The sequence below is a fragment of the Rutidosis leptorrhynchoides genome, chromosome 1, assembly GCF_046630445.1.
Source record: "Rutidosis leptorrhynchoides isolate AG116_Rl617_1_P2 chromosome 1, CSIRO_AGI_Rlap_v1, whole genome shotgun sequence".
NCBI lineage: Eukaryota > Viridiplantae > Streptophyta > Magnoliopsida > Asterales > Asteraceae > Rutidosis > Rutidosis leptorrhynchoides.
The window spans coordinates 17,533,865-17,669,985 of NC_092333.1; the positions used below are offsets into that span (position 1 = coordinate 17,533,865).

At 35.1% G+C, this 136,121-nt stretch overlaps 1 protein-coding gene across 1 annotated transcript; it reads right to left on the reverse strand.

Annotated features, from left to right (window-relative positions):
• Nucleotides 1-20,745: 20,745 nt before the first annotated feature.
• Nucleotides 20,746-82,455, reverse strand: LOC139843383 (alcohol dehydrogenase 2-like). The gene is made up of 7 exons (XM_071833485.1): nucleotides 82,419-82,455; nucleotides 82,182-82,324; nucleotides 79,096-79,133; nucleotides 78,304-78,715; nucleotides 77,069-77,308; nucleotides 76,809-76,964; nucleotides 20,746-20,871 (listed from the first exon to the last, which is right to left on the reverse strand). Exons 1-7 carry the CDS (start codon nucleotides 82,453-82,455, stop codon nucleotides 20,746-20,748), a joined length of 1,152 nt encoding a protein of 383 aa, XP_071689586.1.
• Between the last annotated feature and the right edge of the window lie 53,666 nt (nucleotides 82,456-136,121).

The window sequence follows — 136,121 nt, forward strand, 5'->3', positions numbered from 1 at the left end:
TGTTTCTATAATATATATATTATATATTTATAATATATACTAGTTTAGTTTTATATTAGTTAGTTTAATAATGTAAAGGTTATTTTACGGGTTTTAAAGTCGAAGTTCTGTCCGTGTAAAGCTACGCGATTAATAATCACTGTAAGCTATGTTCCTCCTTTTTAAATTAATGTCTCGTATTTAAGTTATTATTATGCTTATTTGAGCCGAAGTAATCGTAATGTTGGACTAATTATTAAGACGGGGTTATTGGGCTTTGGACCATAATTGAGGTTTGGACAAAAGACCGACACTTGTGAAAATTGGACTATGGGCTATTAATGGGCTTTATATTAACTAAATGATATCTCGTTAATTTAATATAGAGATTTATAATTTGACGTATTTATATATAACTACATACGCTTGACTGGGTACGGTGAGCAGGATATTAATAAATACGAATAATTGTTCATTTGACCCGACACGGGGATGGATTAATAGTCAGTGGACTCATTAAAACAGGGGTAGATTACATTCAAGGGTAAGTGGTGTAATTGTTAACAAAGTATTAAAACCTTGGATTACACGCAGTTGATAACCTGGCGTAATCATTAACATAGTATTAAGACCTTGTTACAGTTTAATTCCCCAATTAGTTGGAATATTTGACTTCGGAAATAAGGTTAATTTGACGAGCATTTTATAATTATGACCGATGGACTATTATTGGCAAAAACCAGATAGGTTTCAAATAAACCAGGACAAAGGACAATTAACCCAGGGTAATAAATTAAAATCAAAACGTCAAACATCATGAGTACGGAAGTTTAAATAAGCATAATATATTTTATTTCAAATTTCCTCGTACTTTTATTTATTGTTATTTTAATTATTGTTATTTATTTTATCGTTACTTAAATATCTTCATTTACTTTACGCTTCGCTTAAAATATAAAATCGATAAACCAGTCATTAAACGATAAAACTCCCCTTTTATAATAATAATAATAATTGTAATATATATATTTATATTTATATTTTGTACAAATATAGTTATATAAAAATATAGTGTAAAATAAGCCGTCTCCCTGTGGAACGAACCAGACTTACTAAAAACTATACTACTCTACGATTAGGTACACTGCCTATAGTGTTGTAGCAGAGTTTAGGTATATCCCATCTGTATATAAATAATTAAAACTTGTATCATATTTCGTCGTATTTCGTAATAAAAATATAGTGTATTTCCTACACCTCCGCTGCACACATAAAGTTTTTAGCGCCGCTGCCGGGGACTCGGTGAAAAATGCTATATTTTATTAAAACTATATTTTTGTAAAATATATTAATTCTTATTTCGTAAAAATATTTTGTATTTATTATAAGTGTTAAAAATTTAGGAAAAAAAATTAAAAATAAGAAAAGAAAAAAATAAATATATATTTTTAAGAATTTGTCTTTAAAACATATTTTTATTTTAGATTTTAAAATATAAGTTTATAAATATTTTATATATTATTTTTATAAATTAAAAAAAATAAAATAAAATTATAAGCTGGGCCGAACTGTAGCAGCCCAAAACAATCTGGCCTGGTATCCGAGGTCATGCGATCGCATGGCCAGAAAACTAAAACCTCATGCGATCGCATGAGGTGATGTGACAAGTCTGAATCCTCTACCGACAGAATTAGGGTTCGATTAATATATAATTAATATTAATTAATAATAATTAGGGTTTTATATTTTATTATTTAGTTTAGTTTGTAGTTTTAATTTGTAATTTAAGTTTTATTAGTTTTATTAACTATATAAAAATTTAATCCTTTTATTTAAATAATATAAAAATAATATTTTTATTGTATTTTTATAACTTCAGTTTCTTTTTATATTTTATAGCTTTTTATTCGTAAATTGTATATTTATCGTTCATTATATAGTTTTAAGTTTAGTATTTTTCCGTAGTTATTTTTATATTTCTAGTTTTTAGGTTTTGCCGTAAAATCACTTAAGTGCTTTTTCTTTAGAATTAAGATATAGGCGCTTTAGAATTTTGCGACGCCGTTATAGATTTTAGTGCCTTTTAACTAATTGCCGTTTTCTGAATAGAATTGCATTTAAGTTTTAATACCTTTAGGCGCAACTTTTTAGATTTAATTTTTAAACTTTTAAGTTTCGACATTTTTCTTTCTTATTTTTATTTTTCGACGTTTTTCGACGCGCTTTTTCTTTTTCATTTCTACGCTCTAGTTTTTAGGATATAGAATTTTCTTTAAATTTCTTTAAATTTAGACTAAAAATTATTGTAAGCGATTAAATTGATAGACACCAATTTTCTGGTTCGTAGTAATAGTTGGATTTGTTAGTGGCGAGTTGTGGACTTCCGATTTAAAGGGTCCTGACTACCTGCTGCATCTATTGGCTATTCGAAACGTGGGCAAAAGCAGAAAAGTCTATTAATTTGATAACTTATATAATTTTTAGGATAATTAGTAAATGCACCACATTGTAGCTAAAATTTAGTAATAAGCGTATTATGGAAAATCTCGAAAATATTTTCGAAACTCTTTCTGACATGCAAAATCAATTAAATCAATACTCTCAAACGACTGTTGATGAAAATTCGTTCGGTCAAACTTGGATCACGAATGGCGAAACAATAACTGGTTGTGAAATCTGTGGAGATTATCACTCAACATGAGAATGTTATTATTACGTTCCTATGGAAAATTATGCACCCATAGAACTAGAATGGAATGATTATGAGGAATACAATTCAAATTGGGATGATTCCCAAGAAAATATCCAAACTCAACAACCAGAGGATGAGGAAAATTATGTGTCTGAATTTTTTTCAAATTATATGAAAATCAAACTCGAAGAATTTGACGCTCAAAATGAACAGATAAGGGAGTTTGCAAATTGGAAAGCTGAAACTCTATCAGACTACACACCTGTTGATCTGAGGAGTCGTGTGCAAGAGAATCTCATATCATCGAATTTTGATGAATTCGAGAGCTCCAAAATCATCAATTATCCCGATGATACTTTTTATTCAGTTTTACCAATTTCACAACATATCGACACATTAGCCTCTACCGACAAAATCATCGATCCATCAATGGATGAAGAAGAAGTAAGAGTGACAAATTGGTACTCTTGGGAAAAAGATAACGTTAAAAACTTTACTCCCGAGACCAAAGTGGTGGGACCGATAAGGACCGTTAATGAAGAAGAATTTGCTTCGATCCCGAAATTCACCATCCCACAACCTTCCAACCCAATATTCTTAATAGACGAGTCATCTACCGAAAATGAACTACGTGCTGTAATAGATAATGACACCTCGGATTTCACCCAATTGGGTAATAGAGGTGAAAACTTTAATCCCGAGAATGAACAGAAGGAAATGTTAGGAATTGTCCACCCTAAAGAAATATGTATGTGGGTATATAACAATCCATTATACCAAGAACCAGAAAAGAGACATATCCATTTACTAAAAGCTACACTTAAAAAAGAATTAAGTAGTGACAATCGGGTGGGTCTAAACTTTAAACCCATTGATATATTATATACCACCCGAGATGTAAATAAATGGCTCACTATTCTAATTCGTGGAACTTATGCTACCGACTTCACATGTCGTCAGCTAAGTATGGGGAAGTCTAACCCCACTTAATGTTAAATTCGGGATTCGGGTTAGTACATAACTTGTTAATAAACATGCATGATGAGTAAGGATAAAATACACATTTTCAAAGATTAGCAAACAGTTCGGAAAAGCAACCGTTTTTGAAGAAAAAAAAAAGTGTGATAAAACAACAAAAAGAATGAACGATGAGGCGCGCCATCTATCATTCGACGAGCTTAGCAAATATAAACTGGGTATTTTTAATCACTTTTCTACACTAATCACCCTCATGAATTTATAATTATAGTCTAATTTCATGCAAATGAGGGCATTGCATGATCTCAAGTGTGGGGAAGGGTTATAAATTCTCTCGGGTTTGCACTTGGTTTATTTGCCAAATTTTGTGAAAATTCAAAAAATTTTCAACTAAATGAATTCAAAATCATGTTTATACATATTTATGAACGATGAAAACTAGGTGTTAATACCGAAATTATCGTTACCTCGGAAAGGACATAAATTGAGAAACAACCTAAAATGCTTGAATTTATTTAAAATGGAAAAGAGGGGAATAAAAAGGCAAAGAAAGAGATAAATAAAAGCCAAGTATGGTGAGAATGTACCAAGTTATTCAATTAAAAACTATCTATCACATGTTTCTTTAAAGTTATTGCAGGTACTTTTGTTTTGGACAAAATTAAGAGTTTTACATTTTTACCCGATTTACTGTAATATATTCGAAAGAAAGATGGATCTACACGATGAATCAATTCCATCATTAAAAGAAAGTAAAGTCTTCCGAAAAAGATACGCACTTCTTGATTTAGGTCAGGAAGTTGTCGTCCAGACCATCTGTAGGTTGACGAAAAATCTAGAAAAGTCATCTCTAAAATCAGCAGAAAATCCACGGACCTCAGCATCAAACAGGGTCGCCAAGTGGTCAGACTTATCCTAACCATGAGAAGATCTGTCTCATAAAATGGGGAGGGCGCCGTGCAAATTAGCTTGATAAGACTAATGAATCAGACCCCCAGAAAGGATAATCTCCTTAAAAGATTAAAAATCAGCTTTTAAGCCTGATATTACTCAATCCTTGAGATTGACCTTAAAGATTGAGAATTACAAACTCATGGAATTCAATGATATCTAAACTCGAGCTTGAACGAAAAAATATTTTGATCAAATTAAAACCGATTTGTTTTCTGAAAACCTATTTTCAATGCGTTCATTGAACGTAAAATCCTAAGATTTCATCAGAATTCATTAGGTCACCTGAACCAAATCGGGTGTCAACCGTAAGAACGGTGGTTGCATAGCATGGTCGAAGACAGGACTTTGTTCCAGACCGAAAAATTATAGGGTGATCTTTACTATTGCTCCTACAAAGGATAGTAATTGCATCCGACACGTTGTGGACCATGAACATCTGCATGTCATTAGACATTGTCATAACAGTTGCTTGTTCAACGCTTTCCTTTACAACCGGACGATAGTTTACCGAAAGGTAATATACGGAGCAAGTATACTGGACGTGTGCTTTCCTAATACAAGGTTAGCAAGTGGGTGACACAAAACCGCAAGTTTTGAGCTAAAATTTTAAAATATGAAACCCACACAACCCACAAAAACATTTTACAAACATCGGTGAAGGGTTATTCCGAAAAACTTATCTAGGGTAAAAGCAAGATTGAATTTTCAAAAGATCAAATGTTTTCATAAAGATCCAATTTCCTTAAGGATCTAAATTTTTATAGTCATGTGGGACTGTAAACCACATCGTTACTATCATTGTTTATACCGCCGTATCAAAATCACTGATGTATAAAGTGTGAGAATTAAAAAGCGATTCGAGTGAAGTGTGATTTAATTTCAAGTTCTGTATTGCTTGAGGACAAGCAGCGTTCAAGTGTGGGGATATTTGATAGTGCTCTAAATGAACATATATTTAGTATCAATATCCTTCCAATATGTAAAGCTTTTAGTTACTATTGTTCTATTTTTATATAATAATCGTTTAAATAAATAAGTGCGAAGACAAAAGAAGAAAACAACGATTTGAAGACGCAAATGATCAAAAACCTCAAATGTATAAGATACAATCCAAGTGGTTCCATTTATTGATAAGAAACGTCTAAAAATTACAAGAGTACAAGTCGTGGAACGCAAAGTACAAGATATCTACGCGTACAAAAGGACGTTCGAAAATCCGGAACCGAGACATAAACCGAGTATCAACATACGAGACAATGGACCTAAAATTACAAGTCAACTATGCACAAGAATATAATATAATATATATAATTATATAAATTATATATATATAAATATTATGTCGGCAAGGCTAGGAAACAAAATTGCATGAATTGGAAATTTGACCCCCGATCGCGGAGATACCAAGGCTAAAACAATCGCGATTGCGGAGCACACCACACTCAAATTTCGCCTATAAAAGCTGAACCATTCTGCTCGACATCTTACCCCATATCAATTCAATCTCTCTGTTTCTATAATATATATATATATATATATATATATATATATATATATATATATATATTATATTTATAATATATATTAGTTTAGTTTTATATTAGTTAGTTTGGTAATGTAAAGGTTATTTTACGGCTTTTAAAGTTGAAGTTCTGTCCGTGTAAAGCTACGAGATTAATAATCACTGTCAGCTATGTTCCTCCTTTTTAAATTAATGTCTCGTATTTAAGTTATTATTATGCTTATTTGAGCCGAAGTAATCGTAATGTTGGACTAATTATTAAGACGAGATTATTGGGCTTTGGACCATAATTGGGGTTTGGACAAAAGACCGACACTTGTGGAAATTGGACTATGGGCTATTAATGGGCTTTATATTAACTAAATGATATCTCGTTAATTTAATATAGAGATTTATAATTTGACGTATTTATATATAACCACATACGTTTGACTGGGTACGGTGAGCGGGATATTTATAAATACGAATAATTGTTCATTTGACCGGACACGGGGATGGATTAATAGTCAATGGACTCATTAAAACAGGGGTGGATTACATTCAAGGGTAATTGGTGTAATTGTTAACAAAGTATTAAAACATTGGATTACACGCAGTTGATAACCTGGCGTAATCATTAACATAGTATTAAGACCTTGTTACAGTTTAAGTCCCCAATTAGTTGGAATATTTGACTTCGGAAATAAGGTTAATTTGACGAGCATTTTATAATTATGACCGATGGACTATTATGGGCAAAAACCAGATAGATTTCAAATAAACCAGGACAAAGGACAATTAACCCAGGGTAATAAATTAAAATCAAAACGTCAAACATCATGAGTACGGAAGTTTAAATAAGCATAATATATTTTATTTCATATTTCCTTGTACTTTTATTTATTGTTATTTTAATTATTGTTATTTATTTTATCATTACTTAAATATCGTCATTTACTTTACGCTTTGCTTAAAATATAAAATCGACAAACTAGTCATTAAACGGTAAAACCCCCCTTTTATAATAATAATAATTGTAATATATATATTTATATTTTGTACAAATATAGTTATATAAAAATATAGTGTAAAATAAGCTGTCTCCCTGTGAAACGAACCGGACTTACTAAAAACTATACTACTCTACGATTAGGTACACTGCCTATAGTGTTGTAGCAGAGTTTAGGTATATCTCATCTGTAAATAAATAATTAAAACTTGTATCATATTTCGTCGTATTTCGTAATAAATATATAGTGTATTTCCTACACCTCCGCTGCACACATTACGTCAACAAAGCTTGTAGTGAGTTTCAATCTGCATACAATGAAGCAACACGAAATTGGAGAAGCGGGGAAAATGATCAAGGTGTCAAAGATGGGGCTCAACAAAACTATACAACTAATAGCGGTGGGAAAAGGTTTAACATCGATAATAACTGGTAGAAATTTTATTTCATATCAAGTGCTTATATAGACTTTATATTGTTATTCATAAATTCAATAATAATTTATGAAGAAATGAAAATCTTCATAACTGAAATGTCCCGTTCTTATTGATTAAAAACGTTCCATATTAATTGATTTCGTTGCGAGGTTTTGACCTCTATATGAGACGTTTTTCAAAGACTGCATTCATTTTTAAACAAACCATAACCTTTATTTCATTAATAAAGGTTTAAAAAGCTTTACGTAGATTATCAAATAATGATAATCTAAAATATCCTGTTTACACACGACCATTACATAATGGTTTACAATACAAATATGTTACAACAAAATAAGTTTCTTGAATGCAGTTTTTACACAATATCATACAAGCATGGACTCCAAATCTTGTCCTTATTTAAGTATGCGACAGCGGAAGCTCTTAATAATCACCTGAGAATAAACATGCTTAAAACGTCAACAAAAATGTTGGTGAGTTATAGGTTTAACCTATATATATCAAATCGTAACAATAGACCACAAGATTTCATATTTCAATACACATCCCATACATAGAGATAAAAATCATTCATATGGTGAACACCTGATAACCGACAATAACAAGATGCATATAAGAATTTCCCATCATTCCGGGACACCCTTCGGATATGATATAGATTTCGAAGTACTAAAGCATCCGGTACTTTGGATGGGGTTTGTTAGGCCCAATAGATCTATCTTTAGGATTCGCGTCAATTAGGGTGTCTGTTCCCTAATTCTTAGATTACCAGACTTAATAAAAAGGGGCATATTCGATTTCGATAATTCAACCATAGAATGTAGTTTCACGTACTTGTGTCTATTTTGTAAATCATTTATAAAACCTGCATGTATTCTCATCCCAAAAATATTAGATTTTTAAAAGTGGGACTATAACTCACTTTCACAGATTTTTACTTCGTCGGGAAGTAAGACTTGGCCACTGGTTGATTCACGAACCTATAACAATATATACATATATATCAAAGTATGTTCAAAATATATTTACAACACTTTTAATATATTTTGATGTTTTAAGTTTATTAAGTCAGCTGTCCTCGTTAGTAACCTACAACTAGTTGTCCACAGTTAGATGTACAGAAATAAATCGATAAATATTATCTTGAATCAATCCACGACCCAGTGTATACGTATCTCAGTATTGATCACAACTCAAACTATATATATTTTGGAATCAACCTCAACCCTGTATAGCTAACTCCAACATTCACATATAGAGTGTCTATGGTTGTTCCGAAATATATATAGATGTGTCGACATGATAGGTCGAAACATTGTATACGTGTCTATGGTATCTCAAGATTACATAATATATAATACAAGTTGATTAAGTTATGGTTGGAATAGATTTGTTACCAATTTTCACGTAGCTAAAATGAGAAAAATTATCCAATCTTGTTTTACCCATAACTTCTTCATTTTAAATCCGTTTTGAGTGAATCAAATTGCTATGGTTTCATATTGAACTCTATTTTATGAATCTAAACAAAAAAAGTATAGGTTTCTAGTCGGAAAAATAAGTTACAAGTCGTTTTTGTAAAGGTAGTCATTTCAGTCGAAAGAACGACGTCTAGATGACCATTTTAGAAAACATACTTCCACTTTGAGTTTAACCATAATTTTTGGATATAGTTTCATGTTCATAATAAAAATCATTTTCTCAGAATAACAACTTTTAAATCAAAGTTTATCATAGTTTTTAATTAACTAACCCAAAACAGCCCGCGGTGTTACTACGACGGCGTAAATCCGGTTTTACGGTGTTTTTCGTGTTTCTAGGTTTTAAATCATTAAGTTAGCATATCATATAGATATAGAACATGTGTTTAGTTTATTTTAAAAGTCAAGTTAGAAGGATTAACTTTTGTTTGCGAACAAGTTTAGAATTAACTAAACTATGTTATAGTGATTACAAGTTTAAACCTTCGAATAAGATAGCTTTATATGTATGAATCGAATGATGTTATGAACATCATTACTACCTTAAGTTCCTTGGATGAACCTACTGGAAAATAGAAAAATGGATCTAGCTTCAATGGATCCTTGGATGGCTCAAAGTTCTTGAAGCAAAATCATGACACGAAAACAAGTTCAAGTAAGATCATCACTTGAAATAAGATTGTTATAGTTATAGAAATTGAACCAAAGTTTGAATATGATTATTACCTTGTATTAGAATGATAACCTACTGTAAGAAACAAAGATTTCTTGAGGTTGGATGATCACCTTACAAGATTGGAAGTGAGCTAGCAAACTTGAAAGTATTCTTGATTTTATGAAACTAGAACTTTTGGAATTTATGAAGAACACTTAGAACTTGAAGATAGAACTTGAGAGAGTTCAATTAGATGAAGAAAATTGAAGAATGAAAGTGTTTGTAGGTGTTTTTGGTCGTTGGTGTATGGATTAGATATAAAGGATATGTAATTTTGTTTTCATGTAAATAAGTCATGAATGATTACTCATATTTTTGTAATCTTATGAGATATTTCATGCTAGTTGCCAAATGATGGTTCCCACATGTGTTAGGTGACTCACATGGGCTGCTAAGAGCTGATCATTAGAGTGTATATACCAATAGTACATACATCTAAAAGCTGTGTATTGTACGAGTACGAATACGGGTGCATACGAGTAGAATTGTTGATGAAACTGAACGAGGATGTAATTGTAAGCATTTTTGTTAAGTAGAAGTATTTTGATAAGTGTATTGAAGTCTTTCAAAAGTGTATAAATACATATTAAAACACTACATGTATATACATTTTAACTGAGTCGTTAAGTCATCGTTAGTCGTTACATGTAAGTGTTGTTTTGAAACCTTTAGGTTAACGATCTTGTTAAATGTTGTTAACCCAATGTTTATAATATCAAATGAGATTTTAAATTATTATATTATCATGATATTATCATGTATGAATATCTCTTAATATGATATATATACATTAAATGTCTTTACAACGATAATTGTTACATATATGTCTCGTTTAAAAATCATTAAGTTAGTAGTCTTGTTTTTACATATGTAGTTCATTGTTAATATACTTAATGATATGTTTACTTATCATAGTATCATGTTAACTATATATATATCCATATATATGTCATCATATAGTTTTTACAAGTTTTAACGTTCGTGAATCACCGGTCAACTTGGGTGGTCAATTGTCTATATGAAACATATTTCAATTAATCAAGTCTTAACAAGTTTGATTGCTTAACATGTTGGAAACATTTAATCATGTAAATATCAATCTCAATTAATATATATAAACATGGAAAAGTTCGGGTCACTACAGTACCTACCCGTTAAATAAATTTCGTCCCGAAATTTTAAGCTGTTGAAGGTGTTGACGAATCTTCTGGAAATAGATGCGGGTATTTCTTCTTCATCTGATCTTCACGCTCCCAGGTGAACTCGGGTCCTCTACGAGCATTCCATCGAACCTTAACAATTGGTATCTTGTTTTGCTTAAGTCTTTTAACCTCACGATCCATTATTTCGACGGGTTCTTCGATGAATTGAAGTTTTTCGTTGATTTGGATTTCATCTAACGGAATAGTGAGATCTTCTTTAGCAAAACATTTCTTTAAATTCGAGACGTGGAAAGTGTTATGTACAGCCGCGAGTTGTTGAGGTAACTCTAGTCGGTAAGCTACTGGTCCGACACGATCAATAATCTTGAATGGTCCAATATACCTTGGATTTAATTTCCCTCGTTTACCAAATCGAACAACGCCTTTCCAAGGTACAACTTTAAGCATGACCATCTCTCCAATTTCAAATTCTATATCTTTTCTTTTAATGTCAGCGTAGCTCTTTTGTCGACTTTGGGCGGTTTTCAACCGTTGTTGAATTTGGATGATCTTCTCGGTAGTTTCTTGTATAATCTCCGGACCCGTAATCTGTCTATCCCCCACCTCACTCCAACAAATCGGAGACCTGCACTTTCTACCATAAAGTGCTTCAAACGGCGCCATCTCAATGCTTGAATGGTAGCTGTTGTTGTAGGAAAATTCTGCTAACGGTAGATGTCGATCCCAACTGTTTCCGAAATCAATAACACATGCTCGTAGCATGTCTTCAAGCGTTTGTATCGTCCTTTCGCTCTGCCCATCAGTTTGTGGATGATAGGCAGTACTCATGTCTAGACGAGTTCCTAATGCTTGCTGTAATGTCTGCCAGAATCTTGAAATAAATCTGCCATCCCTATCAGAGATAATAGAGATTGGTATTCCATGTCTGGAGACGACTTCCTTCAAATACAGTCGTGCTAACTTCTCCATCTTGTCATCTTCTCTTATTGGTAGGAAGTGTGCTGATTTGGTGAGACGATCAACTATTACCCAAATAGTATCAAAACCACTTGCAGTCCTTGGCAATTTAGTGATGAAATCCATGGTAATGTTTTCCCATTTCCATTCCGGGATTTCGGGTTGTTGAAGTAGACCTGATGGTTTCTGATGCTCAGCTTTGACCTTAGAACACGTCAAACATTCTCCTACGTATTTAGCAACATCGGCTTTCATACCCGGCCACCAAAAATGTTTCTTGAGATCCTTGTACATCTTCCCCGTTCCAGGATGTATTGAGTATCTGGTTTTATGAGCTTCTCTAAGTACCATTTCTCTCATATCTCCAAATTTTGGTACCCAAATCCTTTCAGCCCTATACCGGGTTCCGTCTTCCCGAATATTAAGATGCTTCTCCGATCCTTTGGGTATTTCATCCTTTAAATTTCCCTCTTTTAAAACTCCTTGTTGCGCCTCCTTTATTTGAGTAGTAATGTTATTATGAATCATTATATTCATAGATTTTACTCGAATGGGTTCTCTATCCTTCCTGCTCAAGGCATCGGCTACCACATTTGCCTTCCCCGGGTGGTAACGAATCTCAAAATCGTAATCATTCAATAATTCAATCCACCTACGCTGCCTCATATTCAGTTGTTTCTGATTAAATATGTGTTGAAGACTTTTGTGGTCGGTATATATAATACTTTTGACCCCATATAAGTAGTGCCTCCAAGTCTTTAATGCAAAAACAACCGCGCCTAATTCCAAATCATGCGTCGTATAATTTTGTTCGTGAATCTTCAATTGTCTAGACGCATAAGCAATCACCTTCGTTCGTTGCATTAATACACAACCGAGACCTTGCTTTGATGCGTCACAATAAATCACAAAATCATCATTCCCTTCAGGCAATGACAATATAGGTGCCGTAGTTAGCTTTTTCTTCAATAACTGAAACGCTTTCTCTTGTTCATCATTCCATTCAAATTTCTTCCCTTTATGCGTTAATGCAGTCAAGGGTTTTGCTATTCTGGAAAAGTCTTGGATGAACCTTCTGTAGTAACCAGCTAGTCCTAAAAACTGGCGTATGTGTTTCGGAGTTTTCGGGGTTTCCCACTTTTCAACAGTTTCTATCTTTGCCGGATCCACCTTAATACCTTCTTTGTTCACTATGTGACCGAGGAATTGAACTTCTTCCAACCAAAATGCACATTTTGAAAACTTAGCGTACAATTCTTCCTTCCTCAATACTTCTAACACCTTTCTCAAATGTTCACCGTGTTCTTGGTCATTCATTGAGTAAATAAGTATGTCATCAATGAAAACAATGACAAACTTGTCAAGGTATGGTCCACACACTCGGTTCATAAGGTCCATGAACACAGCTGGTGCATTAGTTAAACCAAACGGCATGACCATAAACTCGTAATGACCGTAACGTGTTCTGAAAGCAGTCTTTGGAATATCATCTTCTTTCACCCGCATTTGATGATACCCGGAACGTAAGTCAATCTTTGAATAAACAGACGAGCCTTGTAGTTGATCAAATAAGTCGTCGATTCTCGGTAGTGGGTAGCGGTTCTTGATGGTAAGTTTGTTCAACTCTCGGTAGTCGATACACAACCTGAATGTACCATCTTTCTTCTTGACAAACAAAACAGGAGCTCCCCACGGTGATGTGCTTGGTCGAATGAAACCACGCTCTAAAAGTTCTTGTAATTGGCTTTGCAGTTCTTTCATCTCGCTGGGTGCGAGTCTGTAAGGAGCACGAGCTATTGGTGCAGCTCCTGGTACAAGATCTATTTGAAATTTAACGGATCGATGTGGGGGTAATCCCGATAATTCTTTTGGAAATACATCGGGAAATTCTTTTGCAATGGGAACATCATTGATGCTCTTTTCTTCAGTTTGTACTTTCTCGACGTGTGCTAGAACAGCATAGCAACCTTTTCTTATTAGTTTTTGTGCCTTCAAATTACTAATAAGATGTAGCTTCGTGTTGCCCTTTTCTCCGTACACCATTAAGGGTTTTCCTTTTTCTCGTATAATGCGAATTGCATTTTTGTAACAAACGATCTCCGCTTTCACTTCTTTCAACCAGTCCATACCGATTATCACATCAAAACTCCCTAACTCTACTGGTATCAAATCAATCTTAAATGTTTCGCTAACCAGTTTAATTTCTCGATTCCGACATATATTATCTGCTGAAATTAATTTACCATTTGCTAATTCGAGTAAAAATTTACTATCCAAAGGCGTCAATGGACAACTTAATTTAGCACAAAAATCTCTACTCATATAGCTTCTATCCGCACCCGAATCAAATAAAACGTAAGCAGATTTATTGTCAATAAGAAACGTACCCGTAACAAGCTCCGGGTCTTCCTGTGCCTCTACCGCATTAATATTGAAAACTCTTCCACGGCCTTGTCCATTCGTGTTCTCCTGGTTCGGGCAATTTCTAATAATGTGGCCTGGTTTTCCACATTTATAACAAACTACATTGGCATAACTTGCTCCGACACTACTTGCTCCGCCATTACTCGTTCCGACACCATTTGTTCCTTTCGTTCTATTAACCCCTGGTCCGTAGACCTCACACTTCGCCGCGCTATGACCATTTCTTTTACACTTGTTGCAAAATTTGGTGCAGAACCCCGAGTGATTCTTTTCACACCTTTGGCATAGCTGCTTCTGATTGTTGTTGTTGTTGCGGTTATTATTGTTGTTGGGATGATTGTTGTAGTTGCTGTTGTTGTTGTTGTTGTTGTTGTTGTTGGGCCGTTTGTTGTAGTTGCGATTGATGTTGCGATTGTTGGGATAATTGTTGCGATTATTGTTGTAATTGCTGTTGTTGTTGTATTGGTGATTCTTATCACCGTTTTCCTCCCACTTTCTTTTGACTTGCTTCACATTGGCCTCTTCAGCAGTCTGTTCTTTAATTCTTTCTTCAATTTGGTTCACGAGTTTGTGAGCCATTCTACATGCCTGTTGTATGGAGGCGGGCTCGTGTGAACTTATATCTTCTTGGATTCTTTCCGGTAATCCTTTCACAAACGCGTCGATCTTCTCTTCCTCATCTTCGAATGCTCCCGGACACAATAGGCACAATTCTGTGAATCGTCTTTCGTACGTGGTAATATCAAATCCTTGGGTTCGTAACCCTCTAAGTTCTGTCTTGAGCTTATTGACCTCGGTTCTGGGACGGTACTTCTCGTTCATCAAGTGCTTGAATGCTGACCACGGTAGTGCGTACGCATCATCTTGTCCCACTTGCTCTAGATAGGTATTCCACCATGTTAATGCAGAACCTGTGAAGGTATGCGTAGCGTACTTCACTTTGTCCTCTTCAGTACACTTACTTATGGCAAACACCGATTCAACCTTCTCGGTCCACCGTTTCAATCCGATCGGTCCTTCGGTTCCATCAAATTCCAAAGGTTTGCAGGCAGTGAATTCTTTGTAGGTGCATCCTACACGATTTCCTGTACTGCTAGATCCAAGGTTATTGTTGGTATGTAGTGCAGCCTGTACTGCGGCTATGTTTGAAGCTAGAAAAGTACGGAATTCCTCTTCATTCATATTCACGGTGTGTCGAGTAGTCGGTGCCATTTCCTTCAAAATAGTTAAATGGAACAAGTTAATCATACAGAATATTAAGAGTAGTTAATAGTATTTCGTAGCATAATATGAACTCATTTATAAAAGCTTTTTCTTCATATTAGCGTTTTATAAGTTTAAATTCGGGTAGTACCTACCCGTTAAGTTCATACTTAGTAGCTAATATACAATTCAACTACTACAATTCTATATGAAAAACTGATTATAATAATATTTCGCGTTCAAACTTTTATACAATATTTTACAAACTTACAATACCGCTTATTTTACATAAAGCATGAAATATAGCACACAATAACTTTGATACAAGATAGTTGTGAAGACAATTCTAGCTAGTACACAAGTCGTTCAGCAAAGGCAATAAAGACACGTAATTCATACGTCCAGAAACAAGTCATGCATTCTGGTTTTACTAGGACTACTTCCCATCCTTGGTCTTGTGCAACATAACCGTTATGGCCGTTGATAAGACAGCGTGTTGTAACGTCATCAAAGGGACGAGGGTTACGTAATGTCCAACAGTCCCGTAATAATCTAAAAACCTCATTTCTTACCCCAATTACCGACTCCGTCACTTGTGGAAACGTTTTGTTTAATAGTTGTAGCCCGATGTTCTTGTTCTCACTTTGGTGAGAAGCGAACATTACTAATCCGTAAGCATAACATGCTTCTTTATGTTGCATGTTAGCCGCTTTTTCTAAATCACGAAGTCCAATATTCGGATATATTGAGTCAAAATAATTTCTTAACCCGTTGCGTAAAATAGCATTTGGGTTCCCCGCAATATATGCGTCAAAGTAAACACATCGTAACTTATGGGTTTCCCAATGTGATATCCCCCATCTTTCAAACGAAAGTCTCTTATAAACCAAGACATTCTTGGAACGTTCTTCGAATATCTTACAAACTGATCTCGCCTTAAATAGTTGTGCCGAGGAATTCTGGCCGACTCTAGACAAGATTTCATCAATCATGTCTCCAGGTAGGTCTCTTAAAATATTGGGTTGTCTATCCATTTTGTGTTTTTAAACTGTAAAATAGACAAGAGTTAGATTCATAAAAAAATACTTATTAATACAAGCAATTTTTACATATATCATAAAGCATAAGAACACTATATTACATATATTACACCACACGAATACAACTATCTTATTCCGACTCGCTCGTTTCTTCTTCTTCGGTTTTGGTTCGTTTTGCCAAGTTTCTAGGGATATATGATGTTCCCCTAATACGAGCCGTCGTTGTCCACATTGGTTTAGAAAAACCTGGTGGTTTAGAGGTTCCCGGGTCATTGTTACAACTTAAGGACTTCGGGGGTTGACGATACATATAAAGTTCATCGGGGTTGGAATTAGATTTCTCTATTTTTATGCCCTTTCCCTTATTATTTTCTTTTGCCTTTTTAAATTCAGTTGGGGTAATTTCTATAACATCATCGGAATTCTCGTCGGAATCCGATTCATCGGAGAATTGGTAATCCTCCCAATATTTTGCTTCCTTGGCGGAAACACCATTGACCATAATTAACTTTGGTCGGTTGGTTGAGGATTTTCTTTTACTTAACCGTTTTATTATTTCCCCCACCGGTTCTATTTCTTCATCCGGTTCCGATTCTTCTTCCGGTTCCGATTCTTCTTCCGGTTCCGACTCTTCTTCAGGTTCCTCTTCGGGAACTTGTGAATCAGTCCACAAATCATTCCAATTTACATTTGACTCTTCATTATTATTAGGTGAGTCAATGGGACTTGTTCTAGAGGTAGACATCTATCACATAATATCAAACACGTTAAGAGATTAATATATCACATAATATTCATATGTTAAAAATATATAGTTTCCAACAAAAATGTTAAGCAATCATTTTTAAAGAAAACACGGTCGAAGTCCAGACTCACTAATGCATCCTAACAAACTCGATAAGACACACTAATGCAAATTTTCTGGTTCTCTAAGACCAACGCTCGGATACCAACTGAAATGTCCCGTTCTTATTGATTAAAAACGTTCCATATTAATTGATTTCGTTGCGAGGTTTTGACCTCTATATGAGACGTTTTTCAAAGACTGCATTCATTTTTAAACAAACCATAACCTTTATTTCATTAATAAAGGTTTAAAAAGCTTTACGTAGATTATCAAATAATGATAATCTAAAATATCCTGTTTACACACGACCATTACATAATGGTTTACAATACAAATATGTTACAACAAAATAAGTTTCTTGAATGCAGTTTTTACACAATATCATACAAGCATGGACTCCAAATCTTGTCCTTATTTAAGTATGCGACAGCGGAAGCTCTTAATAATCACCTGAGAATAAACATGCTTAAAACGTCAACAAAAATGTTGGTGAGTTATAGGTTTAACCTATATATATCAAATCGTAACAATAGACCACAAGATTTCATATTTCAATACACATCCCATACATAGAGATAAAAATCATTCATATGGTGAACACCTGGTAACCGACAATAACAAGATGCATATAAGAATATCCCCATCATTCCGGGACACCCTTCGGATATGATATAGATTTCGAAGTACTAAAGCATCCGGTACTTTGGATGGGGTTTGTTAGGCCCAATAGATCTATCTTTAGGATTCGCGTCAATTAGGGTGTCTGTTCCCTAATTCTTAGATTACCAGACTTAATAAAAAGGGGCATATTCGATTTCGATAATTCAACCATAGAATGTAGTTTCACGTACTTGTGTCTATTTTGTAAATCATTTATAAAACCTGCATGTATTCTCATCCCAAAAATATTAGATTTTTAAAAGTGGGACTATAACTCACTTTCACAGATTTTTACTTCGTCGGGAAGTAAGACTTGGCCACTGGTTGATTCACGAACCTATAACAATATATACATATATATCAAAGTATGTTCAAAATATATTTACAACACTTTTAATATATTTTGATGTTTTAAGTTTATTAAGTCAGCTGTCCTCGTTAGTAACCTACAACTAGTTGTCCACAGTTAGATGTACAGAAATAAATCGATAAATATTATCTTGAATCAATCCACGACCCAGTGTATACGTATCTCAGTATTGATCACAACTCAAACTATATATATTTTGGAATCAACCTCAACCCTGTATAGCTAACTCCAACATTCACATATAGAGTGTCTATGGTTGTTCCGAAATATATATAGATGTGTCGACATGATAGGTCGAAACATTGTATACGTGTCTATGGTATCTCAAGATTACATAATATATAATACAAGTTGATTAAGTTATGGTTGGAATAGATTTGTTACCAATTTTCACGTAGCTAAAATGAGAAAAATTATCCAATCTTGTTTTACCCATAACTTCTTCATTTTAAATCCGTTTTGAGTGAATCAAATTGCTATGGTTTCATATTGAACTCTATTTTATGAATCTAAACAAAAAAAGTATAGGTTTCTAGTCGGAAAAATAAGTTACAAGTCGTTTTTGTAAAGGTAGTCATTTCAGTCGAAAGAACGACGTCTAGATGACCATTTTAGAAAACATACTTCCACTTTGAGTTTAACCATAATTTTTGGATATAGTTTCATGTTCATAATAAAAATCATTTTCTCAGAATAACAACTTTTAAATCAAAGTTTATCATAGTTTTTAATTAACTAACCCAAAACAGCCCGCGGTGTTACTACGACGGCGTAAATCCGGTTTTACGGTGTTTTTCGTGTTTCTAGGTTTTAAATCATTAAGTTAGCATATCATATAGATATAGAACATGTGTTTAGTTTATTTTAAAAGTCAAGTTAGAAGGATTAACTTTTGTTTGCGAACAAGTTTAGAATTAACTAAACTATGTTCTAGTGATTACAAGTTTAAACCTTCGAATAAGATAGCTTTATATGTATGAATCGAATGATGTTATGAACATCATTACTACCTTAAGTTCCTTGGATGAACCTACTGGAAAAGAAAAAAATGGATCTAGCTTCAATGGATCCTTGGATGGCTCAAAGTTCTTGAAGCAAAATCATGACACGAAAACAAGTTCAAGTAAGATCATCACTTGAAATAAGATTGTTATAGTTATAGAAATTGAACCAAAGTTTGAATATGATTATTACCTTGTATTAGAATGATAACCTACTGTAAGAAACAAAGATTTCTTGAGGTTGGATGATCACCTTACAAGATTGGAAGTGAGCTAGCAAACTTGAAAGTATTCTTGATTTTATGAAACTAGAACTTTTGGAATTTATGAAGAACACTTAGAACTTGAAGATAGAACTTGAGAGAGTTCAATTAGATGAAGAAAATTGAAGAATGAAAGTGTTTGTAGGTGTTTTTGGTCGTTGGTGTATGGATTAGATATAAAGGATATGTAATTTTGTTTTCATGTAAATAAGTCATGAATGATTACTCATATTTTTGTAATCTTATGAGATATTTCATGCTAGTTGCCAAATGATGGTTCCCACATGTGTTAGGTGACTCACATGGGCTGCTAAGAGCTGATCATTAGAGTGTATATACCAATAGTACATACATCTAAAAGCTGTGTATTGTACGAGTACGAATACGGGTGCATACGAGTAGAATTGTTGATGAAACTGAACGAGGATGTAATTGTAAGCATTTTTGTTAAGTAGAAGTATTTTGATAAGTGTATTGAAGTCTTTCAAAAGTGTATAAATACATATTAAAACACTACATGTATATACATTTTAACTGAGTCGTTAAGTCATCGTTAGTCGTTACATGTAAGTGTTGTTTTGAAACCTTTAGGTTAACGATCTTGTTAAATGTTGTTAACCCAATGTTTATAATATCAAATGAGATTTTAAATTATTATATTATCATGATATTATCATGTATGAATATCTCTTAATATGATATATATACATTAAATGTCTTTACAACGATAATTGTTACATATATGTCTCGTTTAAAAATCATTAAGTTAGTAGTCTTGTTTTTACATATGTAGTTCATTGTTAATATACTTAATGATATGTTTACTTATCATAGTATCATGTTAACTATATATATATCCATATATATGTCATCATATAGTTTTTACAAGTTTTAACGTTCGTGAATCACCGGTCAACTTGGGTGGTCAATTGTCTATATGAAACATATTTCAATTAATCAAGTCTTAACAAGTTTGATTGCTTAACATGTTGGAAACATTTAATCATGTAAATATCAATCTCAATTAATATATATAAACATGGAAAAGTTCGGGTCACTACAATAACAACATCAACTTTTGATTATTTGAAAGTTGATCAGAATCTTGACGCAATCCGGCTTCTTCAATATCTGAAATACTTCATCAATATTCTCCAATTGTATCTCATGCGTTGAAAGCTCATCAAGTTCTATTTCCTGCATTTGCACCCATTTTCATCATCATTTTTATTTATTTATATATCAAAATATAACAAAAATATGTTTTTTTGAAAGGCAAGTTGCAAGCAAATTAATATATAGACTATCCATAAGCTAGCAAGTACAACGACATTCAAAGACCCTCATTACAACTACCTAATACAACGACAAAAAACAACCTTTACGACAAAAACACACCACACAAACGTGAAAAACATGCTCTAAAAACCTCTCACTTAAACTACACATCAACTAGATTACCATGAGAAAATTTAAAAGGAAGTGGAAACAAATGTATAATAATTCAGGATCGAATTCAAGATTTCGAATCCGAATCCTTCGAGGATAAAAAATCTTCATCAGACATGTCCTATTCATCCATGCACCCCATCACATCAACAGGCTGAAGACACCAATTAAATCTATTACGTTATTTGTTACATTTCAATTCCTTGAAGCCATTGGAATTCAAACTCATGTTTTCTCATTCATGCGCCTAACAATTGATATCTTTTTCTCCACACGAAAAATCCAACGCACACTTGAGGCAATTGGAATTTGAGACGTCGATCCTTGGCCTTCTTCCTCCTTCAAACTATCAGAATCCTCATTGATAGCTGGATAAGCCGCCTAATGGTGTATCCTAGGGGATACATGCATAAAAACATCATTTTTATACAGCAGAATGGATCAAAAAGCATAAAAGATGGCAATATTTGGCGGTTTTTAACATTTGTCGCCCAGCGCACAGCAGACCGCCCAACGATATGCGTAAGCCTTGCAGGCAACTTCTATGCTTAAGCCCATTTACTAGGCGCGTGAGCGGCACGCAGCCACGTCAGCACATGCCACAAGCATTCCAGATATTTCGCATAACTGAATTAATCGGTGATTGACACGTGTATCCCGAGAATTTCAGACATTTTACGCCTATAAATAGACCCCCTGGGTCACCACCTTTCACATCGAATCTGAACTTCAGTCAGAGAGAAGTACACTTTCTCTCACACACAGTTCTTTCTCACTCTAAAACATTAACTGCGTAGCAACAGACCGCTAGACGGATCAATTACAGATTGATCTACAGATTAATCCACAGATTGATTGAGGCCACCCCACGGATCTCTCATCCGTGTTTAGGGTCTGCAGGGATTACTTCCCGAAGGTAAACATCAATCAACATACTATCACTCTACGCTAGGCGAATATTGTTCTGTACTGGTACCTTACACCCGCTATACGGAAAATCATACCAACATATGGCGCCATCCGTTCTAAAGAATCACTCAGCTCTCAAGAGCATAAAGAGATATAATCATAAGGTAATAACTATTGAGACAAACATGATACATTCATGGCAAGACGGACAGCGGAGGAAGGCAGAAACACTAGAAGATTGGAAGCAAGAGTTGATTACTTTTCCTTCTATATTTAATACCAATCCATCTGATGCTCCTATAGTGATTGAAGCTCGTATAGCAAATTGTGTTGTTGGAGGAATATATATACTGATACCGGAGCAGGGGCAGTTATCATGTATGAACATTGTTTTGTGCAATTACCAGAGAGAGTAAAAGAGAAGCTGAAAGACACGTTTGTTCCCTTAGCAAGTTTTGCTAATGATCCATCATGGTCAGAGGGAAACATAGTTTTAGAAGTAGTGTTGGGAAAATCACCATTTAAAATAACAACTCATATCGAGTTTTTGGTTGTTAAAGCAAATTCGCAATATAATGCCATTCTGGGTCGATCAGCTATGATGATATTTGGGGCTGTGACATCAACGGCACACGGAATGATGAAATTTCCTACACCGGATGGCATTGCCACGCTATACGCTGAGCGGAGAAGAGCAATAGAATGTGTGCAAATAAATAGAACTACTGTTAATCCAATTGTTCATGAGGATGGGTCAGTATCACCAAATCCATAATTTCCAGATCAGAAAATCGTTATTGGAAACACATTAACAAAAGAAACAAAAGAAAAACTCTACAAAATTCTAGCAACTAATTTACATGTTTTTGCGTGGCAAGATTCTGATATGACTGGAGTACCACGTCATATAGCTGAACATAAGCTTGGCATGAATCCCAATATTCCACCAGTATGTCAAAAGAAAAGAGGAATGGCTCCTGAATGAACAAAGTTTCTTAGAGAATAGGTTAAAAAATTGGTGGACGCTGGGATATTACGGGAAGTTAAATATCAGATATGGGTAGAAAATCCAGTGATGGTTAGAAAACTAGATAATACACGGAGGATGTGTGTGGATTTCACAGATATAAATAAAGCATGCCCAAAAGATAACTACCTTTACCAGAAATAGACTGGAAGGTGGAATCAGTAAGTGGATATCAGTTTAAATCTTTTTTGGATGCATTCAAAGGGTACCATCAAATTCCTATGGTAATACTAGATTAAGATAAAACAGCCTTCCACACGCCAGATGGAATTTTTTGCTACATAAAAATGCCTTTTGGATTGAAGAATGCGGGAGCAACTTACCAGCATGTCATTGATAAGGCATTTAAAGATCAAATAGGCAGAAATGTAGAGGCCTATGTTGATGATAATGTTATGAAGAGTCATACAGAGGAAAGCATTCTTAGAGATACTCTGGAAACTTTCGAATCATTACGAAAGGTTAATATGAAATTGAATCCTAATAAATGTACTTTTTGTGCGGGTTGTGCGGAGGTAGTGAATATCGATTTGCACGTATTCATAATGACTCGGGTTGTTCGGTCATTTCATTGTAGGAAATATGGATTGGGTTGGTGAATTTCGGGTTGTTGCGAATTCACTAAAGTTCGGGTTATTTCGACCATCCTCCATATATGTTTAGGCTCGGGTTGTTTCGGCCATTTTGGTGTGAATTGTGATGCAATAAGCCGTGTTTTTCTCACATATTTACGGTAGTTGCGTATTAGCCGTGTTTGCGCACTACAAGGGTTGTTAAGTGGTAAGTGTTATTTGTAAGGATTCGCTTTTATTCGATCTTCATCGGCTTGGTTATTGACCTTATTTTGGCACGTGGTTACTTTAGCATTGTACTTGGTAATGGTATGCTAAATAATTGATATCTCAGTACGAGATTGGTTGAGTTTTCCCGATGTGAGGGATTGAGCAAGTTTTAGTGCTCGGTTTTGCGGATTTGATAAATCGCGTGTGACGATTTAGTTGTTGAAAAGACTCATTGAGAAGAATTTCCTATAGGAGTTAGATGAATACATGGTGATACCGCGTATTCTAAGTGATCGTTGTAGACTCCGGATGTTGTGTGTATTGCACGTCTCAGAATGCGTGCAAGCGTGTATTTAGTTAATGGATTCAAGCTTCGGGTTAACGAGAAATGTGGTGGAAGTTGAATTGAAACGTTTGTTTGAGGACCATTGAGTGCGGGTCCGAACAGTTAAGTGACTAAGATCACGAGGATGTGATCGAATTTAAGTGGGGAGAGTTGTAACACCCCGTTTTTCTAAACATGACGCTCGGGGCGTCATACGGAGTCCAAGAATAAGTATTTGATCATTTGGACGTATTTACTTGACCACATTTAACTTTGGAAATTCTTAAAAGTGGAATTGGGTGCGACCAGGTCAACTGTCGCGTTTTAATATGGTGTATCGCTTCCCAGTTAGTCGCGAGACGCGACAGGTGTGATCAAATCGCGATGGCTAATTTTCCTTGGATTCCTGATCAATATGTTGCGTTGTAGTTGCCTTTATCGCGTCCTAGTTCGTTTTGTCGCGAAACGCGACGGCCTGTCGCGAAACGCGACGCGTTTCCAGGCCAATTTTCCAACTCGAATTTAAAAGGGGTTGTTGAGGGTGTTTTGGTCATTTCGCGTTATGGACGGGATTTTAGCCTTAAAACTGATCCAAAACCTTATCCTAACCCATTTTCTTCCTTCTCCTTCACACTCACACTTATCAAACCCTAAAGAGAGAGTGGGTTTCTAGAGAGAGAATTGGAGATTTGAGGAAGAAGAAGGGTGATTTGGGTCAAGTCTCAAGTATTAAAGTTGTTCATCTCGCTCACGTCTAATTTGTGGTTGTATTGGTAAGTCTCAACTCCGAATTTCATCTTTTTGATTTGATATTCAAGTTAGGGTTTTGAGCTTATTAGTTGTAAAACCCATTTAGATGATGAAGTGGGTTTATGGTGACTAGTTATTGTTGTTGTTGGAGGGATTTGGGTTAGTTGATGATTTAGCCATGATTAGGGCTTTAATTTGAGTGTAATCACTATGATTAGTGATTATGTCGTTGAAAGAACCCAAATGGGTGTTGTTGGAAACTTGATTTTGAATTTGATCAAAATAAGAGTTGTAAGTTGATTTTGGTGAAGACAAGTGTTTAAAACTTGTGGTTTATTTAGTTGGCGTTGTTGGAACCATTTTCACTAGTGTTAGTGATTATGGAAGCGTTGGAACCATTTTGGGTGTTTTGGTTGACTAATTTTGAAATGGGTCAAAATTAGGGTTTAGGTGTCAAATTGGGCAAGAGAGGTGTTTAACACCTATGATTTGGTTTAATTGGTGTTTTAGGACCATTCTCACTTGTGTTAGTGATTATTGGTTAGTTTGGGCGCGGTTGTGCTTGAAAGTGCATTTGGATCGAAATTGCACTAAGTGTCAATTTAGTTTGATTTGTAAATCCACCATAATTGTGTTGTTTGTTATGTGATTAATGGAATAGGTACGTCCCATTGGCGATTTCGGATTATTTGGTTGCATCCATCAAGATTTCAAGGTGAGTGTAAATATATTATATGCGTATGTATGCATAGGATGAGTGCGGGTTGGTAGAGTGTTCCTTGCTCGGATTCACTCTACATGTGATGGGGAAAATGGATTCTTGGAGTTTGAGTCCATGTTGTACGCTTATGCGTTTTGGGTTACCACCCTTGGGGTAGTGAATCTTTGGCGTATATGGATTCACGTTGGCATGTCGGGCCAACCCCGTTGTTGTTGATGATGTTGAGGAGATGAATCGCGGGTAGTGCGGATTCATGATGACTCGGGTAGTTCGGTCATCTTAGTGATGAGGTGGTGAATCTCGGGTGGTGCGAATTCACTAGGGCACGGATAGTTCGGCCAACCTCGGTTGTTGAAGCGGTGAAGGAAGTGAATCTCGGGTAGTGCGAATTCACTGAGGCTCGGGTAGTTCGGCCAACCTTCATATGTATGAGGTTAAGGGGTTAACCTTGGTGTCTTGGTTATATTTTTGTATATGCGTGTATATACTTATTGTACGTTGTAGCTAATCTTGCGGATTTTGGCTTGGTGGTACGTAGGTATAGCTTGTTAGTTATACTTGGATTGCGGTATGCGTTTACTTTTTGTGTTTGGTTATACATATTCATTTTATGTATATGTATGTATATAGTATGTTTATACTCACTAAGCTTTCATAGCTTACCCTCCGTTGTCTACATTTTTATAGGTTCGCATGGTGGCGGCTTGGGTAAGCATGGGGACTAGTGCTTGCGGGTTGATTTAGAAGATTGTGCTCTAGATTTTTGATTAGGATTGGGTAGCGTATCCCCAATCACCATGCTCGGTTTTGTTGGAAATTAAACTAGTCAAGTCAAACTATCTTTTAACGATGCAATCGAATTTTAGTAAACTATGGTGTATATGCCCGTTTGGTTAATTAAACTTATGTATTAAACGTTTTAAAGTTGTTCAAAATTTAGTATTGTAATGGAAGCGTTTTGGAAATATAAATGGGACCTTAACGTTAATAATATTAATATACTATAAAGGAAAAAAAAATTATGGGCTGGAATACGATAGGTTGGGTCGTTAAAAGTGGTATCAGAGCATGGTCTAAGGGATTTAGTCGACTTGAGATAGGTGCCTAGACTTAGACTTTTGTGTGTGCTTTTCGTTTGCGGGACTTGTAGGAGTACGGGTCGGACGGGGATTTGGTTAGTGCCTTATCGTGTAGGTGAACTAACTAGGATTGTGGCTTGTGTTGCGATGTAATTCTTGCATGTGTTTATATCGCGTAGAATTTTTGTTTGTGTTGTTTTATATCATTGAGCGAGATAGTCGTTGTACTAATGAGTTGAGACAGCGTGTGCACATAATAATGACTAGCTACCATTGTTACAAGTACAAATCGTGTATAACAAGTGATGTACGATGAATATTGAGCAAGATGGGGCGGTGTTGTGCGTGTGGTTTTATACGTTCGTGGACTAATCGTTTTGCATTCTTTTGAATGACGACGAGAAACGGAATCGAGACGAACGGCAATGAGTTTAACGCTAGAGTTGCGGCCGCCGTGGCGGAGCAAATGGGTGCGTTACGAGAAGAAATGGATAGGAAGTATTCCGAATTTTGGAGTAGTGGTTAAATGGAGCGTTGTCTTAAGAGCTTCATGAGGACTAAACCCCCGATGTATGACGGGAAACCGGATCCTTTGATAAGCACAACATGGATCTTGGATGTCGAAGGGTGTTTTCGCACTATTGAATGCCCTCCCGAGAAGAGGACAAGACTCGCTACTAGCTTGTTGCGGGGTAGGGCGAAGGATTGGTTGGATGGTAAAATAGATATTGTTGGTGGTGATTCGTTTATGGGGTTATCGTGGGACGATTTTAAGAAGAAATTCTTCGAGGAGTTCCGGACGCAAGCCGATTTGTCGGATTTGCGTGATGAGTTGCGAAATTTGCGACAAGGATCTATGGACTTGAATACTCTCAAGACGACCTTTATGGCGAAGGCTCGTTTTTGCCCGGAGTATATTAGGAATGATCATGCGTTGATGGGGGATTTCTATCGAACTTTGAATGATGACTGATATGATCGAAACATACGGTTTTATTTCGCGCGATGTCGTTAGGTCGCGGCGCGTCAGGGCCGACCACCAAGAGGGGGACACTTGTTTTAAATTTATATTTAGCGGGGCCTAAATCGTACTACTCCTTATTATGAGTAAGGGAAGTATGACCTAGAGTCGTATTTTTAAGATATCAGTAGAATCAAACCTATATCTAAATCTTAAGATAATTATAAAGTGCAGGAGTAGTTGGTGATTACCTAATTTTGGGTTTTCTAGATTAAAGTAAAGTAAATACGATAAAATTTGTAATTCAGATAAGGCTAAAACAAGTGTATGCTATGATTTCATCAGTTACTTTGCCTGGTATTATGGAATGCTGGCTCATGGATAGGCAGTGACCTTGTATTTACTACACTAGTCCTAAATGCCCATGTCATAAGACATGTCACTGGGTAATGCGCTAGGCTTGGAGATTCTGAATAGACAGCAACGTCCCTTACCCCAGACGCCCGTGCAGTCTGACTACAGGCATACACGTTCAGACGGCTCATCCAATTGAGCGACTCGGTTGGGTGACGTATTAACATTCTAAAATGGTCTAAACTTTCTTAATTATAATAGAATACATGGTTTTGCATATCCGAGAGACGTGATGGGTCGCAATGCTTTCGTTAATGATTAGTTTAGAAGATAGTTAGGCCCATAAAAGAGTTTAACCATAAAGAACACCATGGCCAAGTCAAGCTGACTTCCAGGAAACGTTCGGTTATCCTAAGGGTCCAATCCTTTATGTGTTCGAACAAACAGTTCCTTAATTAACTAAGAATCCCTCAAGCGAGGTGCAATGCTAGAGACCGAGTTATGGTGAAGTGTACTAGTCAACACTAACCGTGTTCCATGGCCTTACTTATTCGGCGTGCACTTACGAAGTTTATATGCTTGATGACTACACTAGCATGGTCTAGGACCGACAATGTACTAGGGGTCTAGTCAGATGTTTCACTATAAAAGAGTCCTTAGTCGGAATTCAAAGCTCGGTGGACTTACTACAACTGGTGTGCCTCAGTCAAACTCACGTTGTATCTGACAGACTTCTCTTACCAAGGGGTGACACAGATAGTGTACTCTAAATCGGGGTTCGCGACTTCCCAATAACAGAGCCAATAACTACGTTCTATTAGTTGGAAAAGCGATTGAGTTCAAAGCATAATCGGAAAGCATTTTAACAGCATACACAAGCCATAATATAATTTCGGCATTATAACTGATTATATCATAACATACACTAAAGATAACTACTCGCTAATCATGGCAACAATATCGCAAAGCATAATAATGGAAGACATTATAAAAAGACAAGGGATAGAATTACCAGTAGATTAAACGAGTTCTGAATACAAAAGTGACAACTTCAAGACTCCATACCGCTCCTAATACAATCTTCAGCGTTCTTCTCCGGGTACTAGGTTTCCTGCACAGAGTCGAAGACCTTGAAAGTATGACTAATATTGTACAAGAGAGATAAAGAAGTGAATTAAAGTGTGTGTTGAAAATGAATGACTAGTGCCCTTTAAATAAGCTTGATTTTTGCCTGCAAACGGCTGGCAGGCCGTTTGGCAGGTCGTTTGGCCAGCCTGTTTGCCGAGGCAGCCCGTTTACTGAGGCCGTTTGATCTGGTCGTTTGGCAGGCCATTTTTCAAATTGGCAGACCGTTTGAAAAGCTGTTTGGCAAGCCATTTGGCCTGCTGATTCCCTAGATCGTAACTTGATTTTTTGTCTTTCACCATTTTCGCTCTAGAATCTTCGTTTTATCTCCGATTCTCTTGATTCTTTTTGCATCGTCTTCATAATTACTTGTTCTTCAATTCTAACCGACGAAGTGGGTATTTTTCCGATATAGTTCGAATCTTTCTTGTTTTTGGGCCTTAATGTCGGGGTGAAAACATGACTTTTTAGCCGATATCAATGACTTACGGAACAAAATTAGCCGGGGTAAAGTGAAGTCGTTTGCGGAGTTATTCGCGGTGGCTAGGTGTTTTGAATCTCATTCACGATCGATGGTTATTGAACCTTCAAACAAGAGAAGGGTTGATTCGTATGGTGCTCCAAGTAAGAAAACCAAGGGTGCAAGTGCGAGTACGGGTAATGTGGGGAAAGGCACGATGAGTTCTCGTGCACCTAGATGTTTTAATTGTGGTGTTAGGGGCCACAAGTTATGGGAGTGTACAATGCCGAGAAGTGATGACGGAATGTGCTACTATTGTCATAAAAAGGGACATCGCAAGCCGGATTGTCCCGAGTTGGCGACGGTGAATGCCGCGAGGAGACATTAAGGTACTTTTTGTTTTAATAAATATGACCTTAATTATTTATTGTGTACCGAAGATTTTGGGTTTGTTAAATGCATTGTGTTGTGCATATTATTGTTATGGGTGACATCTCTAATGGGATTTCCCTACGGTGGCGTTTGGATTGACGGACGAAGGGCGTAAGACTTGGTGCAACCAAGCATTCCTTAGTGTTTGGGAAATGTTTCTACCAAGCCATGGGAATGGGCTTTGGTGTTCGGTTGTTAAGCGCGTGTTTGATTTTGTGTTGAAGGTGGTGGAACCATGAGGTTCATCGGGTGGATGGAACCGTAGAGATCGAGTGTTTGATCTCGATGTATGTTGGTAATGGAGTCTACGTGACACGATGTTAGGTGCCTCTTTCATACCTACTAGCTTGGTATTCGACTCTGATGGTATTGCGGTTACATTGAACTTAGGGTACCGGTGAGGAACCCTTAGGTGTTTAAGTGACGGTGTGAAAGTTACAAGTGATAGTGACCCGGTGATTGCTAGAGTGATACTTGTACGATTTGGTAAGTACTTCGGTTGAAGTAGCAAAGGATAATCCGAAATCCTTCGTGTGCTCAAGGGCAAGGTGATGTGATGTGTATATTATGGAATACAAGATGGATGGAACTTGTCTTTCTTTAGCATGTTGGTTGTATGAGTCTCGGTGAGACGGAGACGGACTCGGCGGTTGACTAAGTCAACAATGAATGGATAGTGGTTTCGCGGGATACTTTTATCTCGATGATGTGGTTACGGAACGGAGTTCTAAGTGGGGGAGTTTGAACTCTCGCATGAAGATATTCTAGTATGTTGATATTGGACGATGCTCGTATAGAGTCAGAGCTAGCGTTGAGACCTACGTTGGTCGATTGCGGTAAAAGTACGGTTTGGAATAAATTGTACTCATGATTTTGGATTTAAGTTACCACCAAGGTGGTAATGTGGCGAATATCTTTGGGAGATAAATGGATGTGTTTGACGAGCAAGGTGAGATCCCTCGGTTAAGGGATGTGCGTATTGGATTCTCTTCTAGAGAATTATTGTTGTGCCTATGTGCGATATAGGTGGTTTTTGGCTCGATTGTGATAGCGATGCTCGTGCATGCGTATAATTCGTGCACGGAAATTCCAGGCGGTGTGGAATGATTCTAAGTATGCGTATATACTTTTGCTTGTGGTGATTGGTTAGTGTATTCCATTAGGATTCACTATGGTGTGTGTAGTGCGTGATGCTACACCACTCGTTGATTGATGCCAAAAGAACGTGTGTGATTGGTGGGTTATTGTAGTGACCCGAACTTTTCCATGTTTATATATATATTAAATGAAATTGTTATTTACATGATTAAGTGTTTCCAACATGTTAAGCAATCAAACTTGTTAAGACTTGATTAATTGAAATAGGTTTCATATAGACAATTGACCACCCATGTTGACCGGTGATTCACGAACGTTAAAACTTGTAAAAACTATACGATGACATATATATGGTTATATATAGAGTTAACATGATTTTATTATAAGTATGTATCTCATTAGGTATTTTAACAATGAGTTATATACATAAAAATGAGACTATTAATTTAAGAAACTCGAAAACGATATATATAACGATTATCGTTATAACAACGTCTTACTAGGTACATATGAATCATATTAAGATATTGATACACTTGGTTAATTATATTAAATGATAAGTAAATATATTATTAAGTGTATTAACAATGAAATACATATGTAAAAATAAGACTATTAACTTAATGATTTCGAAACGAGACATATATGTAACGATTATCGTTGTAACGACATTTAACTGTATATATATCATACTAAGATATATTATATATCATAATATCATGATAATATAACAATTTAACATCTCATTTGTTATAATAAACAATGGGTTAACAACATTCAACAAGATCGTTAACCTAAAGGTTTCAAAACAACTTTTACATGTAACGACTAACGATGACTTAACGACTCAGTTAAAATGTATATACATGTAGTGTTTTAATATGTATTCATACACTTTTGAAAGACTTCAAGACACTTATCAAAATACTTCTACTTAACAAAAATGCTTACAATTACATCCTCGTTCAGTTTCATCAACAATTCTACTCGTATGCACCCGTATTCGTACTCGTACAATACACAGCTTTTAGATGTATGTGCTATTGGTATATACACTCCAATTATCAGCTCTTAGCAGCCCATGTGAGTCACCTAACACATGTGGGAACCATCATTTGGCAACTAGCATGAAATATCTCATAAAATTACAAAAATATGAGTAATCATTCATGACTTATTTACATGAAAACAAAATTACATATCCTTTATATCTAATCCATATACCAACGACCAAAAACACCTACAAACACTTTCATTCTTCAATTTTCTTCATCTAATTGATCTCTCTCAAGTTCTATCTTCAAGTTCTAATTGTTCTTCATAAATTTCAAAAGTTCTAGTTTCATAAAATCAAGAATACTTCCAAGATTGCAAGTTTACTTCCAAGTTTTCTAAATCCATTCCAAGTAATCATCCAAGATCAAGAAACCTTTGTTACTTATAGTAGGTTATCTTTATAATACAAGGTAATAATCATATTCAAACTTTAATTCAATTTCTATAACTATAACAATCTTATTTCGAGTGGAAATCTTACTTGAAATTGTTTTCGTGTCATGATTCTGCTTCAAGAACTTTCAAGCCATCCAAGGATCCTTTGAAGCTAGATCTATTTTTCTCATTTCCAGTAGGTTTATCCAAGGAACTTGAGGTAGTAATGATGTTCATAACATCATTCGATTCATACATATAAAGCTATCTTATTCGAAGGTTTAAACTTGTAATCACTAGAACATAGTTTAGTTAATTCTAAACTTGTTCGCAAATAAAAGTTAATCCTTCTAACTTGACTTTTAAAATCAACTAAACACATGTTCTATATCTATATGATATGCTAACTTAATGATTTAAAACCTGGAAACACGAAAAACACCGTAAAACCGGATTTACGCCGTCGTAGTAACATCGCGGGTTGTTTTGGGTTAGTTAATTAAAAATTATGATAAACTTTGATTTAAAAGTTGTTATTCTGGAAAAATGATTTTTATTATGAACATGAAACTATATCCAAAAATTATGGTTAAACTCAAAGTGGAAGTATGTTTTCTAAAATGGTCATCTAGACGTCGTTCTTTCGACTGAAATGACTACCTTTACAAAAACGACTTGTAACTTATTTTTCCGACTATAAACCTATACTTTTTCTGTTTATATTCATAAAATATAGTTCAATATGAAACCATAGCAATTTGATTCACTCAAAACGGATTTAAAATGAAGAAGTTATGGGTAAAACAAGATTGGATAATTTTTCTCATTTTAGCTACGTGAAAATTGGTAACAAATCTATTCCAACCATAACTTAATCAACTTGTATTGTATATTATGTAATCTTGAGATACCATAGACACGTATACAATGTTTCGACCTATCATGTCGACACATCTATATATATTTCGGAACAACCATAGACACTCTATATGTGAATGTTGGAGTTAGCTATACAGGGTTGAGGTTAATTCCAAAATATATATAGTTTGAGTTGTGATCAATACTGAGATACGTATACACTGGGTCGTGGATTGATTCAAGATAATATTTATCGATTTATTTCTGTACATCTAACTGTGGACAACTAGTTGTAGGTTACTAACGAGGACAGTTGACTTAATAAACTTAAAACATCAAAATGTATTAAAAGTATTGTAAATATATTTTGAACATACTTTGATATATGTATATATTGTTATAGGTTCGTGAATCAACCAGTGGCTAAGTCTTACTTCCCGACGAAGTAAAAATCTGTGAAAGTGAGTTATAGTCCCACTTTTAAAATCTAATATTTTTGGGATGAGAATACATGCAGGTTTTATAAATGATTTACAAAATAGACACAAGTACGTGAAACTACATTCTATGGTTGAATTATCGAAATCGAATATGCCCCTTTTTATTAAGTCTGGTAATCTAAGAATTAGGGAACAGACACCCTAATTGACGCGAATCCTAAAGATAGATCTATTGGGCCTAACAAACCCCATCCAAAGTACCGGATGCTTTAGTACTTCGAAATTTATATCATATCCGAAGGGTGTCCCGGAATGATAGGGATATTCTTAAATATGCATCTTGTTAATGTTGGTTACCAGGTGTTCACCATATGAATGATTTTTATCTCTATGTATGGGATGTGTATTGAAATATGAAATCTTGTGGTCTATTGTTACGATTTGATATATATAGGTTAAACCTATAACTCACCAACATTTTTGTTGACGTTTAAAGCATGTTTATTCTCAGGTGAATACTAAGAGCTTCCGCTGTTGCATACTAAAATAAGGACAAGATTTGGAGTCCATGTTTGTATGATATTGTGTAAAAACTGCATTCAAGAAACTGATTTCGATGTAACATATTTGTATTGTAAACCATTATGTAATGGTCGTGTGTAAACAGGATATTTTAGATTATCATTATTTGATAATCTACGTAAAGCTTTTTAAACCTTTATTTATGAAATAAAGGTTATGGTTTGTTTTAAAAATGAATGCAGTCTTTGAAAAACGTCTCATATAGAGGTCAAAACCTCGCAACGAAATCAATTAATATGGAACGTTTTTAATCAATAAGAACGGGACATTTCAGTTGGTATCCGAGCGTTGGTCTTAGCGAACCAGAAAATTTGCATTAGTGTGTCTTATCGAGTTTGTTAGGATGCATTAGTGAGTCTGGACTTCGACCGTGTTTTCTTTAAAAATGATTGCTTAACATTTTTGTTGGAAACTATATATTATTAACATGTATATATTATGTGATATATTAATCTCTTAACATGTTTGATATTGTGTGATAGATGTCTATCTCTAGCACAAATCCCATTGACTCACCTAATAATAACGAAGAGTCGAATATATATTGGACTGATTCACAAGTTCCCGAAGAAGAACCGGAAGAAGAATCAGAACCAGAAGAAGAATCAGAACCGGAAGAGGAGGAACCGGAGGAGGAAATAGAACCGGTGGGGGAAATAATAAAACGGTTAAGTAAAAGAAAATCCTCAACCAACCGACCAAGGTTAATTATGGTCAATGGTGTTTCCGCCAAGGAAGCAAAATTTTGGGAGGATTACCAATTCTCCGATGAATCGGATTCCGACGAGAATTCCGATGATGTTATAGAAATTACCCCAACTGAATTTAAAAAGGCAAAAGAAAATAATAAGGGAAAGGGCATAAAAATAGAGAAATCTAATTCCAACCCCGATGAACTTTATATGTATCGTCAACCCCCGAAGCCCTTAAGTTGTAACAATGACCCGGGAACCTCTAAACCACCAGGTTTTTCTAAACCGTTGTGGAAAACGACAGCTCGTATTAGGGGAACATCATATATCCCTAGAAACTTGGCAAAACGAACCAAAACCGAAGAAGAAGAAGAAACGAGCGAGTCAGAATAAGATAGTTGTATTCGTGTGGTGTAATATATGTAATATAGTGTGCTTATGCTTTATGATATATGTAAAAATTGCTTGTATTAATAAGTATTTTTTTTTTATGAATCTAACTCTTGTCTATTTTACAGTATAAAAACAAAATGGATAGACAACCCAATATTTTAAGAGACCTACCCGGAGACATGATTGATGAAATATTGTCTAGAGTCGGTCAGAATTCTTCGGCACAACTATTTACGGCGAAATCAGTTTGTAAGACATTCGAAGAACGTTCCAAGAATGTCTTGGTTTATAAGAGACTTTCGTTTGAAAGATGGGGGATATCACATTGGGAAACCCATAAGTTACGATGTGTTTACTTTGACGCATATATTGCGGGGAACCCAAATGCTATTTTACTCAACGGGTTAAGAAATTATTTTGACTCAATGTATCCGAATATAGGACTTCATGATTTAGAAAAAGCGGCTAACATGCAACATAAAGAAGCATGCTATGCTTACGGGTTAGTAATGTTCGCTTCTCACCAAAGTGAGAAAAAGAACCTCGGGCTACAACTATTAAACAAAACGTTCCCATAAGTGACGGAGTCGGTAATTGGGGTAAGAAATGAGGTTTTTAGGTTATTACGAGACTGTTGGTCATTACGTAACCCTCGTCCCTTTGACGACGTTACAACACGCTGTCTTATCAATGGCCATAACGGTTATGTTCCACAAGACCAAGGATGGGAAGTAGTCCTAGTAAAACCAGATTGCATGACTTGTTTCTGGATGTATGAATTACGTGTCTTTATTGCCTTTGCTGAACGACTTGTGTACTAGCTAGAATTATCTTGACAACTATCTTGTATCAAAGTTATTGTGTGCTATATTTCATGCTTTATGTAAAATAAGCGGTATTGTAAGTTTGTAAAATATTGTATAAAAGTTTGAACGCGAAATATAATTATAATCAGTTTTTCATATAGAATTGTAGTAGTTGAATTATATATTAGCTACTAAGTATGAACTTAACGGGTAGGTACTACCCGAATTTAAACTTATAAAATGCTAATATGAAGAAAAAGCTTTTATAAATGAGTTCATATTATGCTACGAAATACTATTAACTACTCTTAATATTCTGTATGATTAACTTGTTCCATTTGACTATTTTGAAGGAAATGGCACCGACTACTCGACACACCGTGAATATGAATTAAGAGGAATTCCGTACTTTTCTAGCTTCAAACATAGCCGCAGTACAGGCTGTGCTACATACCAACAATAACCTTGGATCTAGCAGTACAGGAAATCGTGTAGGATGCACCTACAAAGAATTCACTACCTGCAAACCTTTGGAATTTGATGGAACCGAAGGACCGATCGGATTGAAACGGTGGACCGAGAAGGTCGAATCGGTGTTTGCCATAAGTAAGTGTACTGAAGAGGACAAAGTGAAGTACGCTACGCATACCTTCACAGGTTCTGCGTTAACATGGTGGAATACCTATCTAGAGCAAGTGGGACAAGATGATGTGTACACACTACCGTGGTCAGCATTCAAGCACTTGATGAACGAGAAGTACCATCCCAGAACCGAGGTCAATAAGCTCAAGACAGAACTTAGAGGGTTACGAACCCAAGGATTTGATATTACCACGTACGAAAGACGATTCACAGAATTGTGCCTATTGTGTCCGGGAGCGTTCGAAGATGAGGAAGAGAAGATCGACGCGTTTGTGAAAGGATTACCGGAAAGAATCCAAGAAGATATAAGTTCACATGAGCCCGCCTCCATACAACAGGCATGTAGAATGGCTCACAAACTAGTGAACCAGATTGAGGAAAGAATTAAAGAACAGACGGCTAAAGAGGCCAATGTGAAGCAAGTCAAAAGAAAGTGGGAGGAAAACGGTGATAAGAATCACCAATACAACAACAACAGCAATTACAATAATAATCGCAACAATTATCCCAACAATCGCAACTACAACAAACGGCCCAACAACAACAACAACAACAACAGCAACTACAACAATCATCCCAACAACAATAACAACCGCAACAACAACAATAACAATCAGAAGCAGCTATGCCAAAGGTGTGAAAAGTATCACTCGGGGTTCTGCACCAAATTTTGCAACAAGTGTAAAAGAAATGGTCATAGCGCAGCGAAGTGTGAGGTCTACGGACCAGGGGTTAACAGAACGAAAGGAACAAATGGTGTCGGAACGAGTAATGGCGGAGCAAGTAGTGTCGGAGCAAGTTATGCCAATGTAGTTTGTTATAAATGTGGAAAACCGGGCCACATTATTAGAAATTGCCCGAACCAGGAGAACACGAATGGACAAGGCCGCGGAAGAGTTTTCAATATTAATGCGGCAGAGGCACAGGAAGACCCGGAGCTTGTTACGGGTACGTTTCTTATTGACAATAAATCTGCTTACGTTTTATTTGATTCGGGTGCGGATAGAAGCTATATGAGTAGAGATTTTTGTGCTAAATTAAGTTGTCCATTGACGCCGTTGGATAGTAAATTTTTACTTGAATTAGCAAACGGTAAATTAATTTCAGCAGATAATATATGCCGGAATCGAGAAATTAAACTGGGTAGCGAAATATTTAAGATTGACTTGATACCAGTAGAGTTAGGGAGTTTTGATGTGATAATCGGTATGGACTGGTTGAAAGAAGTGAAAGCAGAGATCGTTTGTTACAAAAATGCAATTAGCATTATACGAGAAAAAGGAAAACCCTTAATGGTGTACAGAGAAAAGGGCAACATGAAGCTACATCTTATTAGTAATTTGAAGGCACAAAAACTAATAAGAAAAGGTTGCTATGCTGTTCTAGCACACGTCGAGAAAGTACTAACTGAAGAAAAGAGAATCAATGATGTTCCCGTCGTAAAAGAATTTCCCGATGTATTTCCGAAAGAATTACCGGGACTACCTCCACATCGATCTGTTGAATTTCAAATAGATCTTGTACCAGGAGCTGCACCAATAGCTCGTGCTCCTTATAGACTCGCACCCAGCGAGATGAAAGAACTGCAAAGCCAACTGCAAGAACTATTAGAACGTGGTTTCATTCGATCAAGCACATCACCATGGGGAGCTCCTGTTTTGTTTGTCAAGAAGAAGGATGGTACATTTAGGTTGTGTATTGACTACAGAGAGTTGAACAAACTTACCATCAAAAACCGTTATCCACTGCCGAGAATTGATGACTTATTTGATCAACTACAAGGCTCGTCGGTTTATTCGAAGATCGATTTACGTTTTGGATATCATCAAATGCGAGTAAAGGAGGATGATATTACAAAAACTGCTTTTAGGACGCGTTATGGTCATTACGAGTTTATGGTTATGCCGTTTGGATTGACTAACGCACCAGCTGTGTTCATGGACTTTATGAACCGAGTGTGTGGGCCATATCTTGACAAGTTTGTCATTGTTTTCATCGATGACATACTTATTTACTCAAAGAATGATCAAGAGCACGAAGAACATTTGAGAAAAGTGCTAGAAGTATTGAGGAAAGAAAAACTGTACGCTAAGTTTTCAAAGTGTGCATTTTGGTTGGAAGAAGTTCAATTCCTCGGTCACATAGTGAACAAAGAAGGTATCCAGGTGGACCCGGCAAAGATCGAAACCGTTGAAAAGTGGGAAACCCCAAAAACTCCGAAGCATATACGTCAATTTTTAGGATTGGCTGGTTACTATAGAAGATTCATCCAAGATTTCTCCAAAATAGCAAAACCCTTGACTGCATTAACGCATAAAGGGAAGAAATTTGAATGGAAGGATGAACAAGAGAAGGCGTTTCAATTATTGAAGAAAAAGCTAACTACGGCACCTATATTGTCATTGCCTGAAGGGAATGATGATTTTGTGATTTATTGTGACGCATCAAAGCAAGGTCTCGGTTGTGTATTAATGCAACGGACGAAGGTGATTGCTTATGCGTCTAGACAATTGAAGATTCACGAGCAAAATTATACGACGCATGATTTGGAATTAGGCGCGGTTGTTTTTGCATTAAAGACTTGGAGGCACTACTTATATGGGGTCAAAAGTATTATATATACCGACCACAAAAGTCTTCAACACATATTTAATCAGAAACAACTGAATATGAGGCAGCGTAGGTGGATTGAATTGTTGAATTATTACGACTTTGAGATTCGTTACCACCCGGGGAAGGCAAATGTGGTAGCCGACGCCTTGAGCAGAAAGGACAGAGAACCCATTCGAGTAAAATCTATGAATATAATGATTCACACTAACCTTACTACTCAAATAAAGGAGGCGCAACAAGGAGTTTTAAAAGAGGGAAATTTAAAGGATGAAATACCCAAAGGATCGGAGAAGCATCTTAATATTCGGGAAGACGAAACCCGGTATAGGGCTGAAAGAATTTGGGTACCAAAATTTGGAGATATGAGAGAAATGGTACTTAGAGAAGCTCATAAAACCAGATACTCAATACATCCTGGAACGGGGAAGATGTACAAGGATCTTAAGAAACATTTTTGGTGGCCAGGTATGAAAGCCGATATTGCTAAATATGTAGGAGTATGTTTGACGTGTTCTAAGGTCAAAGCTGAACATCAGAAACCATCAGGTCTACTACAACAACCTGAAATCCCGGAATGGAAATGGGAAAACATTACCATGGATTTCATTACTAAATTGCCAAGGACTGCAAGTGGTTATGATACTATTTGGGTAACAGTTGATCATCTCACCAAGTCAGCACACTTCCTGCCAATAAGAGAAGATGACAAGATGGAGAAGTTAGCACGACTGTATTTGAAGGAAGTCGTCTCCAGACACGGAATACCAATCTCTATTATCTCAGATAGGGATGGCAGATTTATTTCAAGATTCTGGCAGACATTACAGCAAGCATTGGGAACTCGTTTAGATATGAGTACTGCCTATCATCCACAAACTGATGGGCAGAGCGAAAGGATGATACAAACGCTTGAAGACATGCTACGAGCTTGTGTTATTGATTTTGGAAACAGTTGGGATCGACATCTACCGTTAGCAGAATTTTCCTACAACAACAGCTACCATTCAAGCATTGAGATGGCGCCGTTTGAAGCACTTTATGGTAGAAAGTGCAGGTCTCCTATTTGTTGGAGTGAAGTGGGGGATAGACAGATTACGGGTCCGGAGATAATACAAGAAACTACCGAGAAAATCATCCAAATTCAACAAAGATTGAAAACCGCCCAGAGTCGACAAAAGAGCTACGCGGACAGTAAAAGAAAAGATATAGAGTTTGAAATTGGAGAAATGGTCATGCTTAAGGTTTCACCTTGGAAAGGCGTTGTTCGATTTGGTAAACGGGGGAAACTAAATCCATGGTACATTGGACCATTCAAGATTATAGATCGTGTCGGACCAGTAGCTTACCAACTGGAGCTACCTCAACAACTCGCGGCTGTACATAACACTTTCCACGTCTCAAATTTGAAGAAATGTTTTGCTAAAGAAGATCTCACTATTCCGTTGGATGAAATCCAAATCAATGAAAAACTTCAATTCATTGAAGAACCCGTCGAAATAATGGATCGTGAGGTTAAGAGACTTAAACAAAACAAGATACCGATTGTTAAGGTTCGATGGAATGCTCGTAGAGGACCCGAGTTCACCTGGGAGCGTGAAGATCAGATGAAGAAGAAATTGAAGGTATTTCGTATGCCCGAGAGACATATTAAATTAATGTGGCTAATGTGTTATGATCCAAGTTGGGTCATACCCAATAACAAGCTTACCGACACTTTATATGTATTTAATCTTAACGATTGGGTCGTTAAATAAATACGCGACACTTGGATTTTAGAAAATCGGTTTTCTAAAATGATATCACTTGAGATAAATTATTTGGATAATATATATATAATTGTTTATAAGTTTTAAATGATTATATTGTGTTATATTTTATAAAAAGTTTATAAAATGTGAAAGTAACATAACAAATACATGTTTTATATATATATAACATATTTATATATATGTAAATACATTGTTATAAAATAAGAGGGAGTGCAGATTTTGGGACTCCAAGACTCCCATGCTCGCCTCATTTTGTTACTTTTAAGACTTCACAAGTCCTAATGTGCATGTGCAACTCAAGGACCAAGGTTTGAACAAGTCTCTCAAGTGCAACTAGATATTTGAAGTGAGAAAAAAACTGCACAGCACCTATTCTGGACAGGCTGCTGGCCGTGACCCCTTTTGCACTCAAAGGGTGTTCTAATTTTTCTTTTAAAGCTCAAATCTAGTGTCAAATAAAATCCTAACTAAAGGCTAGGGTGTTGGTGTATAGTTTGGGGTATTTCTCCTTGAGGTTTCATCACTTTGGAGCTTGCTTTCATCATCATATTCCAAGCTTGCTGCTGTCCAAATTCAGCACAATATCCACCATTGAAGAGGTATAAACTCTCTTCATTTCTTGTTAATTAGTAAGCATCATTTCACAACTTGATCCAAGATGGGATTTAGCTTTATTTGGTTTAATGATAACAAGTTAAATTGGTAATTTCGCGCTTCCGTTTTATAATGATTCTTAATGGTTTTAAGAGTTTCAAACTTGTTAAATCCCTACATTGGTATCTAGAGCCGAAGTTGTTGAAATATGCTTCGAATTATTGTTTTAAACCCACTATATTTGCAATCTATAAACATGCATGAATGTGGAATGCAAAAATAAATGGGTTTGGGTGGGTGTATTCATAGTGCCGAATGGTATAGACCCAAAAGTGGGTTTTGGGTTGCTTCCATTTGGTCATATTTGGTTGCATGTTGATGTTCACAATCTATGCCTTGACCTTGTGTTTAGTTGAATGTTTGAATGAATTGTATGATTCATATGGCTTGTAATATTATTCATTCATATGGCATGTAATATTTATTTTGGCTATGTAATTTGTTTTACATTTGGTATGTAAAATAGAATAGGTTGTATTTTCATTTTCTAGATAAAAATGTATTAGGATACATATTTTGTAAAAATGAAGATACAAGATGATGAAGACTTGAAGAACACAAGGAGCATATAGATGCAAGGTTAAGTGGGAGATTTGAAATCTCCTACTTTGTATTATTACCCCTTAACCCGGTGACATTTGTTTTCGGCTAAACAAATGTCCACCAAAATGGCTAGATTGTGAACATACTTGTTTTGCATGTGTGGTTGTTTGTTTGTTTATTGTATTGTATGTTTGGTTGATACAATTAATCACAAGATAACAACAAGCAAAATGACAATTTAATTGGTTAAATTAGACGTATTAATAACATGCAAGACGACAATTTAATTGGTTAAATTAAAAGCAACTAAAGACCTAAATAAATGGTTATTAAGAACAAGAAAAGGATCACATATATATAAAATGGTTTATATCAAGTAATTGGCAAATTACAAGACTTGAAAATGGATTTCAAATGAACCATACACTAAATGCATGTTGGTGTATGGCATAAATGTTTTCTTAAACTAGGATTAACGAAAACTTAAAATCCCTTAATCGACAAGGTAAACAAGTTTAACTCCATCCTTTTGTGGGACACTTAAATATAGTAGGGAACTCATAATGGGATAAAGGTCACCTAACCGTTATGAGCTAACTAATATGGTTAAGGTAAAATTCGCATGCTTGTGGGATAAAGGTCACCTAACCACTTGTATGTTAATTTTACATGTTTACACAAGTAGGATGACTTGATTTGGAAATCATGAACTTAGGGTCACCGAAGCATGAGGAACAAATAGGCGTTGATGGGATAAATATGCCATGCAAAAGGATTGCATGATCCCATAATATAGAAGTTGCAAAAGGATTGCAATTGTCATATAAATGACTACCTAGCTAAATCAAATAACGGGATAAAGGTCACCTAACCGAAATTTGATTTACCGTTGGATTCTAATATTTAATAAAACAATTATATATAAAAGGGTATTATTTATTAAATTTAAAATCGATACTTAAATGAACTTTGTTAATTTTGTAGATGGCCGCAAATAACAACAACATGCAAAATGCACCACTTAACCTAAACAACCTATCATTAAGGTCTCTCCTCGAGAAAGACAAACTCAACCATACGAACTTTATGGATTGGTTCCGTAATCTTAGAATTATCCTCAAACTTGAGGATAAGGCGTATGTGTTGGAAGACCCCATTCCCGATCAACCCGACGAGGATGATACGGAAGGCATGGATTATTGGGATAAGTATTGCGCCGATTCGGTGCAAGTCGCTTGCCTAATGCTTGGGACTATGATACCCGAACTCCAAAAGGATTTCGAACATCATAGTGCATATGACATGATTACGCAATTGAAGGAGATGTTCCTTCAACAAGTACGTGTCGAGCGCTTCGAAACGGTTCGAGCGTTACATGCATGTCGTATGGATGACACCCAATCCGTATCCTCTTATGTCCTCAAAATGAAAAGCCTTATTGATCGCGCAAACCGTCTTAATCTCAACATATCTAATGAGCTAGCCACTGATCTTATCCTAAACTCCCTGTCAAAGAGGTTTGACCAATTTGTAATTAATTACAATATGAATGGGATGGATAAGACCATTGGTGAACTTCATGGCATGTTAAGGACGGCGGAAACTAGCATGGGTAAGAGGGCTTCACCCGTGCTAATGATCAATGATGGTGGGTCCAAAGGTAACAACACCTCTAAGCCAAAGGCGGCTAAGAGGAAAGGACCCGCCCATCAAGGCAAGGGAAAGGGGAGGATGGTTACCCTAACCAAAAACAAGAACAAGAAGCAAAAGGTTACCGGACAAGCAAACCCCAAGGAAGACCCGTGCTTCGGTTGCGGTGAAATGGGTCACTGGAAACGCAATTGCCCGGTCTACCTTAAGGAGTTGAAGGAAAAGAGGGATGCGGGGCAATCCTCAGGTAACATATATATGGTATATATAGAGCTTAGTATTACTTCTTCTAATACATGGGTATTAGACACTGGATGTGGAACTCACATTTGCAATTCTTTGCAGGGGTTCAAAAGAAGTAGCAAGCAAACGGGAACATCAAGTCTCTTTATGGGTAATGGAGCCAAAGTGCAAGTGAAGGCTCAAGGAGACTTTGTATTAAAACTTCCAAGTGGTTTGGAACTTATTTTGAACAATGTTTTGTATGCACCAGATTTATGTCGAAACATTATTTCAGTTTCCCGTTTAAAAGAATGTGGTTTTTATCTTAATTTTGTTAATGTTGATATCCACGTTTATTTAGATAATGTATTCTATTTTAAGGCTTCACCTTCAAATGGAATTTATGAATTGGTTCATGATGACACATCATCTAGTAGCTCAATATACCATACTAGCACCAAGAAACTCAAAAGGGATTTGAGTGATTCCTACTTATGGCATTGTCGCCTTGGTCACATAAACAAGAATCGAATGCATACACTCCAAAAGAATGGCCTTTTGAAATCAAATGAACTAGACTCGTTTGATGTATGTGAATCTTGTTTACAAGGCAAAATGACTAAAGCACCTTTCAAAGGGACCTACGAAAGGGCTAAGGACTTATTGGGATTAATACATTCGGATGTATGTGGACCCTTTAAGCCCATAGCTAGGAATGGTGAAAGATACTTCGTTACTTTCATTGATGACTTCAGTCGTTTTGGATATGTCTACTTGTTAAGACATAAGGACGAAACTTTTGAAGCATTCAAAGAGTATCAAAACGAAGTACAAAATCAACTCAATAAGACAATTAAGGTACTTCGAACCGATAGAGGAGGTGAATACCTAAGCGATGCCTTCCAAGATCATCTTAGAAGTTGTGGGATTATCTCGCAACTTACTCCACCCGGGACACCACAGCTTAATGGTGTGTCCGAAAGGAGGAACCGAACCCTAATGGATATGGTTCGATCTATGATGGCTAGAAGCTCGTTACCTCTATCATTCTGGGGTTATTGTCTATGCTCAGCGGCTCGTATTTTAAATATGGCCCCAACCAAGAAAGTGGAACGAACACCTCATGAGATGTGGTTTGGAAAACCTCCATCTCTATCATACTTAAAGGTATGGGGATGTGAAGCTTACCCTAAGCGTTACGTCCCTAATAAGTTGAATGCTCGATCTATGAAGTGTATCTTCATAGGATATCCCAAGGATGATATGGGATACTATTTCTATGATCCTTCCGAGCAGAATGTATTTGTTGCTCGGAAGGCTGAATTCCTTGAAACTAAGTTCCTAATGGAAGGCAAAAGTGAAAGGAAGATAGATCTTGAAGAGGTTCAAGATCAAGTAGATGATACACAATTGGCTGACACTAGCACTCAACATGAAAATGTTGAGAGTGATCAGATGGATGATCAAAATACACAAGACGTTCGCAGATCTGGTAGGATTAGTAATCCTCCTGAGAGATATGGGTTTCTCATGGATGGTTGCTATGTGGTTGATTTGGATGAACCAACAAACTACCAAGATGCTTTATCAAGGATTGATAAAGATAAATGGCAGGAAGCCATGAACGCTGAGATGCAATCCATGTATGACAACCAAGTTTGGGAACTTGTTACACAACCGACTGGCTCAAGGCTAGTTGATTGTAAATGGCTTTTCAAAATGAAAACCGACATACATGGAAACTTGGATACATATAAAGCTAGACTTGTAGCAAAAGGTTTCACTCAAACTCAAGGGGTTGACTATGATGAAACTTTTTCGCCTGTGGCAATGCTAAAGTCTATTAGGATATTACTTGCCATTGCTGCTCATTATGATTATGAAATATGGCAAATGGATGTCAAGACCGCTTTCCTAAATGGACATCTTGAGGAAGATGTCTATATGGTTCAGCCTGAGGGTTTTGTTGATCCGAAATATCCTAAAAAGGTATGCAAGTTAAAGAAGTCAATCTACGGATTGAAACAAGCATCTAGAATGTGGAATCATCGTTTTAATGAGGAAGCCAAGAAATTTGGCTTCATTAAAAATGGTGATGAAGCTTGTGTATACAAGAAAGCTAGTGGGAGCACTATCATGTTCCTTGTACTATATGTGGATGATATATTGTTATTTGAAAATGATATTCCGGCAATGCAAGGTGTTAAAACTTGGTTAAGCAAATGCTTCTCCATTAAGGATCTTGGAGAAGCACAATACGTTTTGGGGATTGGGATCTACAGGGATAGATCCAAGAAACTGATAGGTTTAAATCAAAGTGCATACATTGAAAAGATCTTGAAAAGGTTCAAGATGGAGAACTCTAAGAAAGGTTTGGTACCTATTCAAAAGGGAACACTTCTCAGTTCATCTCAGTGCCCCACCATGAAAGATGAACAGGAGAGAATGAAGAAAGTCCCATATGCTTCTGCCATTGGGTCAATCATGTATACAATGATATGCACTAGACCGGATGTGTCATGCGCTCTTAGCCTGACAAGTAGATACCAGAATAACCCAGGAAACAGTCATTGGATTGCTGTTAAAAGTATATTGAAATACCTTAGGAGGACTAAGGATATGTTTCTGATATATGGGTCTGGTGAGGAGGAACTAGCTGTAAAGGGTTACGTAGACGCGAGTTTCCAAACTGATCGAGATGATTCTCGATCACAATCCGGTTATGTCTTCACATTAAATGGAGGTGCGGTCTCTTGGAAGAGTTCAAAACAGGATGTTGTTGCATTATCCACTACAGAGTCAGAGTACATTGCCGCCTCATTGGCAGCTCAGGAAGCTGCATGGATGAAGAAATTCATCGACGACTTAGGAGTGGTCCCTACCATTCAAGACCCTCTTGAGATCTTTTGTGACAACGAAGGTGCGATTGCTCAAATCAAGGAACCTCGTGCTCACCAAAAGACCCGTCACATTGAGCGGAGATTTAAATACATAAGGGATGAAGTTGAAAAAGGAAAGATATGTATTCGTAAAGTTCACACAGATCTAAATATAGCGGATCCACTCACAAAGCTCTTACATGGTGCAAAACATCAAGGGCATGTTAGTGCATTAGGACTTCGATATTCTAGTGATTGGTCATGATCTGTTTTAAGTATTGTAAAGGAACGAAATTATTCAAACTCATTAATATAATTATGGTATTAATTTATTTAGAGTCATGTTCCTATTTTGCATATTTTATCCATGAATAAGTAATTATTCTAAATTCCGTAGTCGATCACATTCATGGGAACAAGTGTGAGGTTTAGACTATTATGAACTTGGATTGGTATACATTCACGGACTGAATGTGGGGCAAGGTTGCTACCAAGGTTCATAGATATTTGTGGGATGCAAATATTGGAAGACCCGCCCTCAAGATTTGCTAAATGGAACCTTTGTGGTTGATCACATGTAATCTTGAGTAAAGGCGAATATCATTGTATCCTCTGACCTGAGATACATATTGGGTTCAGATATTTACCAAGTATTGTGCCTTGATTCTTTCCTTCGCTATTCTGAAATATGGTAGTTCATAAGGAAGAGCTCAGGTATAATGCAAGATACATATTTAGGACGTATGTAGTCAAGATGGAATTTGTCACTCTTATTCGTTGAGAGTCGGATGTCTAAGGCCTGATAAAGTTAAATCTAGAAGAGAGTGATCACTCTGTGTCTCTTGGATTTAACATGACATCTAGGATGAAAGGAAATAATGAAAGATTCACCTATTCATGTTCGAGATGGGAACTAGAAAGGGATGATGTTGTTGAATGGCACAAAGTCATAACATGTTGGGGGTGATGGACGGTCGTTAGGTGGTATCCATCACTTGCATAAATTTCTTATGTTTCTCGTGCAAGTGGGAGATTGAAGGAATTTCGTATGCCCGAGAGACATATTAAATTAATGTGGCTAATGTGTTATGATCCAAGTCGGGTCATACCCAATAACAAGCTTACCGACACTTTATATGTATTTAATCTTAACGATTGGGTCGTTAAATAAATACGCGACACTTGGATTTTAGAAAATCGGTTTTCTAAAATGATATCACTTGAGATAAATTATTTGGATAATATATATATATATAATTGTTTATAAGTTTTAAATGATTATATTGTGTTATATTTTATAAAAAGTTTATAAAATGTGAAAGTAACATAACAAATACATGTTTTATATATATATAACATATTTATGTATATGTAAATACATTGTTATAAAATAAGAGGGAGTGCAGATTTTGGGACTCCAAGACTCCCATGCTTGCCTCATTTTGTTACTTTTAAGACTCAAGTCCTAATGTGCATGTGCAACTCAAGGACCAAGGTTTGAACAAGTCTCTCAAGTGCAACTAGATATTTGAAGTGAGAAAAAAACTGTACAGCACCTATTCTGGACAGGCTGCTGGCCGTGACCCCTTTTGCACTCAAAGGGTGTTCTAATTTTTCTTTTAAAGCTCAAATCTAGTGTCAAATAAAATCCTAACTAAAGGCTAGGGTGTTGGTGTATAGTTTGGGGTATTTCTCCTTGAGGTTTCATCACTTTGGAGCTTGCTTTCATCATCATATTCCAAGCTTGCTGCTGTCCAAATTCAGCACAATATCCACCATTGAAGAGGTATAAACTCTCTTCATTTCTTGTTAATTAGTAAGCATCATTTCACAACTTGATCCAAGATGGGATTTAGCTTTATTTGGTTTAATGATAACAAGTTAAATTGGTAATTTCGCGCTTCCGTTTTATAATGATTCTTAATGGTTTTAAGAGTTTCAAACTTGTTAAATCCCTACAATACCCTCATTTATTTCCAGAAGATATGTAAACACCTCCAACTGCTTAAAATTTCGGGACGAAATTTATTTAACGGGTAGGTACTGTAGTGACCCGAACTTTTCCATGTTTATATATATATATATATTAAATTAAATTGTTATTTACATGATTAAGTGTTTCCAACATGTTAAGCAATCAAACTTGTTAAGATTTGATTAATTGAAATAGGTTTCATATAGACAATTGACCACCCATGTTGACCGGTGATTCACGAACGTTAAAACTTGTAAAAACTATACGATGACATATATATGGTTATATATATAGTTAACATGATTTTATTATAAGTATGTATCTCATTAGGTATTTTAACAATGAGTTATATACATAAAAATGAGACTATTAATTTAAGAAACTCGAAAACGATATATATAACGATTATCGTTATAACAACGTCTTACTAGGTACATATGAATCATATTAAGATATTGATACACTTGGTTAATTATGTTAAATGATAAGTAAATATATTATTAAGTGTATTAACAATGAAATACATATGTAAAAATAAGACTACTAACTTAATGATTTCGAAACGAGACATATATGTAACGATTATCGTTGTAACGACATTTAACTGTATATATATCATACTAAGATATATTATATATCATAATATCATGATAATATAACAATTTAACATCTCATTTGTTATAATAAACAATGGGTTAACAACATTCAACAAGATCATTAACCTAAAGGTTTCAAAACAACTTTTACATGTAACGACTAACGATGACTTAACGACTCAGTTAAAATGTATATACATGTAGTGTTTTAATATGTATTCATACACTTTTGAAAGACTTCAAGACATTTATCAAAATACTTCTACTTAACAAAAATGCTTACAATTACATCCTCGTTCAGTTTCATCAACAATTCTACTCGTATGCACCCGTATTCGTACTCGTACAATACACAGCTTTTAGATGTATGTACTATTGGTATATACACTCCAATGATCAGCTCTTAGCAGCCCATGTGAGTCACCTAACACATGTGGGAACCATCATTTGGCAACTAACATGAAATATCTCATAAAATTACAAAAATATGAGTAATCATTCATGACTTATTTACATGAAAACAAAATTACATATCCTTTATATCTAATCCATACACCAACGACCAAAAACACCTACAAACACTTTCATTCTTCAATTTTCTTCATCTAATTGATCTCTCTCAAGTTCTATCTTCAAGTTCTAAGTGTTCTTCATAAATTTCAAAAGTTCTAGTTTCATAAAATCAAGAATACTTCCAAGATTGCAAGTTTACTTCCAAGTTTTCTAAATCTATTCCAAGTAATCATCCAAGATCAAGAAACCTTTGTTACTTACAGTAGGTTATCTTTATAATACAAGGTAATAATCATATTCAAACTTTAATTCAATTTCTATAACTATAACAATCTTATTTCGAGTGGAAATCTTACTTGAAATTGTTTTCGTGTCATGATTCTGCTTCAAGAACTTTCAAGCCATCCAAGGATCCTTTGAAGCTAGATCTATTTTTCTCATTTCCAGTAGGTTTATCCAAGGAACTTGAGGTACAAAACCATCGTATACGAATCATCAACAACAGGATCATTACGAGGTCAAGTACTACATGAGTTTTCAAAAAGAGTTTGCATTCAATAATAAAGTGATGTCTAAACCAACATCGAATGTTTTACAATCCAAAAGCAGGCTTCACTAAGTAGAAGCAAATAATAAGTGTATGCGACCACAACAGTCGTTACAAGTCATAGTTCAAAAGTACGAAAGTTTGAATGCAAAATAAAGTAGTTCATGCGTTGTCAACTCTAAGCAGCGGGTGTCTACAGCACAACAAGTACACAGCGGAAGTAAACCTTAGGCACCTGAGAAAAACATGCCTAAAAACATCAACATAAAGGTGGGTGAGCTATAGTTTAAGTATAACAGAATATAAGGTAGGCCACGAGATTTCAGTGCTACAACGAGCATTTCAAAAGTACGTAAAAGTATATGCTTAACCGTGGGCACTTGGTAACTAACTTAACGTTTATACCCCCTGAAAGTACACTTGGCAAGTGCGTATGATTACGAAGTATTAATCACTCGTTAAATGCTAGCGCGACTAGCCCGAGTGGGGATGTCAAACCCTATGGATCCATATCTAAGATTCGCGTTCACGGTTCAAAAACCAATGATTAAACGTTACCGAGCTAAAGGGAATGTTTATGCCGTTGTATAACCCACACATATATAAGTTTTAAGTACTCGTTCCTAGTATGTAAAACATAAAACATGCATGTATTCTCAGTCCCAAATAGTTAAAGTAAAAAGGGATGCTATAACTCACAATGATAATGTAGTCGTAAAGTCGGTTCGGAAAAGGTGTGCAAGTAATCGGTCCGAAGGTCCTCAACCTAAGTCAAATAGTACTAAGTCAGTAAATCGTCCGAATAGTTTTAAAAGTATGTAATTAAGGTCTTTAGGGTCATCATCATTCATCATCAAACATAAGGCGCAAAGTAAGTTTCGTTTATGAATGTATTTTAAAACAAAGGCTGACTTCAGTCAGTCACCACGGCCTCTACCCTCACTGAATTAAGGTGAGACCAGTGGCCATGGCTCCGTCTATGAGTCCCTTAAGTGTGGTTAAAATTCCAGAAGCAAACTCATCTTCATTTGACCGTGGTGACGGTTTAAGTGCGAGTAGGTCTGATATTTCTGCACAACGTTAAAAGGACCTAGTGACGATCGGAGGGCCATAAATCCTAAACCGTAACTCGGATGAAGACGAGTCTTATATGAAAAGTTATCTACACGAATTGAGCTATCTGAAAGTAAAGGTTACAGTAGCCCAGGTGTACTGGTCTGTTACAGAAACCAGAAAAACAGAAACTGTAAACAGAAAACAGAAAAGTAAATGGACATAGTGACGCTCGGAGGGCCGTAGATTCTAAACCGTAACTCGGATTAAGACGAGTCTTATATGAAAAGTTATCTACTCGAAAAGTTCTATCTAAAAATCATGGTCTCAGTAGCCCAGGTCTACTGGTCTGTTACAGAAACAGCAGGTCAGTAGGGTTTGGACAGAACAGTAAGTAGAGAACAGGAAAGCAGAAAATAATGGGTTCCGGTGAGTTTGGTGCTTGATGTTCATCATGGTTCTCATCCTTGATGCCTATAGCTTCAAGTGTACAACTCATTGATGTGTTTACATCATTTTTACCATGGTTTGACCATCATAACCCAAGTGCAAGTCTAGGTAATGTCATTAAGTTGAATCATAAGTACTAACACTTGAATCTTTACTTTAGTGAAACCATAAGTTACAAAACTTTGATTATCAACTAGTAAAGTGTAATTAAAGTGCAAGAATGAAAGTGAAAAACTAAATAAACAAGCAACAAGTTCATGAGTTTCATACTTTTAAAGATTCAAGCCTAGGTCTTGATCTTTAGAAAGTAAACTTTAAGTTTACTAACATGAATGCATGTATGATTTTTAGAACTTATGAACTTTAAAACTTTAAAACACTAATTGTAGAACCATAAACTAGAAAGTTTAGATTCTTTGTTCTTGGTTCTTTACAACAAAAGATGAAAGTAACCAAGATTAGATGAAGATACAAGTTAGAAAACTTTATCCTTAACATCAATAAACAACTAGTAAGTAAACATTAAACAAGAACAAGTAATGAAACTAGTAATATGATGATGAGTGTTGTGGTTCTTAAGAGAGAAAGAGAAGAGAAAATAGTTCATGTTACTTACAAAGTAGAGAGAAAAATGAGAGAAAGAGAAGTAGCAAAGTGAAGTGTGTGTAAATGTGAGAGAATACTAGTAAATAAGTAGCAACAAAATTTGAAAATGGAACCCCCCCCCCCCCATTCCCCTAAAGTGGACGGCCAAAATGGTCTAAGGGAAGGGTCAAAATGCATTTTTCCATGTATGGGGAGAAGGTGTTTGTGTGGAATGGGAAAAGAGGAATATATGGGGGAAAGATAACTAGCATGCTTGTAAGTAACTTGTCTTTCACCTAGTTAATTATTCCAAGTGTCTTAAACTAACTATTTTATGTTTGAAAGTATTACTTACAAGTGTGATGGGCTAAATTAAGTCCATTTAATATGTAGGGTGGGCTTATAAGCCTTATTCATGAGTCCATTAGCTTTGTCAAGCCCAAGTTCAAGTATTTAACAAATAAATCCAATTAAAGCCCAAGTAACTAACTAATCACCATAGTTAGTCAAAATGATTACTAAAATTAATCATGAATGTAAATAATATGTGAAAATATTATTCGTGTAAGTTCCGGGTGTCACAAAGACGTTTCGGGCATTAAAGAATCAAGTACGGGCAATCATGGCAACAAGTAAATGTAATAACATACATTCGTTTAAATCACACGTATTAATAATAATAATTACTAATAAATAAACTTTGGAAAATCCAGGGTCGTTACATCACACACCTGTTAAAGAAAATTTCGTCCCGAAATTTTAAGCTGAGGTAGATGGAGGAGTCGGGAAAAGGTGAGGATACTTCCGCATCATTTGATCCTCTCGCTCCCAAGTAAACTCAGGTCCTCGTTTGGCATTCCATCATACTCGGACGATCGGAATCTTGTTGCGCTTCAAAGTTTTGATCTCACGATCCATAATCTCAACAGGTTCCTCCACAAAGTGGAGTTTGTCGTCAATCGTAAGTTCCTCAAGTGGTATGATAAGTTCGGGTGCAGCAAGACACTTCTTCAAGTTTGACACGTGGAAGGTAGGATGAACTGAACTCAATTGTGCTGGTAGATCCAAACGTTAAGCAACGGGTCCAACACGTTCCAAGATTTCAAAAGGACTAATGTATCATGGGTTCAGCTTTCCACGTTTTCCAAAACGGATCACACCCTTCCAAGGTGCAACCTTCAACATTACACGATCACCAACGTTGAATTCAAAGTCTTTACGTTTAAGATCGGCATAACTCTTTTGGCGATCGCGGGCAGTCTTAACTCTCGCTTGTATCTGAGCAATCTTCTCCGTCATTTCGTGGACTACCTCGGGTCTGGTGATTTGCTTTTCGCCTACGTCGGCCCAACAAATAGGAGATCGGCACTTACGGCCATACAACGCTTCAAAAGGTGCAGCATTAATGCTCGAGTGGTAACTGTTGTTGTACGAGAATTTGACTAGTGGCAAATGCCTTTCCCAGGCCTTTCCAAAATCAATGACACATGCACGCAACATGTCTTCCAACGTCTTAATCGTCCGTTCACTTTACCCGTCAGTCTAAGGATGATAAGCAGTACTCATGTCAAGACGAGTTCCCATGGCTTCTTGCAAAGAACGCCAAAATCTAGAGGCAAAACGGGGATCGCGATCTGAGATGATCGATAAAGGTACACCATGACGTGATACAACCTCTTTGATGTATAGTTGAGCAAGTCTCTCCATCGTATCCGTTTCCTTCATCGCTAGAAAGTGTGCAGATTTAGTAAGGCGGTCAACAATAACCCAAATAGTATCTTATCCGCCCACCGTCTTTGGCAGCTTGGTGATGAAGTCCATTGTTATCCTTTCCCACTTCCATTGTGGGATTTCCGGTTGTTGAAGTAAACCAGAAGGTCTCTGATGCTCGGCTTTAACCTTCGAGCAAGTCAAACACTTACCAACATAAGTCGCAACGTCCTTCTTAAGATTCGGCCACCAATACTGTTCTTTAAGGTCGTGGTACATTTTGCCCGCTCCAGGATGAATCGAATATCTCGATTTGTGTGCTTCATCAAGTATAAGGTTCCGTAGATCTCCATAACGAGGTACCCAAATTCTTCTGGCATAACATCGGAGTCCAGTATCTCTAACCTCGAATCGAGAGATAAGTATGTTCAAATGTTCATGAGATATATTCTCCTCCTTGAGAGCCTCATCTTGGGCTACTCGGATCTGATTGTTGAGGTTTGAATGGATGGTGATGTTCAGAGCCCGAACACGAAGAGGTACCGTCCTCTCCTTTCGACTCAAAGCATCAGCTACAACATTGGCCTTGCCAGGGTGATAACGAAGTTCACAATCATAGTCGTTAAGCGTCTCGATCCATCGACGCTGTCTCATATTCAGTTGCTTCTTATCAAAGATGTGTTGAAGACTCTTGTGATCGGTGAAGATAGTACTTTTAGTTCCATACAAATAGTGTCTCCATAATTTGAGCGCGAAGACAACGGCTCCAAGTTCGAGATCGTGAGTTGTGTAGTTCCGCTCATGAATCTTCAATTGTCGGGATGCATAGGCAATAACCTTTGATCTTTGCATCAATACGCAACCAAATCCATTCTTCGATGCATCGCAATAAACAACAAAGTCGTCACTGCCCTCAGGAAGCGATAGGATAGGTGCGGTGGTTAACTTCTTCTTCAAGGTTTGAAATGCTGATTCGTGTGCGGGTTCCCAAATGAACTTCTTGCCCTTATGAGTCAGTGCGGTCAAAGGACGCGCAATCAGAGAGAAACCTTCGATAAACCTTCGGTAATAACCGGCGAGACCTAGGAATTGGTGAATATGAGTCGGAGTGGTGGGGGTTTCCCACTTGCTGATAGCTTCAATCTTCGCGGGATCAACTTTGATACCCTGGTCGCTCACAACATGGCCCAGAAACTATACTTCCTTCAACCAAAATTCGCACTTGGAGAATTTGGCGTAAAGTTGCTCTTGTCTTAAGAGTTCAAGCACTAATCGGAGGTATTGCTCGTGTTCCTCTTCGCTTTTAGAGTAGATGAGGATATCATCTATGAAGACGATAATAAACTTGTCCAAGTACGGCTTGCAGACACGATTCATGAGGTCCATAAATACCGCAGGTGCATTGGTTAATCCGAACGGCATTACGAGAAATTCATAATGACCATAGCGTGTCCTGAATGCAGTCTTCATCAAGTCACTCTCTTTCACCCTCAACTGGTGATAACCGGATCGCAAATCGATCTTAGAGTAAACGCTCGATCCTTGCAGCTGATCAAAAAGATCGTCAATTCGTGGTAGTGGATACCGATTCTTGATTGTCAATTTGTTGAGTTCACGGTAGTCGATACACATACGGAAGGATCCATCCTTCTTCTTCACAAACAAAATAGGTGCGCCCCACGGCGAAGAACTTGGTTGAATAAACCCTCGATCTAGGAGTTCCAGTAGTTGGCTTTGTAACTCTTGCATCTCGGAAGGTGCAAGTCAGTACGGTGCGCGAGCTACAGGTGCAGCTCCTGGCACTAAATCGATCTGAAATTCCACTGCCCTCGGTGGTGGTAGTCCCGGTAACTCCTCTGGAAAGACATCAGGAAACTCGTTCACAATCCGTACGTTGTTCACACTCTTCACCTCGGTTTCTACCGTTTTCACATGTGCTAGGACAGCAAAACGTCCCTTCTTCATAATCTTTTGTGCTTTCACGCAACTAATGAGGTTCAGCTTCGACGTACATCTCTCCCCATAGATAATCAGCGGCTCGCCATCTCCTTGTGGTATACGAAGAGCTTTATCTCCACAAATAATATCGGCCCTTACTTTGGTCAACCAATCCATACCGACGATCACGTCAAAACTTCCCAGTTTGATAGGTATCAAGTCAATTTCGAAATTCGCACCAGCTATATTAATAATAGCCCCTCGGCCAATTTGGTCAACCTTTTCAAGTTTACCGTTGGCTACCTCGACAAGCATACTTTCTTTTAAAGGGACTAATGACCAATTTATCTTATCACAGAAGTGTCTACATACATAACTTCTATCGGCACCAGTATCAAATAGGACAGAAGCTAAAAGATTGTTTATAGTGAATATACCTGTCACCAAGTCGGGGTTCTCGCGTGCATCCCTTGCATTAACATTAAAAGCTCTACCTCGCGGTGGTCCGCCTTCTTTTCGCTTGTCGGGGCACTCATTCCTGAAGTGACCCGTCTTTCCGCATCCGTAGCACTTCTTTGGCCCAGTGGGGTTCGCCCTTGCATTCAAAGTTGTGACCTTGCAATCCTTGCCTATATGTCCAGACCGTTGGCACTTCTCACAAACCACGTTACAATACCCAGTGTGGTGTTTGTAACACCTCTTGCATTGCGGTAGGGTACCTTTGTAGTTCGGGTTGGAGCTTGTGCCGAGGTTGGGATTTCCACCGTTGTTGTGTCTCTTAGCGGGGGTTTGATCGTAGTTTCTCCCCCTGTTGTTGTTGTTGTTGTTGTTGTTGTGATTGTTGTCCCATTTCCTCTTTTCGCTACTACCAGCCTCAAACTTAGCCTTCTCCGGCTCATCAATAAGAATCTAATTCATGAGAGTATGTGCCATGCGCATTGTTTCGGGAACATTCGGTGGTTTGGACGATGTGACGTTTCCTTTGATGGACTTAGGGAGTCCCCAAAAGTATCTCTCCATACGCTTGAATTCCGGGGTGACCATTGTCGGACACATAAGAGCTAACACAAGAAACCTCCTGTTGTAACCATCAAGGTCGTTCCCAACGGCCTTTAACTGCATGAATTCCATTTCCATCTTCTGAATTTCAGTTCTCGGACAGTACTCATCAATCATAGCAGCTTTGAATTCCTCCCATGGCGTAGCATACGCCTCATCAATGCCCTTCGCTTGAGCTAACGTGTTCCACCACGTTAGCGCACCGTCAGATAGCGTGCAAGATGCAAACTTGGTCTTGTTGTCCTCCGAACAGTTGCTAACTCGAAATACTGATTCAAGTTTCTCGAACCATCTGGTGAGACCAACCGGTCCCTCGGTTCCACTGAAGTTATGCGGTTTGCAGCTCTCGAATTCCTTGTAAGTACACCCATTTCGAACGGGTGGGATAACCGGTGGCGGTGGAGCTTGGAGATTTCTTTCAGCTAGGGCTGCAGCGACCCGTTCGTTGATCATGTCCTCAATCTGGGCGGCGGTAGGTGTGGATCTTCCGTTGGCCATGGTATTCTAAACAAATATTTTGACTCAAGTCAAAATCTAGTATGCAAATAGTAATAATACAGTATATAGTAATCAACATGGAATCAAAATATCTCATGTTATTAAATAACGCATCTAGGTACAAATACCACAGAATCATCGTACAGTAATGTAAATAGAACATCGTGCAAGAATTAAATAACGCAAAGTTCCATTCATTAATAATAATAAGTTTCATACATCTGAATAAGTCCGTACAATACATGAGTAATACAATAAACTACAACTAGATTACATATCGAAATCTAAATACAAAAGTCCTACGGTGAAGGCGGGTGAACTGCTCCTCTAGCCAACTGCTCCTCGAGCTCAGTGACTCGAGCTCGGAGAGTCTCAATCTCCCTCATCAGTTCCTCGTTAGAGGGAGCTGGTGGGGCAGGCGGTGCAGGTGGGGCGGGTGGTGCGGGTGGTGCTGAAGTAGATGGTCCGGCTCCGGATGTAGATGGTACGTCCCTAGATGTAAGTGGTCCGTATCTAAATCTAGGTGGTATGGTTTCAGGAATAGTCAATACATAACGGGGAACCTTACGTATCTGTGGGTCGGCAGGGTATGGCACAACTCGTTTACGAGCAGTAACCCTACGACGATGGCCAAATGTGCCAGTAAAAGCACGACCTCCATTCACCCCTGGAATGACGGTGCTGTCGAAACGGTACCGCTTCTTCGGCGGGTGGAGGGTGCCTGAATAGGTCTATCAGTAGGATCCTCATCATCGCTGGAGTCGTCTGATGATGAAGAATCGGCGGATGATGAGTCATCCGAATCGTGTGGTGGTGAAACTGGTGGCTGAGCTGGTAATCCGAAGCGTCCGAAAGCGGCCAACATCTGTCTGTGTCTGCCTGCCGGAATCACGACTAAACGTCCGTCGGGAGTGCGTCGGCAAGGCGTGCGCATGTGGTTACGAAACGGCCCTTCCCTGAACTCCGCGGGGATCTCAATACCACCAATGCGGGGCTGTGACCTCGAGGGTCCGGGAGCAGACACTGAGGCAGGTGCACTAGTTCCAGCTCCGGAAGTAGAAGCACCGGGATCACTAGTGGGTGTCGGGGCCGGTGTATCGGCAGTAGCAGCAGCAGGTGGTGTGGTGGAGTCTGAGTCTGAACTGCCCAAAACGCTAGCAGGTGGTACATCCGACATCTGAATAAGGAAAAATAAATTTTCCATGTCAGTAAGTCATAAAGCAAGCACGTATTAGGCCAACAGTTTAAATCATGTATAACAATAAGTAGCATGGCAATAATAGTAAATTGTACGAAAGTAGCATGCAATCGAAAGCAAGTAATATCATAGAGTAGTGAAATCATGTAGTAGCATATGGCATATAGCAGTGAAAGCAAGCAACAGCATGCAGTAAGTTCAGCGGAAACACGTAAACTAGCAAGTTGTAGATTTGTCCTATTAGTGAATCCTACTCGCGTCGGTCTTAGACTCACTAATGCATCCTAATTCCCTACAACCAATGCTCTGATACCAAATGTGATGCCCCGTACAAAACCATCGTATACGAATCATCAACAATAGGATCATTACGAGGTCAAGTACTACATGCGTTTTCAAAAAGAGTTTGCATTCAATAATAAAGTGATGTCTAAACCAACATCGAATGTTTTACAATCCAAAAGCAGGCTTCACTAAGTAGAAGCAAATAATAAGTGTATGTGACCACAACGGTCGTTACAAGTCATAGTTCAAAAGTACAAAAGTTTGAATGCAAAATAAAGTAGTTCATGCGTTGTCAACTCTAAGCAGCGGGTGTCTACAGCACAACAAGTACACAGCGGAAGTAAACCTTAGGCATCTGAGAAAAACATGCCTAAAAACGTCAACACAAAGGTTGGTGAGCTATAGTTTAAGTATAATAGTATGTAAGGTAGGCCACGAGATTTCAGTGCTACAACGAGCGTTTCAAAAGTACGTAAAAGTATATGCTTAACCGTGGGCACTTGGTAACTAACTTAATGTTTATACCCCCTGAAAGTACACTTGGCAAGTGCGTATGATTACGAAATATTAATCACTTGTTAAATGCTAGCGCGACTAGCCCGAGTGGGGATGTCAAACCCTATGGATCCATATCTAAGATTCGCGTTCACGGTTCAAAAACCAATGATTAAACGTTACCGAGCTAAAGGGAATGTTTATGCCGTTGTATAACCCACACATATATAAGTTTTAAGTACTCGTGCCTAGTATGTAAAACATAAAACATGCATGTATTCTCAGTCCCAAATAGTTAAAGTAAAAAGGGATGATATAACTCACAATGATAATGTAGTCGTAAAGTCGGTTCGGAAAAGGTGTGCAAGTAATCGGTCCGAAGGTCCTCAACCTAAGTCAAATAGTACTAAGTCAGTAAATCGTCCGAATAGTTTTAAAAGTATGTAATTAAGGTATTTAGGGTCATCATCATTCATCATCAAACATAAGGCGTAAAGTAAGTTTCGTTTATGAATGTATTTTAAAACAAAGGCTGACTTCAGTCAGTCACCACGGCCTCTACCCTCACTGAATTAAGGTGAGACCAGTGGCCCTGGCTCCGTCTATGAGTCCCTTAAGTGTGGTAAAAATTCCAGAAGCAAACTCGTCTTCGTTTGACCGTGGTGACGGTTTAAGTGCGAGTAGGTCTGATATTTCTGCACAACGTTAAAAGGACCTAGTGACGATCGGAGGGCCATAAATCCTAAACCGTAACTCGGATGAAGACGAGTCTTATATGAAAAGTTATCTACACGAACTGAGATATGTGAAAGTAAAGGTTACAGTAGCCCAGGTGTACTAGTCTGTTACAGAAACCAGAAAAACAGAAACTGTAAACAGAAAACAGAAAAGTAAATGGACATAGTGACGCTCGGAGGGCCGTAGATTCTAAACCGTAACTCGGATTAAGACGAGTCTTATATGAAAAGTTATCTACTCGAAAAGTTCTATCTAAAAATCATGGTCTCAGTAGCCCAGGTCTACTGGTCTGTTACAGAAACAGCAGGTCAGTAGGGTTTGGACAGAACAGTAAGTAGAGAACAGGAAAGCAGAAAATAATGGGTTCCGGTGAGTTTGGTGCTTGATGTTCATCATGGTTCTCATCCTTGATGCCTATAGCTTCAAGTGTACAACTCATTGATGTGTTTACATCATTTTTACCATGGTTTGACCATCATAACCCAAGTGCAAGTCTAGGTAAAGTCATTAAGTTGAATCATAAGTACTAACACTTGAATCTTTACTTTAGTGAAACCATAAGTTACAAAACTTTGATTATCAACTAGTAAAGTGTAATTAAAGTGCAAGAATGAAAGTGAAAAACTAAATAAACAATCAACAAGTTCATGAGTTTCATACTTTTAAAGATTCAAGCCTAGGTCTTGATCTTTAGAAAGTAAACTTTAAGTTTACTAACATGAATGCATGTATGATTTTTAGAACTTATGAACTTTAAATCTTTAAAACACTAATTGTAGAACCATAAACTAGAAAGTTTAGATTCTTTGTTCTTGATTCTTTACAACAAAAGATGAAAGTAACCAAGATTAGATGAAGATACAAGTTAGAAAACTTTATCCTTAACATCAATAAACAACTAGTAAGTAAACATTAAACAAGAACAAGTAATGAAACTAGTAATATGATGATGAGTGTTGTGGTTCTTAAGAGAGAAAGAGAAGAGAAAATAGTTCATGTTACTTACAAAGTAGAGAGAAAAATGAGAGAAAGAGAAGTAGCAAAGTGAAGTGTGTGTAAATGTGAGAGAATACTAGTAAATAAGTAGCAACAAAATTTGAAAATGGAAACCCCCCCCCCCCATTCCCCTAAAGTGGACGGCCAAAATGGTCTAAGGGAAGGGTCAAAATGCATTTTTCCATGTATGGGGAGAAGGTGTTTGTGTGGAATGGGAAAAGGGGAATATATGGGGGAAAGATGACTAGCATGCTTGTAAGTAACTTGTCTTCCACTTAGTTAATTATTCCAAGTGTCTTAAACTAACTATTTTATGTTTGAAAGTATTACTTACAAGTGTGATGGGCTAAATTAAGTCCATTTAATATGTAGGGTGGGCTTATAAGCCTTATTCATGAGTCCATTAGCTTTGTTAAGCCCAAGTTCAAGTATTTAACAAATAAATTCAATTAAATCCCAAGTAACTAACTAATCACCATAGTTAGTCAAAATGATTACTAAAACTAATCATGAATGTAAATAATATGTGAAAATATTATTCGTGTAAGTTCCGGGTGTCACAAAGACGTTTCGGGCATTAAAGAATCAAGTACGGGCAATCATGGCAACAAGTAAATGTAATAACATACATTCGTTTAAATCACACGTATTAATAATAATAATTACTAATAAATAAACGTTGGAAAATCCAGGGTCGTTACACCAATGACCAAAAACACCTACAAACACTTTCATTCTTCAATTTTCTTCATCTAATTGATCTCTCTCAAGTTCTATCTTCAAGTTCTAAGTGTTCTTCATAAATTTCAAAAGTTCTAGTTTCATAAAATCAAGAATACTTCCAAGATTGCAAGTTTACTTCCAAGTTTTCTAAATCCATTCCAAGTAATCATCCAAGATCAAGAAACCTTTGTTACTTACAGTAGGTTATCTTTATAATACAAGGTAATAATCATATTCAAACTTTAATTCAATTTCTATAACTATAACAATCTTATTTCGAGTGGAAATCTTACTTGAAATTGTTTTCGTGTCATGATTCTGCTTCAAGAACTTTCAAGCCATCCAAGGATCCTTTGAAGCTAGATCTATTTTTCTCATTTCCAGTAGGTTTATCCAAGGAACTTGAGGTAGTAATGATGTTCATAACATCATTCAATTCATACATATAAAGCTATCTTATTCGAAGGTTTAAACTTGTAATCACTAGAACATAGTTTAGTTAATTCTAAACTTGTTCGCAAATAAAAGTTAATCCTTCTAACTTGACCTTTAAAATCAACTAAACACATGTTCTATATCTATATGATATGCTAACTTAATGATTTAAAACCTGGAAACACGAAAAACACCGTAAAACCGGATTTACGCCGTCGTAGTAACACCGCGGGTTGTTTTGGGTTAGTTAATTAAAAATTATGATAAACTTTGATTTAAAAGTTGTTATTCTGGGAAAATGATTTTTATTATGAACATGAAACTATATCCAAAAATTATGGTTAAACTCAAAGTGGAAGTATGTTTTCTAAAATGGTCATCTAGACGTCGTTCTTTCGACTGAAATGACTACCTTTACAAAAATGACTTGTAACTTATTTTTCCGACTATAAACCTATACTTTTTCTGTTTAGATTCATAAAATATAGTTCAATATGAAACCATAGCAATTTGATTCACTCAAAACGGATTTAAAATGAAGAAGTTATGGGTAAAACAAGATTGGATAATTTTTCTCATTTTAGCTACGTGAAAATTGGTAACAAATCTATTCCAACCATAACTTAATCAACTTGTATTGTATATTATGTAATCTTGAGATACCATAGACACGTATACAATGTTTCGACCTATCATGTCGACACATCTATATATATTTCGGAACAACCATAGACACTCTATATGTGAATGTTGGAGTTAGCTATACAGGGTTGAGGTTGATTCCAAAATATATATAGTTTGAGTTGTGATCAATACTGAGATACGTATACACTGGGTCGTGGATTGATTCAAGATAATATTTATCGATTTATTTCTGTACATCTAACTGTGGACAACTAGTTGTAGGTTACTAACAAGGACAGCTGACTTAATAAACTTAAAACATCAAAATATATTAAAAGTGTTGTAAATATATTTTGAACATACTTTGATATATATGTATATATTGTTATAGGTTCGTGAATCAACCAGTGGCTAAGTCTTACTTCCCGACGAAGTAAAAATCTGTGAAAGTGAGTTATAGTCCCACTTTTAAAATCTAATATTTTTGGGATGAGAATACATGCAGGTTTTATAAATGATTTACAAAATAGACACAAGTACGTGAAACTACATTCTATGGTTGAATTATCAAAATCGAATATGCCCCTTTTTATTAAGTTTGGTAATCTAAGAATTAGGGAACAGACACCCTAATTGACGCGAATCCTAAAGATAGATCTATTGGGCCTAACAAACCCCATCCAAAGTACCGGATGCTTTAGTACTTCGAAATTTATACCATATCCGAAGGGTGTCCCGGAATGATGGGGATATTCTTAAATATGCATCTTGTTAATGTCGGTCACCAGGTGTTCACCATATGAATGATTTTTATCTCTATGTATGGGATGTGTATTGAAATATGAAATCTTGTGGTCTATTGTTACGATTTGATATATATAGGTTAAACCTATAACTCACCAATATTTTTGTTGACGTTTAAAGCATGTTTATTCTCAGGTGAATATTAAGAGCTTCCGCTGTTGCATACTAAAATAAGAACAAGATTTGGAGTCCATGTTTGTATGATATTGTGTAAAAACTGCATTCAAGAAACTGATTTCGATGTAACATATTTGTATTGTAAACCATTATGTAATGGTCGTGTGTAAACAGGATATTTTAGATTATCATTATTTGATAATCTACGTAAAGCTTTTTAAACCTTTATTTATGAAATAAAGGTTATGGTTTGTTTTAAAAATGAATGCAGTATTTGAAAAACGTCTCATATAGAGGTCAAAACCTCGCAACGAAATCAATTAATATGGAACGTTTTTAATCAATAAGAACGGGACATTTCAGTTATGGCCATTGACTCGGTCCGCTAACTTCACCTTTGGAGTAGTGTTATATCGGCATGGTATAACGTTATCGGGAAATGCGAGTACAGATGGCGAATGGGAGCAGCATTCCTTGCGTTGTGGTTTGGGGCATAAATATCGGGTTGTTCGTATTCACAATACTTCAGGTAGTACGATTGTCCCTGTTGGTCGGACTCATAGTTTGAGGTAGTGAATGTCGGGTGGTTCGGATTCACTAAGGCTCGGTTTGCACGGCCATCCTCGATTATACTATGTGGTGGAGGTAGTGAATATCGGTTTGCACGTATTCACAATGACTCGGGTTGTGCGGTCATTTCGTTGTAGGAAATATGGATTGGGTTGGTGAATTTCGGGTTGTTGCGAATTCACTAAGGTTCGGGTTGTTTCGACCATCCTCCATACATGTTTAGGCTCGGGTTGTTTTGGCCATTTTGGTGTGAATTGTGATGCAATAAGCCGTGTTTTGCTCACGTATTTGCGGTAGTTGCGTATTAGCCGCGTTTGTGCACTACAAGGGTTGTTAAGTGGTATGTGTTATTCGTAAGGATTCGCTTTTATTCGGTCTTCATCGGTTTGGTTGTTGACCTTATTTTGGCACGTGATTACTTTAGCATTGTACTTGGTAATGGTACGCTAAAGAATTGATATCTCAGTACGAGATTGGTTGAGTTTTCCCGATGTGAGGGATTGCGCAAGTTTTAGTGCTCGGTTTTGTGGATTCGATAAATCGCAGGTGACGATTTAGTTGTTGAAAGGACTCATTGAGAAGAATTTCTTATAGGAGTTAGATGAATACATGGTGATACCGCGTATTCTAAGTGATCGTTGTAGACTCCGGATGTTGTGTGTATTGCACGTCTCGGTTGCGTTCAAGTGTGTATTTAGTTAATGGATTCAAGCTTCGAGTTAACGAGAAATGTGGTGGAAGTCGGATTGAAACGTTTGTTTGAGGACCATAGAGTGCGGGTCCGAGCAGTTAAGTGACTAAGATCACGATGACGTGATCGAATTTAAGTGGGGGAGAGTTGTAACACCCCGTTTTTCTAAACATGACGCTCGGGGCGTCATATGGAGTCCAAGAATAGGTATTTGATCATTTGGACGTATTTACTTGACCACATTTGACTTTGGAAGTTCTTAAAAGTGGAATTGGGTGCGACCAGGTCAACTGTCGCGTTTTAATATGGTGTATCGCCTCCCAGTTAGTCGCGAGACGTGACATGTGTGATCAAAACCCGATGGCTAATTTTCCTTGGATTCCTGATCAATATGTCACGTTGTAGTTGCCTTTATCGCGTCCTGGTTCGTTTTGTCGCGAAACGCGATGGCCTGTCGCGAAACGCGACGCGTTGCCAGGCCAGTTTTCCAACTCGAATTTAAAAGGGGTTGTTCAAGGTGTTTTGGTCATTTCGAGTTATGGACGGGATTTTAGCCTTAAAACTGATCCAAAACCTTATCCTAACCCATTTTCTTCCTTCTCCTTCACACTCACACTTATCAAACCCTAGAGAGAGAGATTGGGTTTCTAGAGAGAGAATTGGAGATTTGAGGAAGAAGAAGGGTGATTTGGGTCAAGTCTCAAGTATTAAAGTTGGTCATCTCGCTCATGGCTACGTTGTGGTTATATTAGTAATTCTCAACTCTGAATTTCATCTTTATGATTTGATATTCAAGTTAGGGTTTTGAGCTTGTTAGTTGTAAAACCCATTTAGATGATGAAGTGGGTTTATGGTGACTAGTTATTGTTGTTGTTGGAGGGATTTGGGTTAGTTGATGATTTAGCCATGATTAGGGCTTTAATTTGAGTGTAATCACTATGATTAGTGATTATGTCGTTGAAAGAACCCAAATGGGTGTTGTTGGAAACTTGATTTTGAATTGGGTCAAAATAAGAGTTGTAAGTTGATTTTGGTGAAGACAAGTGTTTAAAACTTGTGGTTTAGTTAAGTTGGCGTTGTTGGAACCATTTTCACTAGTGTTAGTGATTATGGAAGCGTTGGAACCATTTTGGGTGTTTTGGTTGACTAATTTTGAAATAGGTCAAAATTAGAGTTTAGGTGTCAAATTGGGCAAGAGAGGTCTTTAACACCTATGATTTGGTTTAATTGGTGTTTTAGGACCATTATCACTTGTGTTAGTGATTATTGGTTAGTTTGGGCGGTTGTGTTTGGAAGTGCATTTGGGTCGAAATTTCACTAAGTGTCAATTTGGGTTGATTTGTAAATCCACCCTAATTGTGCTGTTTGTTATGTGATTAATGGAATAGGTACGTCCCATTGGCGATTTCGGATTATTTGGTTGCATCCATCAAGATTTCAAGGTGAGTGTAAATATATTATATGCGTATGTATGCATAGGATGGGTGCGGGTTGGTAGAGTGTTCCTTGCTCGGATTCACTTTACATGTGATGGGAAAAATGGATTCTTGGAGTTTGAGTCCATGTTGTACGCTTATGCGTTTTGGGTTACCACCCTTGGGGTAGTGAATCTTTGGCGTATATGGATTCACGTTGGCATGTCGGGCCAACCCCGTTGTTGTTGATGATGTTGAGGAGATGAATCTCGGGTAGTGCGGATTCATGATGACTCGGGTAGTTCGGTCATCTTAGTGATGAGGTGGTGAATCTCGGGTGGTGCAAATTCACTAGGGCACGGTTAGTTCGGCCAACCTCGGTTGTTGAAGCGGTGAAGGAAGTGAATCTCGAGTAGTGCGAATTCACTAAGGCTCGGGTAGTTCGGCCAACCTTCATATGTATGAGGTTAAGGGGTTAACCTTGGTGTCTTGGTTATATTTTTGTATATGCGTGTATATACTTATTGTACATTGTCGCTAATCTTGCGGATTTTGGCTTGGTGGTACGTAGGTATAGCTTGTTAGTTATACTTGGATTGCGGTATGCGTTTACTTTTTGTGTTTGGTTATACGTATTCATTTTATGTATATGTATGTATATAGTATGTTTATACTCACTAAGCTTTCATAGCTTACCCTCTCGTTGTTTACATTTTTATAGGTTCGCATGGTGGCGGCTTGGGTAAGCATGGGGACTAGTGCTTGCGGGTTGATTTAGAAGATTGTGCTCTAGACTTTTGATTAGGATTGGGTAGCGTATCCCCAATCACCATGCTCAGTTTTGTTGGAAATTAAACTAGTCGAGCCGAAATATTTTTTGACGATGCAATTGAATTTTAGTAAACTATGGTGTATATGCCCATTTGGTTAATTAAACTTATGTATTAAACGTTTTAAAGTTGTTCAAAATTTAGTATTGTAATGGAAGCGTTTTGAAAATATAAATGGGACCTTAACGTTAATAATATTAATATACTATAAAGGAAAAAAAATTATGGGCCGGAATATGACAGGTTGGGTCGTTAAAGGTGCAAATACCAATATACTTTGTCAGTAAGATATTACAGCAAAGTGAAGTCAATTATCCGCCCATCGAAAAATTGGTATATGCTTTAACGCACACACCTAGGCGACTCAGACGCTATTTTCAAGCGCATTCAATTCTTATCTTAACATATCAACCAATAAAGCAAATTTCGGAACATCCAGAGTCATCAAGACGTTTAGCAAAATGGGCAGTTCTGTTAGGAGAATATGAAATAAATTTCTCACCATAACATGCAGTTAAAGGGCAAATTTTGGCAGATTTCCTTCTAGAAACAACTGAAAAAGTGGATTATTCACAAAATGTCAAAAACAGTAATTGTATGTGGGAGTTGCATACTGATGGTGCATCAAGTGAGGAAGGAGTTGGTGCAGGATTGGTGCTTACCATCCCAGAAGGGGAAGAACATACAAATGCACTTAAGTTTTGTTTTTATGCATCTAATAATGAGGCAGAATATGAGGCATTGCTCTCCGATCTCTGCATAGCATCTGAGATGGGAATAAAGCATTTGCATGCCTATGTAGATTCTCAGATTGTTGTACAGCAAGTTACTTGAGCATTTGAAGCAAAAGATATCTCAGTGAAACGATATTTACAATTGATTGAAAAGATTTTCAAAAATTTTGAAACTTCGGAAGTTGTACAAATATCAAGAAATAAAAAAAAAGCAGATGTGCTGAGCAAGCTAGCAACTTTAACATTTGATCATTTGCATAAGAAAGTTTTGGTGAAGGTGTTGAAAGATAAATAATTGATGAAAAAGTGGTATTAGCAACAGTTGAAGAAGCAGGATCATGTTGGATGACTCCCTATATAAAGTATTTGCAAGACGGAACACTACCAGCTGATGTTATAGAAGCAAGACAGATAAAGGTAAGTGCTCCGCTTTATGTCTTGGAGAATGGTGTGCTCTACAGGAAATCTTTTAGTGGTCCAAATTTGAAATGTTTAGCACCACAACAAGCTATAGATGTGGTGAAAGAGATGCATGAAGGTTTGTGTGCACAACATTATGGTTATAGAACTGTTGTGGTACGGATAATGAGACAAGGATATTATTGGCAAACAATTTACAGAGATACAACAGAGATAATCAAAGCATGTGATGCCTGTTAGCGGCATGGAACTGTCCAGCGTTTACCAAAATATGATTTAATCTCAGTATCATCTGCATGGCCATTTTGTAAGTGGGCAATTGACATAGTAGGGCCATTTCCAAGAAGTGTTGGAAATGCAAAGTTTTTGGTGGTTGCAATTGATTTTTTCACTAAGTGGGTTGAAGCAAAGGTGTTAGCACGGATAACGGGTGAAAACATAAAGAAGTTTGTATGGAATGACATCGTGTGTAGATATGGTTTGCCAGATGAAATTGTAAGTGATAATGGTAAACAATTTGTAGATAACCCGTTCAAAAGTTGGTGTGAAGAGTTAAGCATTAAACAAACATTTACCTCCGTTTCTCATCCTCAAGTGAACGACCAAGTTGAGGTTACAAACAAGGAAATTGTAGCTGGCATAAACGCTAGACTTGGTTTAAGTCTGACTAAGTGGGTAGATAAAGTACCATATGTTTTGTGGGCTCATCGTACAACACTTAAATGGAGCACAGGAGAAACACCGTTCAGTATGGTATATGGCACTGAGGCAGTAATACCAGCAGAAATCCGTGTGCCAACACAAGGGTTTTGGCATTTGATGTATAAAACAATTCATCTGTCTTACGTAAAAACTCAAATTTATTAGAGGAAAGGCGGATTATGGCCGCTATCCGTCAAACGGATGCCAAACATCGAATGGAAAAATACTACAATAATTGGGTCAGGCATATGCAATTCAGCGAAGGTGATTTGGTATTAAAGGATAATGAAGCAAGCAGACAAGCAAAGCAAGGGAAGTTCGGGCCACGATGGGAAGGGCCATACAAAATCATAAAAGCACATCCTAATGGATCATATACCCTTGCAGCGCCGTCCGGTGAGGAATTACAGGCACATGGAGTTTAAAGAAATTTTATGCGTAGTATTGCATATTCAAATAGCTTGATCAACTATTCTAAATATGAGATGCAATCATAAATGTAAAAATTTATTTAAGTAATAAGAATTCAAGCAGTTATTCTTATAAGCAAAATGTTCATAATTTTTATCCGGCCAAGGATTTTTATGAGATGTCACAAAGTTGTGTGTTATCCCTGCCTACAGAAGAGAAATTTAATCTCGGTGGCAGAAGTTCAATCATACACAAAAGGTTTAAATGGCAGCGGATGACGTAGAACTCCGCTGAACATCCAGGCAATAGATTGTATCTACGGCCGTCATGACGTAAAATAATGCAAACATTAAATGTCTAGCCATCATTTTTGATTGTTCTAATCAAACATATAAAGCTTTGACAAAAAATACAAAGTATATATATATATATATATATATATATATATATATATATATATATATATATATATATATATATATATATATATATATATATATATATATATATATATATATATATAAACAGATAATACAAACATTACATATCAAAGTTTCAAATTCAATACATCATCCATTGATGTAGCAGGGTTATTACATACATTCTCCAATTCAGGAAACATTAAGTGTTCTATTTGATCACCTATTACTTTGACCCTATCAATAGCATCTGGCTTCAATTTCAATGTGAGGGTATCAGGCAAAGATTTAGGAAAATCAGGCACATCCTTCTTCAGAGTTTCCAAGAACCTTATCCATTCAGCGTCTAGCGCAACGGTGATAAACTCATCAAATGGTTTTGTCAATCTTTCGAAAGCAAAGGCATGTTTCACAATCTTCGGAATGTCTGCAATAAGTCGCCTATTTTCATCTTGACTTGCCTGTAATTTTTCCTATAAGGCATTTTCAGAGTTGGTTAGTGTTTCGATTTTATTAAGGTACCATTTTTCTTTTGTGGCCATTTCAACAAAATGAGCCTCAGCAGCACGCTTAGCAGCAACAGCAGTATCCAGTTCAAGTTTAGCAGTTTTCACTAGCTCAGAATCCTTCTCAATTCTCTCTGATTTATCCCGATGAACCTGATGAGAACATTCTAAACGTTTCAAATTGTTAAACTATGCAGCAATATTCCATAATGCCTTGCGCTTGACACTTTCGAGCATCACCATCATATAGACTTTCAAACAAATGGAGAAGTGAGGGGGACACCATAGCTTCAAGGTATTTCATAAAATCCTCATAGCTACCTGGAGGACCCGCCAAAATGGATGACAAGCCAGCAGTATCTAAATTAGGGAGACTAATTTGTGAGCTGCTTTCGCCTATTATGTTACGCTGAACAGGAGGCGGAAGAGCAAGCCTTCTCTGTGTTTCTTCTTCAGATGACATGGCTGGATTAAAATAGCAGTTGTTATTTAAAAAGTTGTTCCAATCCAGATACGATGATTCACAATTCAATACTGGATATTTATCAGGGTCAACATTATAATAGCCACCATTGTTAGGCATATGGAAAAAGCAAAAAAGATTTGCTTCTGCTATTGATTCAAAAGAAAGATTACCAGCGGCACGGCCTTTGCGTGAATTTTCTTGAGTTAAAGCCGACTCATCAACAGGCTCATTCTTAGATAAGCTTTTTTCAAGCGTTTCATCAATCATCTTTTCTGATGAAAATTGTAGCTCATCAAACTTAATGTGGCGCAAGGCGGTGAATGGAGTAATAGCTGAAATAACAATATATAGCAGTTACTATGCAGATACTAGAAATTAATAAGCGACCTACAATTTTTCACCAGAATATATCTTTGTTTTTAGCATAACAATAGCGCAACCATGAGTTGCTTCATCCCATTCAGCGTTAAGGGAGCATAAAGAAAGCATGTGTTATGGATATCGTTGATTCAGAATTCTTTCCTTTTTCATCATGTTTACTAACTTTCGTTCATCAGTAGATAACCTAGGATGGGTGATTTTGGGAGGATCAAGTGATGTACGCCAATAACAAGCTTTTAAACAATTATTGGGAATCACTTCACTGTTAATAAAGAAGAAGGTGTTTTGCCAATTCTCTAACACGTCACTGGAAGTAAGCAGAAAACCATCCAAATTGATACAGAACCATCCCTTATCATAAGATTTAACGGCTGCAAGATGACAAAAAAGGCGTACAGAAAGTGTGATATTTCGAGCATGACAATACATTTCGAAAAGCATAATTTTTCGGATGGACATGGGCTCAAATTGGCCAACACTAACGCCGTAAAAGCTGCAAACATCTAAATAGAATTTTGTGAAACGAATATGGAAATGAGAAAAATATAGTGCACGACCGTAAATAGAAACTTTGCCAGAAGAGGGATGAGATGCACGATCATGAGGACTTGGAAGAACAGTGTCGGCTCTAAAGAATTTAGGGAATGCAATTCTAACGCGATCTAAATATGTTGATGAAATTTCACTGTGAATATTCTCAACATTAAGAATAGCCATTGATTGGGTAGTTAAGAAGGGAATTTTGTGAAGAGGTTTAAGGTAGATGAGAGTTAATTTGGATGAAGTAAATGTGAAACAGTAAAATACGGGCATTAAATAAGCGAAGGGAAGATGAGTAGTTGGCGCTTAATCACATGGACGACATGCTGCCACGTGTCGAGTGTGCAAATAGCCGAGAAAAATATATTTTAGTTGAAAACAAAATTCAAAAAGCACTTTTTGCAGACCATGATCAAAAAAGTGACTGGCGCCGCAGAGAAACAGAACGGCTGTAGCAGGTTTATGTTCCCGAGGAAAAAGACATCTTTTATTTTTTAGTTTAATAACTTTATTTTTTGCAAAAATAAAGACATTAAACTGGGGGGACTTAATGGTGTATCCTAGGGGATACACGCATAAAAACATCATTTTTATACAGCAGAATGGATCAAAAAGCATAAAAGATGGCAATATTTAGCGGTTTTTAACATTTTTCGCCCAACGCACAGCAGGCCGCCCAGCGATATGCGTAAGCCCTACAGGCAACTTCTATGCTTAAGCCCATTTACTAGGCGCGTGAGCGGCACGCAACCATGTCAGCACACGCCACAGGCATTCTAGATATTCGCATAACTGAATTAATCAGCGATTGACACGTGTATCCCGAGAATTACGGACAATTTACGCCTATAAATAAACCCTCTGGGTCACCATATTTCACATCGAATCTGAACTTCAGTCAGCGAGAAATACACTCTCTCTCTCACACAGTTCTTTCTCACTCTAAAACATTAACCGCTTAGCAACAGAATGCTAGACGGATCAATTACAGATTGATCCACAGATTAATCCACAGATTGATTGAGGCCACCCCACGGATCTCTCATCCGTGTTTAGGGTCTGCAGGGATTACTTCCCGAGGATAAACATCAATCAACATACTATCACTTTACTTTAGGCGGATATTGTTCTGTACTGGTACCTTACACCCGCTATACGAAAAATCATACCAACACCGTCGTCGAGCAATCAAAAAGTTCAGGTTGTAGAGTCACCCAATCACCACCCTATATTCCACTTCACTTATGAGCAATATCATCTTTTCCGTCGAACGAGCTTCGAAAATTAACCATTAAACTGGATGAGCAATCTTTGTATCCGGCCTGATTCCACTTTCGAATCGGTGCACTGAAATTTAGCAAAATCGGACAAGTACCCTTAAATCAACCTTTTGTATATTTGCAACCATAGGAGATCCGTCGAAATCACGAACATCATGTGGACTTCTGAACGTCAATGTGGTGGAACCAGAGGACTGACACCGATTCGAATGGATCCCTCGAAGAGTCGTGTACTCTCTAATACACGAATCACCGAAAAGTTTAGGGGTGATGTTATCAACGTGGAGTTTTTTATAATTTGAATTCAGTATTAAAAATAAATTACAATACCATTGAATATGATAGTACCAGAAGTGTTCATTTTACGAGCCTGAAAACGCTAATCTTTCATCGATGTTTGTACCTCACGAAATCAGTGAATAGCTGAGCCACTTTTTTCCTCACAATGGAATTATGTCGAATACAAGAGCAGACTGACTGAGGCTCTCGACCAAATCTGAATTTCTTTTTAAAACGATACGAAGGAGATGCTCAACCAAGGGCTCGGGCCATCCGACGAAGATGGGATGCCCCAAAAAAAGGTGATCAGTTGAGCGTAGTAACAATTGGATAAAGGAGATGCAAAAGTAACAAAGGCATATTTTCACCATTGCATGCTTGCCTCAGTGGTGTCCTCACATCTTGTGTGTGGAGCTAGGGGTTTACGTCATGGGTTCGAGCCTCGTTCTGCCCATTCTATTAATCAATCTACTTGAAAGATGGAGCTCCAGATTGATCCCAGGGGTTTTCTTCCGGATCCATTCAGGATTCAAATTCTGGTCCGCCTGCCCCTCAGGATGGTTTAAGGATCGGCTTCCTGCAATGTGATTCGAGTATCCTCATAAAAGCGCGTGCGTGCATGGAAAATGAGAGTATTCGATGCCGACTACTTGCCTTAAAAAAACAAAGGCATATTTTCGAAATGGCCAAACCTTGACTGAAACAATCGGGCCCAATGATTCTAACACATTCCTAACTAGGACAACATTTATTGAAGTTCAGTGCTAGTCTTCTAATGAAAATGGTGTCTCCATAATCATTCGATTATAGTGGAATTTCCAGTACCCTAATCGAATCCTTGTTAAAATCAGAAGTAGAGGGATAATGGATTAAGTTGGGTATAAATTGAGTGTTGGAGGTCATTTGCAGTAGGTTGTTTATAGGCGTGGTTGACGAGGATGGAGGCAACTGATGATTTGAAGGTGGTGGGTTTGGGAAAAATTAGGGTTTGAAAATTGAAACGGAGTGGAGCGAACAATTGAGGATGTAGGCATTTAGAGGAAGGGTTGGTGGTAGATGACGATTAACAATTAATTGTAGGTGGTTTTAGGTTGAGGGGGTGGTGTTTTGAGGTGGTTTATCAGACCATTTTCAACCGTGGCGATGATATTACTGGAAATTTGGCTAAAAAGTACAATTCGACTGTGATTTAGCAATGTAAGTTTCTGATATTTTTTAATCGTTGTGTCAGTTTTTTGTGTTAAATATTGGGTATGGTGATTTGATAAAATCTGATTAGAAATGGAGTGGGGAAAAAAATAGATTAATTATAAAAATATATATATTTATTAAATTAGAAAAATGATTGATTGGTTAAAAAGCAAAATGATAATTTTTTTGCGTTGGTGGTCTGACTGACACCCAAAACTAACGCCCCGTTAGGGTCCGTCAATTTTCATCAGTTAAGTCCATATCATCTTACGGATGAGACTGACGATGGGTTAAAACTGGTCTTAATGTGGAGGGTGAAAATTCTCCACTGGGTTTTGACTTGGCTCGAAAATCACGTCAGAGGAAAAAAATATATACAATAACAAAAAAAAACTTGCCGTTATCCTACTTTATTTTGAGTTTTTTTTTTCAACCTCAAGAATATATATGAACTATTTTATATAGTATCAATTTCATTTTATTATTTTTCTCACTTTATTCCTATATATATATATATATATATATATATATATATAGGGTGAGAACTTCGAGAACTGTTTAATTTCATAGTTTTTATGCATTTAAATGCAACAAATTACATGCAAATGTTAATTAATGCTCATAACATTATCAAACATATGTTCATTACTCCAAATTACATGTTCATTTGTAATTATATGAAATGTTCGAATGTTCACAAACACGTATACACATGTGAACGAGATATTATATATTTAATTATATAGTTAAATTATAGGTTTTTCCGAACTATTTTTTGTTCAACCTTACTCTCCATCAACATTTATATGTGATTCAATCTACTCACATGTAAAAATCCTTGTAAATCTAACACTTCTCGCAGTTCTCGCCAATTTTTTGATTCTCGTTATATATATATATATATATATATATATATATATATATATATATATATATATATATATATATATATATATATATATATAAAGGGAAAGTACAATGATACCCTCATCTTCGTTTGAAAGAATGGCCTGGAGTGAAAGAAAATAAGGGTCAAAGTGCTGAACTTCAAAAATCTCAAATTAGTGACAGATAGTGAAACGAGCGACACACTAGTGGGAGTGGGAATGTAGTTTACTCTATATTTTATTATGGTTAGCTTATTTGCACAGCTCATTAACTTAATTATCGCATTTTCTAGATACGGTAACTTATTTGAGCAATTGAGCAAAATAAGTCATTTAACCCAAAACCCGTTTGAATCGATCAGCCGATAAATTAGCTAACATGAACACAAAACACTCCCTCATCAGTAAATTGAATTTTGATCATCACCTTATTTATGCATTTCTGGATTACGATTGGAAGATCAGATCGAGTTTTTACACCACCGAGTACTGTACCCTTCAAAGTCCTACCACTTAATAGTGTTGGGCTTTTAACTGACATAAATTCTGCCCCTGCTCCTATTGCTACTGTTGTACCTAAGCCCTGCAAGTTAAATTAAATGTTCAGATAAATATAAATCAAAGAATTATATGTAAATAAAAGTTTGTTTTATGTTCTATCAAAGGATTGAATTGGTTAATGTGTACGATTTTGGAGGACTCAAGAGCTTCATTCAACAACGATGGGACGCCAGTGCATTCGAAGCAGTAGTCAACGCCTAACCCATTAGTGATCTCTTTAACCATATCTGATACTGATTGATTAGTATGATCATTCGGGTTGATGAAATCCGTCATCCCGAATGCCTTTCCTTTAGTGGCCTTGTTTACATTTACATCCACTCCTATTATTTTTAAAGCCCCTTGCATAACTGATCCCTTTATTGCCTGAAAATTACCAGTATTGCATGCACTCAGATAGCTAGATAATGTACCTCGTGTATTCAATAAGATGTAGCTTTAACCGAGTGTATCTGCATAACGTATATATTAAGACAACAATGAGGTGGAATAGTGCTAGTGACCTGACTTCCCATATGGAAGGTCAGGTGTGCGACTCCCACTCGCTGCAAAATTTTCCTTGTTGTTACCCGCCCATTCCATGAGCTTCAGAAGTTGCGGACGTCATGAGTTCAACAGGGATTAGGTACGACAGTAGCAAAGAAATGATCATGTGATTGAGTTCCGACATTGCGATCGGACTCGTGAGTGACTCTTAATCGCCATTAGAAAAATGTATATATGAGGCAATGACATTATATGTTAAACAATGACATATTGTATCATTATCATCATTTCATTATCATTATACGGAGTAATAATTAAATTAGCGTGTAAATACTGATAATTAATGAGATCATGACACAATATAAATTCAATGAAAAATGTCATTAATAAATAAATACTATGTTGTGTCATGTGATTAAAATTAGATTGATTTATTATGACAATTATGGCCAAAAATAACAAGCTTATATAAACAAGTCAACATATTAGCCAAACAAGATGAACATGACACATGACAATTGGTAAATTGGAAGATTTAAATAAAAGAAAACATAAACAGTACTTATTAAACAAGTAGCAAACTAAACCTATTTTTAGGCCAATTCTTTTAGACTTTGTATCAATTAAAGCCATGCCAAAATAGTCCATTTATTGTGAACTTCTGTTTGGGTAGTCAGGAAAAAGGTCAAAAACAGTAACGAAATATTCGAATATATTTCGTACATCTCCTTTCCCCGGATTGACTGAACGGGAACAACATATCAATTTACCCGTTTATATATATCATTATCATGACTCATTATAAAATTCATCAATAAAGTGAAAAATGTATCAATGGAAAAGATATTCATTTGTTAAGGTTGAATCAATCATACCCCTAGACCAACCGCGCCAAGACCAAAAACGGATACAGTAGAACCGACATGCACTTGTGCTTCTTTCCAAGGAGCACCAAAGCCGGTGGTGAAGCCACATGAGAGGAAACTAGCATGTGGGAGATGTATCTTGGGGTCAATCTTGAGCACAAAATTGATGTCCATGACGGTGTACTCAGACCACGTGGAACAACTAATGTGATGGTAGGTGATTTCGCCAGTTCTAGCAATCGACATCCTAGATGTACCATCATTCATCAAGCCGTCTAAACGCATAGGGTAAGTATGGCACAAGTTACTCCTTCCTGATTTGCAGTTTACACACTCTCCACATTCTGCCAAGTACAGTGACATCACAATGTCGCCTACTTTCAACCCCGTGTTCACGTCTTTCCCCATGCTCTCGACCATCCTGCACGTACTCGTAATACGTTAAATGTGGGGCGGTGATATTTCCACAACCTTTTTTTTATAATCAACCATATGTGTGCATAAATAAGTTGTACAGTACAATATGTTAACGTAGTGTGAGGTAGATTTATCTAAAATTATGGTGGAAGTATCAGTGTTCTCAAATGTGTAACCATAGATATATAAATTGAACAAAAGGATCTTTCGCCTAGCAGTATCGAGGATCTTTTCTGACTTTGAGGTCATGGATTCAAGTCCATGTGGTGGACATTATTGTTATGTAAATATTCGTGTTAATTGTGTGAGTTTGTTTTTCTTTTTACACATATAAAATGATGAATTGTTATTTTTGTTATTTCATCTAATAATTATGATACTTACCCAACACCTTCATGTCCGGGAATACGAGGAAACAAAGGCTGCAAAATGTAAATAAAAACTATGGTCAAATGCCCGGTTTTAAGTTATATGCTAACACAAAGCCCGGGAATAGAAAAAGAATACTTCGCAAATCCATCAATCCCAAGATTACATAGTAGTTGAGGTCATGATATATTTACAAGTCACATATTCAAACTTCACTAGTAACATGCAATAGATAGTAACATACAAAACTTCACTAGTAACATACAATAGATAGTAACATACAATAGAGTAGTCACGGAATTAGTCAAAACTAATCACAAAATAATGGTGGCTTAAATCTGATATAAAATAGTCATCATCCACGGATAAGTTGGACATGGATTATTTTAATGACTCGTGATTCCCCAGAAGCCAAAATAATAATCCCCTTTATTATTTTACAAAAATAAATACTATGTTGTCACTTTATATATATATATATATATATATATATATATATATATATATATATATATATATATATATATATATATATAGGGGCAGGATCAATGGGGAAGTAACCAATCGGGGAGAAGCAAATTTTTTTTTTTTTCGTTTTTTTGAAATTTTCTTTTTCCGGCATCAAGATCACACAAAAATATGAACATTTAGAAGAGACACTTCGTGATGAATGTTATTATTTAGGCGGAAAAACGATCGACAAAAATAACATTCAAGATAATATTGTTCGTGAAGAATATGAACGTTTTTTTTCATGTTTTGTGAAGTAAAATTTAGCCCGATTTAGAGTTTAGGGTTTAGGGTTTAGGGTTTAGGGTTTGGTGTTTTGGGTTTATTCCATAAACCCAAAACACCAAACCCTAAACCCTAAACCTTAAACCCTAAACTCTAAACCGTTCGTGTTAAAAACTCAATCTAAATCCTAAATCTAAACCCTAAATCTAAACCCTAAACCCTAAATTTCTAACCCATAATATCTAAACCCTATAAATCCTAATATCTAAACCCTAATATCTAAACCCCAATAGCTAAAACCTCAAAATACGCTCGAAAAACACGATAATTGTTATATATTACTTCTTCGAGCGTTTTCCCGCCAAAATAAAAATATTTATCATAAAGTGTCTCTACTAAATGTTCATATTTTCATCTCATCTATAATGTTCGTGAACAAAGTTTTTTCAAAAAACGAAAAAAAAAAAGTTTTTGCTTCCCCCCGCTTCCCCCCGAATGGTTACTTCCCTCTTGATCCTACCACTATATATATATATATATATATATATATATATATATATAGTGGTAGGATCAAGAGGGAAGTAACCATTCGGGGGAAAGCGGGGGGAAGCAAAAACTTTTTTTTTTCGTTTTTTGAAAAAACTTTGTTCACGAACATTATAGATGAGATGAAAATATGAACATTTAGTAAAGACACTTTGTGATATATATACATATATATATATATATACATATATATATATATATATACATATATATATATATATACATATATATATATATATACATATATATATATATATATATATATATATATATATATATATATATATATATATATATATATATATATATTGAAGAAATCTAGAGAGAACTTTTGATATGAGAAAATCTAAAGAACTGGCATATTGAATGCATATGTAACTACCATATGCACATATTCTTCAATATGTAATAACATACTCAATTTCTTTCGATATGCCACATGTAAGTCTATGTGGCACAGTCTGAGCCACGTGTCAGTCTGTGTGGCACAGACTGATTCATGTGCCAGACTCTGTGGTATAGATCGAACCACATGCCAGTTTGCGTGGCAGAGATTGAATTCAGTCTGTCCTACGTGACAGTCCGTTTGTCCTACATGGCAGTTAGTCTGGCCTACGTGCAGATCAGTCTGTCCCACGAGGCAGTCAGTCTGTCATACGTGGAATTTTTTTTTTCAATCTGTTATCACATATTGAAAAATATATGCATATGGTAGGTGTATGTGCATTGAGTATGTGATGTCTCTCTTACCCTTAATTGTCTCTGGATCAACACGTACCGTATATATATGTATAGATATATATATATATGAATATATATATATATATATATATTATATATATATATATATATATATATATATATATATATATATCTTTGTGTGTGTACATATATATACACACGGAGATTTCTATACGAAAATAACACGACCCTTTACATATTCAACCGTTATGTAGAACTTAGAATTTGTGAATAACATATTTCTCATTGTTTACTATTCAACACAAAATTTTTAACTTTTTAAAAATTAATTACTCCATCTGTCCCTTTTCTTTTGTCCAATATTCCATTAGGGATGTTTCAAATTAATTGTTCATTTTCATAAATAAAAAATAATATAAAGATTAAGTTCTATTATGCCATTAATGTATGTGAATCGTATTATATTAGATTTTTGTAATAATAATAGAAAGTACAATACTTTTATAACATTTCTTAAACTATGTGTTTTTTGTTTGAGACCAATTAATATGAAACGGAAGGAGTACAAAATTTTTCACTCATTACAAATCAACTTCATAACTTTTCACTTTTTAATAACTACTTATTTTTATTTTTATTATTATTATTATTATTATTATTATTATTATTATTATTATTATTATTATTATATTTAATAGTAAATTTTTCTTAATTTGTAAAAAGTGAAAATTTTTGTCTTAATTTATAAAAAGTGAAGTTTTGGGTTTTATTGTAAAAATGAAAAGTTTACTATTTAAAACAACAACAGTAATAATAAGTATTAACAAACTTCATCACTAAATTACAAATTTCATGCATCATCACAATTGCTATATTAACACTATAGCCAACAAACACCTCCATCACACCCTATCACATCATTAATATTAAAAATGATTTAAGTTTCGCGGTTAGCCATGTGGCATGTTATATATACGGAGTGTTAAAATCTGACACGTTATCTCTATTGCGCTCATCATGATTCATGCATCTGTGTGCTTTTTTTTTTTTTTGCTTAGAGTAATAAAAGCAATTGACAAATAAAGAAAACGAAGTGGGGTAGAAGGATAAATACGTACGGATGGAACACCATTGCAACATAAGACGTCCGTATGACAAATGCTAGCAAACAACATTTTGATCCTAACTTCCGATCCTTTTGGTGGATCCACCAATATCTCTTCCACCATAGGCAACCCACCAAGCTCACGTACCACCGCGGCTGCATCCACTCGAATTCGATATATATGTATATATTATCTACATATTTTAATAAAAATTTATCAAAAAGTTTATAAAAATATATATTTAGTTACCTTTACAAGTAAGAACTGAAGGTGTGTTTTGTGCCATTTTAATGAATTTATTGATTATTGATGTGAAGTGTTCCGGGTAATATGTTGGATGATTTGAAGTACTGTTATGGTTCTATATTGCTATATTTATAACGTGAAGTAGAAGAGTTGGTTTGAGAGGATGATCAAAATTTAATAATATTTTATGTCGGTTTAGTTAAATATAGTATTTCAATTCTAAGATTTAATAATTGAGTTATTTATCGACTTAAAAGCCATTGGGATAAGATAGTACTTATGAAAGTCTCAACCAAATCCATTCAATGTTTCTTTAATTAATAACTTGACAAATTTAGATATTGAACCAAGTGAATTTTGCTTCCCTTTCACTCTTTCATATATACATATATATAACATATGACATATGATGATATGATATGATGATATATAGATATTGATAGATAGAATAGATAGATATATATATTAAATATTAAATATAAATATATAATATTATATATTATTTTAAAAAGATTCAACGATAGAGTATGTTGATAGCAACTATGTACCCATCGGTATGCGTTTTTAAGCTAACTTGCAACTCAATTAGACCACTTGCAACTATTAGGTGTTTTATGATTAGAATAGACCGTCACAACAATGTCACATCAACATATCTCAACCATCTCCATTTAATTGAGTGGTTACCGCCATTCTAGGTATTCATGAGGTCTCATGTTCGAGTCTCACATGGAGATTTCATAATGCAATTTGCTTTGTAGTTGGTTATAGAGTACTCTGGAGACATTGATGCCTGAGTCTGTCATATGGCAGTTGTTCTGGGTGCTTCCGGAGGCATCACTGTCTGAGCCTGCTCAGGGGTGCTTCCAGAGGTTGACTACACGCAGAGTCTGTCTTATCGCAGTTGTTCGGTGGAGACATCGTTGTCTGAGTCTGTCCTATAACACTTGTTCTCGGTGCTTCCGGAGGCATCACTGTCTGAGACTGTTCAGGGGGTGCTTCTAGAGGGTGACTACATGCAGAGTCTGTCTTATGACATCTGTTCGATGGAACATCCTTGACACTTGAAACAGATATGATTGACTGGTGGGAACTTCTTTGGTGGTTGTGACGACCCGACAAATTCGCCATTGACGGCGGCGTCAACTTAGGTCCCGTTACGTGGTCATAGTCCCTAAATGAGACGTGTTTGACCAAAATTATGTCGCATTCATTTGAAACGTGTAAGACTTGTAAAGTTTAAGTTTACCAACTGTTCGACAACAAGTATGAGTTTACAAACGTTATAAAGTATAAATGAAATAATTTGCGACATAATATAAGTTGAAAATCACGGATGCTATCAATAGCGTATGCATATCTACTTTAAGTTTGAATACAAAGGTGCTATCAATAGCGTATGCATGTATGCTTGACCTCAAGCAAGTAATCAGAGTGTATGCGGAAGCATGTATCAAGTAGCCAATCATAAACCTGAGAAACATATAGAAAACTGTCAACGAAAAACGTTGGTGAAATTATAGGTGTATTTGTAAACGTATGTTTTTGAACCACAAGATGTAGTATGAAGTTGATTATCCAAATCGTTTGCATTCCAAAGATGTTGTTTGTTTGTCGAGCACCCAATTATCAAGGCTTAACTGAATGGTACCTCTGAATCATAGTGTTAGAACCTACACTATACCCGAAAATATATTTCATCCGCTAACGGTAGCAAACCGTCCGAATGAGGGTTCGTCAAACCCGTATGGCCACACAACATAAGTTTTCGCTTACACCCTACAAGTGTAACTAATGATAATTGGACTTGAGGATTTTTGTTCTAACTCGCACGTGGAATGTTTGTTTCGGTACTTGTGTTCAAAGTATAAAAGTATAAACCGTATATGTTTCTCATCCCATGATTTAAAGTATAAAAGTTGTTGAAAAGATGGGGCTATGATCTCACCTTGAATGCACGAGTATAAAGGTACTTCACAAAGTAAACGTGTGCATGAAAGTTGTTTAGTCTTGACCTAAAGAAGTAAGTTGTATCAATACCGGGTAAGACACAAGGTCGGTCGAAATGTGTTCAATTAGTCCTGTGGCTCTTTATGACTCGAATATATAGCATGTGAGTCAAATTGTCAAGTTTCATACAAGATACAAGTATAAAAGAAGATTAGAACGATTGCATAAGTTTTTGGTTAAGTATGACTAAAAGTCAAACTTGGTCAAAGTCAAAGTCAAATTCAACAGGGTCGGGTCGGGTATCCGACAATTTTTCTTCAATTAGTAGTCATATATAAACATGTTGGCCAAGTTTCATGTTAATCGGAGTTGCGAGTAAGCGGGGGTGAAACTGTGAAAACGCAAAGTAAATTTGGACAACCAGTTTCAGGCTTCTGCTCCGCGATCGCGATGATGATACACACAGGGGCTCCGCGATCGCGAAGCCCTTGTTCCCAGGAGCTGAAATGCTGAATTTTTCATGTGCACGAACCAAACTTCAAACAAACACAAATTACGAACCGTAAATATTCAAAACACGTATCTTATATCATTGGAAAGGTATTTTGACAAGGAATACAGCTAAACACATTTCATCAAACAAAAACATCATTTAAAATGACTAAATCTTCATCGAATGATCATTATCAAATGTTCAAAGTTCATAAACGCATAAGATGATTCGGGCATCCAATTTACACATACGATATGCCGTTTTGAAGGTAATTAAACATACATTGCAACTAAACACTCACCAATAACATCTCATAGCATTCAAGGCATTAAAAGTTCATTTTTAAGTCTATCAAACCCTAATCAAAAATCACAAAATCAATAATCATGTTAGTGAAGTTTTCCAAGTCAACCTACACATCAAATTGAAGCTAATGATGCTAGTAACACATTTAATACATGAACTTTAACATTTAATCAACATTTAATCAACCAAAATCAAGGATTAAACTAACCCATTTTTCATATTCAAGCTAGTTACTCATACAAGCAAATCAAGCAACCAAATTACATATACATCAACCTAATGAGCCATAGACACTAACTAACACCATTTCAAGTTTATAAATCGAATTAGAGAAATTTGAGTTTTTGAAAAACTTTACTCCAAGTTATGAAATTGGTATCTATGTGTAGAGGATGATTAGAGGATTCCAAAAGTACAATTTATTTGAGTTGAGGCTTGCTAGATCTTGAGTAGATGATGAATCTTTGTTGAAGATGAAAAGGATGCAAAAGTGAAAGTAATACTTAAAAGAAAATTGGAAAGAAAAATAAATGAAATGAATGGTGAGAGATGGAGTTGACTAGGTCAACAACTAGTTACAATTTGGTCCCATGACAAGTCTAGTCCCTCGAGTTTAAAAGCGGGTGCGTGAATCAACCAAATGAATTATTCTAAATACACTAGGGTAACGAGAGATGTTATAATTAAATAACGGGAAGTATTAAAACGCTAGTCAACGGAAGATACGAATTTAGATAGCCAAATATATTATTTAAAAAAAAGACGGGCGTTAAAATAAATTAACGAAAAAAGACGGGTTATTACAGTGGTCCCCCCTCGGTGACTCCTATCTCGTGTTAAAAAAAATAAAAAAAAAACTTCATTCTTCTTCATGACAAATTCAATTTCATACAGATACAAACTCACCATCATATTGACCCACTATATTACTTAAATAAACTAATTACAAATATTAAAGCTATATGTACAATCAATTGTTTCTAAAAGTATCCTTAATAATGCAATTTGAGTAAAATGCGAGGGAGAGAGTTTGGAGATATGGTGAGGGTGGAACACTGATATTGACGCCTTCACAAGAGCATGGTGAGAACATATTCATGACATAACTTATGGGAGTGGTCTTATACACTCCAAATGACCATGTTCGAGAACTTACATTGCAAATTTATCTATACTATTAGTGGAGAAGCCAGAAACTTAGAGGGATGGTGTCACATAATAGTTCCGCAATACGAGTCATAAAAATTTAATTCACAAATTAAAATTGAAGCAGTAATGTTTAACACTTTTAAGTTACGTTACATTCTGATACTTTATACATTACATATAATGATAAACCTCACATATAATATATAGTATTTAATATATTTGGCCGTCTTCCATCTTTCAAAAAAGAAAAATAACGAATATTCAGAATATCTAAAAATCTACGTTGAATTCGCAAAACATGGTTGAGGATATTCGTGTCGGTAGAAAGATAACAAGATTAATGATGCATTTGTCATCACGAGTTAACCTTTGTGCAATATGGTCAACCGGCAAGAGACATTTGACAGCGTTACACGTATATATTTCAGGACTGGGCATTAGTATGTTGTTTAGTGTCGTGTTATATAAGTCCCTTCTTATTTGGGCAGTGTGCACATATGAAGAGCGTGTGTGACCGTAAGTCTCCTTTACTTGAATAGTTAGTTACACACGCGAATTGTGCACATGTCACATCAGCAATTCAAGTAATGTGACGACCCGAAAATTTCTGACCAAATTTAAACTTAATCTTTATATAATTCTGACTTGATAAGTAATGAATTTTAATAAATCTTGAACCTCCGGAAAGAGTTTTACACAAGCTTTTGGTCACCCTTTTATTCCGACGATTCACGAACGTCATAACTTGATTTAATTGTTTAATTGTTTAATTTTTTAATTAATGTGTATATATATGGATTTATATATATTTAACTTGAAAATATGATAATTAAATATCTCATTAAGTATATAAACAAAGTATTGTATATATATTTTCATATTACTAATTTAAAGAGTTTTTGAACAATATATATGTTACTATTTAAATGACGTAATTAACTTATGTTAAAATGTATTTACATATAATGTATTACGAGTGTAAATACATCCTTACAAGTATTAATACACTTTATAATATACCAATACATATAAAGGATAGCTATACTCATATTTTCGTTCAATTTTCTCAAGAATTCTACTCGCATTCATACTGTATTTTTTACCCGTATTATACACAGCTTCTAGAAGTATTTACTATTGGTATATACCAATAGAAATCTGCAATTATTTGTGTAATATGTCATCTATGACCTAATCAATTTAATATGTCATCCATGACTTAATACATTTTAACTTATCTTAGATATTTTCACTAAAAGCCAAATTTTTAAGCCTATAAATAAGCACCATTTCTAACTCATTTTTACACATTCATTTTCCAAATTTTACTTCCAATTTTCACACACACTTGCAAGAACTCTCTCAAATTTTGTTCTACTACTTCTTTCCAGCAACTTTACATTCTAAACTTGAGGTAAAAACTCTACTTCAACTCTTGTTCAATTCATATGTTTATAGATATCTATATAAGAGTTTATAAACTAGAACATAGTTTAGTTGATTCTAAACTTGTTTGAAAAACTAATCTAATCTTTCTAACTTAACTCTAATCACACTTATTTATATGTATTATGATGTTATATTAAGATAATATAAGAACTTATAACTTGTACATATGAAGAACACCTTGAAACTTAACATATATCCTTTAATCTCCATTCAGTAAAAAGCGGGCTGTTTTGGGTTGGGAATTAAAAACCTATCTTAGACATTGAGTTCAAGGCTAAGACTTTGGAAATATGTTAATATATGTAAATAAGACTACCAGTATTTTTTCATGATTTTAGACAAAGTGAATGTATTTTATCAAAAATCATATATTGGGTGGATGCCGGGATTTTTCCAAATCTGTCCACCGACACAAAAAGAGGGTAAAACTCTAAAAATTATCACTTGGGATGAACTTTTAGAATTGGTTAGGTAAATTTGACTTCTTAAGGAATCCATAGCAATTTGATTCACTTTAAACGGAGTTGTAATGAATATTTGGCGAGCAAAACAAAACCTGCTAAAATTAACGTTGTATGGACGAAATTTATATTAAAAAACTATATTAAACATATCTTTGTTAACTTTTCCTATATCTTATATATATTTGGACATGTTATCATTAGTATAACAAAATATTACAATCTTGATTAATTTCGAGATTGTATATATATAATAATCTTGGTATGTTCCATGACAATACGTGCACAATACGTTTTGATAAATCCTAAGACAATACGTACACAATACGCCTTAGTTAATTCTAAGACAATACATGTACAATACGTCTCTAGATTGATGCAAGACAATACGTACACAATACGCAGTGGGGTAATTCTAAGATTATATATATATATATATATATATATATATATATATATATATATATATATATATATATATATATATATATATATATATATATATATATATATATATATATATATATATAGCGATTATTGGACTGTTGGACTTTTTGGACTATTTTGGACTACTAAACTTGACAACTTAAATAATCACATGTGATTGAAAATATAAACTTAAATAATCACATGTGATTGAAAATATAAATAATCACATGTGATTGAAAATATAAACTTAAACAATCACATGTGATTGAATATATGATATGAACTTGCTATATTAATTTTGTTCACATGTATTATTATCTGAATCGTTATTATTATTATAGGTTCGTGAATCCAAGGACGACGGCTATATTTTTAATAAGTTAAAAACTTATTATTAATATACTTTTACTACCGTGAGTATATAGTCCCATTTTTAAACTCTACAAATATTTTGGGATGAGAATACATGCATTTTATGTTTTACGCCATAGACACAAGTACTTAAAATATATTCTACGTTGAGTTGTACCACTTTGCATATCTTCCCTAATAGCTTGGTAACTAATATTTACATGTTGTAAGAACATGTAAGCACGAATCCTATTGATAGATCTATCGGGTTTGACAACCCCAACCGGGCTAGTCACTCTAGTATCGTAAACGGTTGCATAGTACTTCGTTTTTACTACACTTGGTACAGTGTAGGGAGATTTCATAATAAAGGGAATATGCCTCATTAATGGTTAAGTATGGTTACCGAAGCGCTCAACAACTTATAGAATACTTTTATACACTTGCGAGTGTACATATAATTATAACTATGAAATCTTGTGGTCTATATTTATATCAATGCTAAACCTATATATCTCACCAACCATTGTGTTGACTGTTTACGTATGTTTATTCTCATGTCCTTAAGAAAGTCTTCCGCTGTTGCATTATCTGAGCAAACTGTGCATGGAGTCTCATACTTTTATTTAAATAAAGTGTTGCATTCAATAAAACATTTTTCATGTATTATATTCGACTGTAATGTCACGTGTGTAGTATTTGGAAACCGATGTATTTTGGGAATTATTTCTTAAATAATCGCCCACTTGTTTAAAACATGCATTATGTATAATAATGGTGTGCTTTTTATGAAACGAATGCAATATTTTCTAAAACGTATCATATAAAGGTCAAATACCTCGCTATGGGACCAATGGGTAACGTACTGCGTTTATAGTAATATGGATGGGTTGTTAAAGTTGGTATCAGAGCGATGGTCTTAGCGAACCAGGTCTACATTAGTGTGTCTAATTGATAATTCGTTAGGATGCATTAGTGAGTCTGGACTTCGACCGTGTCTGCATGTCAAAAGTTTTGCTTATCATTTGTGTCGAAAATTACCTACTTATCATCCTTAGGAAATTACCTGCTTATCATTCTTAGTCTAGACACGTCTTGCTGCATTGATTGCATGAATAGTGTATAGACAAAATTCATATCTTAGCGTATCTGCTAAATCATATTTTATCGTATCTATTACTGTAAACTTTGCCTGACATATTCCGTAAATTCCTCCGTAATCTATGAAATCTTTTGATCTATATATATATATATATATATATATATATATATATATATATATATATATATATATATATATATATATATATATATATGTAGTTAGAATACCACCCGATAGCCGGAAAATCATTTCGTATCGAAAAATCCTTTATTCAATCGTACGATATTGAACTCGCCACTAGTTCAAGTCCCTCGGATTCCGATATGGAGTTTCACTCGAGCTCTGAAAGCAGTGTGACCGGAATGGATCAACCAATTAGCCATCATCTATTCTGGATGAATTGGGGATGGGTTCATAGTCTACTTAATCATTGGAGACAAGAAGAAGGTGATCCCTTCCATCCAGCACATTTCCCTCTTGGCGAAGAACCTGAAGCACTTACCGGCGAACCTGTCCGAAACACCATTTTCTCTCTCATTTTCAGAGTATCTCATCACGATTATATACTATCTCACATTCTAGATCTTATTCATCCGCTCGTCCGAACCGACAATCATCCCAGTGTAATAGAAGAAGTCAACGAGCTTCGCACTCGGGTAGTGGATTTAGAGAATACGGTGCAAAGGTTACAAGCACCAGCAGCATCACCGGCATCGACAATACCACCATCAGCAACACCAACAGTACCATTACCACCACCAACAACAACCGCATCGCAAACCTCAACTTCATAATCTGTCCCACGAGCATCAACGTTATACGCCCTGTAGATACCAAGGAATACCAACAACAACAAACGATGAAGTATTGATTCATAACTTCATTGAAGAAATACTTTGCGGTAATTATGTAATCTCCAAAGTCTTAGAGATTATTTATTCTAATTCTGACCGCAAATCTGTAACAACCCGCATTTTTCCGTTAAATTTAATTTTAACACCGTTTTTTTTTAAAACATAATCTTTCGTATTTAAATTAATAGTTTCCGTGAGTAACGTTCATTATATTCCCGCTATTTAATTTTGACATCACCCGTTTACTCGAGCGTTTTAAAAATATTCGTTTGGTTAATTCCCGCACCCGACTACAAACATGAGGGACTTAAGTTGACAAGTGGGCAAAGTGGTGACTAGGTCAACTAGTCAACCACTTCACCTCCTCCATCCATTTCCATCCATCTCCCTCATCTCTCTTTCTCTCTAGCAAGAACACACACACACAACACCCAATTCAATCATTCATCATCTAAATTCGATTTAGGAGGCTTACAACAAAACAAATTACATATTTGGAATCCTCTCTTCATCCTCTACAATTTGATACCAACTTCATCTCGTTTGGGTAACATTTCTAAAACTCTAGATTTCTCTAAATTCGTGTTTTTGATTTGAAATGGTGTTAGTTAGTGTCTATGGCTCAAGTCTAACATGAATATATGTTTGGTTTGCTCGATTTGTTGTTTTTGGAGTAACTAGCATGAACTTGAAATGGGTTTGCTTAATCCTTGATTTTGGATGAGTTAATGTTGTTAGATTGTTAAAGTGCATGTTTTAATTGTGTTACTAGTATCACTAGCTTCGTTTTGATGCGTAGGTTGATTAAGAAAACTTCAAAAACATGAATATTGATTTTGTGATGTTTGACTAGGGTTTGATAGTTCTTGACATGAACTTTTGATGCTTGAATGCCATGGAATGTTAATTGTTAGTGATTAGTTGTAATGTATGCTTAATTACCTTCGAAACGGCATATCGTATGTGTAAATTGGATTCCCGAAACTTAAAATGCAATTGATGAACTTGAAACTTTGAAAATGGACTTTTAAACGATCACTTGACGAGAAATCGGTTATGGAAAATGTTGTTTTTGTTTGATGAAACATGTTTAGTTGTGTTCCTTGTCAAAAGAGCTTTCCAACGGTATAAGATACGCTTCCTAATTGTTTACGGTTTGAGTTTTGCGTTTGTTTGAAATTTTACCAAGCCTTGAACAAGTGAAACAGGCCAGGGACCAGGCCACGGCCATTGTCGCGCCGCGGAGCAATTTGTCGCGCCGTGGCCCAAAGGGTGATTTTAGAACATGTTTTTCAAGCTTTCTGACCTTCAACATAGGCATTTGTCGCGCCGCGGAGCAATTTGTCGCGCCGTGACAATTGCCTGTTTCATCCGAACTTCAGCAAACTTGTTTTGGCCATAACTTTTTGACCGTAACTCCGTTTTCGACGAATCAAATATCGTTGGAAACGTAATAAGATTTCCTTTCTAATGGTAAGGTTTTGAAATGTCAACTCAAACTTTATTACAATCGTTCTAACATGCTTTTATACTTGATTCTTGCATGAAACTTGACAACGTGATTCACATGCTATACTATTCGAGTCGTAACGAGCCATAGGACTAATTGAACACATTTCACCCGACCTTGTGTCGTAACCGGTTAATTGATATAACTTACTTGTTTAGGTCAAGACTAGCTTTGTCTTTGCACGCGTTTACTTGTCGAAGTACTTCATTAACTCTTACACTCAAGGTGAGATCATAGTCCCACTTTTTCAATCACTTTTATTCTTTACATCGTGGGCTGAGAAACACATACATTTCACACTTATTTTACTTTTCATGCTTTTACATTGTGAACAAATACGAATACAAGGATGCATACGAGTTTGAACAAAAGTCCTCAATCCAATTATCATTAGTTCCACTTGCAGGGTGTAAGTGTAAGCGTGTAATTATGTTGTGTGGCCATACGGGTTTAACAAACCCTCATTCAGACGGTTCGCTACCGTTAGTGAATGAAATATAATTTCAACAATGTATAGTGTAAGTTCTAACACTAAATTCAAAATTCAGAGGGAAGATTCGGTTAAGTCTTGATAATTGGGTGCTCGTGATACAAATACTATTTTGGAATGTGAACGATTCTGGTTGAACAATTCTTAAAGAACCTTGTGGTTCAATACAATTTACTTGCTAAACCTATGATTTCACCAACGTTTTCGTTGACAGATTTCTATGTTTTTCTCAGGTCTTGCACGATATGTGATACATGCTTCCGCTCATTATTTGATACTTGCATTGGATGTCGAGTATACATGCTTTTCAGGGAGCGTCTTTTGACTTTACTTTAAACCGTGTCGCCTAGATTTCATTTGTACTTATAACCTTGTAACTTAACTTTTGGTTGAACAATTCTTGTTAACTTTGAAACAATCTTTATTTTGAAATGAAGGCGACATATTTTGGTCAAACGTTATCTTAAAGACTTATAATCAGGTAATGGGACCCACGTAGCCGACGCCGTCACTTGACGATTTGTCGGGGTCGCTACAAGTGGTATCAGAGCCTTGGTTGTAGGGATTTAGAGTTCATTTGTGTCCACCCCGAGTCATAGGGTACATAGGTGAATCTAGACTACAACCGGCATATAGACTGAAGTAGGAATTACTTGACTATTTGTGCATTTATACTCGAACTCTTCTATCATATCTAACTCGTATTCGATCTTGATCTTACGTTAATAAATTTTGTTGACGCGCCACCTTGACTTTATGAAGTAATGTTAAATGCACATGAGAATCAGGGTAATATAATTTCCGGGATTATATTACGGTGATTCACATGGACGTTCCGACATTATGACATAAAGAATTTAAGGCGAGTCAAGGATAATTTTCTCTTATTCTTTATTCCATATCGCGGTTAGTATTATTTAGAATACTAACCAACGATATTTTTGTGTCATGAAGGAACAATGGCTCGTCGACGTGCTCCTCCCGAAACTCCCGAACAAGCCCTCCAACGTATGATAGCCACCGCCATAGGTGCGGCTATGGCTAGTATCTCCTCCGACATCAATAACAACCACAACCACAACCACAACAACCATGGAACCGGTAATTCAAACGAGGGTTGCTCCTACAAAACTTTCATGGGGTGCAAACCTCACACCTTCGATGGGACCGGAGGACCGGTTGTGCTCACCCGATGGTTTGAGCAAACAGAAGCCGTTTTTAGCATAAGCGGTTGTCGGGACCAAGACAAAGTCAAATATTCCACCCACACTTTTGCCGGTATCGCCCTCACATGGTGGAATACGTATGTGCTGTCGGTGGGTATCGATGAAGCTCACACTCTCTCATGGGCCGACTTAAAGAAAAAGATGATCACCGAATACTTCCCGCGCGAAGAGACCCGTAAGCTCGAACACGAACTAAGAACTTTAAAAGCGGTCGGGAATGACCTTAAGGCCTATAATCAGCGATTCTCCGAACTTGCTTTGATGTGCCCAAACCTCGTGAACCCCGAATCTTTAAGGGTTGAACTTTACATGGATGGTCTCCCCAAGAGCATCAAACAGGGAGTAATGTCATCCAAACCCGCTAACCACCAAGAGGCTTTGAATATGGCCCGTCAGTTGATTGAAACAGTGGACGAGATTGAAGTGCCGGCACCTAAAGCCGAGGATGAGTCGGGTGACAACAAAAGAAAATGGGAAGCCCCCCAATCAAGCAATTACAACAACCTCGCCAAGAAGCCCTTCATCCCCAACGGCAAGAAAGGTTATACCGGACACCTACCGTATTGTAACGAGTGCTACAAACATCATTTAGGTGAATGTGGCAAACCATTTTGCTTGAAGTGTCAAAGAAGTGGCCATGTAGCCCACGATTGTAGGAATACCGCTCCCGTCGCCCAAAAGGAGCACAATGCACCCAAGACGGGTGTTTGTTTTGAATGTGGCCAACCGGGTCATTTTAGGAGTGCGTGCCCAAATAAGAAAATCAACCCCAACGCACGCCGTTAAACTTTCAACATCAACGCCTAGGATGCCCGAGACGACGATGGACTAGTCACGGGTATGTTTCTTCTCGAAATTCTCACGTTTCATGTTTATTCGATTCGGTTACCGTTAGACGTTTTATAAACAAGTCTTTGACTCGTGCTCTTTACATTCCACTTTTTCCCCTAGATACTACTTAGACGATTTAAGTGACCAACGGAAAAATATTGTGTGCCTATAAATTTTATTAGAGGATATACATTAAGACTTTTGACTTGACACCTATAGAACTAGGGAGCTCGGAACATATTCGTTAAAAAAAAAAAAAAAAAAAAAAAAAATGTTTCCCCATCGTCTTGTATAGATTATTGTGAACCGAGTAATTTTCGGTTGGAAACCGATACCCTCTCCCTCGCATCCATGACCTCATGATTTCTTGCATGAATCCCGTGTGTATTCCAAAACGACCTCCGTTCCGGTTATCATCAATTGGGGGTTAAGGGAGACAATGTCTCCTGAGTCTTTTCCGAACTCGCAACATTAGTTGTAAATCTCTCTTAGTACCATTCGATTTATCCAAAGCTCGTCCGTATCCATAAACCTCTTGAACCGCGTATGCAAATTCATATAGACTAATCTGTTATCGTATTTATAGATGACATCTTAACTTATTTAAGTAAAGAAGGAAAACGAACAACATCACCATCTTACGCTCGAACTTTTGAGAAAAGAGCAACTTTATACCAAATTCTCCGAGTGAGAATTTCTGTTGAACGAAGTCCAATTTTCTAGACCATGAAGTTAATGGTCAAGGAATTACAATCAATCTCGAAATCAAGCCACATGTAATCAGGAAACTCTCCCAACTCAGACTTGTATTCGTAAAAATCTTAGATCTCACCGGTTGTTACCGAAGATTCATTTCTGACTTTTCTCGTATTACACGACTTTAATCTCTCCGCGATCGAACCTTGAGCGTGATTCTTCACACCAACATTTCTAGCTAAATTCGTACAACACCAGATGGGACTCAAATATGGAAATATTTCTACTCGGACGCCGAAAGGCATACTCCCTCGACTCGAAATCAACGGAACGGAAATTCGTTATTTTGCACGAAGAATTCGAATACTAAATTGTGGATCCGATCAATATTCTTGTCATCACGTACCACACTACATACCTCTGTTATTTCACCGTTACCGTCTGATATTACTGGAAATTAAGATAACACACAATCCAACGATACTTCACTCTTCTTTGACTTAACGCCCTTGTGTTTCTGATAATCGGTCAACTATTATTCAACCCCGAACTATACAACTACGTGTACTACCTCGTTTCTCTTTCAGACTTCAACTTTTGACAACTAGAGGCACATTATAGCAACCTCGAGATGTAAACTCATCCTATTCTAAGTCCTCATTTCACTACTATCTTTACCGTTCGCATTTCCGTTTAAAGAAACTCCTTGTAACATTTCTCCATGGATATAGAAACTCCTCATATTACATAAGTAGTCGCCACGAGGGTGAATAGTCCTAACGAACATTTTACGAACCCTAACTAACTTGTTCAAACATATCTTAAGAGATTCTATTCCAACACGGTGTATCTTTGTTAATTATCCCGTATCGAAATACTCGTTTCACTTCTAGTTTTACAAGAAGCCTCGGGACCGCGTTTAGACATGAGTACCGCGTACCATCCACAACCCGACGGACCGAACAAACATGTGATTTAAACCTTGGAAACCATAATACAAGTTTGTATTACCAACTTCAAATTTACTTGAGAAAAGTATTTTCCTTTAACCGAATCCTCGTACTACAATGATTTTCATTCAAGTTTTAACGTCACTCCTTTTGAAACCACATGTGACCGGAAACGTCATTCTCCCTTGTCGAACCAAGTAAACGATGATCAATTCACCGGGGCCGAGGTTGTTCATGAGCAACCGAGAAAAATTTATTCATATTCAGGTAAAACCCTACGCGACTCGTAATCACCAAGAGCTACGCCGATGTTAGACGTAAACATTTCAAATTCCACGTGAGAAACCGCGTCACGTTAAGAGTCGCACCTTGGAAAGGTGCAATCCGTTTCGGGAAACGTAGGAAGCTAAATCCGCGATATTTTGATCCTTTAAATTCTTGGGGTGTTTTGGACCCGTCGCTAGCCGTTTAGACTTTTCCGACTCATTTTGGGTCTCCGTTTATCCTACATTCGATGTATCAACTCAAAGACGTGTTTTGCGAAACGAGAACTTGTTATCTCCTTTGATGAACTCACTATCGACGATAACCCTCACTTCCTAGGAGGACCGGTTGAAACCATAAATCGTGAAGCCAAACCTTAAAACATCGTATGATCCCGACCGTCAAAATTCGTTGAAATACCCTAGAACGTACTTCTCCCTCACTCGTAGAATTGGCAACGCAAGATCTCGAGGAAGATTCAACAACTACTACTTCCAACTAAATTTCGGGACGAAATTTCTTCTGAGGTGTGGATAATGTAACATCCCGCGTTTTTCCGTTAAATTTAATTTTAACACCGTTTTTTTTTTAAAACATAATCTTTCGTATTTAAATTAATAGTTTCCGTGAGTAACGTTCATTATATTCCCGCTATTTAATTTTGACATCACCCGTTTACTCGAGCGTTTTAAAAATATTCGTTTGGTTAATTCCCGCACCCGACTACAAACATGAGGGACTTAAGTTGACAAGTGGGCAAAGTGGTGACTAGGTCAACTAGTCAACCACTTCACCTCCTCCATCCATTTCCATCCATCTCCCTCATCTCTCTTTCTCTCTAGCAAGAACACACACACACAACACCCAATTCAATCATTCATCATCTAAATTCGATTTAGGAGGCTTACAACAAAACAAATTACATATTTGGAATCCTCTCTTCATCCTCTACAATTTGATACCAACTTCATCTCGTTTGGGTAACATTTCTAAAACTCTAGATTTCTCTAAATTCGTGTTTTTGATTTGAAATGGTGTTAGTTAGTGTCTATGGCTCAAGTCTAACATGAATATATGTTTGGTTTGCTCGATTTGTTGTTTTTGGAGTAACTAGCATGAACTTGAAATGGGTTTGCTTAATCCTTGATTTTGGATGAGTTAATGTTGTTAGATTGTTAAAGTGCATGTTTTAATTGTGTTACTAGTATCACTAGCTTCGTTTTGATGCGTAGGTTGATTAAGAAAACTTCAAAAACATGAATATTGATTTTGTGATGTTTGACTAGGGTTTGATAGTTCTTGACATGAACTTTTGATGCTTGAATGCCATGGAATGTTAATTGTTAGTGATTAGTTGTAATGTATGCTTAATTACCTTCGAAACGGCATATCGTATGTGTAAATTGGATTCCCGAAACTTAAAATGCAATTGATGAACTTGAAACTTTGAAAATGGACTTTTAAACGATCACTTGACGAGAAATCGGTTATGGAAAATGTTGTTTTTGTTTGATGAAACATGTTTAGTTGTGTTCCTTGTCAAAAGAGCTTTCCAACGGTATAAGATACGCTTCCTAATTGTTTACGGTTTGAGTTTTGCGTTTGTTTGAAATTTTACCAAGCCTTGAACAAGTGAAACAGGCCAGGGACCAGGCCACGGCCATTGTCGCGCCGCGGAGCAATTTGTCGCGCCGTGGCCCAAAGGGTGATTTTAGAACATGTTTTTCAAGCTTTCTGACCTTCAACATAGGCATTTGTCGCGCCGCGGAGCAATTTGTCGCGCCGTGACAATTGCCTGTTTCATCCGAACTTCAGCAAACTTGTTTTGGCCATAACTTTTTGACCGTAACTCCGTTTTCGACGAATCAAATATCGTTGGAAACGTAATAAGATTTCCTTTCTAATGGTAAGGTTTTGAAATGTCAACTCAAACTTTATTACAATCGTTCTAACATGCTTTTATACTTGATTCTTGCATGAAACTTGACAACGTGATTCACATGTTATACTATTCGAGTCGTAACGAGCCATAGGACTAATTGAACACATTTCACCCGACCTTGTGTCGTAACCGGTTAATTGATATAACTTACTTGTTTAGGTCAAGACTAGCTTTGTCTTTGCACGCGTTTACTTGTCGAAGTACTTCATTAACTCTTACACTCAAGGTGAGATCATAGTCCCACTTTTTCAATCACTTTTATTCTTTACATCGTGGGCTGAGAAACACATACATTTCACACTTATTTTACTTTTCATGCTTTTACATTGTGAACAAATACGAATACAAGGATGCATACGAGTTTGAACAAAAGTCCTCAATCCAATTATCATTAGTTCCACTTGCAGGGTGTAAGTGTAAGCGTGTAATTATGTTGTGTGGCCATACGGGTTTAACAAACCCTCATTCAGACGGTTCGCTACCGTTAGTGAATGAAATATAATTTCAACAATGTATAGTGTAAGTTCTAACACTAAATTCAAAATTCAGAGGGAAGATTCGGTTAAGTCTTGATAATTGGGTGCTCGTGATACAAATACTATTTTGGAATGTGAACGATTCTGGTTGAACAATTCTTAAAGAACCTTGTGGTTCAATACAATTTACTTGCTAAACCTATGATTTCACCAACGTTTTCGTTGACAGATTTCTATGTTTTTCTCAGGTCTTGCACGATATGTGATACATGCTTCCGCTCATTATTTGATACTTGCATTGGATGTCGAGTATACATGCTTTTCAGGGAGCGTCTTTTGACTTTACTTTAAACCGTGTCGCCTAGATTTCATTTGTACTTATAACCTTGTAACTTAACTTTTGGTTGAACAATTCTTGTTAACTTTGAAACAATCTTTATTTTGAAATGAAGGCGACATATTTTGGTCAAACGTTATCTTAAAGACTTATAATCAGGTAATGGGACCCACGTAGCCGACGCCGTCACTTGACGATTTGTCGGGGTCGCTACAAAATCAGATGAGTGAACGAAAACGGTAGAGTAGAAACCCTGACAGGAATAGTGCGCGATGTATAAGCTAGACTTGTTATACAAGCAGCATTAACAATACTGTCAACATCACCAACACGTCAGTACCGTCAACATCGTCAACACCAGCAGCACCTATAACATCACAATCTCCGCCAGTTCCTTAATCACAGCGGACATCATCACGAATCAATAACAAGTATATCATATCAATGAGTTATGAAGTATTAACTCATTCCCTCTGAAGAATTTATATGTATATATCTTATATATATAAATTTTGAAACCATAATAAATCTTTTCGTACTAAGCTATTACGTGTGAATCTTAACTGGTAGGTACTACTCGGTTAATTCATGTTACTAATATGCTATGATGTATATCATTCGTTAATGATTTGATAATCGTTAGCTATAATATCTGCTTTAAGTTAATAGATTCCATGTCACAATAAACCAAGTGTACTATTCAAATACATGTTTGATGTTACACTTTCATTTTTGATGTACTCGAAACTTTCTGGAAAACATCATTCGTGCTTTACGAAATTCACAAGAACTCCACAAACATCAACATCATTCACCAAAAAAAAATGTCAATAAGAATAAATAATGAAGTATTGACTACATTAGAGAAATACTCCGTGAAGATTATGTAATCTCTAATGTTTTAGAGATTATTCATTCCTAGCTCCAGCCGAAAATAAAATGAGTTTAATATTATATTAACTCATTAAATCTATGTTACATCTACAGAAAATATACATATATATTTTCATAAAGACTGTAATAAAAGTTCTCATGTACAAAATATTACTTGTGAAACTTTTAACGGGTAGGTAATACCCGAGAGATATATAAATTCACAATTAATATGTTACATTCTTCGATTCTGATTTAATAAATCATCAACTATACTCACTACTTTCACAACGATATACATCCTTTCATAAAAATCAGGACAACCATTTTCTTACAAATTCGATTACATATTCTGATTTTGACAAATCAAAATCCAAGTTAAGATTTAACAGAAGACATCACTCTTAAACCCCTACATCTTTCAAAGTTATACTTTGATTCCAATAGAACATCACTTCTATTCTTAAAACCCAGAAAAATATTCATGTCATTCAAAATTCTAGAACACCATATGTATACTGACGAATACCATCTGTGTTCAAATACTTCATGATTCTTGAAAACACCTCAATTAAGGAACAATCGAGAGGATTAACCAATCACACGATACATACGAAGAATATATGCACCTGGAGGACACTTGGAACCTAAGTGAAAGTTTAACACATATCTGTGTCAGATCCTTGGGCATTTATTACCAAAAATAACTTTACGATCCCTTTTCAAAGTAACAAATTTTGTCACAGCTCCAGCAAACCAACTTCAATTGTTCATTCGAATAAGCCTTATTATAACGATTACCCCTTCATCATTATTACCAGGGAACCTTTCATATCTAGCCACATTAGCAGTAAACTTATTAACAACTTCATTGATCTTTGACTTTCCGAAAAATCTTTATATTTATCAAAACCCCATTATATACTCATCTGCATCTTGTAACGAGAATTGCCATACGAATCATCGGGAATTAGCAATCAGTATTTTGAAATCTCGCAGCATGTCTACGCCAACAATTATATGTGTCTATCTTCTGGACTTACATACTTTGAATGTGAAGTTTCTGAAAAACACCCTAAACTGCGAACTAGTTCTTTTATGCTGATGAAGCAGCAAAAACTATAAACGACCTTAACAGTAAAAAGTTTGATGATAAAGAGTAGTGTGTTGGCAAAGCTCAGAAAAAGAGAAGATTTGATACTGAAAAATACGGATTGAGCAAATCATGAAGGAGGCTGTGGATAAATCACAAGGACGAAATCTACCTTCAAAGAATCCAAATGATTCCATGTCTGCTGAAGTCATTATCGAATACCTTGCTCCTGACTCTAAACATATGATATTAGAAATTCTAAGATATCATCGTATCTTTCATTATAAATATCCTCCATATTTCTGAAGATATTTTCATAATTATTCTTATCTGAAATCATTTACGTCTTCGCGCTGTCTGTATTACATCATAAAAGAAACTATTTTAGTTTCTAAATTCTGAAACTTTCGAATTTAAAATAGGAATAATTTTGAAGTAGTGTTGGGAACTGAAGCATGAATTAGTATAATATAATGACACTTGATCAACGTGATTATATTACAGTAAGTCATGTTAAGTTTCTAAATGGAACGTGATGATTCACAGATCATAACGTCATCATGTGTTATGTTACACGACTCTTGTATTCTCTTTAACCTCTAAAATATCAAGAAAATATTTCTTGATGATTCGGCCTTTTCCGAGGTATTCTAGTAATTTGACAAGTCAAGATCCTTCCATTACAATTTCCTTCTTAGAACATTAACAATGTTCATTCTGAAATTTATATCTGCGAATTCTGGACCATTACAAGCGGTGCTTAATCGCAAGAAGAAGAAACGAAAGGACAAAACTTCGAAACAGAAATTGGGGTATAAATCTCAGCAAATAAAAGAGAGCATTAACCGGGGATGACAATGATTATAGAAGACAGAAGCAAGGACTTTAAAATATAAGGGAAGATATAAAACCCAATAACAACCCAGAAATTACAAACCATATATATCAAAGCATATAGCAATATAAAGACACAGGAGAACTAAAAACACTATAAACCCAAGGGTATAGTAAAAGTAAAAAAGATTCTTCCGGTGGTAGATGAAAAAGAAGAATGACAGATATGAAGGTTAGGAATATATCAAGAAGTAGAACTGGATGAAGCATATTGATGAATGCTTTAAAATATGAGTTGAGGGAGAAAGAATAGAAGGTGTGAGTTGTAAGGAGACGAAAGAGGTAGATTTATAGTGAAATATCCGACAGAGAAATCGAGACAAATTATTGCATTAAATCGAAGAGGATCATAATTTCCTTAATCGCCGAAGAATCAAATCTTATATAGATTACAAAGATTTTCTTTAATCCGAAGATCAACCGTGATGACGTCAAAAGATAAGACGAATCCCTATGTTCTCATTTCACTCTTTTACGATAGCTTCACTCATACGTTTCGAGTAATCGAATTATTTTATCCATATTTCTCAATCATGATAAAACCCTATGAATCAACTTATATTCGTCATAATAACATTCTTATTGTTAGCCATGACGACCTCGATCAAATTTCGGGACGAAATTTCTTTAACGAGTAGGTACTGTGACGACCCGGAAATTTTCGACCAAATTTAAACTTAATCTTTATATAATTCCGACTTGATAAGCAATGAATTTTAATAAATCTTGAACCTTCAGAAAGAGTTTTACACAAGCTTTTGTTCACCCTTTTATTCCGACGATTCACGAACGTCATAACTTGATTTAATTGTTTAATTATTGTGTATATATATGGATTTGTATATATTTAACTTGAAAATATGATAATTAAATATATCATTAAGTATATTAACAAAGTATTGTATATATATATTTTCATACTACTAATTTAAAGAGTTTTTGAACAATATATATGTTACTATTTAAACGACGTAATTAACTTATGTTAAAATGTATTTACATATAATGTATTACGAGTGTAAATACATCCTTACAAGTATTAATACACTTTATAATATACCAATACATATAAAGGATAGCTATACTCGTATTTTCGTTCAATTTTCTCAAGAATTCTACTCGCATTCATACGGTATTTTTTACCCGTATTATACACAGCTTTTAGAAGTATTTACTATTGGTATATACCAATAGAAATATGAAATTATTTGTGTAATATGTCATCCATGACCTAATTAATTTAATATGTCATCCACGACTTTATATATTTTAACTTATCTTAGATATTTTCACTAAAAGCCAAATTTTCAAGCCTATAAATAAGCACCATTTCTAACTCATTTTTACACATTCATTTTCCAAATTTTACTTTCAATTTTCACACACACTTGCAAGAACTCTCTCAAATTTTGTTCTACTACTTCTTTCCAGCAACTTTACATTCTAAACTTGAGGTAAAAACTCTACTTCAACTCTTGTTCAATTCATATATTTATAGCTATCTATATAAGAGTTTATAAACTAGAACATAGTTTAGTTGATTCTAAACTTGTTTGAAAAACTAATCTAATCTTTCTAACTTAACTCTAATAACACTTATTTATATAAATTATGATGTTATATTAAGATAATATAAGAACTTATAACTTGTACATATGAAGAACACCTTGAAACTTAACATATATCATTTAATCTCCATTCAGTAAAAAGCGGGCTGTTTTGGGTTGGGAATTAAAAACCTATCTTAGACATTGAGTTCGAGGCTAAGACTTTGGAAATATGTTAATATATGTAAATAAGACTTCTAGTATTTTTTTCATGATTTTAGACAAAGTGGAAGTATTTTATCAAAAATCATATATTGGGTGGATGCCGGGATTCACTTTAAACGGAGTTGTAATGAATATTTGGCGAGCAAAACAAAACCTGCTAAAATTAACGTTGTATGGACGAAATTTATATTATAAAAACTATATTAACCGTATTCTTGTTAACTTTTCCTATATCCTATATATATTTGGACATGTTATCATTAGTATAACAAAATATTACAATCTTGATTAATTTCGAGATTGTATATATATAATAATCTTGGTATGTTCCATGACAATACGTGCACAATACGTTTTGATAAATCCTAAGACTATACATACATAATACGCCTTAGTTAATTCTAAGACAATACGTATACAATACGTCTCTGGATTGATGCAAGACAATACGTACACAATACGTCGTGGGGTAATTCTAAGATTTATATATATATATATATATATATATATATATATATATATATATATATATATATATACCGATTATTGGACTGTTGGACTTTTCGGACTATTTTGGACTACTAAACTTGACAACTTAAATAATCACATGTGATTGAAAATATAAACTTAAATAATCACACGTGATTGAAAATATAAATAATCACATGTGATTGAAAATATAAACTTAAACAATCACATGTGATTGAATATATGATATGAACTTGCTATATTAATTTTGTTCACATGTATTATTATCTGAGTCGTTATTATTATTATAGGTTCGTGAATCCAAGGACAACGGCTATATTTTTAATAAGTTAAAAACTTATTATTAATATACTTTTACTACCGTGAGTATATAGTCTCATTTTTAAACTCTACAAATATTTTGGGATGAGAATACATGCATTTTATGTTTTACGCCATAGACACAAGTACTTAAAATATATTCTACGTTGAGTTGTACCACTTTGCATATCTTCTCTAATAGCTTGGTAACTAATATTTACATGTTGTAAGAACATGTAAGCGCGAATCCTATTGATAGATCTATCGGGTTTGACAACCCCAACCGGGCTAGTCGCTCAAGTATCGTAAACGGTTGCATAGTACTTCATTTTTACTACACTTGGTACAGTGTAGGGACATTTCATAATAAAGGGAATATGCCACATTAATGGTTAAGTATGGTTACCGAAGCGCTCAACAACTTATAGAATACTTTTATACACTTGCGAGTGTACATATAATTATAACTATGAAATCTTGTGGTCTATATTTATATCAATACTAAACCTATATATCTCACCAACCTTTGTGTTGACTGTTTACGCATGTTTATTCTCAGGTCCTTAAGAAAGTCTTCCGCTGTTGCATTATCTGAGCAAGCTGTGCATGGAGTCTCATAATTTTATTTAAATAAAGTGTTGCATTCAATAAAACCTTTGTCATGTATTATATTCGACTGTAACGTCACGTGTGTAGTATTTGGAAATCGATGTATTTTAGGGATTATTTCTTAAATAATCGTCCACTTGTTTAAAACATGCATTATGTATAATAATAATGGTGTGCTTTTTATGAAACGAATGCAATATTTTCTAAAACGTATCATATAAAGGTCAAATACCTCGCTATGGGACCAACGGGTAACGTACTGCATTTATAGTAATATGGACGGGTTGTTAAAAGTAACATGTTTTCCTCCTATAAATAAGGGCCAATGGTCATTCATTTGAATTTCTCTTTACTCACTCTATACATTACTCTATTAAAATCACTTCATTTATCTGAAATTAGTAGAGCTCCAACCAAGTTCTGATCATTCTTTATCGAATTTTGTCATCGCACAGTTAAGTTCTCATCATTTGTGAAATTAGCTATCAATTGTTTACCATCCTCGCAAATTTTAGATCTCTCGGCTGTGTTTACATGATTGACGAAGAGTAAACCATTATTCTTCTTACGAACTTATTAACTCAATTTTTGTATTTTACACTCAAGTCGTCTATGTTAAATGATAAAACCTGTTAAATGATAAAACCCGTGAATATTATTGATTATTTATGCGGTATTTATAACGATACAAGGTAACCTAGAAAATCCTAACGGACCCAGGCTCACAATCGGACTTAGGCATAACCTAATCTGTCTAACACTCCCCGTAGTCCGAACAGCAAAATCGCGAAAGTTCAGACTGGAAGAAAACACAAATATCAAATAAATAATAATAATAATAAAACATAATATATTTTTTTTCTTGATTTGTTGCGATGAATAGACCGATATTCGCTGATCTAGTTGCGCATGTCTTGATGGCTTCTCTTTTTCCGTAGCATTTTTTTTTCTTTTACGCCATGGCTTGTACCTAAGGATCAAGTACAACTTTGGTATGCAATTTCTGTCGATGATAATAATATATTCTTCAACGCTACAAAGAAGAATTTTGACTATATTCTCTTTTTTTGGGGTTTGGAACCTAGTCAAACTAGGCGGCTCAGCCCCACGCCGATTATGATTAAACGAGAAAAAATATTTATTTATTATTTATTATTATGAATGAGAGAAAGGAAGACGAAAATTGGAGGACAACATGGCTGGTTACATGGATATTATTGAATCCAAAACAAAATAAAAGAAAGAAAAATTTTGTTGCCAGAATTAAAAAGTGGTGAAAAAGAAAAATGGTTTACAAACGGTGACATTATTGTGTATTTGTATGTGGGGTAAGTGCTTGCTAAACATAAAAAGAATAAAAAAAAGAAAACTGAAAATTTGTAATCGGCAGAAGCGTGTTGATGGTAAACAATGATAAACATATAAATACGACTACCAAAGAGAATCTTCACAAGCATTATATATTTGGGATTTTCATTATCAATAACATAATATAATATAAATCTAACATTAAATATATAAGTATTCATGTTCTAGCAAATTTCTATATTGCTAATAAGATTTTTTCACCAGATAGTTTTAATTATTATGTGATGACCCGGGAATTTCCGATCAAATTTAAACTTTAATCTTTATATGTTTCCGACACGATAAGCAAAATCTGTAATGTTGAGTCTCGAAAGTTTTGAAATCTATATTCATGTAATCAGTTACCTTTGACTACTCCCAACGATTCACGAACAAGTTGTTTGTAATTAAATAGGTAATTAAATATATATATTTACATAGGTGTAAATGATATAGATATTGCATGATGGAAATGATAATATTTAATTCCATGATGAGGTAACATAATATTTTAAGTAATGATATATATACTTATAAATATAAAACAAGTAAATTTTCATATATATATATATATATACATACCTTATAATTAGTGTTCAAACACATATTATATAATGATATGTATATGTATATATATATATATATATATATATATATATATATATATATAATGTAAAAATTCGATATGTGAAAGTATTATTAATATTATTGTTATTATCATTATTATTTCTATTATTCTTATTATTATTAGTTTCATAATTATTATTAAATCTAATATGAGATATAATTGTATATATGAGAATTGGATATGTTTAAGTCATTATATTATTATTATTAATATTATTACTATCATTAATAATATTAATATTTATATAACTAATTTTATTGGTATCATTAATAATAGTATTATTATCATCATTATTATTAAACATAGTATTGTTATCATTATTAGTACACTTATTAATATGGATAATAATATTAGTATTATTATTAATATTATTTTCTATTGTTATTATTATTTGTTCATAAATATTAGATATTAAAATTCATATAATTAATGTTATTATTATGATTCATTATATATATATATATATATATATATATATATATATATATATATATATATATATATATATATATATATATATATATATATATATATATATATATATACATTTACTATATAATTATACAAAAACAGATATATATATATATATATATATATATATATAAATACATAGATATATATATACATATACAAAATATAGATTTATATATAAATACATATATAAATATATACAGGTATATAAAAATAATATATACCTAAATAAATATGAGATAAATACGTAATTCTATTGTATGTCATTGTTTTAACGGAGTAAATTGTCTGCTAGAATTAACAAGTCAATCTGATCCTTTATGAAACAAACAAAATCTGTTAGAAGTGGATTTCACTTTTAATTTTTTTTATCTTTTCCATTGTACTGAAAGAATATTTTGTGTAGATTCATTCAACTACAATACAAATGATAGTTGTCATTTAGCTGTAACTATAATAGTTAACCACTACATACCCCTCTGCAGAATGCAATTCGAAGAAAAAACAGATATCAATTTGGAAAACAACAATTGATAAATTCATCTAGGATTACTAACATATATGGCATGAGAGTTGCTGCACATTTCTCTTGCTACACTTAACTCATTTGAAAACCCACAACCGGTTCTTGTTGAAACCATCAACACTTCCACCGCCTCTCGTCATGTGAACCCAACACAACCATTGTCGAATATCGGGTTCGCTTGCTACACAATGTTTAACATAATCATCACCCATCGACACCCTTTCAAACTCACCATAAACTGTCGGCCACCACCTCCATAATCACCTCCTTCTTTCACTCTCTCTCTATCTCTCTCTCCTGTTCTAATTCGTAAAACCACCAAAGCAAACCACAAAAACCTGGATCCATTTCTACTTCTTCAACCCATTTAATCATCACCACTTCTACTTGTTTTTTTTCTGTTTCTTTTTCAGTCCAAGAACACCTCAAAACCCACATCAAATCACCACTTTCCATCACCACAAGCCACCATCCTCATCAAATATAAGTTATCATTGAATGTCATCTTCAACCCAGACCTGCTGTAGCTTCCTTTATTTTTCTGTTTTCATTATTCTTATTCTAAAACCAACCTTCAATCATCTTTGGGTTGTTGCTATACCATCGTTTCTACTGACCAAATGAACAAACGGGCAATTCTGTGCAGTTGCACCAGTGAACTGCCGTTGCTACAATTATTTATTCCCATTAATATTATAACTCGGTTTAAATACAACTACAACTGTGTTTTTATTTTACGTTTATGTTATACTTTAATGAGGGAATTGAAACTGTAACGATGGTGTTAAAAGCTTAAAGGCAAAGTTGGGTGTTTCTTTCCTTGATGGCCGACATCTACCCACTTAATAAACCCCACTTGAGTTAGTAGTTGAGCCGTTTTAATTTTTTTTTTTTGAAGTCGAGTAACGAAAACAGAAATTGGATTATCATGTTACTGGATTTTTTTTTATGGGCTATGTTCTATTATTGGGCTGTTACATATTTTCTGCTGTTGGACCGAAGGAAATTGGGTCAAGTGATAGAGACGATATGGGTTATATATATTGCCGGTTACAATAAAACAGAAAAACAGATTTGGTTCGATGGTTTGGGGTGTTTGCTGTTGAGCGAGTGGTCACGGGTTCGAGTCCCGTTTGTGGCAATTTTTTTTACAAAAAGCTTCAAGGGTATATTTTATTACTTTTATTATAATTATTATTATTATTATTAGATTATTATTAGAATTGTTATTATGATGATTGTTATTAGAATTATGACACTTAATATTATTATTATCATTATTATTATTATTATTATTATTATTATTATTATTATTATTATTATCATTACCTTAGTATTATTATAATTATTATTTTTAAACAAAAGATTTTATATAAAAAAAATATATTTACTGCATAAATTATGGCTATATTAATATTACATACTATTTACTTCAAAATAAAATATATTATCTATACTTTTATAATATTAATTAAGTTACATGTAATATAAATGTACTTTAATCATATAAGTAAATATTAAATTTTAATACATTATATAATATTTTTTTTAAAACACTAATGTATAATATTCATAATAAATGATATACATTAAGACACTTTAATAAGAATTCAATTATTAAGCATTTAGCTATAATATATAAGATAGTTATAATAAACTTATTTAGTAACATATCATATAAATAATTAAAGTATTAATATATAAACTTGATTGACTATGACTATACGTTTTAATATATATAACTAATATAGGTTGGTGAATCCGAGGCCAACCCTACACTTGTCTATTGTCATCATATGTATTTTTACTACAAAATACATTAGGTGAGTTTCATTTGCTCCCTTTTACTCATTACATTTTTGGGCTGAGAATACATGCACTGTTTTACAATATTTATATGCGTGAGTTTCATTACTCCCATTTTAAATGCTTTTGCAATATATATTTTTGGGACTGAGAATACATGCGCTGCTTTTATAAATGTTTTACGAAATAGACACAAGTAAACGAAACTACATTATATGGTTGAATTATCGAAATCGAATATGCCCCTTTTTATTAAGTCTGGTAATCTAAGAATTAGGGAACAGACACCCTAATTGACGCGAACTCTAAAGATAGATCTATCGGGCCCAACAAGCCCCATCCAAAGTACCGGATGCTTTAGTACTTCGAAATTATATCATGTCCGAAGGAGGATCCCGGAATGATGGGGATATTCTTATATGCATATTGTTAAGGTCGGTTACCAGGTGTTCAATCCATATGAATGATATTTTTGTCTCTATGCATGGGACGTATGTTTATGAGAAATGGAAATATGAAATCTTGTGGTCTATTAAATTATGAACTATTTATTTATGATAAATTAGTGAACTCACCAACCTTTTGGTTGACACTTGAAAGCATGTTTATTCTCAGGTACGAAAGAAATCTTTCGCTGTGCATTTGATCATTTTAAAGATATTACTTGGAGTCATTCATGACATATTTCAAAAGACGTTGCATTCGAGTCATTGAGTTTATCAAGATCATTATTAAGTCAATTATAGTTGGATATATTATGAAATGGTATGCATGTCTGTCAACTTCAGATGTAATGAAAGATTGTCTTTTCAAAACGAATGCAATATTTGTAAAATGTATCATATAGAGGTCAAGTACCTCGCGATGTAATCAACTGTTGTGAATCGTTTATAATCGATATGGACTTCGTCCGGATGGATTAGGACGGGTCGTTTCAGTTGGTATCAGAGCGGTGGTCTTAGCGAACCAGGTCTGCATTAGTGTGTATAACTGATAAGTCGTTAGGATGCATTAATGAGTCTGGACTTCGACCGTGTCTGCATGTCAAAAGTTTTGCTTATCATTAGTGTCGAAAATTATTTGCTTATCATCCTTAAAGTCTAGACACATCTTACTGCCTCTATTGCCTAGAAAGTGTATAGACAAAACTCATATTTTAGCATATCTGCTAATTCATATCTTAGCGTATCTGTTACTGTTACCTTTGCCTGACAGCTTTCGTAGATTCCTCCGTAACTTATGGGATTTTAGTATTATATATGCATATCTAAATTATGTATTGCAGGGTACTACTCTACGTCCTATAATCTATTTCTTATCAAAATTCCTTCATCTAATCGTACGAGATGAATCCCTCAACCAGTTCGAATTCCTCGGATTCCGACAGCTATTCCGATATGGAGTTACATCTATCAGTGTCACTAGAATGAATCAACCAATTAGTCATCCCTAATTCATCTGATGGTTTCGTAGTTGACTTAATCAATGGAGACGCGAAGAAGGTGATCCCTTCCACCAACCGAATTTACCTCTTGGCGATGAACCTGAAGCGCTTATCGACGAACCTGTTCGTAATACTATTTTCTCTCACATTTCCTGAATATCTTGCCAAGATTATGTTCTATCTAAAAATTCTAAACCTTATTCATTCGCTCGTTCCTACCGACAATCATCCCGGAGTAATAACAGAAGTCAACGAGCTTCGCACCCGAGTTGTAGCCTTGGAAAATGTAGTGACCCGAACTTTTCCATGTTTATATATATTAATTGAGATTGATATTTACATGATTAAATGTTTCCAACATGTTAAGCAATCAAACTTGTTAAGACTTGATTAATTGAAATATGTTTCATATAGACAATTGACCACCCAAGTTGACCGGTGATTCACGAACGTTAAAACTTGTAAAACTATATGATGACATATATATGGATATATATATATATAGTTAACATGATACTATGATAAGTAAACATATCATTAAGTATATTAACAATGAACTACATATGTAAAAACAAGACTACTAACTTAATGATTTTTAAACGAGACATATATGTAACGATTATCGTTGTAAAGACATTTAATGTATATATATCATATTAAGAGATATTCATACATGATAATATCATGATAATATAATAATTTAAAATCTCATTTGATATTATAAACATTGGGTTAACAACATTTAACAAGATCGTTAACCTAAAGGTTTCAAAACAACACTTACATGTAACGACTAACGATGACTTAACGACTCAGTTAAAATGTATATACATGTAGTGTTTTAATATGTATTTATACACTTTTGAAAGACTTCAATACACTTATCAAAATACTTCTACTTAACAAAAATGCTTACAATTACATCCTCGTTCAGTTTCATCAACAATTCTACTCGTATGCACCTGTATTCGTACTCGTACAATACACAGCTTTTAGATGTATGTACTATTGGTATATACATTCCAATGATCAGCTCTTAGCAGCCCATGTGAGTCACCTAACACATGTGAGAACCATCATTTGGCAACTAGCATGAAATATCTCATAAAATTACAAAAATATGAGTAATCATTCATGACTTATTTACATGAAAACAAAATTACATATCCTTTATATCTAATCCATATACCAACGACCAAAAACACCTACAAACACTTTCATTCTTCAATTTTCTTCATCTAATTGATCTCTCTCAAGTTCTATCTTCAAGTTCTAAGTGTTCTTCATAAATTCTACAAGTTCTAGTTACATAAAATCAAGAATACTTTCAAGTTTGCTAGCTCACTTCCAATCTTGTAAGGTGATCATCCAACCTCAAGAAATCTTTGTTTCTTACAGTTGGTTATCATTCTAATACAAGGTAATAATCATATTCAAACTTTGGTTCAATTTCTATAACTATAACAATCTTATTTCAAGTGATGATCTTACTTGAACTTGTTTTCGTGTCATGATTCTGCTTCAAGAACTTCGAGCCATCCAAGGATCCGTTGAAGCTAGATCCATTTTTCTCTTTTCCAGTAGGTTTATCCAAGGAACTTAAGGTAGTAATGATGTTCATAACATCATTAGATTCATACATATAAAGCTATCTTATTCGAATGTTTAAACTTGTAATCACTAGAACATAGTTTAGTTAATTCTAAACTTGTTCGCAAACAAAAGTTAATCCTTCTAACTTGACTTTTAAAATCAACTAAACACATGTTCTATATCTATATGATATGCTAACTTAATGATTTAAAACCTGGAAACACGAAAAACACCGTAAAACCGGATTTACGCCGTCGTAGTAACACCGCGGGCTGTTTTGGGTTAGTTAATTAAAAACTATGATAAACTTTGATTTAAAAGTTATTATTCTGAGAAAATGATTTTTATTATGAACATGAAACTATATCCAAAAATTATGGTTAAACTCAAAGTGGAAGTATGTTTTCTAAAATGGTCATCTAGACGTCGTTCTTTTAACTGAAATGACTACCTTTACAAAAACGACTTGTAACTTATTTTTCCGACTATAAACCTAAACTTTTTATGTTTAGATTCATAAAATAGAGTTCAATATGAAACCATAGCAATTTGATTCACTCAAAACGGATTTAAAATGAAGAAGTTATGGGTAAAACAAGATTGGATAATTTTTCTCATTTTAGCTACGTGAAAATTGGTAACAAATCTATTCCAACCATAACTTAATCAACTTGTATTGTATATTATGTAATCTTGAGATACCATAGACACGTATACAATGTTTCGACCTATCATGTCGACACATCTATATATATTTCGGAACAACCATAGACACTCTATATGTGAATGTTGGAGTTAGCTATACAGGGTTGAGGTTGATTCCAAAATATATATAGTTTGAGTTGTGATCAATACTGAGATACGTATACACTGGGTCGTGGATTGATTCAAGATAATATTTATCGATTTATTTCTGTATATCTAACTGTGGACAACTAGTTGTAGGTTACTAACAAGGACAGCTGACTTAATAAACTTAAAACATCAAAATATATTAAAAGTGTTGTAAATATATTTTGAACATACTTTGATATATATGTATATATTGTTATAGGTTCGTGAATCAACCAGTGGCCAAGTCTTACTTCCCGACGAAGTAAAAATCTGTGAAAGTGAGTTATAGTCCCACTTTTAAAATCTAATATTTTTGGGATGAGAATACATGCAGGTTTTATAAATGATTTACAAAATAGACACAAGTACGTGAAACTACATTCTATGGTTGAATTATCGAAATCGAATATGCCCCTTTTTATTAAGTCTGGTAATCTAAGAATTAGGGAACAGACACCCTAATTGACGCGAATCCTAAAGATAGATCTATTGGGCCTAACAAACCCCATCCAAAGTACCGGATGCTTTAGTACTTCGAAATTTATATCATATTCGAAGAGTGTCCCGGAATGATGGGGATATTCTTATATATACATCTTGTTAATGTCGGTTACCAGGTATTCACCATATGAATGATTTTTATCTCTATGTATGGGATGTGTATTGAAATATGAAATCTTGTGGTCTATTATTATGATTTGATATATATAGGTTAAACCTATAACTCACCAACATTTTTGTTGACGTTTTAAGCATGTTTATTCTCAGGTGATTATTAAGAGCTTCCGCTGTCGCATACTTAAATAAGGACGAGATTTGGAGTCCATGCTTGTATGATATTGTGTAAAAACTGCATTCAAGAAACTTATTTTGTTGTAACATATTTGTATTGTAAACCATTATGTAATGGTCGTGTGTAAACAGGATATTTTAGATTATCATTATTTGATAATCTACGTAAAGCTTTTTAAAACCTTTATCTATGAAATAAAGGTTATGGTTTGTTTTAAAAATGAATGCAGTCTTTGAAAAACGTCTCATATAGAGGTCAAAACCTCGCAACGAAATCAATTAATATGGAACACTTTTAATCAATAAGAACGGGACATTTCAGTTGGTATCCGAGCGTTGGTCTTAGAGAACCAGAATTTTGCATTAGTGTGTCTTATCGAGTTTGTTAGGATGCATTAGTGAGTCTGGACTTCGACCGTGTTTACTTGAAAAATGATTGCTTAACAAATTTTGTTGGAAACTATATATTTTTAACATGTGAATATTATGTGATATATTAATCTCTTAACGCGTTTGATATTATGTGATAGATGTCTACCTCTAGCACAAATCCCATTGACTCACTTAATAATAATGAAGAGTCGAATATATATTGGACTGATTCACAAGTTCCCGAAGAAGAACCGGAAGAAGAATCAGAACCGGAAGAAGAATCAGAACCAGAAGAGGAGGAACCGGAGGAGGAAATAGAACCGGTGGGGGAAATAATAAAATGGTTAAGTAAAAGAAAATCCTCAACCAACCGACCAAGGTTAATTATGGTCAATGGTGTTTCCGCCAAGGAAGCAAAATATTGGGAGGATTACCAATTCTCCGATGAATCGGATTCCGATGAGAATTTCGATGATGTTATAGAAATTACCCCAACTGAATTTAAAAAGGCAAAAGAAAATAATAAGGGAAAGGGCATAAAAATAGAGAAATCTAATTCCAACCCCGATGAACTTTATATGTATCGTCAACTCCCGAAGTCCTTAAGTTGTAACAATGACCCGGGAACCTCTAAACCACCAGGTTTTTCTAAACCGTTGTGGAAAACGACAGCTAGTATTAGGGGAACATCATATATCCCTAGAAACTTGGTAAAACGAACCAAAACCGAAGAAGAAGAAACGAGCGAGTCGGAATAAGATAGTTGTATTCGTGTGGTGTAATATATGTAATATAGTGTGCTTATGCTTTATGATATATGTAAAAATTGCTTGTATTAATAAGTATTTTTTTTATGAATCTAACTCTTGTCTATTTTACAGTTTAAAAACACAAAATGGATAGACAACCCAATATTTTAAGAGACCTACCCGGAGACATGATTGATGAAATCTTGTCTAGAGTCGGTCAGAATTCTTCGGCACAACTATTTAAAGCGAGATCAGTTTGTAAGACATTCGAAGAACGTTCCAAGAATGTCTTGGTTTATAAGAGACTTTCATTTGAAAGATGGGGGATATCACATTGGGAAACCCATAAGTTACGATGTGTTTACTTTGACGCATATATTGCGGGGAACCCAAATGCTATTTTACGCAACGGGTTAAGAAATTATTTTGACTCAATGTATCCGAATATAGGACTTCATGATTTAGAAAAAGCGGCTAACATGCAACATAAAGAAGCATGCTATGCTTACGGGTTAGTAATGTTCGCTTCTCACCAAAGTGAGAACAAGAACATCGGGCTACAACTATTAAACGAAACGTTCCCACAAGTGACGGAGTCAGTAATTGGGGTAAGAAATGAGGTTTTTAGATTGTTACGGGATTGTTGGACATTACGTAACCCTCGTCCCTTTGACGACGTTACAACACGCTGTCTTATCAACGGGCATAACGGTTATGTTCCACAAGACCAAGGATGGGAAGTAGTCCTAGTAAAACCAGAATGCATGACTTGTTTCTGGACGTATGAATTACGTGTCTTTATTGCCTTTGCTGAACGACTTGTGTACTAGCTAGAATTATCTTCACAACTATCTTGTATCAAAGTTATTGTGTGCTATATTTTATGCTTTATGTAAAATAAGCGGTATTGTAAGTTTGTAAAATATTGTATACAAGTTTGAACGCGAAATATTATTATAATCAGTTTTTCATATAGAATTGTAGTAGTTGAATTGTATATTAGCTACTAAGTATGAACTTAACGAGTAGGTACTACCCGAATTTAAACTTATAAAACGCTAATATGAAGAAAAAGCTTTTATAAATGAGTTCATATTATGCTACGAAATACTATTAACTACTCTTAATATTTTATATGATTAACTTGTTCCATTTGACTATTTTGAAGGAAATAGCACCGACTACTCGACACACCGTGAATATGAATGAAGAGGAATTCCGTACTTTTCTAGCTTCAAACATAGCCGCAGTACAGGCTACGCTACATACCAACAATAACCTTAGATCTATCAGTACAGGAAATCGTGTAGGATGCACCTACAAAGAATTCACTGCCTGCAAACCTTTGGAATTTGATGGAACCGAAGGACCGATCGGATTGAAACGGTGGACCGAGAAGGTCGAATCGGTGTTTGCCATAAGTAAGTGTACTGAAGAGGACAAAGTGAAGTACGCTACGCATACCTTCACAGGTTCTGCGTTAACATAGTGGAATACCTATCTAGAGCAAGTGGGACAAGACGATGCGTACGCACTACCGTGGTCAGCATTCAAGCACTTGATGAACGGAAGTACCGTCCCAGAACCGAGGTCAATAAGCTCAAGACAGAACTTAGAGGGTTACGAACCCAAGGATTTGATATTACCACGTACGAAAGACGATTCACAGAATTGTGCCTATTGTGTCCGGGAGCATTCGAAGATGAGGAAGAGAAGATCGACGCGTTTGTGAAAGGATTACCGGAAAGAATCCAAGAAGATATAAGTTCACACGAGCCCGCCTCCATACAACAGGCATGTAGAATGGCTCACAAACTAGTGAACCAGATTGAAGAAAGAATTAAAGAACAGACTGCTGAAGAGGCCAATGTGAAGCAATTCAAAAGAAAGTGGGAGGAAAACGGTGATAAGAATCACCAATACAACAACAACAGCAATTACAACAATAATCGCAACAATTATCCCAACAATCGCAACATCAATCGCAACTACAACAAACGGCCCAACAACAACAACAACAACAACAACAACAACAACAACAACAACAACAACAACAGCAACTACAACAATCATCCCAACAACAATAATAACCGCAGCAACAACAACAATCAGAAGCAGCTATGCCAAATGTGTGAAAAGTATCACTCGGGGTTCTGCACCAAATTTTGCAACAAGTGTAAAAGAAATGGTCATAGCATGACGAAGTGTGAGGTCTATGGACCAGGAGTTAATAGAACGAAAGGAACAAATGGTGTCGGAACGAGTAATGGCGGAGCAAGTAGTGTCGAAGCAAGTTATGCAAATGTAGTTTGTTATAAATGTGGAAAACCGGGCCACATTATTAGAAATTGCCCGAACCAGGAGAACACGAATGGACAAGGCTGCGGAAGAGTTTTCACTATTAATGCGGCAGAGGCACAGGAAGACCCGGAGCTTGTTACGGGTACGTTTCTTATTGACAATAAATCTGCTTACGTTTTATTTGATTCGGGTGCGGATAGAAGCTATATGAGTAGAGAGTTTTGTGCTAAATTAAGTTGTCGATTGACACCTTTGGATAGTAAATTTTTACTCGAATTAGCAAATGGTAAATTAATTTCAGCAGATAATATATGTCGGAATCGAGAAATTAAACTGGTTAGTGAAACATTTAAGATTGATTTGATACCAGTAGAGTTAGGGAGTTTTGATGTGATAATCGGTATGGACTGGTTGAAAGAAGTGAAAGCAGAGATCGTTTATTACAAAAATGCAATTCGCATTATACGAGAAAAAGAAAAACCCTTAATGGTGTACGGAGAAAAGGGCAACACGAAGCTACATCTTATTAGTAATTTGAAGGCACAAAAACTAATAAGAAAAGGTTGCTATGCTGTTCTAGCACACGTCGAGAAAGTACAAACTGAAGAAAAGAGCATCAATGATGTTCCCATTGCAAAAGAATTTCCCGATGTATTTCCGAAAGAATTACCGGGATTACCCCCACATCGATCCGTTGAATTTCAAATAGATCTTGTACCAGGAGCTGCACCAATAGCTCGTGCTCCTTACATACTCGCACCCAGTGAGATGAAAGAACTGCAAAGCCAATTACAAGAACTTTTAGAGCGTGGTTTCATTCGACCAAGCACATCACCGTGGGGAGCTCCTGTTTTGTTTGTCAAGAAGAAAGATGGTACATTCAGGTTGTGTATCGACTACCGAGAGTTGAACAAACTTACCATCAAGAACCGCTACCCACTACCGAGAATCGACGACTTATTTGATCAACTACAAGGCTCGTCTGTTTATTCAAAGATTGACTAACGTTCCGGGTATCATCAAATGCGGGTGAAAGAAGATGATATTCCAAAGACTGATTTCAGAACACGTTACGGTCATTACGAGTTTATGGTCATGCCATTTGGTTTAACTAATGCACCAGCTGTGTTCATGGACCTTATGAACCGAGTGTGTGGACCATACCTTGACAAGTTTGTCATTGTTTTCATTGATGACATACTTATTTACTCAAAGAATGACCAAGAACACAGTGAACATTTGAGAAAGGTGTTAGAAGTATTGAGGAAGGAAGAATTGTACGCTAAATTTTCAAAGTGTGCATTTTGGTTGGAAGAAGTTCAATTCCTCGGTCACATAGTGAACAAAGAAGGTATTAAGGCGGATCCGGCAAAGATAGACACTGTTGAAAAGTGGGAAACCCCGAAAACTCCGAAACACATACGCCAGTTTTTAGGACTAGCTGGTTACTACAGAAGGTTCATCCAAGACTTTTCCCGAATAGCAAAACCCTTGACTGCATTAACGCATAAAGGGAAAAAATTTGAATGGAAGGATGAACAAGAGAAAGCGTTCCAGTTATTGAAGAAAAAGCTAACTACGGCACCTATATTGTCATTGCCTGAAGAGAATGATGATTTTGTGATTTATTGTGATGCATCAAAGCAAGGTCTCGGTTGTGTATTAATGCAACGAACGAAGGTGATTGCTTATGCGTCTAGACAATTGAAGATTCAAGAACAAAATTATACGACGCATGATTTGGAATTAGGCGCGGTTGTTTTTGCATTAAAGACTTGGAGGCACTACTTATATGGGGTCAAAAGTATTATATATACCGACCACAAAAGTCTTCAACACATATTTAATCAGAAACAACTGAATATGAGGCAGCGTAGGTGGATTGAATTATTGAATGATTATGACTTTGAGATTCGTTACCACCCGGGGAAGGCAAATGTGGTAGCCGATGCCTTGAGCAGGAAGGACAGAGAACCCATTCGAGTAAAATCTATGAATATAATGATTCATAATAACCTTACTACTCAAATAAAGGAGGCGCAACAAGGAGTTTTAAAAGAGGGAAATTTAAAGGATGAAATACCCAAAGGATCGGAGAAGCATCTTAATATTCGGGAAGACGGAACCCGGTATAGAGCTGAAAGGATTTGGGTACCAAAATTTGGAGATATGAGAGAAATGGTACTTAGAGAAGCTCATAAAACCAGATACTCAATACATCCTGGAACGGGGAAGATGTACAAGGATCTCAAGAAACATTTTTGGTGGCCAGGTATGAAAGCCGATATTGCTAAATATGTAGGAGAATGTTTGACGTGTTTTGCTAAAGAAGATCTCACTATTCCGTTAGATGAAATCCAAATCAACGAAAAACTCCAATTCATCGAAGAACCCGTCGAAATAATGGATCGTGAGGTTAAAAGACTTAAGCAAAACAAGATACCAATTGTTAAGGTTCGATGGAATGCTCATAGAGGACCCGAGTTCACCTGGGAGCGTGAAGATTAGATGAAGAAGAAATACCCGCATCTATTTCTAGAAGATTCGTCAACACCTTCAACAGCTTAAAATTTCGGGACGAAATTTATTTAACGGGTAGGTACTGTAGTGACCCGAACTTTTCCATGTTTATATATATTAATTGAGATTGATATTTACATGATTAAATGTTTCCAACATGTTAAGCAATCAAACTTGTTAAGACTTGATTAATTGAAATATGTTTCATATAGACAATTGACCACCCAAGTTGACCGGTGATTCACGAACGTTAAAACTTGTAAAAACTATATGATGACATATATATGGATATATATATAGTTAACATGATACTATGATAAGTAAACATATCATTAAGTATATTAACAATGAACTACATATGTAAAAACAAGACTACTAACTTAATGATTTTTAAACGAGACATATATGTAACGATTATCGTTGTAAAGACATTTAATGTATATATATATCATATTAAGAGATATTCATACATGATAATATCATGATAATATCATGATAATATAATAATTTAAAATCTCATTTGATATTATAAACATTGGGTTAACAACATTTAACAAGATCGTTAACCTAAAGGTTTCAAAACAACACTTACATGTAACGACTAACGATGACTTAACGACTCAGTTAAAATGTATATACATGTAGTGTTTTAATATGTATTTATACACTTTTGAAAGACTTCAATACACTTATCAAAATACTTCTACTTAACAAAAATGCTTACAATTACATCCTCGTTCAGTTTCATCAACAATTCTACTCGTATGCACCCGTATTCATACTCGTACAATACACAGCTTTTAGATGTATGTACTATTGGTATATACACTCCAATGATCAGCTCTTAGCAGCCCATGTGAGTCACCTAACACATGTGGGAACCATCATTTGGCAACTAGCATAAAATATCTCATAAAATTACAAAAATATGAGTAATCATTCATGACTTATTTACATGAAAACAAAATTACATATCCTTTATATCTAATCCATACACCAACGACCAAAAACACCTACAAACACTTTCATTCTTCAATTTTCTTCATCTAATTGATCTCTCTCAAGTTCTATCTTCAAGTTCTAAGTGTTCTTCATAAATTCTACAAGTTCTAGTTACATAAAATCAAGAATACTTTCAGGTTTGCTAGCTCACTTCCAATCTTGTAAGGTGATCATCCAACCTCAAGAAATCTTTGTTTCTTACAGTAGGTTATCATTATAATACAAGGTAATAATCATATTCAAACTTTGGTTCAATTTCTATAACTATAACAATCTTATTTCAAGTGATGATCTTACTTGAACTTGTTTTCGTGTCATGATTCTGCTTCAAGAACTTCGAGCCATCCAAGGATCCGTTGAATCTAGATCCATTTTTCTCTTTTCCAGTAGGTTTATCCAAGGAACTTAAGGTAGTAATGATGTTCATAACATCATTCGATTCATACATATAAAGCTATCTTATTCGAAGGTTTAAACTTGTAATCACTAGAACATAGTTTAGTTAATTCTAAACTTGTTCGCAAACAAAAGTTAATCCTTCTAACTTGACTTTTAAAATCAACTAAACACATGTTCTATATCTATATGATATGCTAACTTAATGATTTAAAACCTGGAAACACGAAAAACACCGTAAAACCGGATTTACGCCGTCGTAGTAACACCGCGGGCTGTTTTGGGTTAGTTAATTAAAAACTATGATAAACTTTGATTTAAAAGTTGTTATTCTGAGAAAATGATTTTTATTATGAACATGAAACTATATCCAAAAATTATGGCTAAACTCAAAGTGGAAGTATGTTTTCTAAAATGGTCATCTAGGCGTCGTTCTTTCGACTGAAATGACTACCTTTACAAAAACGACTTGTAACTTATTTTTCCGACTATAAACCTAAACTTTTTCATTTTAGATTCATAAAATAGAGTTCAATATGAAACCATAGCAATTTGATTCACTCAAAACGGATTTAAAATGAAGAAGTTATGGGTAAAACAAGATTGGATAATTTTTCTCATTTTAGCTACATGAAAATTGGTAATAAATCTATTCCAACCATAACTTAATCAATTTGTATTGTATATTATGTAATCTTGAGATACCATAGACACGTATACAATGTTTCGACCTATCACGTCGACACATCTATATATATTTCGGAACAACCATAGACACTCTATATGTGAATGTTGGAGTTAGCTATACAGGGTTGAAGTTGATTCCAAAATATATATAGTTTGAGTTGTGATCAATACTGAGATACGTATACACTGGGTCGTGGATTGATTCAAGATAATATTTATCGATTTATTTCTGTACATCTAACTGTGGACAACTAGTTGTAGGTTACTAACGAGGACAGCTGACTTAATAAACTTAAAACATCAAAATATATTAAAAGTGTTGTAAATATATTTTGAACATACTTTGATATATATGTATATATTGTTATAGGTTCGTGAATCAACCAGTGGCCAAGTCTTACTTCCCGACGAAGTAAAAATCTGTGAAAGTGAGTTATAGTCCCACTTTTAAAATCTAATATTTTTGGGATGAGAATACATGCAGGTTTTATAAATGATTTACAAAATAGAAACAAGTACGTGAAACTACATTCTATGGTTGAATTATCGAAATCGAATATGCCCCTTTTTATTAAGTCTGGTAATCTAAGAATTAGGGAACAGACACCCTAATTGACGTGAATCCTAAAGATAGATCTATTGGGCCTAACAAACCCCATCCAAAGTACCGGATGCTTTAGTACTTCGAAATTTATATCATATCCGAAGGGTGTCGCGGAATGATGGGGATATTCTTATATATGCATCTTGTTAATGTCGGTTACCAGGTGTTCACCATATGAATGATTTTTATCTCTATGTATGGGATGTGTATTGAAATATGAAATCTTGTGGTCTATTATTATGACTTGATATATATAGGTTAAACCTATAACTCACCAACATTTTTGTTGACGTTTTAAGCATGTTTATTCTCAGGTGATTATTAAGAGCTTCCGCTGTCGCATACTTAAATAAGGACGAGATTTGGAGTCTATGCTTGTATGATATTGTGTAAAAACTGCATTCAAGAAACTTATTTTGTTGTAACATATTTGTATTGTAAACCATTATGTAATGGTCGTGTGTAAACAGGATATTTTAGATTATCATTATTTGATAATCTACGTAAAGCTTTTTAAAACCTTTATCTATGAAATAAAGGTTATGGTTTGTTTTAAAAATGAATGCAGTCTTTGAAAAACGTCTCATATAGAGGTCAAAACCTAGCAACGAAATCAATTAATATGGAACGTTTTTAATCAATAAGAACGGGACATTTCAGAAAATATGGTGCAAAATGTACCAGCTTCAACAACATCACCGACACTAACAGTACCATCAGTAACAGCACCTATACCATCAACAATCCATGCCTCAACATCTCATACTGTACCTCGAGCATAATTATCGTTCCAAGAATCGTTCTACATTATTTATCTTCGTTCGGCATGGCGATTATATAATCTCTAATGTTTTAGAGATTATATATTCTTATTCTAACGGTAAATCAAATGAGTCTAATATTATATTGACTCATTAAATCCATGATTACATCTGAAGAAAATATATATGTATATATGTTTTCATAATGATTGTAATTAAAAATTCTTTCGTACAAACTGTTAATGGTGAAAATATTTTAACGGGTAGGTAATACCCGAGGAATATTTAGATTTCACTTTAATAAGTTACACTGTACATTCGACGAAGCTGATTCAACAGTCATTTACTATCCTACTTACAACCACCGATATACGTATCCGTTCACCGCGGAATAACCATTTTCATTCAATTTCATATTTGGATTTTGACCTATCGGAATCCAACAAGTGGCATAATGAAGAAAATATTTGACGAAATAAAAATTTGATAGAAACAAACAAATTAACTATGAGAAATTTTGTTAAGAATCCACGCTAACTGTTCCTAGCTAATTGTTCCTAGCTAACTGATTACATTTTATTTATCGCAATTTAATTATCGCAATTTACATTCTCGTAATTTTATTTATCGTCATTTAAATTCTGTTATTTACTTTACGCATTTAATTTATCGTCATTTAATTTCTGTTATTTATTTTACGCACTTTAAATATCGGGACACGTATACAAGGTTTTGACATATCATATCGACGCATATATATATTATTTGGAATAACCATAGACACTCTATATGCAGTAATGCGAGAGTTAGCTATACAGGGTTGAGGTTGATTCTACAATAATATATATACTTTGAGTTGTGATCGAGTCTGAGACGTATACGGGTCATGATACGTATTAATTAATTCAAATATTATAAAGTAAACTATATATGAATTATTAATTGTACACTGCTAACTGTGGACTATCAACATTGGACAATTAAAATGAATTAAAATATTGATTATAACATATGAAACTAAACAATTCTTTAAGTTTGCCACTTGATTTCATCTTAAACCTCATTCAAACCTTTCATGATTCTTGAAAACACCTCAATTGAGAGGATGAATCAACCGCACTTCATCTACGGAAGGAAAGATTTATGCATACAGTTATGCACCTGAAAATACTAGGAACCTGAGTAAACGTTTAACACGTGTCTGTGCTAGCTCCTTTGGCATTGTTATTACCGAAAATAACATTGTAACTCTTTTTAAATTAGCCAAATTTGTCACAGCTCCATCAAGTCAACTTCGACTTTTCAGTCGGACTAGCCCTACTATAACCTTGATATTTATGCGTGCTCTTTTATTGTTATCGGGAAACCTTTTATACTTCATCTTATTACCAGCAGACGTACCAGCAACCTCATTGCTCTTTGGGCTTAAATCTCTCCGACAAATCACTACATTTATCTATTGAAGTCTCATCATATTCTCATCCGCATCTTGTAACGAGAACTGTCATACCAAATACCGGGAATCAGCAATCTGTACTTTGAAAACTCACAGCATATCTACATCAACAGTTATATGTATAACATTTATCTTTTAGAATTATGGTCTTTCATTCTGAAATCCTGAAAAGCACTCAGTCTACAAATCAAATACTCTGAATGTTGAAAAAGCTGAATGAAGCAGCAGAAACCGTAGATAACCGTAAACGACCTTAATCGTCAGAATTTGATGATAAAGAATTGTAGGTTGGTAAAGCTCAGAAAAAGTTTGAAACTGAAAAACTGATTGAGCAAACTATGAAGGAAGCCGTGGACAAATCACAAAGAATAAGTTTAACTTCAAAGAATCTAAATGATTCAGTACCTGCTGAAGTTATTAACGAATACCTTGTTTTTGACTCCAAACTCTTGCGGACAATAGTCTTCATCATCCTCTGATCTTAGATATTTAAAAAAAATATTATCGTATCTTTCATTATAAATATCCTTCATATTTCTGAAGATATTTTTATAACTATTCTTATCTGAAATCATTAATCTCTTCGTGATATCAGTGTTACATCATATAGAAACTGTTAGTTTCTATATTCTGTAAACTTTCGAGCTTAAAATATGAATGTTATTGAAGTAATGTTGGGAACTGATGCACGAGTTAGTATAATATAATGACACTTGATCAACGTGATTATATTACAGTAAGTCATGCTGAGTTTCTAAATGAAACATGATGATTCACAGATCATAACGTCATCATGTGTCATGTTACATAACTCTTTCATTCTACATAACCTCCGAACATATCAAGAAGAATATATTCTTGATAGTTCTATCTTCTGTAATTTTGATAAATTTGAAAATCAAATAGTGCTACCACGTTCCACCCTGCTTAGAACATTATAATCATTCGAAACTCTAGACCTATGAATTCTGGACCATTATTCGCTTGATTCAATGTCGGGAAGAGAAAACAAGAGCATGAAGCTCCGATATATAAGGAAAAATATAAAGCCAACAACAACACCGAAATTACAAACTGTGGATATCAGTGCGTATAGCAATATAAAGACACGGGAGGATTATAAATACAATAATCCCTAGAGCATAGTAGAAATAAACAGATTCTTCCAGTGGAAGTTGGAAAAGAAGAACGATCATTGCGATAGTCAGAATAAGAACAAGGATTAGAACCGGATTAAGCATTATTATAATCTTTTGGATATATGAACTGAGAAAGAAGGTATAGAAGTGGTGAAAACTAATAGAACGGAAAACGTAAATTTATAATGAAAGTATCAGACAGAGTGATTGAGGCAGATCACCGTATTTAATTATAGAGATCTTAATTCCCTTATTTGCCGAAGAATCAAATCTTTTAGATTTCGAAAATTTTCTTAAAATCCCTTGAATTCCATAATTTAACCCTGACTCTGTCAAAAGTTATGATGAATCTTTACTTTCCTATTTCACTCTTTGGTAATAGCTTCATTCGTACTCTTTGAATAAATAGATTATTTTATCCATATTACTCAATGATAACAAAAACTCTAATTACCAACTCAAAATCGTCATGAAAACATTTTTATTGTTAGCCATGACGACCTCACTCAAATTTCGGGACAAAATTTCTTTAACGGGTAGGTACTGTGATGACCCGGGAATTTCCGATCAAATTTAAACTTTAATCTTTATATGTTTCCGACACGATAAGCAAAATCTGTAATGTTGAGTCTCGAAAGTTTTGAAATCTATATTCATGTAATCAGTTACCTTTGACTACTCCCAACGATTCACGAACAAGTTGTTTGTAATTAAATAGGTAATTAAATATATATATTTACATAGGCGTAAATGATATAGATATTGCATGATGGAAATGATAATATTTAATTCCATGATGAGGTAACATAATATTTTAAGTAATGATATATATACTTATAAATATAAAACAAGTAAATTTTCATATATATACATACCTTATAATTAGTGTTCAAACACATATTATATAATGATATGTGTATGTGTGTGTATATATATATATATATATATATATATATATATATATATATATATATATATATATAATGTAAAAATTCGATATGTGAAAGTATTATTAATATTATTGTTATTATCATTATTATTTCTATTATTCTTATTATTATTTGTTTCATAATTATTATTAAATCTAATATGAGATATAATTGTATATATGAGAATTGGATATGTTTAAGTCATTATATTATTATTATTAATATTATTACTATCATTAGTAATATTAATATTTATATAACTAATTTTATTGGTATCATTAATAATAGTATTATTATCATCATTATTATTAAACATAGTATTGTTATCATTATTAGTACACTTATTAATATGGATAATAATATTAGTATTATTATTAATATTATTTTCTATTGTTATTATTATTTGTTCATAAATATTAGATATTAATATTCATATAATTAATGTTATTATTATGATTCATTATATATATATATATATATATATATATACATTTACTATATAATTAAATAAAAACAGATATATATATATATATATATATATATATATATATATATATATATATATATATATATATATATATATATATATATATATATATATATATATAAATACATAGATATATATATACATATACAAAATACAGATTTATATATAAATATATACAGGTATATAAAAACAATATATACCTAAATAAATATGTAATTCTGTTGTATGTCGTTGTTTTAACGGAGTAAATTGTCTGCTGGAATTAACAAGTCAATCTGATCCTTTATGAAACAAACAAAATCTGTTAGAAGTGGATTTCACTTTTAATTTTTTTATCTTTTCCATTGTACTGAAAGAATATTTTGTGTAGATTCATTCAACTACAATACAAATGATAGTTGTCATTTAGCTGTAACTATAATAGTTAACCACTACATACCCCTCTGCAGAATGCAATTCGAAGAAAAAACAGATATCAATTTGGAAAACAACAATTGATAAATTCATCTAGGATTACTAACATATATGGCATGAGAGTTGCTGCACATTTCTCTTGCTACACTTAACTCATTTGAAAACCCACAACCGGTTCTTGTTGAAACCATCAACACTTCCACCGCCTCTCGTCATGTGAACCCAACACAACCATTGTCGAATATCGGGTTCGCTTGCTACACAATGTTTAACATAATCATCACCCATCGACACCCTTTCAAACTCACCATAAACTGTCGGCCACCACCTCCATAATCACCTCCTTCTTTCACTCTCTCTCTATCTCTCTCTCCTGTTCTAATTCGTAAAACCACCAAAGCAAACCACAAAAACCTGGATCCATTTCTACTTCTTCAACCCATTTAATCATCACCACTTCTACTTGTTTTTTTTTCTGTTTCTTTTTCAGTCCAAGAACACCTCAAAACCCACATCAAATCACCACTTTCCATCACCACAAGCCACCATCCTCATCAAATATAAGTTATCATTGAATGTCATCTTCAACCCAGACCTGCTGTAGCTTCCTTTATTTTTCTGTTTTCATTATTCTTATTCTAAAACCAACCTTCAATCATCTTTGGGTTGTTGCTATACCATCGTTTCTACTGACCAAATGAACAAACGGGCAATTCTGTGCAGTTGCACCAGTGAACTGCCGTTGCTACAATTATTTATTCCCATTAATATTATAACTCGGTTTAAATACAACTACAACTGTGTTTTTATTTTACGTTTATGTTATACTTTAATGAGGGAATTGAAACTGTAACGATGGTGTTAAAAGCTTAAAGGCAAAGTTGGGTGTTTCTTTCCTTGATGGCCGACATCTACCCACTTAATAAACCCCACTTGAGTTAGTAGTTGAGCCGTTTTAATTTTTTTTTTTTTTGAAGTCGAGTAACGAAAACAGAAATTGGATTAGCATGTTACTGGAATTTTTTTTTATGGGCTATGTTCTATTATTGGGCTGTTACATATTTTCTGCTGTTGGACCGAAGGAAATTGGGTCAAGTGATAGAGACAATATGGGTTATATATATTGGCGGTTACAATAAAACAGAAAAACAGATTTGGTTCGATGGTTTGGGGTGTTTGCTGTTGAGCGAGTGGTCACGGGTTCGAGTCCCGTTTGTGGCAAATTTTTTTTACAAAAAGCTTCAAGGGTATATTTTATTACTTTTATTATTATTATTATTATTATTATTAGATTATTATTAGAATTGTTATTATGATGATTGTTATTAGAATTATGACACTTAATATTATTATTATCATTATTATTATTATTATTATTATTATCATTACCGTAGTATTATTATAATTATTATTTTTAAACAAAATATTTTATATAAAAAAATATATTTACTACATAAATTATGGCTATATTAATATTACATACTATTTACTTCAAAATAAAATATATTATCTATACAATATATTATCTATACTTTTATAATATTAATTAAGTTACATGTAATATAAATGTACTTTAATCATATAAGTAAATATTAAATTTTAATACATTATATAATATTTTTTTTAAAACACTAATGTATAATATTCATAATAAATGATATACATTAAGACACTTTAATAAGAATTCAATTATTAAGCATTTAGCTATAATATATAAGATAGTTATAATAAACTTATTTAGTAGCATATCATATAAATAATTAAAGTATTAATATATAAACTTGATTGACTATGACTATACGTTTTAATATATATAACTAATATAGGTTGGTGAATCCGAGGCCAACCCTACACTTGTCTATTGTCATCATATGTATTTTTACTACAAAATACATTAGGTGAGTTTCATTTGCTCCCTTTTACTCATTACATTTTTGGGCTGAGAATACATGCACTGTTTTACAATATTTATATGCGTGAGTTTCATTACTCCCTTTTTAAATGCTTTTGCAATATATATTTTTGGGACTGAGAATACATGCGCTGCTTTTATAAATGTTTTACGAAATAGACACAAGTAAACGAAACTACATTATATGGTTGAATTATCGAAATCGAATATGCCCCTTTTTATTAAGTCTGGTAATCTAAGAATTAGGGAACAGACACCCTAATTGACGCGAACTCTAAAGATAGATCTATCGGGCCCAACAAGCCCCATCCAAAGTACCGGATGCTTTAGTACTTCGAAATTATATCATGTCCAAAGGAGGATCCCGGAATGATGGGGATATTCTTATATGCATATTGTTAAGGTCGGTTACCAGGTGTTCAATCCATATGAATGATATTTTTGTCTCTATGCATGGGACGTATGTTTATGAGAAATGGAAATATGAAATCTTGTGGTCTATTAAATTATGAACTGTTTATTTATGATAAATTAATGAACTCACCAACCTTTTGGTTGACACTTGAAGCATGTTTATTCTCAGGTACGAAAGAAATCTTCCGCTGTGCATTTGATCATTTTAAAGATATTACTTGGAGTCATTCATGACATATTTCAAAAGACGTTGCATTCGAGTCGTTGAGTTTATCAAGATCATTATTAAGTCAATTATAGTTGGATATATTATGAAATGGTATGCATGTCTGTCAACTTCAGATGTAATGAAAGATTGTCTTTTCAAAACGAATGCAATGTTTGTAAAATGTATCATATAGAGGTCAAGTATCTCGCGATGTAATCAACTGTTATGAATCATTTATAATCGATATGGACTTCGTCCGGATGGATTAGGACGGGTCGTTTCATATTATATAGTACATCATAACATATTTAGTGATATATAAATAATTTCGTCATCACGATGGTTAAAATATTTATATTCAATTTTTTACGAAATACAATTATTTATTTAATTAAAAGTTAATTTAGAAAATAAGTGAATAATTTTAAAGAGAAATTAAAAGTGTATAATCAAAGAAAGAAATTGAAGGGCTAACTTCAAAAAGAAGAAAGTGATAATTTTAAAAGTCAATGGACCCTCTCACACAATTAAAATATTATTCTATTATCGATTTCATACCAGGTTTTCTAATGGGAGGTAATCATCACACACTACTTTTTGATCCATGTACACCTAATTACCTATTTTATCTTTAATTATATATATATATATATATATATAATATATGTTCTACTCCCTAGGGGCATAAGTGTAAGTTTATAAGATAAAAGTGTACATGAATTAAAAAGTAGTGTGTGAGAATCACCTCCCTTTTCTAATAGGTATTAATTTATTTAGAAACTTTTTATCTGTTACTAAAAACAAATTCATGTTTACAATTTGATATGGCCGAAACGGACGGTTTTGTTTATGCGGTGTCGTTAGGCCGCAAGGCGTCAGAATCAACCACCAACAAGGGGTAATGGTTTTAAATTTATATTTAGCGGTGCCTAAATCTTACTACTCCTTATTATGAGTAAGGAAAGTATGACCTAAAGTCGTATTTTTGAGATATCAGTATAATCGAACCTATATCTAAACTTAAGATAATTCTAAGGTGCAGGAGTAGTGGTTTATTACCTAATTTTGGGTTTTCTAATTTATAAGATAAAGTAAAGTAAATACGATAAAATTTGTAATTCAGATAGGGCTAAAACAAGTGCATGCTATGACTTCGTCAGTTATTTTGCCGAGATTATGGAATGCTGGCTCATGGATAGGCAGTGACCTTGTATTCATTACACTAGTCCTAAATGCCCCTGTCATAAGACATGTCACTGGGTAATGCGATAGGCTTGAAGATTCTGAATAGACAGCAACGTCCCTTACCCCCAACGCTCGTGCAGTCTGACTACATGCATACACGTTCAGACGGTTCATCCAATTGAGCGACTCGGTTGGGTGACGTATTAACATTCCACAATGGTCTAAACTTTCTTAAGCATAATGGGATACATGGTTTTCCATATCCGAGAGACGTGGTGTGCCTCGATGCTTTCGTTAATGATTGGTTTTTAAAGATAGTTAGGCCCTTAAAAAGAGTTCAACCATAAAGAACACCATGGCCATGTCTAGTGACTTCCATGAACACGTTCGGTTATCCTAACGGTCCAATCCTTTATGTTTTCGAACAAACAGTTCCTTAATTAACCAAGAATCCCTCAAGCGGGGTGCAATGCTCGAGACCGCGTTATGGTGAAGTGTACTAGTCAGCACTAACCATGTTCCATGGCCTTACTTAGCAGAGGTACAGCTTACAACAACCGTTGTACTTCAGCGTGCACGTACGAAGTTTATATGCTTGGTGACTACAGTAGTATGGTCTAGGACCGACAATGTACTAGGAGTCTAGTTAGATGTTTCACTACGAAAGAGTCCTCAGTCGGAGTCCAAGGCTCGGTGGACTTACTACAACCAGTGTGCCTCAGTCAAACTCACGTTGTATCCGATACACTTCTCTTACCAAGGGGTGACACAGATAGTGTACTCTGAATCGGGGTTCGCGACTTCCCAATAACAGAGCCAATAACTACGTTCTATTAGTTGGAAAAACGACTGAGTTCAAAGCATAATCGGAAAGCATTATGACAACATACACACGCCATAATATAATTTCGGCATTATAACTGATTACATCATAACATACACTAAAGATAACTACTCGCTAATCATGGCAACAATATCACAAAGCATAATAATGAAACACATTATATAAAGACAAAGGATAGAAGTACCAGTAGATTAAACGAGTTCTGAATACAAAAGTGACAACTTCAAACTCCAGACCGCTCCTAATACAATCTTCGGCGTTCTTCTCCGGGTACTAGGTTTCCCGCACGGAGTCAAAGAGCTTGAGAGCATGACTAATATTGTACAAGAGAGAGAAAGAAGTGAATTGAAGTGTGTGTTGGAATGAATGACAAAGACCCTTTAAAATAAGCTTGAAATTTGCCTGCAAACAGCTGGCAGGCCGTTTGGCAAGCCGTTTGGCAGGCCGTTTGCCAGGCCAGGCCGTTTAACGTGTCCGTTTGATCTGGGCGTGTGGCAGGCCGTTTGCAAGCCAAGCAGGCCGTTTGGCTTGCTGATTTGCTGGATCATAACTTGATTTCTTGTCTTTCACCGTTTTCGCTCTAGAATCTTCGTTTTAGCTCCGATTTACTTGATTCTTCTTGCACCGTCTTCGTAATCACTTGTTCTTCAATTTTAACCGACGAAGCAGGTATTTTGGTGATAAAGTTTGGAACTTTATTGTTTTTGGGCCTTAATACCGCGGTGAAAACGTGACTTTTTAGCCGATATCACAGTTCAACTTTGTTGTGCATATTTATTGAAAGTGATGTTTAACTTGGTTTACATTTAGATTTGTTAGTTGTTGCTAAGTTATAGAGTAAATTTTTGTTAACCATCATTACTTGGGACATATTATACATTATATATATAAAATACAATTCGCTATTGAGGTTTATGAGTTCATTTTCAAGGACAATATTAATTATTATATATTTGTTAAAAATAATTTGTATTAACGTATCAAATCCAAGAGGCCTAAATCGTGATAATGATACGCATATCCCCGTGCCTATGCGGAATACGCATATAGGTCCTAATATGTGTACTAGATACTACAACATCTATATGCTAAAAACGAAACAAGGGTATAGCCGCGCTTTCAATGCGCCTATACCATTGGGTGCGCTCCTTTTTTACTTGGTCTTCCGTTTACCTTGTCAATCAAGTAAACGATAAGATCAAACATTTATTCGGTTTTCTTAATCAACGTAAGCTGGTTATGGAATGGATTACGATTAAATGGGGATAGAATCCTATTCAAACCCTAATTGCTAGCCTATAAATACATGGCTCTAAAACCGTAAGAATCACTACGTTTTCGTACGTAACATAGCATGCTGCATTGGAAGAATAAGCATTCTCGCAATCATCACATTCATCTTAGTCTTTCAGGTATGTTCCACGAACTATGAATCTTTCATGTCTTATGGCCACTCAACCTTGGATGCTAGGTTGTTGGTGGACTTACATTCGGCCACCCTGTCGGAATCATTCTGATTCTGGTGTGAGTTATGTACGACTTATGTCAGAGGTTCAAATCTTGTTTGTCCTTAAACCATGTTATTGCACTCAAGCGTAGATTCACCCTAACCATGTGAAAATATGCTTGATCACGTGATAAGATCGTTATTGAACATGTTTTATAATATAACCTTTACATTATCAACTGAATACTAATGAACTTTGATATTAAATATAACTATATAAGTATAATTACAAGATCTTTGTGATGGAACATTATATGCATCCCCTTATCTGTAACATATACTTTATCAGCTGCCCCATTACCTGTAATTTCAAAAAGATCCTACGTGGAACCTCCTATATCTTGATTATTGCCAAAAGTAGATCTCGTTAATAGTCTAGTGCCTATTGATTGGCCATCTTGAAGCATCAACACGTACCACTTCAGACATTCTCAGCCTATCTGAAACACGTGATTAGGTGCACAATAAAGCAATCTCAGTAACATTCATCACATGTTATTGTTCGATTTTGTTCAACTCCAATGTCTCGTCAATCAGTTGCATATCCGTATTATTCTCATACAGCTTCCATGCATGTTCACCAATTGCAGCACAACGATATAACGATCACTTAATTCGCTAACAATCTTTCTGATCAACAATAAGAAGAATGTTACTTGATTTTATATCTCTATGAATGATTTTGACGTGAAATTCATTGTGTAGATAAGCAAGACCTCTAGCTGTTCCATATATAATTTCTTATCATTGATTCTAGTCCAAAGTTCCTCTTTTATCACCTTACATCACGTACATATTATTGGCATACCAACTGCTTTAAAATTAAGATACAGTATGATTCTTACTCTGTAATAGTTTTGCAATGAAAACTTACCCCATAAGAAATGGTATAAGCTTCCATTGGCCATATATTCCATGACTAAAAGTAGATCATCACCTTCACTGGACCATCCAAGCAGACGTAGAAGGTTTCAATGATTTTATAAACTTATAAGTTTAATTTCGTTTTCAAAATCTTCTTCCGCTCTAGCATGATGACCTTCAAGTTTCTTTACTACTAAAACTTGTTTGTCATCAAGGAT

Coding starts and splice junctions, on each gene's coding strand:
- LOC139843383 (XM_071833485.1), bottom strand. CDS start 82,455: ATGGCACAAAACACACCTTCAGTTCTTACTTGTAAAG. Junction 82,325..82,418: donor TTCAGTTCTTACTTGTAAAG/GTAACTAAATAT, acceptor GAGTGGATGCAG/CCGCGGTGGTACGTGAGCTT. Junction 20,872..76,808: donor TCCAGAAATGCATAAATAAG/GTGATGATCAAA, acceptor GTGCAAATGCAG/GAAATAGAACTTGATGAGCT.